The sequence below is a fragment of the Juglans microcarpa x Juglans regia genome, chromosome 1D (genome assembly GCF_004785595.1).
Source record: "Juglans microcarpa x Juglans regia isolate MS1-56 chromosome 1D, Jm3101_v1.0, whole genome shotgun sequence".
Taxonomy (NCBI): Eukaryota; Viridiplantae; Streptophyta; class Magnoliopsida; order Fagales; family Juglandaceae; genus Juglans; species Juglans microcarpa x Juglans regia.
Genome location: NC_054594.1, coordinates 28,984,059 through 29,105,478, shown reverse-complemented (window position 1 = coordinate 29,105,478; position 121,420 = coordinate 28,984,059). Strand labels below are relative to the sequence as shown.

At 37.7% G+C, this 121,420-nt stretch overlaps 2 protein-coding genes and 1 long non-coding RNA gene across 5 annotated transcripts; 2 read left to right on the top strand and 1 right to left on the bottom strand.

Moving 5' to 3' along the window:
* The first annotated feature begins 2,321 nt into the window (after window positions 1–2,321).
* On the top strand, window positions 2,322–22,177 carry LOC121239817 (ATPase family AAA domain-containing protein At1g05910). Its single transcript, XM_041137149.1, has 11 exons — window positions 2,322–2,479; window positions 2,749–3,042; window positions 5,453–5,554; window positions 5,699–7,519; window positions 7,605–7,793; window positions 7,985–8,127; window positions 8,578–8,823; window positions 11,447–11,633; window positions 20,583–20,648; window positions 20,733–20,982; window positions 21,663–22,177. Exons 2-11 carry the CDS (start codon window positions 2,818–2,820, stop codon window positions 22,037–22,039), a joined length of 3,606 nt encoding a protein of 1,201 aa, XP_040993083.1. The 5' UTR covers window positions 2,322–2,479; window positions 2,749–2,817; the 3' UTR covers window positions 22,040–22,177.
* A 46-nt stretch (window positions 22,178–22,223) lies between these two features.
* LOC121239825 lies at window positions 22,224–62,477 on the bottom strand. Of its 3 annotated transcripts, none has more exons than XR_005935373.1 (10): window positions 62,310–62,477; window positions 60,932–61,074; window positions 54,867–55,392; window positions 52,982–53,132; window positions 42,499–42,609; window positions 40,855–41,314; window positions 37,085–37,327; window positions 24,212–24,281; window positions 23,090–23,154; window positions 22,224–22,787 (listed from the first exon to the last, which is right to left on the bottom strand). XR_005935373.1 is itself a non-coding variant. In XM_041137172.1 (10 exons), the coding sequence occupies exons 1-10, from the start codon at window positions 62,317–62,319 to the stop codon at window positions 23,144–23,146; spliced, it is 1,641 nt and encodes a 546-aa protein (XP_040993106.1). In that variant the 5' UTR covers window positions 62,320–62,477; the 3' UTR covers window positions 22,961–23,143. The 3 variants fall into 3 exon arrangements, 2 of the variants coding, with proteins under 2 accessions (XP_040993106.1, XP_040993094.1); XM_041137172.1 differs by lacking the exon at window positions 22,224–22,787 and having other exon boundaries at window positions 22,961–23,154; window positions 40,855–40,971; window positions 41,056–41,314; XM_041137160.1 differs by lacking the exon at window positions 22,224–22,787 and having other exon boundaries at window positions 22,961–23,154.
* Window positions 58,369–58,970, top strand: LOC121239842. The gene is made up of 3 exons (XR_005935376.1): window positions 58,369–58,441; window positions 58,526–58,594; window positions 58,698–58,970. It is a non-coding gene; the product is annotated as an uncharacterized LOC121239842 (long non-coding RNA).
* Window positions 62,478–121,420: the final 58,943 nt, after the last annotated feature.

Sequence of the window (121,420 nt, the reverse complement as noted above, 5' to 3'; positions counted from 1 at the left end):
GTAAAAAGTAAGTAAAAAATAATAAATAGTAAAAATATAAATAAAAAATAGTAATAAAATAAAAAATAATAATAAAAATATCTGAAATACTCTCACTTATCAAATAAACACAAACAAAAAGTGAAATATAACCAAAGATCAACCAGTGGGCAGATTTTCTGCCGGATCAACACACACTAGTAACCGGTGAAAAGATTTTCACAGACCACGTACTATACATCAATTAAAAAAACTACAGAAGATGTCACTTCTTGGAGTGGCAAAGGTGAAGAAAAATATCACTAGTCTTCACTTCTTGACTTTTCGGTTCCAGAGAAAAAAACATTAGAAAAAATTACTTTATCTCTCAAATTGTACCGTTTAAATTGACCACTTGACAATTTTTTTTTTTTAATAATTAAGAAAGTGATTTTAAGAATTTTGAAATATATTTTTTATTTTTTTAAAATATTTAAATATATTAAAAAATATGAAAAAAAATAAAAAAAACTAAAAAATTATAAACAGTTAATTTGAGCAAGTTACTCAGAACGGCAGTATAGACCGACTAAAAAAAATTAGCCAAAACCGAAATAAAGCCATCGTCGATCGGTAGAAGACCAAAAAAATAACATCAGCAAAAATTATAACAAAGACAGCAGAAAAAGCGAAGAAAAGAAACTATAGATTATAGAATCTATCTAAATTTCTCGATTTCATGGAAAACAAAAAAGTACAGAAACTGTCAAGAAAAAACTACTTCTCAACTTTTCGGTTCCCTTCTCTCCAGGTTCGTTCTACTTCTCTCTGTATACCCTGTTTTGTTTCCAAAAAATGTGGGATGGGTAGGATTTGTTCAGTTTTCCCTATCACTGCCACATAAGCGCGTGACTAAGACCGCATTTTTGACAAGTACGGGTGGCAGAACTCTTATCCAAATTAACAATAGCATGCTACTCTTCCATTAATCATTCCTAAGTTTTACATGTCTTTATGGATAAAGTCATTAAAAATCAATCTTAGAGATTTACATGAACATTCATAATGGCTAGTGTACAAGGGTAAGATAGACAACTAACCCACAACGGCTAGGTAGGTAGCTCCAAGTAGTGGGCGGATGGAAAGATTCTTTTGAGTTGTTTTCTAGAAGGCGGAAAAGAAAGAATACTATATATAATTATAATATACGTAAACGTCATATAATTATTTTAAAAAAAAATAAGATCTATTATTAAATGATTAATTTTTTTTTTCATATAAATCCTATATTTATTTACTTTTTTTAAAATAATTACGTAATATTCGTATACTCACGACTGTAATTATCATTTTTTTAATAAAATAAGAAAGGAAATTAAGTATAGAGATTTGTTGCAATTACTCTTGTGTTAATTATTATATTTTAGAGCTGGCATTCATTTTTCAAGATTATTCAGATATAATCGATTGACTTATAGTTTAATTAATACGTTCCGATTATACTAGCAAAGGAGAAAATGAGACTGTCATGAGTTATAAGCTCCATATGTACTCTCTCTCTTTATAGAATTAAAAGAAAGAGAAGTTGGAGATTAAATCTAAAAAAGTTTTTATTTCAATTTTATTATCCAATCATTGCCTAAACGCAAAAATTAATGTAATTTTTACATAAACTTGAAAATAAAAATATTCTTAAAAAATTATACATTCAAACAAAATTTTTAATTCTGTAATTAACTTTTACAAACTGTATTATAAAACTTATTTTTATAAAAAAAATTATTCAAAATTTCCCTTCTTATTTTTCAAAGAATAATACTACGTATAGTTGTGGAGTGCACAAATATCGCATAATCATTGTGAAAAAAATAAGATCTATTATTAAAAAATTAATTAATTTTTTCATATGAATCTTTCACATAATTACTCACTTTTTTAAAAAATATTATATCTTATTTGTACATTCACGACTGTAAATATTATTATTATTTTTTTTTTACAAAATTCAATCTTTAAAAAGTCTCAAAATTTATCGATACACAGGTGCAATCAACACAATTGGAGCAATCAACTGAGCCATTGTGTCGTTACTAAATGACTCATTAGCTCGAGAAAAACGAAAGAACAAAAGATCTCTCTCCCTTCCGAAACCTTCTTACAATAAAACCCAATAATCAACCGCCACGTAAGCAAAAATTACGGACTCCAACGTGATCAAAACGCACAACTTTGGCTGAAGTGGCAAAATACGAATTAGCGCACACGCGCTTCACTGTTTGTACACGTGGCGAACAGAAAGAAGCCACGAGTGGGTCCCAGAGGCCTGAAAACCCCGACTCGTGCTTGTGACTCGCACAGTCCCGACTCGTTCCTGACTCACCCTGTTCGTTACCCTTAGGTTTTATATATATATGTCTGCAGCTCCTTCACTGCCATACTTGGGGTTTTAGCCCTTTCCGCTCAACCTCTCTGGCTGTCGGAGCTCAGCTCGGCTCTCTGCTACCGCCAGATCTCTAATCAGGTAGATATCCAACGTCCGCTTCCCTATCATTGCGATGTTCACGATGCTGTATCTTTAGGTTCCTTTCATTTTTTTTTTTTTTTGCTATAATGTTAAAGATTCCTCAGGTAAGCTCTACCTTCTTCGTTCACTTGCCTTTTCCAATTACAAAGCTCAAACAATTTACATTTTCATATCTGCCCTCTCTTTGAAAAGTTGCATTGCATGCGTAGTTTTCCGTTAATCGGTGGAATTGATGGCTGTTCTAACACAAAAACATCTCTGTGCAGTGTATGGAGCAGAATTGGTGCAATCAAGAGCGGAGCTAGATCTTTTTTGGTTGTTGCGATCATATTGGCATGCATAGTTCGAAGAAAACTGGGCAAGGTGGGGATGGAGAGGCGGAGGCAAGGCCGGTGCGCACCAGCGATAGGCTTCGGAGACGGCCAAAGATTTATGGACGGGCGTACTTGTATTATAACACCAACATCATTCGCACCAGGAAAGGAAAGGGCAAGAACAAGACCAGGACCGCCGCTTCTCAGATTGCCAAGATGTTGTGCGTGCGAGCACCCAACAGTGATGTAAGTGATATTTGTTAACATTTCTTATGCGATGTATGTATAATACTGGTTAATTTGATTTGTCGGACATTTGATTAAGCAACGGACGAGGAGGATGTTGTTGATTATCCATAATTATCGGGTGCAAGTATCATTTTAAGGCCGTGTGTTTCTTATATGTCACTTGTTTTAAAGACAGGACCTGAATTTGGAAACAGTGGTTTGTGCATAATGCGATACTTCTTAACCAGCATTGTGGTCAGAGCTGCTTCCTTGTTTAATTGAATGTTTAAAGGGGAAAATGGACTGACAAATTTGTACAGATTCTTGTTTGGTTTAAAATGCAATTACCTCATTGGATTTTCATGAGGGATTTTTTTAACATTTTCATAATCTATTGAAATTTCATTTTGTCGATGGCAGTGTGATTGGTGTGCTTTAATGTATGGGAAACCACCAGTGTTAATGCACCTCAAAGTCAAACTTCTACTATGTACTTTCTTGGGTCAATTATATATGGGTTCGGCTTGCCTCCAGTTGTTCACTAACAGGATCATCTTTTGTTATCATTTCCATGTTATTTTGTTTTCATGTAGAGGGTAAAGATTTCCATGTTATCATCTCCTGTAAATTTTAACACAAAGTTAACGTATTCATCCAAAATTTTCTATAGTTTAGCATTGTTTGCATCAAGAGCAGCATGGAAACAGGAATGATTGAAGAACGAGTCTGTGCGTGCTTCAATATCTGTCCTCATAACCAACTATACTTGATCCTTGCTAGGTAGTTTCTCCTGTATACGTCTATTGTACTTGGGCGACACCTATTGATATTAATAAAAAAATTTACTTATATGAAAAAAGAGCTATACTCCATAAAGAATCTTATTTCATTAAAAAAACCATAAAAAACTTGCATTGCACCCAAAAGAGAGAGAGTGAGAGAGTGAGAGAGAGAGAGAGAGAGAGAGAGAGAGAGAGAGAGAGGGGGGGGGGGGGGAGAACAAAAAGGAGAAAAAATACAAACAAAATATTGATTCTTGAAGCATCCTATATTTGTTTTGGCATCATTTCTCTGGATGCAATGATTTAGGCTAGATGGTTGAAATACAGTCTTCAAATTTTTAGAAAACTTTTCACAGAAATTTGGGATAATTATACCGACAAGCTCTTTCTGAACTATTTATTAACTATAAACTTGTTTGTAATGACTATCGTGTTGCTTGTTTGCAATCTAGTGTACCAATGGGATCCTAGTGGGTTTTTGATGAACTACAAACTTGCTGGAAATGACTATTGTGCTGCTTGTTTTTCTTCTCTTATTATTCTCAACCTGTAGTTCTCACAATGAAAAACACTTTTTTAAGCCATTCCAAGAGAGATTTACGTGACATCCCTTTGAAACCAAATGGAAGAACTTAAAGGAAGAATGGATCATAGCTACCTTATGGGCATATTTAAGGAGAAGAGTTGGAAGGAAATATCCTATGAAGATGGAGAGGGATCTCGGGGACACCACAGATTGCAGCTGTGGAAGATGGCTCCCATTTGCCTACTTTGGTGTATTTGGAGTGAAAGGAATGACCGAAATTTGAGGATCATGCGCGTTCTTTGGAAGAGTTTCAGATTTTTTTTTTCTGGATGACTCTGTTTATGTGGGCAGTTGTTATAGACTTTAATGGTCTCAACTTTCATGATTTCCTTGTAACCGTTGCTAGTTCCTAACTAGGTGTAATCACATGTATACTTCCTGTGTACTTGGGCTATGCCTATTTCTATATCAATAAAATATCTTTACTGATAAAAAAAAATATCGTATGAAGTGACAAGGTGGATTGAAATTTCAATCTGATTTGGTTGGGGTTTGGCAGTCTCTTTTCTCTACTGTTGTTGCTTTTCTCTTTGATCTTTTGCATGAGAAAGAAGATTACTCCTAAATTGACTGTATACAGGAAACTGTGTTAGCCTCCTATTTCGGTTTATACTAGGGTTTAGTCCTGACCCTTTATTTGAAAAGGTAGTGACATGGTAATGATGACCGGAGATCTCCTGTTAGTGAAATACAGGAAGGAAGCTGAATATATATAATTTAGGTGGGCCAATATTACGAACTAGATAGGTTCTATCTCTTGTATACCATCTTGTGTACTGGGGCTTTGCCTATCCTTATTAATACAACCATTTACTTATAAAAAAAAAATATAATTTAGGAGGCCACCACAGTGATAGCATGACTTTATGCAATATTCGGAATTTCCTTTAGGATGGTAAAACATAATTGCTTTTCCTATTTTTTTTATGCTTGTAAGGCATTGCATACCTATAATAGTGAGACATTAATTTAATAGGTTTTCAGTCATGGGCATTATGACATTTTTGCTAAATACATGCTTTGAAATTCTTATATATGGTTTTCATGGGTATATTTGCAGTCAGTCGCAACCAATCTTCGGCGTTCTACAAGAAAGAGAAGGGTTTCTGTAAATTTGGAAGATTACACAGATAGTTCTGGAACAGAGGATGAGGATTTGATGGTGAGGTTTATCACGCTGTCAAACGTGCTACTTTATATTTCAGTTTATTAGCTTGGCTTCAATAGGGTTCAGGTTTCAACAATATAACAGCTCTGTAATACATGATTTGGTTTTGGGAGCTAAAATTGTACCATTTTGTTTCAGAGACCTGCATATCGACCTTTGAGGAATCAGGTTGGCAACAGTGTGAGTCATGATGAGTTATCATCTCCCAAGCGTAGGAAAATTGTGAAGAATAAAACAACACCTAGACGGGAAGGACTTCGACCACGTCGTTCAAAAGTAGTTGCAAGAGAACAATTGGGTTTAGAGTCTGATGATGAGCAAGGTACTTCAGTGGAGAAGGCTGGTCGAGATGACATGGTAAATGGAAATGATGATGACTATAATGATGCAGATGATGGGCAAAATGATGGTGAGGCAGAAGATGAGGGTGAGGGTGAGGGTGAAGATGACGGAGAGGAAGATGGTGATGATGAAGAGGGTGAAGAACAGGAGGGAAGAAGGCGATATGATCTTCGAAATCGTGCAGATGTTCGAAGGCTGTCTATGGAAGAAGGTAAGCCAAGACCGAGATCTCCTCGAAGGGTATTACACCAAGGAATGGGGCCTAAGGTTGGTAGGGATGTAAGGAAGGGGGGGTCAAGAGTACATAAGCGTCATCGTTTAACGAGAGCTGAAGATTCTGATGATTCTCTTCTTGTGGATGAGTTAGATCAAGGCCCTGCAATTCCCTTGGGGCGAGGTGGAGGCAGATCTGGACCACCTTGGCTTTTTGGAGGACCGGACATGCATGGTACAACAGCATGGGGATTGAATGTTGCTGCATCAGGTTGGGGTCATCAGGGTGATGCTTTCGCTACCTTGTCTTCTGGGATTCAAACTGCTGGGCCAAGTTCTAAGGGAGGGGCAGACATCCAACCTTTACAGGTTGATGAGAGTGTTAGTTTTGAAGATATAGGTGGCCTTTCCGGATATATTGATGCCTTGAAGGAAATGGTTTTCTTTCCATTATTATATCCAGATTTCTTTGCAAGTTATCACATCACCCCACCAAGAGGCGTGCTATTATGTGGTCCTCCCGGCACTGGAAAGACATTAATTGCCAGAGCATTAGCCTGTGCTGCATCAAAGGCTGGCCAGAAAGTCAGTTTTTACATGCGCAAGGGAGCTGATGTTTTAAGCAAGTGGGTTGGTGAGGCTGAAAGACAGTTGAAACTACTTTTTGAGGAAGCACAGAGGAATCAGCCTTCCATCATCTTTTTTGATGAAATTGATGGACTTGCTCCTGTGAGGTCTAGCAAACAAGAGCAAATTCATAATTCTATTGTGTCCACTTTGCTTGCTTTAATGGATGGTCTTGACTCTCGTGGACAAGTTGTTTTAATTGGAGCAACAAACAGGATTGATGCTATTGATGGGGCATTGCGCCGACCTGGTCGATTTGATCGTGAATTTAACTTTCCTTTGCCTGGCTGTGAGGCTCGTGCTGAAATATTGGACATTCACACTCGCAAATGGAAGCATCCTCCGTCAAAGGAACTAAAATTGGAACTTGCAACAAGTTGTGTAGGCTACTGTGGCGCTGATTTAAAAGCTTTATGCACTGAAGCTGCCATTCGTGCTTTTCGTGAAAAATACCCGCAGGTATACACCAGTGATGACAAATTTCTGATAGATGTTGATTCAGTAAGGGTTGAGAAGTATCACTTTGTCGAAGCCATGTCAACAATTACTCCGGCTGCTCACCGGGGCGCTCTCGTGCACTCTAGACCGCTGTCTTCAGTAGTTGCACCATGTCTACAGAGACATCTCCAGAAAGCCATGAATACCGTATCAGATATATTCCCTGCGGTTGCAGTCTCATCAGAGTTGACCAAGCTTTCTATGCTTTCCTATGGTTCTGCTATTCCTCTTGTCTATAGGCCTCGGCTTCTGCTTCATGGCGGTGAAGGTACTGGGCTGGTAAATATCATCGAACTTATTGATATTGATAAATTGACACAATATTAACTGCAAATGAAAGATACTTACTGCTTTAGTTTAACAGGATCATATTGGGCCTGCAATTCTACATGAACTGGAGAAATTTCCTGTTCATTCTCTAGGACTGCCATCTCTTCTTTCAGATCCTAGTGCAAAGACACCTGAGGAGGCACTGGTACATATCTTTGGTGAAGCAAGAAGAACAACACCGTCAATACTCTATTTGCCTCAGTTCAACATTTGGTGGGAAACTGTGAGTGCATACTTTTTTCGTATCTGATGCTATTGAAGTTCTAAACAAGAAATTGGACATGCTCAAAATCCATATTTTATTCTTGAGTATGCTTCATAAATCTATATTTGACTTAAAAAGAAAAAAAAAAAAAATCCTCCGTTGACTCTGTTACTTTTCCTCTATCTAATTGGATAGGTTTAACATTGCAGGCACATGAACAGTTGAGGGCTGTCCTGCAGACTTTACTGGAAGAATTGCCTTCTGACTTGCCTATATTGCTACTTGGGACATCTGCAGTCCCACTTTCTGAAATTGAGGACTTGCCTTCTTCAGTATTTACTCACTGTTCTGTGTATGTTTTCAGTCTTTCTGTAAGCAACTTGCAAATTTCATAACTGATGTTTTTAACATTCTGACGCATTTTCTGTACATTGATGAATAATGTCAAAAGAAGTTTGGGGCTGTTGTGTACAATAACCATTGATTGTAATCGTCTTTCAAAAAATCTTACACAGCAGATTCTAACACTGATATTTCTAATTCTTTTGATGCTTATTTTTCAAATGCAAAAAGTTACTAGAAGTATGCTACAGTTTTTATTAATTTATTGTTTTTTTTGTTTTTTGCTAATATATAATACAATTTATAGAGAAGTCATAATTGGACGTAAAGTTCTGACGTGTCTTCTAACCAAAGCTTTAGTTTGTAGGGAACTTTAATTGACAAGTCAATTTTATCATATCTGAAATGCTTTTCATGGCTAAAATTACTTTCATATACTAATGCTTTATTTTTGGGTCAGCTATGACGTCGGTGAACCGTCTAATGGAGACAAATCATTGTTTTTTGACCGCTTAATTGAAGCTGCTTTGTCGGTCTTGTTGGATGGCATGACCGAAAAATCCCATGATTCTGCCTCTCTTCCTGAACTTCCCAGGGCCCCCAAAGTGGCAAGTGGTCCAAAGGCCTCTGAGTTAAAAGCCAAGTTAGAAGCTGAACAGCATGCCCTTCGCCGATTGCGGATGTGCCTTAGAGATATTTGCAACCGGTCAGATTTTCCTTTCCTACACCTAGTCCATTCGATAAAGATTGGTTATTTCTTAATTGATACTACCACATTTCTTGATTTTTTTCATGACTTGCATTTTCTCAGATTATGACATGAGGGATTTAACATATAGTTGCATTTCTTCATAAAAGATTCTCCTAAATTTCTCCATTTTTTCTTGATGACGTGGAACCTCTCCAAGATAGGGCCCCCTTCTGAGCCAACCCTGGATATATGATCCCATCCATTAAAACCGTGTATCAGATAATCCAACATCACTTCTAAAATGGAATCTAACCCAACATGTCTGAGTCTGTAGATCATCCTAACACTGTTCTTTGACCACCAGACTGTACCCTGACAATTTTATCATGAGGTCAATTGGTACACTAGTATGATATTATATTACACTTAAGTTAGGAATTGCATTAATATGATGATCTGTTACAATTTCATTTGTAGCACTGTGAATGAAAGTATAGTATATATGAAAGCAATGGGGGTGATAATTTTTTGACAAGTAGAAGATTATTAATAAGAATACGTAGGGACACGAATAGTACACAGGCTGTGTAGTAGGTAATCCTTCTGATGGACTATGAATTACAAATGTAAAGAGTAAATTCTTTGGTTAAGGTATTTTTATTAATGGGCAGAAAGACCATTCAAATACACTAGGAGCATATAGCAGATGCACCTAGCTAGAAATAGTAAATAGTTCTAAAAATTCTTGAAAAATGAAAGTGGAAAATAGAAATATGCTTTCATTCAATGATAAAGGTGTCTAAAATAGATATTCTTCTTACACATACAACACCAATTTATTACAATAAATTTTTGCTTCCTTACATTAATCACTGTTAAGAATTTTCCCCAATGCTGCCACCTAAGTGAGGGAAGCTGCTCCCAAGGGAGCTTTACTCTATATATTCTTTTCATTGAAAAAGATAACTCCTTTGTGGAGACAACACCTGATAATGTGATTTGACCTCAAATACCCCCTCTTTGATGGAGCCCACCGCATCCCGTCTTCTTTTTCTTCTCTCAACTAAACAAAATCCGATTGGCACATCCACCCCCAATCATATCCATATTTTGCATCCATCACCAGCCTCTGTAAACTCTCTCTCTCTCTCTCTCTCTCTCTCTCTCTCGCACACAAACACACACGGAAGAATAACACCATAACTACTTTCCCAACGAGGCTTATTACACAAAATAAGATTTCTAACCCCCAAGCCACACATGGAAGCTGGAGAACACACCATAGACAATTTATCATATGAAACTTAACTCATTGTTTTCGCACTTTGCAAGAAATCTTGCTGGATTTTCCAAATGATTAGCAATGCCCTTTGGAAGAGGAAACAATGACATGAAAATGTGGGTAAACTTGACAAAGTGCATTTACTCAAAGTGATCCTTCCACCCTTGGACAAATGCATCTGCTTCCATCTTGCCAAAAGACACTCCGGAGTGGTTTGGATTTAGAGATGAGTTGAGATGGGTTGAGATGATTTGTGAATAGTAGAATAAAAGTTGAATTATTTATTATATTTTGTGTGAAAATTTGAAAAAGTTGTTTTGGAATTTGAAAAAGTTGAATTGTTTATTATATTGTGTAGGAATTTGAGAAAGTTGTAATGATGAGATGAGTTGAGGTGGGTTTTGAATGCAAACGAGGCCATGTCTTTTCAATATTGTCATCCCAAATTGTTTTTTTGTCTTAAAGGAGGCTCCCAAAGGAAGGGCTAAACATGTCATAGGCAATGAGTAAAACCCACACTCAAGGATACTAGCCAGCTCTACAGGCCAATGGAAAGCAGCTCAGATTTAGAGAAATTGATAGTCAAAACCAAACACTACTTCAAAACACAAATATAAACATTGCAGTGAGAGAATGTGGTCAGGATTTGCCTTAAAATTGGTGTATCATCTGCGGATAGAACTGGTGAAGTGGAATAATCAACCCATTTACATACCTTGTTCTCACAAAACACCTGATAATAAGTCCCAGTTGCATAATTTCAGAAATCATTCTGCTAAATGTTTCCATGACAATGGCAAAAAGAAGTGGAGACAATAGAAACCAACACAAACCACGAGAACAAGTAAAAAAACCTTATGATTACCATTTGCTAATATTGAGAAGTGTATGGAAGAGATACAAAAAACTATCCAGCTACACCATCTCCTTGAAATCACTCATCATGTACATAAAATAATCCCGTAGTATCTTATAATGTAAGTGATTAAGTTGTGGATTCATGTTGACTTGCTAAATGGAAACAATAAAATGAGATCTTATTTGATTATTTCTGTTAATTTTTTTCAATCTCATGCCAAAAAAGTACTAGTTTTTTAGGCCTTGGCTCATGCTAATGGAAAGTGTTAATCTGGCTCATGATTTGCAGGAATGGTTCAGCTTATTTCTGGTTGAAAAGAAATATTATCAACTTCAACCAAACCAAATTTAATATCTTGTAGTTGGCTTCACTAGGCTATGGCTTTAACACGCAATCAGGAGCATTTTGCGTATTGACTTCAGCATTAGAAACGTTATAACTACTCTCTCTCTCTCTCGCTCATTCTCAGTATATGTTTGTTATTCTTGTATTCGCAGGATTTTATATGATAAAAGGTTTAGTGCTTTCCATTATCCAGTCATGGATGAGGATGCTCCAAACTATCGCTCAATCATTCAAAACCCTATGGACATGGCTACTTTGCTTCAACGTGTTGATTCTGGGCAGTACATTACATGTTCAGCATTTTTGCAAGATGTGGATCTCATTGTTTCCAATGCGAAGGTGTGCTGTCCTTGCTTTTATGCATGTTACTAAATGTTAATTGCATTGTCTCCTTTTTTGTAAGCAATATGATTAATAATCTCATTTTTTGAGATTATTAATTATGAGGCGATCAAAAAAATAATCTCATTAAATAGAGGCATAACTCCCCTTATTAAGGAGAAAAAAGACGTTCTATCTACTTAGTGGCCTTTCTCGGTCAGTGTTAAACCTTACAAGACTATTTGCTTTAACAAAATGATATTATTTTGCTAAACAACAATTATTTTACCTAATGAAAAAAGCCACCGTGTATCATATTATTAATTTACCTATCAAAAAAAGAAAAATTTTGTGCATCCTGAGTTTGTATTTGATAGACTACCGTCAAGGATTGCTTAAATTGGCACCTTCTTTATGTGAAAAAGCCAGCCTACTAAAGCTATCATTAATTAATGAATATGAACAAATATTGGTTAGAATTGTTAAACCAAATTGCCTCTTCGGAAAAATCAGATATCACTTTAAGAAATTTTTTGCTTTGAAAGCAATGTCTGTTATTTCCATTATTATCAATGCCACCGATAATTTGATTTGATATGGAGGGCTAATCAGGGAGTCTTGTTTTATATTTATATGTTGAAGAAAATAAGATATCTTATGCTCTCAGTTACTGGAAAAAAAAATGGTGCAGTACAAAATTTATTGACTTACAGAAGTTTTTGTTGAAATAGATTGCATTTATGATGCTGTGTAAAGAGAACCTTTTCTTCCGTATGAGAATTTGCTTTGTTTTCACTGCACTACATTCAGTAATCATTTTCTCTATTTTTTGTTTTAAATATTCTAGGGTATTGAACTCATTGGGGTTGGCTCAAGTGGTAAGAGTTTTGGTCTTGGTGGTATGTTTCCTCCACGTCTAAGGTTTGAGCTGTCACACCCCATACCTGGGGGTGAACCCTTTATCCTAAAATCGAAAATAATAAGAACTTAAATACAAAAGTCCTCCAAAATCAAATGCCTAAAATATTCTTCCAAGTAAAATAAACTAAACACTAGTAAAATGTGTCTTAACTCAAACAAATCCACTTATGCCACCTGACACTTATCTCACATTTCTCTTATAATTTTCTCACGTGCCATCTATTCCAACTGTCACAACCATTAAAGTCATCTGAAAAAAAGTGGAGATAAAGGGGTAAGTCCACTGACTCAGTAAGTAGCAAATCTATACTAGTGTGTAAGTATGAGCCAGTTACAGAATGCAGAAACAAGCAGTTCTAAAAAATAGCAGTGATTTTTTTAGAAACATTTCTTTTCCAATAATAATATAACTCGCATAGGAGGAACAATGCCATAGGCCAATAGAGACATTGATGATTGATGGAGCGGTTTCTTCTAACCAAACTGAGATCACATATCACATTGTCAACTATTACAAGAGTTTTCTTTCAGAATAATTCTCTTGGAACTGAGACTAGCACTTTGATCTCGATTCTTAAGAAGTAGGACTGCTTGAAGGGCTTTCTGAAGAAATAGAAATCAGAAAGGCATTAAGAAGCATGGTGGGTGACAAAGCTCCATGTTCGGATGGGTTTTCAATGGCTTTTATCCAAACTTGTTGGGAAGTGATCAAAGAAGATATAGTGGGGGTCTTTCATGAATTTCATGAAAGTGGTAGTTTGAAAAGAGTCTCAATGCAACATTTAATGCTCTCTTTCCATAAAAACCTGGTGCTATAGAGGTCAAAGATTATCGCCTTATTAGCTTAGTGAGCGGAATTTACAAGATCTTTTCGAAAGTCTTGGTGAATAGATTGGGCATGGTGGTTGAGAAGCTAATGTCAAAGTCTCAAAATTTCTTTGTCCGCGGTAGGCAAATTCTTGATTCGGTACTTATTGCTAACGAATGATTGGATGGTAGACTCAAGTCAAGAGTGTCGGGGCTCGTGTAAGCTTGATATGGAGAAAGCCTATGACCGAGTCAATTGGAGATTTTTACTTTACATCCTCGAGAGATGTGGCGTTTAAATGGTGCTCTTGGATTGTGTATTTCTATTGTCTGTTTTTCTATCTTGGTGAATGGCACATCAAAGGGCTTTTTTAAAAGTTCATGAAGCTTGAGACAAGGTGATCCTCAGAAGTACACTCTCCAAGTTGCCAACCTACTTTCTATCACTATGTCCACTTCCCACGAAGGTGGCTCATCGCATGGAGATACTTCAATGAGATTTCTTGTTGGGTGGGAGCGGGAGCGGGAGGGGGGGTGGGGGATGAATGATGAGTTTAAATTCCACATAGTAAAATGGGCCAAGGTATGCTCCTTAATCCGGAAGGAGGTTTGAGTATTCAGAACTTGCAATTTTTTAACAAAGTTTTGCTTGGCAAATGTCTATGGAGATACCACAATGAACGGGGAGCATTATGTAGAGCTGTAATAGAGTCGAAATATGGTGAAGCATGGGGAGGATGGTGTTCAAATGAGGTAAGTGGGCCATATGGGATGGGACTATGGAAACACATAAGAAGAGTATGGGACATATTCATAAAATATCCGTTTTGAGGTGGGTGATAGGTCCAAAATCAAATTTTGGCACAATGTGTGGTGCGGCGATAGAGCACTCAAGGAAGCTTATCCAAACTTCTATGGCATGACAAGAATGAAAGAAGTCTCAATTGCGGACCTCTTAATCCTATCTAATGGTACTCCCACATTCCTCACAAATGCACAAGATTGGGAAGTTGCCCTTTTTTGGAGTTCTATGAGTTACTGTACTCTGCTTGTATGACGCCCGGGGGAGGGGGGCTGAAGACAAGATCTTTTGGTGAGAAAAGGAAGTTCACAATCTGCTCTTGCTATCAAACCATGACCACGCAATAATACAAATCCATTCCCATGGAACAGGATTTGGAAGACAAAAGCTACCCTGAAGGCAATTTTTTTTTTTTTTCGTATGGAGGACTTCCTTTAAACCTTTAGTATAGGTTCAAATCCTATTGGGCGCAATTTATTTCCATATATTTTGTTTGTTATATTTCTACGAGGTATTTTGAATGATTTGAATAAGAGACACTTATAGTTAATTATATACTATAGTTATAACTTATTTTATCTTAATATGAAATAGAAAATGATTATAAAATATAAAAAATCTAATATAAAAATTAAATATATATAAGAAAAATAAAATATATATAAGTGAAATAGAAAAAAAAAAATAATAAAAAAGAAAAGATTAAATTATCTAAATAATTATGTCTAACAAATTAGAAAGTTATATAAAAAAATTTCTTTATACTTGTTCCTGAAGTAGAAAGCGTTCTATTTGTTCTTGAATAGCTTCTTTCAAAAGGGCTTCTACTTCCTTAGTAAATGTCTTGGTAGGAAAGATCCTTATTATAGATAACGTACGGAAGCACATCATAGTGATGGATTGGTGTTGTATGTGGAAAAAGAGCAGAGAGTTCATAGATTATCTATTATTTCATTGTGAGATTGCAACGACCTTGTGGAATGACTTCTTTGCTCTGACGGAGTTAGCTTGGATGATGCCGCAAAGGGTAGTCGACCTCCTAACTTCTTCGCTGGGCATTCGAGCAACCCTCAGATTGCAACAATGTGGAAGATAGTCCCAATTTGTCTATGGTGGTGTATTTGGAGGGAGAGGAATGCAAGAAGTTTTGAAGATCGAGAGCGGTCAATGGATGAGCTTAGAAGTTTATTTTTCAATATTATTTTTTTTATTGTATTTTATTTTAATGGCATGTATTTTCATGATTTCCTTGGATTGTTAAACTAGCATGCATTGGTGATGCTTTTGTATGTCATGTATACTTTGGCCTTTGTCTATTTTGTCTACACGCACACACACACACACAAAATACCTTAGGCACAAGCATAACTAAAATAATATCAGAAATAGAAACAGAGGCCATGTTTATCCCCGTGGTAGGGGTTGTAGAACATAAATCACTATTTTGTCACCAAAGTGGATGCACTCAAAATAGAGGACACTATTATATCCCCTGGTAGGGTCAGAAATCAGAGGCCACTAATATATCCTGTGGTAGAGCCAAAGACCACTATTATAACTCGTGGCAGGGCTTGTAACCAAAGCAAAATAGAATCTTATTCCTTAGGGTTTTCGGATGCAATGTCGTATCATAATAGAGTACTAAGTAGATAAATATCATATAATCAGATAGAAATTTCCAACTTCATATTCACATTTTACGCAGTAGAGAAATAGAGTAGAAAAATTGCTCGTGTCTACGCTAGTCATGATAAAATGTCACGTTTCATAAGAGAGTAGTGCAGAAAATGATCAAGGCTGATTTCAAAACAAATATGCAATTTTTTTACAAAATCAACCTCAATTAGTCTTTGACAAAGTCTAGCATAGGAGTACCGCTTACCTGAATTTTTTAACATCTCTAATTTCCTCACAACAATGCCAAGCGTATATCAATTGTCACCTATAAAATAAGCATGTAACTTGTGTAAATTTTCAATTGTAGATAAATTTTTAATTAAGCATGTACTTTGTAATTAAAACCCGAAATACTAATGACCTATTTTTCATAAAGCCTAAAACCATTATAACCCTAAAATCGGTTTAACTTTGAACTATTGACGATAAAAACCATAAACCTTGTGTTCCTGAATCCAACTTCGGCTTCCTGACTTCTTGATGAGTACCCTCACAATAGTCCAACCTTTCATGGGTCCAAACTCACAAATACATATGCCCCCTGAAACCCATAACAAGTAAGTCCAAGCCCATGGCCTGCTCACATCCGTACCATGTATATAACCTCAATTAAGATGTTCATCTGAGTGACCCATGAACAAACTTAGTGGCAAACCCCGAGAGAGAGAGAGAGAGAGAAAACTAATCTTTGGGGAAGGAGTGGTTCACGGTGGCAAGGCTAAGCTATTGGTTTCCGACGTGAGCTTGGACAGTGGTGCAGAGGTGGAGTAGCTTGTACGTGAAGCTCTCATTGCAGTGCAATCTGCATGTGGTAGTGGCGTTTTCTTGCAATGGCTCCTGTGTGGCTTCTTGACGATATGGTTTCCTCAGCTGGCATCTAAGGTGGAGTCGAGCAGTGGCTTCATGGTGGAGACGGGAGGTGGTTGGTGCAAGTGGGTGTCGTATTGTGAAGTTGCTTTGTTTTTGGTTGGGGAAAATAGAGGAGAATGTGGTTTACATCAGTGCTCATGGGGGAGGTCTTGGGCGGTGCTAGGTTGGTTGCTTCCTACAGTGGGTGCGTGGTGGTCTGGGTGTGAGGGGCGTGCCGCCTTGTGGTGGTTCACGGTTGGATCGACGTGAATAATGTGCGGTGTGTTTTGGGCTTCGGTGGCTGAATATGGAGGAGATTTAATTTGCGATTGGACGTGGCTCTCAGTTGGTGGCTGGCCAGCATGTGCTGTGGCTGAGGGAGGTGCTGTATTTGTCCTTGCTTCCCAATTTGTGGAGGAGTGCAACCAAACAGGTGCACATGAGCTAGCTCATGATGCTCGACTTCACGATGGCATCGCTCCGTGGTGCATGATGGCAAAGGTAGGAGGCGTGGAGGAGCTGCTATATGTCGGGTTGCTTTATGTGATTGTGGCTGCCGTGGGTGCTTGGCTAACGTGATGATCCATTGTCGTAGCTTGGTTGTGGCTCTTCGTGATTCCTATGCCGTGGAGGTGCAGCTTGTTTCTTAGTTTGGACGTGGTTGGGACATTTTTTTGGACTGAGCAGCGTATGGTTCAGTGTGGAAGAGCATGCGGTGGAGGGTTGTGAAGGAAGGAAGGAAGGTTGAGCGGTAGCCCTTGGTTGATGTCCTACGCGCATGAAGGAGGCTTATATATATGCGGTTCTGAGGGGTGTTCCGTGTTCGGGTCTAGGGTTTTCAAGTTGTTGGGTCATGGTCTTTGGCCCCTTTTTATGGGTTTTGGGTCTTGCAAACGGGTTGGGTCATGCTCATGGGTCCTAGGGTTTTCTTGGGTGTATGGGCTTGACAAATGGGTTGACCCATTTAATAGGTCCAACTAAATTCTAAGGCATACCGATAATTTCATGGGCTGTCGCTTAATAACCCTAATGAACCGATCTTAAAATCCAAAATGAGCCCAACTCGTCCAATAAATACCTTTGGGCTTTTAATAAATTCTTGAGCTAGGACACAATAAATATGGGCCCACTTGCTCCATAAATATTTATTAAAAGGACTTTAAATCCAATTATGGGGCCGAGAAAATTCCATAATCCACCATAATAAATTTTGGGCCCTGTTGCCTATTCAAAATTATCCAATAACCTTAATCGGGCTTCCCAAAATATTGGCCCATTAATAACTAATTTAGGCCCAATAATATTGTCTATATGATCTAGAAATATTGGATCGGGGTGTTACATGAACCCTTGAGTGAGAACAATTTCTAGGGGCCATTGATTGAGGGAATTTTTCTTTGAATTACCCGATGTGCACTTGCGAGAAATTCCTTGTCGAGAGGGCCTATGCACTCGTAGGATTAATTGGAACTTTGTTCCAAGATATCCGGTGCCAATAAAATAAATATAAAAGATTCTAGAATATGGGTAAATGGTGATGTTTTTGTTTCAGTTTATCCTGCGCATGAACTGATCAATGGTGTCTCTTATCTCATCAATGACTTGTCTTTGAACTTGATATCACATAAAAAGCAGTACCCACCACTTGTTATGTATCTTGTGGACTAATGTATGAGAATAAAGCCAATAACAGAAACCTCGGCTTAACAACGGAGGGTCTCTGCTATTTTAGTTGGTGAGTATAGAGAGTTGGTGTTATCTGTTGTATAATTCTTGTGTACTTGGGCAATGTCAATTTACTTGCTTCAATAAAATATTATTTTACTTATATATATATATATTTCTATAAAGGATTCTGGCTCAAAGTTGGTAACAAGTATCAAAAGATATGGCTTAGAGAATTTACGGTAACACTTCAGAGTGATACACCTTTTGTACTAGAATGACGTCAAAATTTGGAAAGAGTGAGACCTGGGCAAACCAAGTTCATAATGGTGAGGCATAACCTTATTTAGAACAAAACTGCACACCAAAAATTAAGAGAAAAAGAGAAGAAAGTTTGAAAACTCGTCTAACAAAAAATTGCAAAGAGAATTAGTAATATTAGCAATTTCAAGGAGATTGTGGAAGCCCGATCTGCCAATCAGCTCCCTCTCATTACCAAGTGACTTGTGAGGACCTAGAGTTTAGCCTTTTTGTTTGGGTGCCCCTAGGTTGTTAATGTTATTATTGTTGTGAGAATGCTGGTTCCTTCAAGAAGTAGGCTGTGTTTGGTGTTTCTTTTGCATGAGATCTCACTATTGTTTCTGTTGTAAACAATAAAGACATAAATATCTAAATTTAGATGGCGTTTGGTGGGGAGATTTTCAATATTCTGCCTTTCCTTATAAAATAATAATAATAATAAAAAAAAAGATGGCATTTGGTGGGGTGGAAAATAGAGAGGATGGAATAGGGTAGATAGGAAAGTGGGAGAATATTGGTGTTTTCCATTGTTTAGTGGAGTGAACAAAACTTAAGGAAATAAGAGAGGGGGTATTGTTATCATCCATACAGGCCTACCAACTCTTATTTGCCCTGGTATGGGTGGAAAACGGGAAAGGAAATGAGCAAGGAATGAGGGATGAAGAAAAACTAACATTTTGCTGCTTAGGGTTGTTAAAGTTTTCTCCTGCTTTTGTGTTCATTTTTTTTCCTTCATTTATTGAGTTCATACAAATTTTTCTAGCAAGGCAATGACTAGAAGGATCTTAATATAAAAAGCGCAAAAGGTGCAACCAAGTATACAACAAGTATGCAGGAGAGATCTATCTAGAAAGAAGAATCTTAATATAGTTTATATGATTTTTAAATGAGATTGATATTTTGTATGTTGAAGTGGATTTCTTGACATTTTAGTTAATCCCGAGGGTTGGCTCAGGTGGTAAGAGCCTTGGTCTTGATGATATACTCCCTTTAGGTTTAAGCTTCGAACTCTTTGGTGCAAACAATTTTTAGGGACAAGTTCCATTGGAGAAAACCCGATGATTTACTTGATTCGTGCGATGGGGACGTGTTACACGGGGTCGGGAGTTTAACCGGTTAAAAACTTAAAAAGATATGTTGCGTTTGCAGTCTGGAATTCCTCGTCCCAAAAACTTAACCTAATTGGAGAAGATAGAAACACAAAATCCTTATTTAATTATAAAGTTAACAAACCAAGATGCGACATTGGAAACTTCAAAGAAAACATTATAAAAAAATTAATGAATATTTTTGTTTGTCAAAAATGAATAGGTATAACACATTGACTAACACAAAATATACATGTTATCTATGGAGATCTTTTTTCTTCTATATATACTTATTAAAAATCTTATTTTTTGTGTATATCATTTTATAGGTGGTTAAAATGGAAATTATAAACGCTGTTTTTCTTTCCATTTATTCATTTTTTCTTCTTTCTTATCAAATACCTGGATAACATGAATATTTTCTTCTCACTTTTCCCTCGTTGATGAATTTGTAATCCTTCACTTTTCTATCACCCTTACCAAATACAGACTAAGCTTGCTTGAGACTTGCAATTTATTCATGTTATGTTTTCATGTTTAGTCACCCATGAAAGTACATAAAAGTCCCTTCAATGTCTTTATTTCTAAGACAGAAACGGGGTGCTATTGATTTTGTTTTGTGACTGGTTATTGCATTTTTTTTTTAACTTTTTGAGTCTGAACAAAGAAACAGGATCCATTAAAATTTCTGTTAATGTCTGAAGTTCTTACACAGGAATATCTTGTACAAAAACCAACTCAAAAGTTCATTGTAATCATGCTTTAGTTACCGATAAAAAAAAAAAAAATCATGCTTTAGTTGTTATGTTATGATTTTATCATTTGACAAATTGATGGATTCTGCTGTTCCTGGTTCAGGCTTATAACGGGGATGATTACAACGGTGCTAGGATTGTTAGTAGAGCTTACGAACTTCGAGACGCAGTAAGTTTATTTGTTCATTGCTTTTAGGTTTCTGGGGCCTTCCTTATATGCTATAAAGTTATTCATTTACGTTCTCCCCCTCAGGTGCATGGGATGCTATCACAGATGGACCCTGCACTGGTTGCCTGCTGTGACAAGATTGCTGCTCAGGGTGGTCCTATGCACATGCCAGATGATATGGAGGGATCTTCTTTCCCATCTACCCCAGTTGTGCAGCTTGGAACTGTTACCAGAGCAAGTGCTCGTCTTCGTAATGTCCAGCCAGAGGTTAATCTAGATCAAAGCTACGAGGCACTGAAACGGCCAAAGAAAAATGCTGATGCTGCACATGCAGGTATTGAAACCTTTATCGAATTCTGTACTTTTAATGCCTCAACGAGTGAGCACACACGTCAGTGTTTATTTTAAAAAACAATTTTGCTTCATAGTTGGTTTTCTTCTTGCCATATGGTCCGTTTACTGTTCCAGTATATATCTTGCTGTCAATCTACAAGGGATATGCACTTTATCCTCTCAATGCGTGCATGGTGTTTATGAATGAATCAAATCTGGTGCATTGTATTGAAATTAGCTCTTCATTAGTTTGTTATTTCCATTTCTCATGCCACCCTTTGAATTTGACTCTTTTGAGACATACTATATGGAGATACATTTGATTCAGTGTCCATCCGCATCCTGGATATCGTTCTTTACAGGAGACCATGCATGCTGACCCCTATCAGTTGGCTTGTGAAATGAAAATCTCTTTCTTCAGAGACAGAATGGTGTAGTATCAAGGGGGGGGCGTGGGTGTTGGAAATTAGGGCTAGTGTTTGTAAATGATATGGGAATTGATGAAATTAGTTGGAAAATTGAGAGTTTCGCAAATCTTGTTACATCAGCTAGAAATTTTGGGACATAGATGGATGGAAAAGCATCTGGGAAACACTTCTAGTTAACTTCTCATAATAGAGTACCATTATTGTAAACTAGAAAAATCAACTTTTTAATGCTTAAACTTCTTGATGAAATCAGCTTCAATCCCAGAAGACAAGTCACGGTATCAAGATTCCCAGGAACCTGAGACAAACGATACAAATCCTGAAAGGCCCGAAACATCTTCTGCTGATGGTAATCATCAGCTTGATATTATTGTCGAACCATCTGGTCATGCAGATGGGAGCGGATCCGAAGAAGTTACAATGTCTGATGCTGATATTTCCAGCCAAGTGGAGCCCGTCAAGCTGCTTTTTATGGAGCGAACTGCTAACTACAACGTTCCACAGCTTGAAAGGCTTTACACACGTATAATGAAGGGTGTTTTTGAAACCAAAGAACAAGTCAAAGATCAGCTTAAGCCTTCAATTTTGATGTATTTGTTGAAATTTGCCGAAGATGAGGCAAATTTCTGATCATATGACCCTTTTCTTTTACTGAAACACAAAAATTTCCCAAAAAAAAAAAAAAAAGAAAAAAAAGAAAAAGAAAAAATTCTACCAGTCACTGTAAAGTCGGGATTTTTTTTTTCAATGCAAAATCATTGAGTGAAACCTCTCTCTCTCTCTCTCTCTCTCTCTCACACACACACACACACACACCATTATTTTGATGGTTTGCAGTTTTTCCCACCAATCTGTATGGAGCTGTATTGCTTTGGAATCATTTCTGAAGTGAAGTGGGTTATATTCTCGATCGGTAACGTTTACTTTTGCCATTTGGGAAGTAAATTAATTAGTTAGTTATGAGGCAGGATGGATTACTTTCGCTGTTTTGATGGCACTGTGGAGACTATGCTCTTTCCTTTTATTCATTAAAATATATTAATGTTAATTAACACTTTTATGCTTTGCAGTAAAAAAAAAAAAAAAAAAAAAAAAAATTTGTCAGATATTTTTACTCTAATCACGCGTATATAAAGTTCCTCGAACAAAACATTTGGTCCTCGGTTCTTTCAATGTTTGCTATTTTTTCATCTCTTCCAAGAAATTATAAAAGTTCAATCTTGCATTTCAAGTAACACAAGCAGCATATCATGTAAAAGGATCCGCCAATTGACAAAAAACATAGTGTGATTTCATGAATTACGTGAAAGACTTCATGAAAGAGTTTACTGCAAAACTATCGGGAAACTTCAACTACAGTTTCCAGCTTTGAATCCACCTTCAAAATGGAAAATGCGTGACAATTAAGCTCAATTCCACATGGGTAATTTTCTCAAAATAATGGATCTTTCTAGAAAATATCCACAACTTCAACAATTTCACTCTCGAGCTCTTTTAAGATTTGTAACATAGTCGAGATATCGTCAAGAGTTTCTGTAAACACAAGTCTGATCGGTAAACCTTCATACATTTAGAATAAAGCGATTAAAAACTTACAGACCAAGTGCAATACATGAACAGAGAAACTATTATGTCAGATTCCTGTTATTTATAATGCAGATTGAAATTAGATGGTCTTACCATCTGATGTCAATACATGATAAGTCGGCAGTATCCAATTGTTCCGATGACACACTATCCAGTTCCTGCCAAGTTATTGAAGTGTTATAAGAGAATGCATGACACAAAAACAATACAGAACATGAATGGTAATCTCATCCATGACCATAACTTCAGGCCCCTCCAGACTAATTACCAATATTCTAATCAATGGTTTTCAACAGCTTCAAAGGTTCACAACATCCAAGCACTCTCAATGGGTTATGTAAAATACATTTATAACCCATATATGTATATTTTTGTCTAAAAATGAGGCCCAACGGATCATGTATCCTATCTCTATTTTTCATTTATCTACAGCAAACCCACTACATGTAGCGGTTACTGTTCACCTTCAGAGGTTTCTCTAGCAGAATAATTTTGCAAATTGTTTCCTTTTATCATACAAATTTTGATAGAAGCATTCACCTTCTCTTTTCAAGTACACTTCATTTGCCGTTGTGTATCATTTTTTTGATAAGTAATTTGCTGTTGTATATATCATATGAAGACAAGATATGCCAAAAGTTCTATGATTTGACTTGTGATTTTTTTTTTTATAGGTAATCATAGAAATTTTATAGATAGAAAAATTTGACTTCTGATACCAAACAGATGTTGGACGCTTAAAAGATTGGATCTAGGTCCAAGGCTGTATATCATCAAGGAACAGTTAAGTATGCAAAATTACATTTGTGTTTCAATCATTAAATATTCTGCTTTATGCACGCAAGAATAAGAATGACCGAAATTTGGAAACCAGGTTTCAAATAACCAAAGGAATTCCTCATTTAGGAGAATCCAACATTTGGAAGCCCCCAGATCTTGATTTTCTATAGTGCCTCCCACTTACAACCATTTTTTCTTTTTCTTTTTTATATAAGTAAGAAGAAATTTTATTAGAAACGGATATATAGGCGAAGCTCATGTATACAAGAAGTATACGAAAAATGTCTAAATAACCAGTGTACCAGACCAGAACTGTCCATTTCTAGAGCTTGTTATATTAGGAAACTCTTAAATTCTAAGTGCTTAACTGAGAACTGTTAGATCTTACTGCGACAATAGAAATGGAAGAAAAAATACGCTAATGCGAAATCATACCATTTAAAATCTTCTGGATTTGTTTATCACATTGAGCAATTTCATCTTCTATCTTGCGTAGCTGTAAAGACTGCAAACACAAGTAAAGATCAACAGGATGTCAATATTCCCAGGGTTTTGAAGTAGAAGAAGCTATTCTCAAAACCAAGCCATCTGAAAAAGGTCAACATGACATGTCAGTATGGTTGAAGAAGTTAAATCAAAGGTCTAATTACAGAACTCTCCGATCAGAATGCCAACCAATATAGTATTTGAGAAAATCATAATCCACAACGCATTGAAGGATTTCAGTTAGAAACTTTTTTTTCTTTTTTGATATCCACAACACATTGAAGGATTTCAGTTAGAAACTTTTTTTTCTTTTTTGAGAAGTATACAATTATATTGATATGAATAGCTATAGCCCGAGTACACAAGATTGTATACAAAAGGTCACACCTATTTAGGGAGAGGAAATAGAAACAAGAAATTCATGCAAATCGAGGCCATGAAAATCTACAGCTGTGGCCCAAAGAAAAAGAGTGCTGACAAAAAATAATCCAAGTTCTTCTAATGAACGCTCATTGTCTTCAAACGTTTGGTCATTTCGCTCCCCTTCCATAGACATCACATGATACAAATTGGGACCATTTTCCACACCACTGAGATTTGTGGTAGACCTCGTAGATTTGTCCAACTGGCCACAAGCTCTGTCACTGTGGCAAGCATAACCCAAGCTAACTCCAATCTATTGAACACTTGATTCCATAACTTTCCAGCAACCTCACAATGCAACAGTAAATGGTCCAGAGTTTTACCACTTTTCCTACACATACAGCACCAATCTACTATGATCACCTTATATTTCCGTAGATTATCCATCATTAAGATCTTACCCAATGTTGTTGTCCATACAAAAAATGCCCCTTTGGGAGGCGCCTTGTTTCAACATATCCTTCTACATGGGAATTGCGTATTCTGTGGTTGTGTAAGAGACTGACAAAAATAACGGACCGAGAATGTACCTTTACCGGTGAGTATCCACCACATCTTGTTAGCTCCTTGTGTTCTCGGCATCATGGTGTAAGAAGACCAAAGAACTCCTCAATGCTGCCAACTTCCCAATCTTGGGTTGCTCTAGTGAAATTCATGTTCCATTGGACTAGATCCCTAGAAAACTCCATACAATTAGGCCATTGATGCATCATCCTAAAAACTGATGGGAATGAATCTTTTAGGGCTTGATCTCCACACCACAAGTCAATCCAGAATTTTATTCTAGATCCATCACCCAACACCAGCCGAGTAAAAATCCCCCACCCTCTTCTAATGTGTTTTCAAATTCCGACTCCATAAATCCTGTGAAATTCTTTTTTGATATCCACAACACATTGAAGGATTTCAGTTAGAAACTTTTTTTTCTTTTTTGAGAAGTATACAATTATATTGATATGAATAGCTATAGCCCGAGTACACAAGATTGTATACAAAAGGTCACACCTATTTAGGGAGAGGAAATAGAAACAAGAAATTCATGCAAATCGAGGCCATGAAAATCTACAGCTGTGGCCCAAAGAAAAAGAGTGCTGACAAAAAATAATCCAAGTTCTTCTAATGAACGCTCATTGTCTTCAAACGTTTGGTCATTTCGCTCCCCTTCCATAGACATCACATGATACAAATTGGGACCATTTTCCACACCACTGAGATTTGTGGTAGACCTCGTAGATTTGTCCAACTGGCCACAAGCTCTGTCACTGTGGCAAGCATAACCCAAGCTAACTCCAATCTATTGAACACTTGATTCCATAACTTTCCAGCAACCTCACAATGCAACAGTAAATGGTCCAGAGTTTTACCACTTTTCCTACACATACAGCACCAATCTACTATGATCACCTTATATTTCTGTAGATTATCCATCATTAAGATCTTACCCAATGCTGTTGTCCATACAAAAAATGCCCCTTTGGGAGGTGCCTTGTTTCAACATATCCTTCTACATGGGAATTGCGTATTCTGTGGTTGTGTAAGAGACTGACAAAAATAACGGACCGAGAATGTACCTTTACCGGTGAGTATCCACCACATCTTGTTAGCTCCTTGTGTTCTCGGCATCATGGTGTAAGAAGACCAAAGAACTCCTCAATGCTGCCAACTTCCCAATCTTGGGTTGCTCTAGTGAAATTCATGTTCCATTGGACTAGATCCCTAGAGAACTCCATACAATTAGGCCATTGATGCATCATCCTAAAAACTGATGGGAATGAATCTTTTAGGGCTTGATCTCCACACCACAAGTCAATCCAGAATTTTATTCTAGATCCATCACCCAACACCAGCCGAGTAAAAATCCCCCACCCTCTTCTAATGTGTTTTCAAATTCCCACTCCATAAATCCTGTGAAACTCCCTAGTGCACCACCCCCCCCCCCCCCCCCCCCCCCCCCCCCCCCCCCCCCCCCCCCACATACCTCCCCATTTTTGCAATCAATCACTGACTTCCATAGGACTTCCAGTTCCATATTATATCTCCACAACCACTTCCCAAGCAAGGCTCGATTGAAAATCCTCAAATTTCTAATATCCAACCCACCTGAAGAGATTGGAGAGCATGCTTTATCCCACTTGACTAGATGATACTTGAATTTGTTTCCTATCCCACTCCAAAAAAAATCACGATACAACTTTTCAATGCGGTTGGCCACACTTGCTAGAATTGGGAATACAGATAAAAAATATGTTGGTAGATTAGAAAGAGTACTTTTGATAAGAGTGATCCTACCACCTTTCGAGAGATATAATCTTTTACAACCTGTCAATCTGCATTCAATCTTCTCCACCATTGTATCCCAAATTGATATAGATCTTGAAGCTGCCCCCAAAGGAAGACCAAAGTAATTCATGGGAAGAGAGGAAACCTTACATCCAAGGATATTAGCCAACTACCGGATGTTACAAACATTGCCCACTGGCACCATTTTTGATTTATCAAAGTTCACTTTCAACCCTGATGCCGCTTCAAAACAAAGTAATAATGCCCTCAATGTTCGAATTTGGTTTTGTTCTGCCACACAAAAAATCAATGTATCACCTGCAAACAATAAGTGAGATATATTAATAGTGCCCCTATTAGGATTACCAACCAAGAATCCATCAATAAAGCCAATGTTCACCAAGGCTAAATCATTTTGCCAAGTGCCTCCATGACAAGAACAAATAGGAGTGGAGACAATGAGTCTCCTTTGTCTTAGACCTGGAGAACTATTAAAGAAACCATTAGGGCTGCCATTCACCAAGATTGAAAACTTCACTGTTGAAATACACCATCTAATCCACGAGTACCATTTCTCCCCAAAACCACACCTCCCAAGCACATAGAGTAGGAACTCTCAATTAACATGATCATATGCCTTCTCCAAATCTAACTTGCATAGGATCTCCATCTGGCTAGATTTTAAGCCTACTGTCTAGGCATTCATTAGCAATGAGAACCGAATCCAGAATTTCCATACCTTTAATAAATGCATTTTGGGGTTTTGTAATAATCCTCCCCAAAACCTCTCCTAGGCCATTGGCAAGCACCTTAGAAATGATCTTATATGTCCAATTCACAAGGCTAATGAGTGGGTAATCCTTCACCTTCGAAGCCCCAAACTTCTTGGGAATGAGTGCTATAAATGCGGTGTTAAGACTTTTCTCAAACTTCCCAACTGAAAAGAATTCTTGAAACACTTTCATTAAGTCCTCCTTCATCTCATCCCAACAAGTTTGAAAAAATCCCATGGAAAAACTGTTGAGGCCAGGTGCTTTATCTTTGGCCATTCTCCTTACCACGCTATGGACTTCGGACCTCTAACTCCTCAAAGGGTCGCACCAGCCACAAAACCTGCTGTGTATCAATGGATTCAAAAGATAGTCCATCAAGTTTTGGCCGCCATCCCACCTGTTCAGAAAGTAAGTGTTCAAAAAATCCCACAACATGTTCCCTAATCACAGGAGCCTCCATACAGTCCACTTCGTCTATTTTCAGCATCTGAATAGTATTAGTTCTCCTATGAGAATTAGCCACTCTATGAAAGAACTTTGTGCTTTTGTCTCCTTTCAACCATAATGCTCTTGATTTTTGACGCCAAGAGATCTCCTCCAATAACATAACCCTTTCTAATTCTGCCGTTAACTTAACCTTCCGAGATGCTTCCTCCATAGAAAGAGCCCGCCCCTCCTGTGTCCTCTCTACTCCTGAAGCTCCTCTACATCACCAAAAGATTGAGTATTCCATAGGATTAAGTTATTTTTTAGAGCTCAATTTACCTGCAAAAATGAAGCTAGGGGTGCCATTAAGAAGCCCATCATTGCCTAATCGTTTCCACAAAACCTTCAGTTTCAGCCACAATTTCGAACTAAAACTACCAACGCCCTCCTTGAATACCTCCACAATCTAGTAATAATTGGAAATGATTAGAACATAGGCAAGGCAGCCTCTTTTGACAAAGATCCGGATAACTAGATAATGGGTTTCCCACTCTGATGAGACTAAAAATCTGTCTAATCTAGACCATGTATGGTTATTGGACCACGTATAGGCACTCCCATGAGAGGAATATCCATCAAACCCAAGTTGAAAATACACTCTGAGAATTCTGTCATTGCTGGTCATAGTTTGCTGTCACCTGAATGTTCACTTGGGAACTTTGTAACATTAAAATCACCACCTATGGACCATGGTAAATTCAACCAGCTATGAATTCCAACAAGTTCTTCCCATAAGATTCTTCTAGTACTGTCCATATTCGGTCCGTATATACCAGCAAAAACCCATAAATAATCATTATCAACATTCTTTTTTTTATAAGTAAAAATATTATATATGTCAATAGAAGTAACAAAGTACACTGGATGTATACAGGAAAACACCTAACTCATACTAGCTAGCCCCAAATGACACAAAAAGCCCATGAAAATTAGAAATCTATCCAAAATACATTAAGCCCCAATTGGAATATAACTCACCTCCCCAACCCCCACCCCCTGTAAGACTAATACTCCACCCGAAACTCCCTTTATGAGGACGTCTTCATAATGCCCTCCCTTTCATCTTCCCTCGACTTGAGCCACCTCCCTTAGCATCGTAGTTGATTGCCCAAGAAATGCGCTTTAACTTCCTTTTTTTTTTAGAACTTGATTTGGTTTCAAGCGAGTGACCCACCTCTATCACGGTGAGTAGTGCTTTAAATTGGTCTTCACATCCTCTGTATGAAAGCCCCACAATATGATGAATCTCGTTAACCTTATGTAGAACCCAATCTGATAGTGAACCTACTATGTTGTTTGTCAGAGGTAGAGAAACCAAGGGAACAACATTATCCCCAAACACAGTTCTCAACTGCTCTCCCGACACTAGACGTTCCTCCTCACAAGGCACCAATGATAAACCCATCATTTCCTCCCCCACAATATCCTGCATTCAAATCTCGAACCTCCTCAACAGTTATATTGTTGCTATCACCATTAGAGGTTCCTTCACCTCCGGCATAGGTGTCGTCGTTCCATCGTTGGTGTCGTCGTTCCATCAACGAGAACATTGCTTGTAGGTGCTCCACCCCTAGATGACCCTTTTTGTGCCACTTTGCAGATCCTACTACTCCCTCAGGAGGCATAAAATAGGTAGGGGGAGCACTTCCTTTTGTTACCCCCCATTTTCATCTTCTGAAAGAAGCTCGTCTGCTTTTTCCAAAGTACACAAAACCCTGAAAGGACCCCCATCTTCAACTGAAAGTGAACCTTGGAAAAAGGTACCAACCCCAATTGCAACTTGTTAATGTATACCATTTAGGAAGTTATACAATTTAGGACTCCTCTTTAATATTAGCTGTACAGATATATTACCATATATATAGGTTGATTATTAGGAATCAGTTAGGGGTTTTTCCCGTGTATAGCATATTATATTTTTTCCTTGTATAGCGGCTGTTTACGTTATGAATGAGGAGGCTGAAATCATAGAGCTAGTTTTTCCAAAATATTCTTGATTTTCTGAGTGTTTTGACATGGTATCAAGAGCAAGGTTCATAGTTTTGATTTTTTTTTTTTTTTTTTACCTTTTCTGCTTTAATGGCGCTGTCTGAGGTCGTGTTCTTGGCTATTGGCACTGTTTGCGTTTTCCTCTACGATTTCTTGTGGGTTTCAGCGCCATCTGAGTACCTCTTTGAGATTATCGTCACCATCTACACTGGATTTCGGAACAAGAACCAGCAGTTTCTTGCCTGATCTAGTTTCTAGTTCTTCTTGTGAACTTTCGGCGTCATCTGGGTTTTGGGAAAGGACAATCTTCGGTGCTTTCTGTTCACGTCTTGGCTCTGTTTGAGTTGAAGTCTAGAGTTTTTTGTGCCTTTCGGTGTCATCGGTGTGGGTTTGTTTCCTGGATTCTTGTGGATTTCGGCGTGAGTTCTTTGGATTTCGGCGTGAGTTTCTTTCGCCGACTACAGTATTGCTTCTTGTGTTCGGCACTTCTTGTTTCTCTTTGGTTTACGGCAATTTTTGTTCTAGTACACAAATTTCTGGTTGGATATTTTCCTTCTAGTTCCATCATGTCATCTGATAAGTTAGACTCGTTCCCTATTTATTTTACTGGCAAAAATTATTCTACTTGGGCGTTTCAATTTCAATTATTTGTCAAAGGAAAAGAATTGTGGGGTCATATTAATGGGAGTAATCCCACACCTAAAGATGTCGAGGCTGTCTAAATGGGAAATCAAGGATGCTCGGGTTATGACTTGGATCCTTAGCTCAGTTGAGCCTGACCTTGTTCTCAATTTGAGACCTTATGAAACTGCTGATGACATGTGGAATTATCTAAACAAAGTTTACAATCAAGACAACACGGCTCGACGTTTTCAATTGGAGTATGAGATGGCTAATTTCACACAGGGAAGTCTCTCCATTAAGGAATATTTTTCTGGTTTTCAAAATCTTTGGACTGATTATTTAGACATTATTTATGCTAATGTTCCCGCTGCAGCTCTCTCTGCTGTTCAAGCAGTGCATGAAACAAGCAAGAGAGATAAGTTCTTGATGAAGCTCCGTTCCGACTTTGACATTGCACATTCTAATCTGATGAATAGTCATCCTGTACCATCTCTGGATGCTTGTTTGAGTGAACTTCTTCGTGAGGAGCAGCGTATAGTTACTCAGGCTGCCATGGAACATCGGGGTAATGTTAGTGCACCTGTTACTGTGGCTTATGCAGCTCAAGGGAGGAATAAGGGTAGAGACATGCATGCTGTATAGTGCTTTAGTTGTAAAACTTTTGGTCATATTGCTCGGGATTGTCCCAAGAAGTTCTGTAACTACTACAAGAAACAGAGTCATATCATCTCTGCTTGTCCCATTCGACTTGAAAGGAAGCAGGGTACTGCTTATCATGCCTCCACTGGTGCTTCTAGTTCTGCTGCATTACCTGCTGCCTCGCCGGTTGTTCCTATTCCTGCTCCTCCAGCCTTAGCAAACCCGAACATACTCACTCCTGAAATCGTACAACAGATGATCATTTCTGCTTTTTCTGCTTTGGGGCTCTCAGGTAATCATAAAGTTTCTTCTAAGCCATGATATTTTGACTCCAACGCCTCTAACCATATGACCAATACTGTTGTTCATTTTTCCAATGTCAGAAATTATGATGGAAATCTAAAAATTAACACCGCTGATGGCAGTTCTTTGCCTATCAGTGCTGTTGGTGATCTTTCTTCTTCCTTAAACTAATGTTTTTGTGTCTCCTGATCTCTTCAACAATCTTATCTCTGTTGGTCAATTGGTTGATCATAATTGTAATGTCCATTTCTCTCGTTCTGGTTGTGTTGTGCAGGATCAAGTGTCAGGGAAGAAGATTGCGAAGGGGCCTAAAGTGAGACGACTCTTTCCTCTTCACGTTTCTCCTTCCACCATTATTCCTAGTTTTCCTTTACTTTCCTTTGCATATAATGTTGTTGGTTTTGGAAATAAGATGTGGCATAGACGTCTAGGCCACCCAAACTCTGATGTACTTTGTACTTTGTTTAATTCTGGTTTATTGGAAAATAAAGTATGTTCTTCTCTTAATCTTTCTTTTGATTGTACATCATGCAAACTTGGAAAAAGTAAAATTCTACCTTTTTCTCATCATGCATCTCGTGCCTCACAATGCTTCGATCTTATTCATAGTGATGTTTGGGGGATTGCACCTGTTGTTTCTCATGTGCATTACAAGTACTTTGTTACTTTCATTGATGATTTTAGTCGCTTTACTTGGGTTCTACGGGCTAAGACTGAATTTTTTTAGTATTTAAGCGCTTTCTTGCACTTCTTGAGACTCAATTCTCTACCAGCATCAAGGTCTTGTGCTCTGATTCTGGAGGCGAATACATGTCTAATGAGTTTCAGGACTTTCTTCAAGGTAAGGGGATTATCTCTCAGCGTTCTTGTCCTTCGACACCGCAACAAAATGATGTTGCTGAGAGGAAAAATCGTCACCTTCTTGATGTGTTAAGAACTCTTTTACTTGAATCATCTGTTCCTCCTCATTTTTGGTGTGAAACACTTTCTACTTTGGTTCATTTGATCAATCGCTTACCCTTTCCTACATTACATCATGTTTCTCCTTTTTTGAAGTTGTTTGGCCATTCTTCTTCATATTCTGATCTTCGGGCACTTGGTTGTATTTGTTTTGTGCAACTCCTTGATCATGAACAACATAAACTTATTGCTCAATTTGTTAAGTGTGTTTTTCTTAGTTATGCTATACCTCAAAAGGGTTATGTTTGTTATGATCCCCATGCTTGTCATATACGTGTTTCTAGGAATGTGGTTTTCTTTGAAAATCAATATTTCTTTCCATCTCATGTTGAGATACCATCTGCATCTATATCTCTTCTGCCGAACTTTTTTGATTCCCCAACAATTGTGGAAATGTTCAAATCTGGTTTTGTGTATGGAAGACGTAGTCGACATGAGTCTGGTTCCACTTCCTCTGTGCCCTCTCACGATCTTGACCTGGCGCCTGATCCTGCTCCTGCTTCTGCTTCCACCACTCTTCGCCGGTCTACTCGCCCTTCTCGACCCCCTAATTGGTATGGTTTCTCCTCCCTTATCTCTCTTGTGGCTACTTTATCCTCTATTTCCATTCCCTCTTGCTACAAACAGACCATGGAACATGAGTGTTGGCAAAATGCAATGCAAACAGAACTTCAAGCACTTGAGGAGAATCACACTTGGGATATTGTTCCTTGCCCCCTACAGTCAAGCTTATTGGGAGTAAATGGGTTTTCTCTGTAAAGCTTCGTTCTAATGGCTCTTTGAACTGGTACAAAGCTCGCCTAGTAGCTCTGGGAAATAAACAGGAATATGGGGTTGATTATGAGGAGACATTTGCTCCTGTTGCCAAAATGACAACGGTTCGAACCATCTTAGCTATTGTCGCTTCCCAGTCGTGGCAACTGCATCAGATGGATGTGAAGAACGCCGTTCTTCATGGTGATCTCCAAGAAGAGATCTACATGAAGCTTCCCTCTAGTATGACTACTTATTTTCCTCATGATGTCTATAAGCTAAGGCGTTCTCTGTATGGGCTCAAGCAAGCTCCCCAGGCTTGGTTTGAGAAGTTTCGCAGTACACTTCTTACCTTCAATTTTACACAAAGTTAGTATGATTCTCCTCTCTTCTTACATAAGTCTAAATCGGGTATATTCCTTCTCTTGGTTTATGTGGATGATATTATCATTACTGGCACTGACTGTGATTTGATCACTAAGCTTCAGCAGCTATTGCATACGACTTTCCATATGAAAGATCTTGGCCAGCTCACATACTTCTTAGGCTGGAAGTACATCATCGGGCAAATGGTATTTTCTTGAACTAGCATAAGTATATTAAAGATCTTATTAACTTGGCTGGTTTGGAGGACACTTCTTCTGTTGATACTCTTATGGAGGTAAATGTCAAATACAGGAAAGATGAAGGAGGCCTTCTGGATGATGCTACTCTCTATCGGCGCCTTGTTGGGAGTCTTATCTACTTGACCACTACTCACCCTGGTATCTCTTGTGTTGTTCATCAGGTCAGTCAATTTATGTCTTCTCCTCAGCATCTCTATCTTGCTGCAGTTCGACGCATCTGTTATTTTCGAGGTTCGCCTACTCGTGGGTTATTCTTTCCTACAGGCTCATCTCTTCAACTTGTTGCCTATAGTGATGCTGATTGGGCTGGATGTCTAGATATGCATCGATCTACTACGGGTTGGTGTATATTTTTAGGTGATGCCTTAATTTCTTGGAGATGTAAGAAACATGATCGTGTTTCTAAATCCTCTACTGAGGCAGAGTATCGTGCCATGTCTACTGCTTGTTCTAAAATTGTATGGCTACGCGGTCTTCTTGAGGAGCTTGGGTTTCCTCCAACTACTTCTACCCCTCTTCATGCTGATAATACTAGTGCTATTCAGATTGCCACCAATCTCATTTTTCATGAACGGACCAAGCACATTGAGGTTGATTGTCATTCTATCCGAGATACCTTGGAAAGTCGAGTGATATCTATTCCTTACATTTCTTCAGATCTCCAAGTAGCCGATGTCTTCACCAAAGCAATGACTCGATAGCGGCATCAATTTATGGTTGGCAAATTGTTACTGGTTGACTTACCAGAATCAATTTGAGGGGGGATGTTAATGTATACCATTTAGGAAGTTATACAATTTAGGACTCCTTTTTAATATCAATTAGGGGTTTTTCCCGTGTATAGCATATTATCTTTTTTCATTGTATAGCGGCTGTTTACGTTATGAATGAGAAGGCTGAAATCATAGAGCCATTTTTTCCAAAATATTCTTGATTTTCTGTGTTTTGACACAATTGGTGACTAAGGGTAGTTAGACGGCAAACCAGCGTGAACAGTGATGCTGACGTCTAACAACCCTATTTGTGATGGTGTTGAAGTGCCCTTTGCCGGTGCATTTGAGGCCTTCAAACCTGTAGGATCTATCCCCCACCCCCCCTCTTCCGTTTTCAACCCACCACCCAAACCCATGACCAGGTCCAACCCTTTATCCACATTAATCATAAGATCTCTCACATACTCCACAACTCCCATCAATTGAGCTTTAACAGCCCACAAGACCCCCTCCACTTCTCCCACACTCAAACACTCGACCGAGGCAGCTAGCATTTAAGAAAGCCCCAAATCTCCCCCCCCCCCCCCCCCTTCATTCCCTGTCTCTAAAGAAAGAACACGGGCTACTTCCAAAGGTTGTAAAACAGTTGCCAAAACTATTGCTAGCAAAATCTTGAGAGGAGGCTCAACCCTTGTCTATCGGCCGTGTCTGTCCATGATTGGATTGAGAATTGACACTCAGCTCTACGATAGCCCAAGGATCGACTTCTACATCTTCTAGCGATGTTATCTCCATCGTCTCCACCTGCTGGCTCATCGTCGATAACATCTCGGCCGGAATCAAGGTCTTCTTCTACAACTCCCCCTGTTGCCTCTCGTTGGTGGAAGGGCTAGCTAGCCTCGCCTCCTAGTATAGCTCTCCACCCGGGCTGGGATTCACGGGTTGACGAGAGTTTTCCTTTGCCCTTGAAATGTCCCACAGGCTTTGGCCCATAGGCCTAGTCGTGATCCACTTCCTTCACACCTGTTTGGCCCTTTGCATTCGTGAGGCCCACATAGGCCTTTGCTTCTGCATTTGCCAATTGCCCCACGGGCTTTGGCCTCCCTCCTTGTCTAGGCCCACACCCCTGCCAATTGGCCCTTTCATGACCCTGCCCTAGGCTCACCTCAATTTCTTGCTCAATGCACCATATCAATTAGCATACTTGCTCCTGCAGTGCCTCCAATTGTTCTTGCATTTTTTGCAAAGTACTATGCATGCCATTCTTTGACAGGCTGACAGAGGACTTGCCACCACCTCCTTCGCTCTGCATTCGTTCTGTACCAGCGAGTTAAGGAGCCGGTGTTTGTTTTTTGGCCATTACTACGAGTTGTCCTTCCACCTGTAACTCCATCCCTGTATTGTTACCTAGATTGGCCCGACGCCTTCAACTGCACGAGTGCCTCCCTATATGATCGAGACTCCATACTAATCCTCACCTCCGGCAGCCTCTGTGAGCACCCACCATTGTGAGTCACACCTTTTTCTTGCAAGAAGATCTCTCAACACAGGCTAAACAGCTACCATTTTCCTCCAACCCCCCTCCCCTACACATCTTCCGGAATGAAGATAAAGTTACGTCTTCCACCCCCACCATATTCCACCAGCACCATAAATCTTTCCTCGAGCATTTGAGCACCTCTATACTATGAAGCTTCTATCACCCTCCCTCGTCGTCGCTTACAACTCCTTCATCCCACTCCTCAGGCTTTCCTCCAAGGTTTTGTTAAACCATTGCACCATAACTTTCCCAAGTCTTATCTCCTTCATTACCTTCTAACTCCTCTCTGTAATGAGCATCGAGCCTCCCTCCATCAAAACAAAGGCTTTTGATTCAATGACTATTCTTATCAGGCCTCCCATGATCACATTTAATATCTTACACTTTCTATTCAACCTCATAACTTGTCGTTAAACCCCACAAACCTCATCGGATTTATGAATGAACAGAGAGAGAAAATTTTGGATGTGCTATTGGTAACTATCTCAGTTAGAAACTACATGCCATCAATTTAGAAGTGGTATATGTCATTACTTGCAGTCACCTAATTGGTACCAAACACTGCATGCATATAGGCAACACACTATCACCCATATCACATATACAAAGGATATGCTGTCAATTATAAATTACCGATCTATTGCTCTGTGCGATTATTGAAAGGAATTATCCTAAAACACTAATAGATCAAGTTATGAGGATAAAAATAATACCAGTTCATCCCTTTTTCTAAGAAGAACTCTCAAAGCAGAGGGTGACAAGTCGCTTTGTTTTGATGCTATGGTATTCTGCAATTTGTAAAGATTTATCGAATTGGATTGACAAGTGACCAGATCATGATCACCTATCACATCTTGAGCTGTCAACATATTGTCGTAGGTTCTATTTCCATCAGCATTTTGTTTACCACCGCATTCAGTAATGCCAGGCCTCACCATTGAGTCCTCCATCTCATCCTGTCAACCCAATAATGGTAATCGGATTAACAAGATAATCCATATAAAGGAAAGATAAACTACAAAGTATAAGAAGCTTGTTAAAAGTACAAAGTAAACTAAAAGGAGTTTTTTATAGTTATATAAACTAGCTTGTTATAGTCATATAAACTAAGTACAAAAGACAGAATCTGGAACCTGTCAGCAGGAAGTAATTAGTCAATATTTGCTAGCTATGTAATTAGTCTTAATCAATATTTGCTAACTGATTTGCTAGCTGTAAATAGCTGAATCAACAGCCTTGACTCTAAAAATTACTAGACTTTCGATTACGGTGATGGCTGATTTCCAGCCTTGTAATTAGGTATATTGTTCTATATAATGGAAGGAAACCCCACAAAGAGGGTATTGAATGCATTTTGCCATGGTATCAGAGCCAAACCTTAGAAGAAGTCTCGGCTCTGTCCAGTAGAGCAAATTTTCGTTGGTGTAGGCAGAAATCAGCTTTCAGCGTAGTCAATATTTGCTAGCTGTAAATAGCTGTAATTTAGTCAAATTAGACTATGGTGATGGCTGTTTTCCAGCCTGATGACATATAGCATTCGGTGCTGACCTACCATTGTATAGCTTTCGGCGATAGAGAAACTGACAACCCTATGTAAATCTTTTTGCTATATAATAAGAGAAAAACCCTATGGAAAGGGCATTCAAACTAATTGACACCCATAAACTGAAAATTCGTGTGCTTGGGAGTCCCTGATGATTAATAATTAAATAAACCAAGATTTTACCATGACTGCAATTTTAGAGAGACACGAAAGTGAAAGCCTATGGGGTCACTTCTGCAACTGGATAACCAGCACTGAAAACCTTATTTATTCCCCTTCCAATGACTTCTGGTAAAGATGAATAAATAACCCAGACTAGGAATCAAGGCCTCAGCAATCCCCACATCTTGATGATATGGGTCACTGACCCCATTGTATATACTAAAACTTCGATATCTTGAACCCTTCCGGCAGATCTACATCTGGATGTCGGCAAAATCCTTGAATCTAAGTTTTCCCCTGTATTGGTCTGTTCTACTGCACCTTCTATCATTGCCTCAACCTCCATCTTTCCAAGAGGCTTCTCCATGGGGACCACAAAGCAAACATAGTATAACTCTTCAATAGGAGATTGATAAGCGAATTGCTTTCAAAGCCTCTTGGATTGCCCATTCATGAAATAATGTGCAGGAGTTCTTTGCATTTGTAGAGGAGGCTCATCCATGATTGGTAATAGGAATGTGGGTACTTGACAACTGGATGCCCCTCCATTGTTCTTGGCTTCTTCATTGTATTCATGAATTCTTTGCTCGATTCTTCGGGCTTCTTCCTATTCGCTTGACATCATTTCCTCTACTCCAAGTATTCTGAAGTATGTTCCTCCTTTCATTGTTCTTCAGGTGCATAATTAACTGAGCTCGAGGGTAATGTTACATGTGACCCATTAGCCAACCAATCAAATCAATGCAATGAATACCTATGACGAAAGATAATTTTTGATAAGGATGAAAGATTTATTGTTTATAGTGAGTTGTTGAGATGGGAAATAGAAGGAAGATATCAAGTCAACCAAAATAGGCCAAGTCAACAAGAATCATGCCCAAAAGAAGAATTTGTTGAGGCTCATTACATTTTTTTTAGAATGGACAATGTTGAAACATTGATTAGAAAAAATAATGTTGCAGATGGCAAATAGAAACAAATAACAGACCTGATAGATCTTCATATCCCCCGAGATGTGGGGAAAAAAAAAAAACCTTTAGGCTAACCAGGGTTTATTTGGCAGCAAAGTTGCAGGGAAGAGATCCAGGATCCAGGCAAACCTCAAAGAAAACTTCATAGCTCTAAGATTTTGGCAAAGCATATTCTTCTTTCTCTATTTTGAATTGAAAGCATTACACCAATATTTGTAGAAAACTAAACATAACCCCAATAAGAGTTGGACTCCTCATAAGACATGCCCTGATAAAAAGACTTGCACTCTTAATAAGACTAAAACTCTATGACTGTCGATTACTAAGCCCAAACAAAATAACAAATAAAATCTGAGAATAGTGACAAAGCCAAGGGAGGAGATAGGGTGTTGTATTAATCTCAAAGAATTGATAGACTCGTAAAATATATCATATTCATAACTCTCAAACCCTAATTTTTTAATAAAATGATGTGCATAAGAATACTGCTTGCATATCACAGCCGTATTATTCAACGGTTGTGGTAAGAATGAGATTCATTCTACTGCTCTAAAATAATATTCCAATGCTTTTTGTGTGTTCTCTGTTCCATGCAAAAATAACACCTATGTTCTAAAGTACTTCTCTCATAGACATCAATTTCTACTCACATAACTTCGTAATAATTATGTAGAGTTTCTGCAAAATTTTGTTGGACTGACCAGCTACCCGTTACAGGCATCATTCGATTCAAAGAATCTCAATTCCACAACCATACGTGAGATTTTCATCTCATACGGCTCCTACCATCATGATTGGACTGATGAACCTTGATAGCAGAAAGAGCAGGCTCATTAATGATCAAATTAGTGCTCAAAATCTAATTACAAATCCTCTGCTGGGGAGGCTTATTAGCAGCATTGGCTACCAGAGCCCCAACAAAAGTCAAGGACTTCTAGCTCATAGTTCAATTGGGTAGGGCCCTGGCACCCATTGAACAACATAACTGGAAAAGCTTTAAAATTCTAATGTAAAATGGTGGTTCAATTTGGTATTTTCCAAAGATGACTTAGACTATGGGTGTAGGCTAGTAAATAAGCCAGTCCAACTTCTGCATGTATTCATGCCTTGATGACCAAACATAAATGAAAAAAATTGGTATCATCTCCGTGGAAGGAAGACCTGTAACAGCAGAGATGACTGACCCACCGTAAAGGTCCATTTAAAGGCCAAGGCCATAAAGGGTTATATGAGATCCTAACAACATGATGGCATGGAAAATTATCTATTAATCTAGCTATGTTAGAGTTTGTTTCGATCTTTATGCACCAGCATACACTGAAGATTAACTTTTGATGCATGAGCATTGATTCTAGAGCAATTTAATGCAAAGAAATATGCATCTAGGTCATGACTAAAATTAGATTACAAATGCAAGAGGAAATTTAAAAGCATTGTTCAAAACTAGGAAGACAATTTTTTTGTTACAAGTGAGAATATATATAAAAGACATAATAAAGTCTGACCTAAACGAGCAAAAGATGATCTATGTACAAAATATAAAATTAAAAAAAATTACTTCCACACCTAAAACTAAATAAAACCTACATCAAAATAAAACTACTCCTTGTTGCCAGCATCATTATGTTAGGGACCGGAAAACACGCAATAATTTAAATTACCAAAGGATTTGATTGGAAAGATTAACATTACAGACAGCAATCTGAAAGCAATAACCAACCTCCTGGACTAAAAATGTATTTAGCCCTTGAAACATCTGTTTGAAAGGGGAAAAAATGTCATTACTTTAGGAATAAAGAGATCTAACCTTAACTTCGATGTTACTTGTTGAGCCATTTAAATCACTTTCCCTAAAGTTACTTGTATTTTCTTGATGATTGTCAACTTGGATAGTATCTGCAATCTTCTTGCATTTCTCTCCATTCTGGGAGGAAACCATAAAAGACTCGTTAACATCCATGTTGTGAGGCCTATTGAGAGAACCGGACAAGCCAGTCAATGAACATACATTCTTATTCTTCTCCTCAAGTGATTCAGTATCATTGCTCTTTGTCTCGTTGCAAAAAATCCCTACTAGTCCATCATCTATATGAGGACTGTTTCCACTTTTATGGATTTCTGGAATGCAGAGTTTTTCTGTCCTGTCAGGGCTATTTAAATTTGAATTTCCTTTTCCCACCCTTAAATCGTTCTCAGTCCTGTCAGGGCCATTCAAGTTCGAATTTCCCCCTCCCACTCTTGCATCCTGCAAACCTGAAGCCACTTCCCTGCAGAATTTTGTTTTTCATTTTCTGGTAAGTAAATGAACTAAAGAAAAAATCAAAAGAGCAGAGAGAAATCAATAGAATCTAAAAAGTAACACACTCAACCTCCCCAGATGTTAGGAGGGCTGGCAATAAGCCTACATTATAAAACTCTAGTGAGCGCAGAAGCAAATAAAAAAAGAACTATACAGATATATACAAACACCAACAAAGACAGCAGCTAATCAGCTAAGGTTACGTTTTCATCGGAAAGCTTGAAAGAGTCACATCTAAACCTAAATAATATGCAATGCAACATAGTGCATCTATCAAAATCAATCAGGCTTGATGGTTGACGGAACTGTAATTCCATTAATGCATGCAGACAGACCATAACACATTACAAAAGGAGCCAACTTTGTGTGATAACAATAATATTGTATCAATAGAACAAGAAATCTTTTATTTCTTTTTTTCACTGCCCTCCTGCCCACCTCCAAAGAGAAGGAAAAAAGTTTTGATTGAGAAGTTTTCTTTGTTCAGTTAAGAACAAACTAAGCACGTAGGTTACTAAATTCATTGACTTTGAGTTCTTAATGATCCAAGAAATGATTATATGGCTAAAACTTCAGACTGATGAGAGAATGCATCTCAATGCTAGCTCCTACTCCTGCTTCATCGCCAATGGTCCATTTGACATAATACAAACAAGAGGTGCCGCATAGCTTCATGAAAACAAAATTCTGGTGGTAGACGCTAGGCCTGGTTATGGAACCCATTTCATAAAAAATGGGAACAATTGTCAGCCTAACCAATGCGCAAGGCTTAGAATTACACTTAATAAAAAGGAGAAGGAAAAATACATATTAACAACAATATAACGAAAAAGCAATTACACTGCGTGATAATTGTTCTTGTGGAAGGAATCATGCATTCGAGGTTTAACAAAACCATCCATCAAAGGGGGTTGTGCTTTCTACATCATTAGAAAAATAGTTAACAAACTGTATGCATGTTTATGTTCAAAATGGACGCTTTTAACACATATGATCTCAGCACAGAAACTTCATTTGGGTGTTCCAAGTGAGTGAACTCAAACGAATCGAAAACCTAAACCGAACACTTCAGTGGGAATTTATTTGTGCAGATACAACATAGGTTTTCAAGTATAACACATAAGGTAATTTGTTGAAAAGAGTTAGGAGCACCTCGAAAGCCAGGTTGACACTATGCCAGCATAAGGAAGCATGTGGAAGTACTTAACAACTGGTGTAACCATCCATCTGCTGGAGCTTTTTCTGACCAAAGGACCCTGCAAGCTACTCAAATAGAGAAACAGAAAAAAGGGAAAAAAGAAAAAAAAAAAAAAAAAAGAACAGGAAAAAAACACTCAATCACAAAGCGTATACTTGATTATGATATGCGGTCCCTTATACACCAGATTTAAAGTCGACAACCAAATGAACAGTTGATGGAAGAGGAAGCATTCTATTTGGTCCTTCCTCCAATAGGTGGCACTAAATAATGGCAACTCATTTATTCAGCCAATGGATAAAATAACAGTTTCTATAGCACAACCAAATGAGCCTTTTTAATCATCCTCAATACAGGAAAAGACTGTATTAAACACTATCTTATGTGTCTTATCAATATTTTCTCAGTAAGAGTCAGATCCATAGTGTTCAACATAAAGTAAAAGTAATACATATCAATAAGAGCCATCAAAACAAGTAATTCCACCTTGAGGATATTTTACTTTTAAAGTATACAAACAGCAGAGCACCAGCTGTGGAAGAGCAGGAAGGTATGAGGGGCAACGAGAAGGAGAAGCTTGTAGCCAAGGTCTTCAAAGGGTGTCATCAGTGCTCAAAAGTTGAAAGCATGAACAGGGGGAAAATGGATAATTACGAGATTATCAAGGTTATGGGGGATTTAAGACAAGAATTTTGGCACACCTCTAAGAAAGGAAAGTTCACAGTCCACTCCTACCAATCCATGATTACGCATAATACAAATTCATTCCCATGGAAGAGTATTTGGATGACAAAGGCAACCCTAAAGGCAGTTTTTTTGGTATGGATGGCTTCCTTGGGGAAGATCCTCACACTAGACAAACTAGGGAAGCACCTCATCATAGTCATGGATTGGTGTTGTGTGTTCATAAAGAAGTGGAGAGTCCGTCAATTATCTATTACTTAATTGTGAAATTTCTATGACCATGTGGAATGAATTCTTTGCTCGGATAGAATTAGCTTAAGTGATGCTGAAGAGGGTAATTGACCTCCTAGTTTTTAGGAGAGGTATTCAGGGCAACTCTCATATTGCAACAGTACAGAAGATGGTTCCAATTTTCCATGATGTATTTGGAGGGAGAGGAATGAAAGAAACTATGAAGATTGAGAGTCATCAATGGATAAACTTGGAAATCTCTTCCTCAATACTTTACCCCATCGATTGATTGTATTTTTGTTTTTACAAGTATGAAAGAATTTTATTCATCGAATGAATAGGCGAAGCCCATGCATATAGGAAGTATACAAAAGAAAACACATAATTACATTCTATAAAGAAGAAAACGAAAACAGAAAATCATGAGCTGAATCTCCATTAAGCAGTATAGCTGAAAACCATTGAAATAAAGAGAACACAGAGAATTTCCAGATTTCCTCCATAGTGCGCTCCCTATTATTGAAACATCTCTCATTCCTTTCTAACCAAATACACCACATAAGACACAAATGAACCATCTTCCACACAGCAGCCACTTGAGGAGAACTTTGAAGTCCAATCCAACACGCAAGTAGATCCACTACTTTCATAGGCATCACCCAAGCCATCTCAACTCTACTAAAAACACCATCCCACAATGCCTTTGCCCCCTCGCAATGCAGAAGTAAATGTGTGACATACCAGTTTTGGTTTTAGGGTATATAAGTAATTTTTCCTAGTAAACTTATATTTTTAGAATTTATATTTTTATGATTATAGTTTTACCAGAATTTATATGTACTTTATCTTTATATTTTCTATTATAGTTGCGATTTATGATTTGTTAGAGTTTTGTTTTAATAAGGATTTCTAAAATGTATCAGATTATGTACTACGGTTTTGTTTTGAAATTTAAAGTTTATAATTTTTTTCTTCTAGTCACCGAACCTCATCACTTTGTTAGCCTCTGTTGAGAACTTCAAACCACCCAATCCGTATGTTTCTCTCGGTGATTTTGTTTGTTTTGCTAACGTCCTAGTGGAACACCAACTCTGTTGCCTAGTATCTTCTATACATGCACGTCTCCACTCTCTTGCGCGTGCACGTCTATGCTCTTCTAGGGTTTCTCTAATTCTCTATCACCTACCATTATAAATATCGCTTACCTCGTACAAGAGGAGTATCTCGTGAGCCACTCCAAACCATCTGCTTCTGAAACACCCAGAGTACCAAAACACTGCCGTTTAAGCCTTAGATTCTTCCAACCGCCGCCGACCACCATAGGACATCAGAGCACCACCCGTGGAACCAGAAACTGCCGACCCGCTCAGCCCCAGCACACCCACTCCCTTCCGGTAAGATCTCGACCGCCGCAGCCTTGTTTTTGATTTCGGTAGTTCTCGGCTCAGTCTCTCTCTCTCTCTTTCTCTCACTCGGTGCCGCACCATCGTAGGAACCCCCAGTCGCGCCGCCGACCACTCCCAGCCACCAGAACTGCCGTCGAGTTAGCCCCTCTCCCTCGGTGAGCTCCTCCATCGCAGACCCTTTCTCTCTACTCTGTGTTTTTGGTTGCCATGTACTCGGGTTCTTGAAGAACCCGTGGGTTTCTTTTTGATGGGCCTTGGGCCTTAGGCCCGTATGAGGTTGGGATGGGCTTATTTCCTGTTTGGGCTCATGTAGTACAGTATTATATTTATGGGCCAGAGTTTTGACTTTTTGCAGATTATAATAATGTTTAATTGAATTTGATCTTATTTTATTTCAATAATTATTTTAGTGAAATTTATTGAGTTTAATATTACTAGTTGAGTTATTAAATAAATGTAGTTAATTAAAGGTTCATTTTTTTAATAAAAAATGTTTAAAGAATTAGAAATATGTTTTAAAGTATAATGTTAAGTCTAATATTTGAGTTAAATTTCCTTTGTCAATTTAGTAAGATTTTAATAAAATTTCTATGTTAAGAATTTAGTGGAATTTGTTAAGTTTCTTATAAGATTTAATAATTATGTTGAGAAATGAAACTTAGTTTAAGAATTTAAGTTTTTGTGAATTATTTTAAAATAGCTCGAGTATTTCTACTCAATTATAAATTAATATTTTAAGTAATTTAAATACTATGAATTATTGATTTTAGTGTTAAACAAATATTGGTTTGACTATATTTTAGAATTTCGAATTTAGTTAAGTAAGATATTAGCATTTATTTATTTTCCAAACAATTTAGTGATAGTTATTTATTGAATATAGGTCTCAAGTTACGAAGTATTATTCAAGAAGACACGCATCAAGGTAAGTAAATTTGATCATAAATTAGGATCATCACAGTTAGCTTATATGTATGTATCATCCAAGCCAGTTCATTGATAGCCACTATTTATGAACCGCTCATGTCATATGCAAGCATGTCATCTAGCATAGCATACGACCATGTCATTCTGCATCATGTTTAAATTCAGAATTTATGATTATGTATATAGTATGTCATGCATCTCATGTGTATAAGACACGTAAGCCATCTTAAATTCAAGTGTAAGATAATATCAGATCAGTTAATAAGATGGCCATTCAGATGCATGGTACCAATGCAGTTCAGTTCAGTTCAGGGTGGTGTGCAAGCCATGAACTCAGTCGTGGTCCACCATACTATGCTAGAATACTATCAGCAATTCCCCTTGCTGCAGCGGGATGTGGGGCTGGTGCACAACCTTGCACACAGGGTTAAGTGTGTTGGCCAGTCAGATAAATCAGTTAAATCAGTCAGATCAGTCTGTTAATTCAGTTAAGACAGTCATACATAGCATAAGCATCAGCATGAACAGTCATGAATTTTTTAAGCTCAGCATGAAAGTTGTTATGAAAATCTTATGTTTATTACGTTTACGTTGTGATAAATTTCTTACTGAGTCATCGACTCATTTTAGTTTGTTTTCATGTTTTTAACCACCCAAGTGAAGATGATGATTACGAGCAGGCAGGCCAGGAGTAGAAGGAGCATTTATTTTTTTTTAGTTCAGACTTTCTAAAATAAACATGTTTTTATGACATGAATTTATTTCAGTTTATTTCATTTAATGTTTTGGAAGACAGTTTTATTAGACATTTTTCTGCATAATAAAAGTTCAATTTTTTTTTAAATTATGAAATTATGGGATCTATTACCGGATTATTTTTATGGAAAATACGTGGCACTCCTAGCCTACGGGAAGGGGGTGTTACAAAATGATCCACAAATTCCCTATGTTTGTTACACATGAAACACCACTCCATAACAAGAAGACCGCGCTTTCTCAAGTTATCGATCATCAGAATGTTCCCGAGTGATGTTGTCCATATGAAAAAAGCGATTTTGGAAGGCACATGAGACCTCCAAATACTCTTCCAAGAAAAAGGAGAACAATGCTCAACAGTCAACGCCTTATAGTAAGACCGTACCAAAAACTTTTTACTACTCATATGTTTCCATAACATTCTGTCCCAAAAAATCAGAGACCTCGTCAAGTTCTCAGTCCTGTACAGCTCTAGTTAAACACCGAAAACTTTTCACTACTCGTATGTTTCTATAACATTCTATCTCAAAAAATCAGAGACCTCGTCAAGTTCTCAGTCCTGTACAACTCTAGTTAAACAAACATCCCACTGCAATGTACCATTAGAACGGTTTAACAAATCAGCAACAGTAGCGTTTCGATTGGATGCCAAACGAAAAATAACCGGAAACGTACTAGAAAGAAACCGATCACCACACCAAACATCAAGCCAAAAACGAATTTTTGAACCCTCACCAATAGCAAAATTTATATTTTAGCAAAAATCTCTCAACCCTTTCTAATAAATCTCCAAAGACTCACACCATAAGCCCCCCTCACCTCTTTAGAACACCAACACCCCCCCCCCCCCCCCCCCCCCCCCCCCCCCCCCCCCCCCCCCCCCCCCCCCCCCCCCCCCCCCCCAGAGAAAAAAAAAAAAACTCCCATATTTCCGATCTATAACCTCCATCCACAATGACTCCCCTTTCAATTGAACGTCCACAACCATTTCCCGAACAAAGCCTTGTTGAAACTTCTCAAATTTTGAACCCCCAAGCCTCTTGTTTGAAACAGGAGAACAAACTCTATTCCAACTAATAAGGTGAATTTTAGTCTCCTCTCCCATTCCATCCCACAAAAAAGTATGAAATAATTTTTCACTTCGGTTTGCCACCCCTGCAGGCAATGGTAATAAGTTGGAAGACTAGAACGAGTACTTTTAATAAGAATAATTCTAACCCCTTTAGACAGGTATAATCACTTCTAACTCGCCAACATTTTCTCAATCTTCTCAACTACCCCACCCCATATGGACTTAGCCTTAAAAGACGACTCCAACGGAAGGCCATGATATTTCATAAGTAAAAAAGCAACTTTACAACCCAAAAGAGCCACCAAATAGTTAATATTCCACACCTCCCCCGAACAAAAGCATCATCAGCATTTCCCACCAAACAGGTAGTATTTGCCTACCTCGAACAAAAGCATTTTGGGGTTTAGAAATAATTTTCTCCATCATTGTACTTATACAGTTAGCAAGCACCTTTGGGATTATCTTATAAACCCCACTTACAAGACTAATAGGGTGAAAATCCTTCAACTCAGATGCCCCGACTATCTTAGGAATGAGAGCAATAAATGTGGCATTTTTTTTTTTTTTGATAAGTAAAAGTAATATATATAAATCAATAGGAGTAACCAAGTACATTGAATGTATACAAGAAAATCCCTAACCCATACTAAGGAGCTCCTACTGCCCCAAAAAGCCCATGCAAAACTACCCAAAATACATCAAACCTGAGTTAGAATAAATCACACCTCCCCAACCCAACCCAATGTTTCCCGTAGCCCAACCTACACCCGAAATACCCTCTATGCGAAAGACGCTCTTAGAGCTACCACCCTTAGCGTCATAGTTGATTGCACAAAAAAGACGCTTCAACTCCCTGCTTTTCTTAAAGCTTGATTTGGTATCACATGAGTGGCTCTCCTCAATTTCAGTGAGTAGAGCTTTAAACTGGTCTTCACATCATCCATGTGAGATTCTCACAATATGCTGAATCTCATTAGCCTTTTGCAAAACCCAATCCGGAGATAATCTATCTATATTATTTAATGGAGGAAGAGATACCAAGGGGACAACGTCTTCCCCCGAAGTAGCACCCAACATAGTTCCAAACGACACCAACAATAAACCCTTGTTCAAATCCTATGCCCCCTCAACAACTCCATTGGTACTCTCCATTGGAGATTCTGGGTTGACAGTCAGTCCCTTCGTCTCTTGTGACCTTGTATGTGCAACTTCGACTGACCCTAACGTCGAAACCAAATCCAAGGGTCCCATCATTGTTATCTGTGCCTTCCCACCGTGCTCCAAGCCTTCCACAGACTCTACTCCTGTCGTGGATTTCTCAGATACCAAACATGTCGCCTTCTTCGCTATTATGACTGGGGACAAGTCAGAAAACTCCCCCAAGTGTTCCGTAGAAAGTTGCGTGCATTTCTGCATAGGAGCTGTAGTCACCGACGAAGGAATGCCGGCGTAGGGGTTGCCAGGATAGACAACGAAGGTTACAAAAGTGGAGCCCTTCTCAAACACGAGCCCATGGATCTTCGGCCTCCATTTCGGGTTTGGGAGGCGAAATGGGCTTATGCGGCCCAGCCCAAGTTTGGCCTTCGCTTTGTCTGGTTTCAAACTATTACACCCAGTAGACTTCCTTTTTCCTATTTTTAGGGGCCACATATGTTGGCCCAATCCCAGGCCTAAACCTTTGATTATCTTAAAAATCCAAGACTTTCTCCTCTCTAAACAATTTCAAATCCTCCTTCATGCCCGTTAGCTCCTTTTCCAGACTATGCAGATACCTCTGCAACTCATTTTCTCCTGGACAACTATCCATTTCAGGTAATTCGCGTCTTGCCGCTTCCCTCTTCAGACCAAGTCCCACCGAAAGTTCCCCTGCCATGGCTCCCTTGCAATAAATGTGGCATAAGAGACTTCTCAAACTTATGATAAGAATAAAATTCTTGAAACACCCGCATCACATCTTCTTCAAAACATCTCAACAAGTTTGAAAAAATGCCATAGAAAAACCATCCAGATCAGGGGTTTTATCTTTAACCATCTCACAAACCACCTGATAAACCTCATTATCCTCAAATGGTCTCTCCAACCAGATCGCAGAAAAATGATTCAATGTTTCAAAAACCAAACTATCAAGATTGAGCCTCCATTCAGCTGTTTCAGTTAGAAGAACTTCATAAAACTGCACAATATAATCCTGAATCACGGAAGGGGATGAAAGTACACTGTTATCAGAGTGAAGCAACTCGATGGCGTTACAACGGCTATGTGAGTTAGCCAATCTGTGAAAAAATTTAGTAAATTTGTCACCCTCTTTCAACCATAGGGCCCTCAGCTTTTGCTTCCAAGATATCTCCTCCAATAAAATCCTCTCACGCTCGATCACCACTTCTTTTTTCCTCAACAATGCCACCTCATTCATAACCTCATTCTCCTCCCCAACCTCCAACGCATGCAACTCCTCCAAAAGGGAATTTTTCTGATTATCAAGATTCTCAAATACTTCAGCATTCCACTTCTTTAACGTCTTCAAGGCCTTAAGTTTTCCAGCAAGTATAAAACTAGGTGTTCCGTACATTGATAAGAAGTCCACCAACTCCTAACCTTATCCACAAGCCCATCAACTCCAAGCCACATGTTTTCAAACTTAAAATACCGTTGACCTCCATGTATACCACCACAATCTAGCAAAATAGGGAAGTTATCTGAACAAACACGAGGCATTCTCTTCTAACATAGCTCAAGAAAATGAATCCTCCAAGATGGAGATACAAGGAATCTATCCAGTCTTGACCAGCTCCTATCGTTGGACCAAGTGAATACTCCCCCTACAAGGGGAAGATTCAAAAGATTCAAATCAAAGAAAACTCCAAAAATTCCTCCATGGCCGAAAACATACAAGGTTCTCCTGAACGCTCACTAGGGAACCAAATAATGTTGAAATCCCCACATATACACCAAGGCAATTCCCACAAATAATACAAATCCGCCAATTCCTCCCACAATAAACATTTATCCCTATCCAAGTTTGGCCCATAAACTCCCCCAAAAGCCCACTTCCACCCATCCTCAATATTTTTAAAAGAACATGCTACAGTAAAATTCCCAATACACTCCAATAAATCCACCACTCTATTATCCCACATCATAAGAACACCTCCTGAAGCTCCCAAAGAAGCCAAATACACCCAACCCACAAAAGCACACCCCCACAAGCTACAAATAATACTTCTTTCAATAAAACCCAGCTTTGTTTCTTGAAAACATACGATATCAATCTTCCAGATATGAAGAAGAGACCTAATGCGAAGACGCTTGTTAACGCCATTAATCCCCCTCACATTCCAAGAGAGAATCTTAGGCTTCATGAGAAAAATGAGACTCCCTCCCTTTCAATCTGTCCCTCCCAACACTGCCCTCCTTTGTATCATAATTAATGGAACATTCTAATCTTCTTAACTCCCTTTCCTTCTTAGAAGCTAACTTCAACGCTGATGAGCGACCACCTTTGATAGCAACAAGAAGAGCCTTAAATTACTCTTCAAATCCTACGCAAGATATCCCCACACATGCCTGTAATTCTTCTACCTTTTTTAAAACCCAATCCACGGCAATTTTGGTTGAAGCATGAGGCGGGAGGGTACGTATAGGAGTCGGACTACCCACATCCTCATCAAAGCATTCCCCCTCATATAATTCCAACTGTAAATTGGGCCCAACCAAATCCCCTCCAGAAGAAGTCTCCTGATGTAGATCTCTAGAAAAAGCCAATAACGAGCTATTGTTCATCTCAGTATGCAAAACATCTTCAACTGGATAAATAGGCTTTAACAATAAAGGAACCGAGTCCAGAAAATGCACACCATTAACCAAAGGAGCCAAAGACACAAATGGATTAAACTCCCCTTCACTCACCACCTCCTTTTCAATGTCTCGTACCAGTAATTCGCCCTCTTCCACCTCCGATGACAGAACCGTTTCCAACACACCACTAGAGCCCATAGGGCCCAACCCCAACTTAACCCATTTCAACATGAGATCCACATTAAATTTCATATCCAATAACGCATTATCCATGGCCTTCAGCGACAAATCCTTCCCAACCCCTGACGTGCCTTCGTTGGGACTCATACTGTTACCTTTGAGAATATGAACAAACTTCTGCATCGACTGCCCTCCCAAATGCAAGCTCTTCCCAATAGACATCCCATGAACGTACCCTCCATACACGACGGCGGCTTCTTCAAAACCTCTACAAAGGTCCCCTTCCGTCCCTCATCAACATAAGAATATGATGCAACCTTCTGAGGTACCCTATATTTTACACCCGAAACAGAGGAAGAAGAAACAACCACTCTCAGCGAGTCTTCAAACCTCCTCCACCCCTTGCGCCCTTAGACCCTTCAGGAATAGCGATGAACCACGCCTTCTTTCTTGTCCAAACTCTGACGAAGACAAAAACTGCCCATAACTATTGTGACATCTTTGAACCACCAACACTTGATTCCCCTTACTTTTGAGTTTTTTATAAAACTCAAAGGAACCAACGAACGCTCCACAAGCTCCCACCGCAGATGCCAACCATTCCATAGCAACAACATCAATGGAAATGAACTTAGTGACCCTACGACTACTCTCAGTTATCCTCCACCAATGAGCATTTTTCTTTTTTAAGCTCAAAGAGCTTCTGACAAATAATTCAAACACAAACCCATCAAACAGACCAGTACCAAGAACAACCCAAAAAACAGTGAGAATAATAGAAGAAAGAAAAAAAAAAAAAAAAGAAGATTGAAATGAAAAGAAAAACCAAGCTAGAAGAAAGATTAATGGATTATTCCCGGCGAGAAGGACTAGGAATGGGGAGATGAAGAGTCATGAGAGAGAGAGAGAGAGAGAGAGAGAGGATATTTACCGACTTTAACTATGACGAACTAGAACACATAAGCGATGCTCTTGTATATGTCCCATATACTTGGGCCTTTGTCTATTTTTATGTTCAATAAAATTTTGTTTACGGACCAGGAAAAAAATAAATTCTAACATGAGTAAAGTTGAAGCTTATCACCAAGTTACATTTATGTTTAGGAACAATTAATTTAGTATTCGAGCAAGTTCAAGCTGATTCACAAGCTACTTAATTTTGACATAATAGATTATTTATAACACATCTTATAGCATTATTTACAAAATTTGGCAAACAAAGGGCAACTGATTACCAAGGAAAAAAATGATAGACCTAACAAACATCCAAGCACCGTTCTCCACAAACAAGGAATCAGCGATCACACATTTACACCTTTAGCCCCCGCCCCTCCCTCCCTAGCCAAAAGGGGAAATGAAATATACAAAAGTAGCTTGTGCCCAAACCTTTCTAAAGCATCTTTAATGGGAACTTGAAATCCCTCCTCATTGACTGATTGGGTGCAGTACATTATATAAAAGCGAAGAGCTGTCTTTTCTTTGCTGAGAGAACATACAACATGGCTTTCCGAAACCACTAGTTCAGTCTGATTAATACCTATTCCATGTGCAAGAATCATATTCAATTATCAGCAAGCCTCTCAAAAAAATTGAAAGCAATGGAAAATTCTAAGGTAATTAAATTATTCTAATCTCTAACAAGTGCTGATAATAATTTTTTTTTATAAGTAGTCAATGATTTATAATAAAAAAGGAAAAAGGCGTAGCCCAATTGCATAGGAAGTATACAAGAGAAACACTTAACTACAAATAGAAAGAGAGAGAGAGAGAGAGAGAGAGAGAGAAGAAATCAAGAAAATTCAACCTCTCCTAATATTTTTCCAATATATGCATATATATACATAAGTATACATACTCATGCACAGCAGCCCCAGACACGAACGGCATCTCGGAGGGCAAGCAAAGTACCATACTCAGAGGGCAAGCAAATTTTCAAGAGCTTCCAGTTAACATGACCTATCCCCCAACCCAAAGACACGACTTAATGCCACTGCCCGAAACATCCTCACACCTATAGGACACATTGTATAGGGAGACTACTATCCAATGACTCCAAAGGAGTCAGCTCATTTCCATTGACAAGAAGCAAATCATAAGAAGAGGCTACAGACACTTGCTAATTATGAGGTAGGTAAACGCCTAAAATTCATGGATTGGGCTGCCGTACCATTCAGTCCTTATATATTTCATGTTTCTAGCTAAATATGTAATTTAAATTGATCAGAAATAGCTAAAAGCAAACTAACCGACATCAATTTATACATTATACATTGATAGATGAACATGGTGTTTAAATAAGCTACCTCATACTTTAAAAACTAATAATGGTTTGCCTTCCACTCGTGTCAACAAATGTCTAGAAAATGATTAATATGTAACTCAGACCAACAAGAATATCTTGTATGGGGAAGGAAAATTTGAGCCATTGGACTAGGTTCGACCTCAATGGGAAAATGGGAAAGTAAAACAAAGCACCTAACAACATATTATTACTTCCCTTAATAGAAAGGCTGCTACAAAGGAAATCTATGGGATTTAGATCCTCTTCCAATAATGATTTGCAGAAAAAATATCTCCACAAAAAATTTATCTACAGAAGAATCAAAGCCCACAGTAGAACAGCACCATAGAAGTGAAACTCTAGCAAAGCGCCAACAAGATTCTAGTAATGTAATCCAATATGAATTGAAGATCATTCTAACTGCCACAGTAATATCCATTGGAGAATGGTGATATATTTTACAAGCACCAAAAATGAGAAATCAAACTGATGATTTATGGCTAATGAGGCTCCCCATGTCACATATAATGGCAAAAAGCAAGGTCAAGTCTCATTTATGTACATGTAAGAAAAACAGAGAGCACATCCTAATGATCGGCAAGATTCAAACTTAAATAGGTGGCATATTACCATTGCTCAAGCAGATTTATTCTCATTAAACAGATGTAATATCCTCTCAGGATATAAACTATTAAGCTGCATCAGGAAATAGAATTAAGGTGAAAATAAGTTACCATGAGATACCCATGCTAGTAAAACAGCATGTTTAATTTCTACTCAAAATCCCACTAACATTGTACTTAAAAATTAGATGATATACTGGGTGGAAAAGCGAATGAAATGCAAAATATGCTATAAAATGGTTACAAAACACAAAAGCCTTTCACTGCAATCAAATTTTAACAAGTAGTTCATCTATCTACCTAAAATTTTGAATTTTTTTATAGGTAAGTTCATCTACCTATCTAATATGAAATGAATAAAGCATACCCGTTGCCTCCTTAACAGCTAAATATGCAAGCTGGAGCAAAGCAGATTCATTGACATTTGGGTCTTCTTTAGAAGGTTTTCTAATGAGTCTTCTCTTCCTGTTCATCTGTTTTGCCTCTACTTGACCTTCTGAATTGAGGTTAGAGATGTCAACATCTTTTTCAATCACAGACCAAACTCCCTGGGTGATGGAACTGAATAGCAAGAAGCAGTTCTCCTTCTTGTAGTCAAATAAGAGTACTGAAACTTTGGACATTGGCCATCCCTCTATATTTGGAACATCGTTTGATGCGTCTAATTTTGTGGATATATCACATGCTTCCATGATTGTTCTCTCTGTAACTGAAAGCTGTTTCTCCAAGTCATCCAATTCGGTATCGTCAGATCTTTGCATGAGTTTCATATGCGCCAATAACGCCGGTTTCAGAATCACAACCAATTTGCAAAAGGCCTCAAACCCCAAGACTTCCAACTGCGGATGTCGTTTCCTTAGGTAGTAGTTGTACAGTAACACAATGGCATGCAGCTGATAGAAATCAATTTCAAAAGCACAACAAACAGTTCAGAGTGAAGAATGACACATATACATGCATATATCAATTTGCATGCATTGATGGTGTAAATGACAGTGAAGGCGTGCATAAAAGAACTTATAGCCTTTGTCCTTCACATGTACCTGCGGAATATTTAGCTCAAATAGGTCAAATAGCTCAAATAGGACTGTTCTTCTTATACCAAGTTCACAATATAACAAAAAAGTTGAGTGAGAGGAGAGAAAAGAAGGCTGTCAAAAAAGAGGGCCCATAAGAATTAGGGTTCTCAAGTTCTCCTACAAGCAGCATTTAAAAATTTTCCCTTAATATTAAGATATCATAAATATGTCAAGATACGTCAACAGATAGTGTCCCCACATTTTGTATCGAGCATTCATGAAGAAGACTCACCTTGAATAATCTTCTCTAATGCCATCTGTGAAATTTGGTGGCTCCCACAATGAAGTAACGTCAACTCAAGTATTACCTCCAGGTATTGTTGAGTAAAGGCTCTAGTAGAAGTGAGTTAAAATGATTGTCCATGTGTATGGGGGGCCTCCAATAATTTATGCATAACACTTGGATTACTGAGGAAAAGGTTTTATCAAGGGGGACACAAGCTGGAGTTTAATTTGATGTGTTCGTTGGTATATTCATGCGTTGTGCTGTGAATGGCTAAGTGGTAGAATTTCACATTGAATAGCAGAAATAAGTTGTTGATACAGCATTGTTACACTCAAACCACTAGCTAAGCATTTGGGATAAGGTAGTGAGCCAACATTAACCAAGCTGTTGTCTCCTGACTCACACAAAACCCCATCAAGATCTTATCTTTTCATGTTGCCCAGCCAATCCAGAACAATACAAACATAAAGACAACCCTTAGAGGCTATTGGTGTTTGCATAATGGAATTAAGAACTTTGAGATGTTTAGGTACAAGAAGCATTGTTTTTTTATATTAATAAAGAAGAACTTTATTAATGAGAAATGTAGGCATAGCCACAAGAAGCATTGTTAAATAGGAAAAAAAAAAAAAATCGAGCTACATTCATTCAAGTGACACTATTCATCAAACCCAAACCCAATATAATAGAGCTGAGTGTTTTTTTTATATAAGTAACATATTATATTAATAAGACTAGGCATAGCCCAAGTACATGGGGGGTATACAAGAGTTTAAAGCTATATAAGAGGAAGAAATAGAACCAAGAAAATCATGAAAATCTCAATCTACAACATTCGCCCATAGGAACAAAGTTTTAACAAAGAACAGTCTAATCTCTTCCAATGTCGCTCCTTATCTTCAAAAGTCCGATCATTTCGTTCCTTCCATAGGCACCAAAGAATACATATAGGAACCATCTTCCATCTTCCACACAGTTGTGATTTGTGGAATTCCGCCCAAATTCTTCCAACTAGCCAGCAGCTCAACCACCATAGCAAGCATAATGCAAGCTAAATCCAATCTTCCAAAGACATCATCCCATAGTGATCTAGCGACCTAGCAATGCAATAGATGATGATCCACAGTCTCACCAGTCTTTCTGCACATACAACACCAGTCCACAACAATCACTCGACATATTTGTAAGTTATCCATAGTCAAAATCCTGCCCAGAGAAGCTGTCCAAGCGAAAATGATCGCCTTAAGAGGCGCCTTATTTCTCCAAATAATTTTCCATGAAAAGCTATTATGCTGCAAATTTATGAGGGTCTTATAAAAGGAGCAGACAGAAAAAGCGCCTTTTCTAACAGGTATCCACCACAACTTATCAGTTCCCTGAGTGCTCAATCTCATGGCATACAAGGTTCTGAAAAATCAGCAAAGCTACCAACTTCCCAATTATGGGCCGCCCTCATAAAGTTCACATTCCGTTGGATTGAGCCACCGAACATCTCCATGAAGCTCGCCACTGATGCTTCCTGTTCACAAGCAATCCTGAAAATTGTAGGGAATGTGTCCTTAAGGGCACAATCTCCATACCATAAATCATGCCGGAATTTTATTCTAAATTCGTCATCCATCACGATTCTAGTGTGTTGAGCAAACACCCCCCAACCTCTTTGTATGTGCTTCCAAACTCCCACTCCATACACCCCTTATACCTCCCTAGTACTTAGAATATCTGTGAATGGTAATGAAATGGTTTGTGAATAGTAGTAAAATGGTTTAGTTAAGATGTTTTATTGGATTTTGGAAAATGTGAGAGAAAAAGTTAAATACAAATATTATAAAGTTAAAAAATTGTTTAAATATTATTTTTAATATTATTTTTGTTTTGAAATTTGAAAAAAGTTGTATTGTTTTTTTTATGTTTTGTTTGAAAGTTTGGAAAAGTTGTATTGGGTTGTGTTTGGATAATAATAAGGTAATGATTATATGAAAATGTTGAAGATTTGAAATTAAAAAGTATTTTGCATATGAGTAATGTTTGGAAAAGAAATATCTGAGAATACCTCAATGTCCAAACAAATCGATGTCTACTGGTTTTGTTCCATGTTCCCGTGTTGGTAGGATTTCTTAAGTAAAATTTGCAACCTTTTTCACCCTTTAAGTTTTTTTCCTATTACTAGGAATTTTCTGCATGTCTTATCCTTTTTTTTTTTTATACTTAATTTTCCCTCTTGCGATATTTAAATTCTTTTTTTATATTTTTCCTTCCTGCGATATGTGAAATATCTAGTCTTCCATTCTGCGTTATTGTTGTGCTTAAACAATATGGTGGGGCTTCTGACCCTTCAACATAGCCATGTAAAACTTTTCCAACTAAATTATTTTTGGTTCTGTTCTTATGCAGGATCCTTCATTTTTTTGTACTCTTTTGCTGCATATTGATATATTTTCAAATTTATAAGGACATATGCTGCATCCCTCCTCTGGTTTCTAAATGTACTTCTGGGGAACATAAGCATAAACTATCACGCTTAAGTATAGCGTAGAAATATTGTTACTTATGCAGGATCCTGAAAGGATATTCTCATCAAACACAGATGACACTTTTGTTCATCACCAATGCGTTCAGCTTAATAAATATCTGCAAGTAACATGTAGCCCCTTCTTTGTTGCTTTGTTTTACTGCTCTCTTGTACATGATTCTGTTGCCTGATTCTGCAGTCTTCCCCAGGTTCTCTTGTCAATTGCTAATGTTGCTGAACAGCATGAAGTATGGGATTTTTTGAGTGTTTCCTCAAAGGTGTGCATCTTCTTAAGATTTGTTACATGCAATCTTGCGTGCGCACATATTTGAATAACCTGCTGACATCTAAACCTTATAAAAACACTTTTCTTTTGTGAAGAATTATGCTTTCGGAAAAGCTTCCTCAGTGATGAGAACCCTGGCAGGTATGTGGTTTTTGCTTCACCCTAACTGTTCCTGTGTCTAGGTTGTAATCATTTTTTATGTGGTGGTATGCAAATGTATGCTGATGGTATTATCTGTTATGTCTCTGAATTGCTTGTTTTATTGTGTAAGTGGACATTGTCTTATCTATGCTCTTTGTGGGTTTCGCAGATTTCTGTCTCTCTTTGTATGAGTTATATGCGTTTAGATTGGCCTTGTGAAGGATTGGGGTATTACTGATTTTTCTCATCTGGGTATATGTTCTTAAATTTCCAGCACCTATTAAATGAGATTTTAATCGTTATCTTTTTGCTTTGGATTTGGATTATCAGTGGAGGGTCAGAGAGACTCAGGACAACTTAGAGAGAGACGAGTTCAACTTTGGGAACAGAGGTGTAGAAGGAGTGATGAACAATCTTGAAGCTGAGAAACTGGGAGATGGAAAACCCCAAACCATGCCTCTAGCAAGTGTCATGAATAGGCTTATACTCATCATGGTTTGGAGAAAAGCTGATCAGAAACCCCAACACATACTCCAGTTTAATAGGCCTCCTTCTAAATTTGATGTTTTGCATTGCGATGTATACAATGTAATATGTAGTATGCAGTCTATTGCCTGTGTGTGTTGATGCCTATTACTATTTATTTTGTTTTATAAAAATTTGAATGAGCAATAAAAATTTAAAAAAATGCCTATAAAAATATTCATTATATAAAAAATAATGAAAAATGATAACCACACCACTTTTCACAACCCTTTACACAATTATGTTTTAAAATGAGGTCTAGTTTTGTAAAATATCTTATAAAAGTAACATCACTTTACATAAATACCATCATTTTCAACATGTGTTGTGAAATATGTTGTGAAATGTGTTGTGTGAATATCATTACTCATAAAAATAAGCATAGAGACCTATAAAAAAAGAGTTTTAAAAATTTTTAAAAAGATTTAAAAAAAAAAAAACATAAAAAAATTCCAAGTGATAAACCCGAATATCCGCCCCGGGTAAACCCGGCCAAAACCCAGGCCACTCTCTTTTCAAAACCCGGACACGGATCCAGGTATTGTCGGGTACCCGGATCCTTGTCCAGATCTACAGCCCTAGCACACGGGGTTAATGTGTGTTGGGAAATTAAGATGAGAAAATGGAAATCAAGTTTTATAAGTCATACATGCCATGAACATAAGTATTGATGTTTCAGATTTTATATCAATATTATGCTTATTTTTAGAAAAACCTTATGTTTATTACGTTTACGGTGTTTGTGGATGGTGGTCTCACAGACTAATCCCTATGTGCCTCTTAATGAGTCTTCGACTCATTTTATTTATTTTATGTTTTTAAGCACCCAGGTGAAGAACAAGACTAGGATGAGCAGGCGGGTCAGGCTTAGACGGGGCAGCCTAGTATTACTTAGATCTATGTGTCCTTAGTTTATTTTTATCTGAGTTAGCATATATTTTATTTTATTTTACGCATTAATAAGTCTTCGACTCATTTTATTTTTATTTTATGTTTTTAACCACCCAGGTGAAGAAGACGACCAGGATCAACAGGTGGGCCAAGCTTAGATAGAGCAGCCTAGTATTACTTAGATCTATGCATCCTTAGTTTGATTAATATCTGAGTTGGGATTTATTTTATTTTATTTTATTTTTCGAATTCAAAACTCTGAGTAAGTCTTTATTTGAGGGCTTTATTCCTTTAAGAACTCTTTTTACAAAATAAAGAGATGTTTTATTTACTTATGCGAGTCTCGCCTGACTTCAATTATGAAAATACGTGACATCCCTAACCTACGGAAAGGGGTGTTACAAATAATCCCTTATAAGTTCTAATTGGTGTACTTATGATGCAGAGACCTGATTCCCAGGAGAGCCATTATGTGATATAGATTATAATGATCAGTCCTGATTCGTTTATTGTAACAAATATTTAATTTCAGCAAAGCATATATCAAAGATTGATTCTTAGTATCTAAGATTTGAGTCTATGAAGTTCAATCTTTTTAATTCACGTTCTGAAGGGCTAGCAACAGTACACAGAAAACTCTCTTCGGTAAGAAACCAATGAAAAAAGTATGGAGCCTCAGTCAACATAACCACGTTTCGAACAAAATAATGGCATTGTTTAAAACAACCAATCGAACCATGGAAAAGAGAGACGCATAACATAGATGAAGCACCTGTTTTGCGACTGATTGCTGTAGAGACTGCGATGGAGTGCCCTGCAGAAAAGATTTAGCCGGAAGCATTTGCTCAACCAAGTACTCCAAGAAGGACTGAACAGCATCCTCGGCTGGACATATATCCGATTCAACCATCTCTCCTACAGGATCAATGAGTTCATCAATATGAGTTCCCTTTTATTTTTTAGATTTTATACATCAGGCATTGTCAAACAATCTCAACGCCAAAAAAAATAGAAGAAATCTAAAACTAACCTCACATTCTAATATAAAAAGCAACCAAAATTAAAATTCTAAAAAAAAAAAACAACCCTAGGAGTGGGAGGAAGCAAAATAAGTAATTACAATTCGGAAAGTTAGGGTTTAAGAGCATAGGCAACGGCAGTCTAAAATTTAGCTAGAATCTTAATTTTTAGTTATAGTATCAATTTTTGACTAAATAAGTTTACATTAGACTAGTTATCTTAAAATTAAAATAATAATATAATATTATTATTATTTTTATTATTATTTTTTTGTAAATACAATTCATATATTTCTTATATTTTCATGCTTTGTAAAAATAATGTGTCTACTCTATCAATATTCGTAATCAGTAGAATAAATAATGTGCATGTCATGCATGTTTTACCATTCAAAGAGAGAGGGAAGTGATGAAATAATAAAATATTAATTTCTATTATGAATAGTAGCTAGCCATATTTAGAGAGGACTTAAGATTTACTGTAGCTCAGAGCATTAGCAATGGATTAGCCAAATACCAATGCAAGTCTAAACTTTAGCTAGATGTGAGAAAAAGCCTCCACATTGGACTAGCCAATGGTCCAAAGCTTAAGACTTGAGCTACAGTAAATCTTAAATCCTCTCCAAACATGACTAGCTACTATTCACAATAAAAAGTAATATTTTATTATTTCATCACTTCTCTCTCTCTTTGAATAGTAAAATATGCATGGCATGCACATTATTTATTTTACTGATTGCGAATATTGATAGAGTAGACATATTATTTTTATAAAGTATGAAGATCTAGGAAATATATGAATTGTATTTACAAAATATATATATATAATATTATATTATTATTTTAACTTTGAGATAACTAGTCTAATATAGACTCATTTAGTAAAAAATTGATACTATAGTAAAAAATTAAGATTCTAGTTAAATTTTGGACTTCCATTGCCAATGCTCTCAAGTTAAGTTTTGGACTATTGGCTAGTTTAATGTGAATACTTTTTTTCATATCTAGTTAAAGTTTAGATTTACATTAATATTTGATTAGTCTATTATTAATGCTCTAAATGTTAAAAAAAAGATGAGAGAAAAAAAAAAAAGAGCGAATGAAAGTGAAAGTACAGCTAAAAAAGTTTACCTGCCACCATCGAATCCGTGTGTAGAAGGTAGTGTCGTACTGAAAAGTGATGGATGGAGGAACAAAATGTATGAGATTTTTTTCATCAACTTTATTCAGAGGCTTCTCTTCTAGGTGTTTGTTTGGTTTGGAAGTTGGAAGGGCGCCAAGCGACCGATCAATGCCAACCCCGCTCCTTTCACATAATCGACAGTATATTTTGTCTTTTCTAGTTAATTTACAAATTAATTATTATTAAAAGAGAGGGTTAATTATTTCTTTTTAAGATAAGATAATAAGATGGGATAAGAAATTTTTAAAATTTTAATTTTAATTTTAATTATATTTTTTAATTTTAAATATTTAATTTTTTCATGTAATTATTATAATTTTTACAAACTTTAAAATAAAATGTAAAAATCATTACAACTTTTTAAATTTTGAAACAAAAATTATATTAAAAAATTATAATTTTTTAACATTATAATATTTTTGTACAATTCTTTTTCTCTTCTTTCCTGAAATCTAATAACACATTTAACTCAATTCATTTCTTTACTATTTATAAATTATTTCATCAATAATCACATAATTTTGAGATACTTCAAATGTCCAAAAAACCTTGAATACCTGTTTTCTCCTGCCTTCACAAGGGGAAGTATAGAGTTTGCAAAATGGCAAGAGCTAGGCATGTTGCGCGACCCCGTGTTTGGCCTGTCCATTCATTCGTCCGTATTCGTAGGCCATCGAGCGGATTACTCACCCGCTATTATCGGATAGATGGGCAAATCAGAAACTTTAGAATATAAAAGTGGGGGCAAGCATGCGTACCCACCTGCCCACCCATAATATGTACGTAAAAAAATCATAATTTCAACCTCATTTCTATTTTTTCTCTCAAGTCTCCGAGCGCTCAGCCTTCCCTTCTTCTTCATCTATTCCAACCAATATTTTCATGTTCCATACCAGCCTGTATTTGCTGTGCCGAAACAATAACTGGCATTGTTTAATCGCATTTTCCATTCCTAATAAAAATCTAGTCATTCCAGTCTGTACGGTCCACTCCAACTGGATTATGATATTTCGACTGGAATAGGTGTTTCGAACCGGAATCCTACATGCAGGCCAATGACGATCCACTGAAGTGGAACTCCACCAACTTGTTAAGGTCGATGAAACCATCGCCGTCCTTATGGACCTCAGACTGGAGAATGTTTGAACTCATCCCACTGTAACATCCCGCTAGAAATATAATAGTAAAATTTCTATAGGCTTTTAGAACCCTGTAAGTTTTCATGAATTAACCAATCGCGTAGGTTTTTGTCTGTCAGTGTTACCACTCACTATGGTGCCAGAAATGCAATTTTATTTATTTGATATAGTTAGAAGTGTCAGAATGTGATATGGTCTACGCCATTAGACTTAGTTGATTATTTAGAATTCTATAACTTAATAATCTCATTTTCAGTTTTCATACGAAACGTTTGTTCGAAAACGCGTTTTGTTTATTTCGAGACACTTTGGGATTGGATTTCGATAAATGAATTGCACAGTTAGTTTAGTGTATATGTTCAGTTTTTTTTTTCAATGCAAAGTTTTTTTTTTTCACTTTCCTGAAATGAATAGTAACCTCAATAGTAGCACCAAGTGCACTGTTTTCAAAATCACAGTATGGAATGTCTAAATTATGTTAGAGAAGTTTTATTTGGACACTTGGCAAAATTTTAGTCACACTTGGTAAATAGTATTAAACACTTGGCATCAAAAGGAACCATGAGATAGATTGTGAAGGAAATTTATGTGTGAGATCATGCCACCTAAGCAAAATCTTATTCCATCCAACCACCCAATTTGTGCCAAACTAAAGAAGGTTTCGACCTTAGTGAAACCCTAAATGGTTGGAATCCAATTGAAATCTCAAAAACTTGGTTCAAATTGAAACCCTAAACAGTTTCCCCAAACCCTAAAGTTGGCCTCCAAATCCTATTTGATTCGATTTCTAGCATTGTGTTTAATTATTTGATTAAATCACTTTTACATGCTATTTATTCCTCAAACTCATGTTATGACATCATTATCCAACCCTTCAAAACCTTGAAAATTTGATTGGGTCAAGAAAAATTAGTTTTGAAAGCATCTCAAACCCTAACCAAACCCTATTTGAACCTCAAATGAAGCCTACTTATTTAAGGCCTACGAACATTGGCAACTTTAACAAACCTTCTTGAGGAAGTTTCCACCCACCCATGGCAGGCCATCCACTACTCCTAATAGCCCCAAAGTTGTGCATGATGTGAAGGCCAAAGGCCACCTCACCACCACCCTTCTCTTGGAAGTTTTCTTGGCTGAAAACCACTCTCTATTCGCACCTTTTTGAGATCTAATCACCATCCATCAAGGTGTCACTCAAGGCCATACTTTCCTTTTCAGAAGTGTATTAGGTGTGCAAGTCACCCTTTCACTGACTTCACCCCTTTTTATTTCCGTTCTTAGAGAGAACACTTAGAAGCTCTCTCGGGCAGTTTTCTGAGCCTTTTGTTGTACCATTTTTGGAACCCTTGTAAGTATTTTCTCACAATGAGTCATTCATAAAAGTTATTCTTCTTTGAGTCTAGTTTCCATGTATACCTTTTTTGTTTGAGTTTGTGGTCATTTGATTAATCAAAAATTATTTTAACCATAGAGAGATCAACCTAGGCTATAATATGGATAGTGTGTTGTATTTTGACATTTTTGACCAAACTAATGGACAAATATTGGTCCGAAAGTTCTTTGGAGTGTTGTCAGCATGTTTATATGAATTGTTGTTGGATATTAGTTGCATGATTAAAGCTTTTTATGAAAGATTTTCTTAGATCTAGAAACTTAGAAACTGAAAGAGGAAAAACAATTTATGTTTTAAGAAAGTTTGGATCTTTTGTGGTCTATTCTTACTCCAATGATTTTGATATTTTTATTTGATGATTATAAGCATTGGATCTACATGTTAGGATGTTCATTTGAAGATTTTATGTGACGTCCCCAATTCCCGCGTGGGATGGAACGGAGACTTAGAGCATCGAGACATGCAACACAATGTTACATACCCCTATTCATAACAGTTAATATGTAATGTATCATAGTATGCAACTAACAATATGCAATAATTGCAACATAAATGAAAGGTTAAGGTGAAAAATATGTCAGAATAACTAAAAACATCCAAACTTCATTAGATAATCATGTTCAAAATACTACAATAAAATAGACTTATATACAAAGTCATATCATTCTTTTCATGCAATCTAAAGCATAAAGGACATAAGTTATTGTAACACCTTGTTCCTTCCTTCTGTCGTAAGCAAGTTCTGAGGACGGAAATTATGTAACAGTCTGCCCCTTCTCTCTAACGACTGCGAGCCTCGTTATGCGTGTTGAACCTCGATGGCGAGTTTCTAAAGATATTATGTGAATTCTAAAGTACGCTCAGTGTTTTAAATGCATTGGAAATATTTATATGGAGTATTTTCAGTATTATTAAACTAAGCTTGTTTTTAAATAGGACAATTATAATATTTTTGAAAAGCTCCAAAAATATTATAATTGTCAGAAATCATTTTAATATTATTATTAAAATAATTTTAGTTCTTTAAATACTATGAGATTTGAATTATGTTGAAAACTCTAATTTATTTAAATGGTTTTATTCTTTTAAAGATATTAAATAAAACTTCATCACTTATTAATGATGAAGGATATTATTTTATAAACTTAAGTTTAGTTTAAATAATATTTTACCTTAATTCCTCTTAGTGCTTTTAATTAAGTTAATGTTTACGTATTTTCAAATAAGTGTTTTAATCCTCCACCGTTAGATCGTTTTGACGATTCTAAGATAAAGTGATCATGATTAAAACCCAGCTCTCTCTCTTTCCACTCACTTTTTCCTTCCCTCTCTCTCTCTCTCTCTCTCTCTCTCCTCCCTCTCCTTTACGTCACATGCTGCACACTGCCCCTCTGTCAAGACCCCATCAAAAACCGCCATAAGACATGGTCCTAGGCATGCATGGGCTAGCCAAGGCCACCAAGGACCAATGCCGTGGGCCCCCAAGGGTTCCATACCACTATAATTTGTTTATTGATTTATTTATTTATTTTTATTTATCAAGGGACTTATTAGGGTTTCCACTTTGTATTCTCTATAAATATGACCCTTAGGCATTTAGTTTACATCTTTTAAACCTTTGGCAAATTCCCTAAGTGGGTAGACTTGTTCTTGAGATCACTTTCAGTGCTAGGCACTTGGGCTACTTTGGTGCAATTCATGAATCCCTAGTAGACAATCATCACCTTGCAATTCGTGAATATGTGTGATTCAACTTATCTTGTTCTTGCAACTTGGTGCAATTCGTGAATCTAAGTTGTGTTATCTTTGTTATTTTCAAGTTTATCAATCTATGAGATGTATTTCAAATATTGTGCAATCTGTGAATCAATAGTTGAAGTGATATCTTATTCATCCATTATCTTCATTGTTCTTATTTTCTATCTTGTTCATCTACATTTTCTTGCATATCTAAATATTCATATAAACCAAGAAGAATCTTCATATTCCTTTGTTGAGTCCATTCATCTTTGTGCATTCTTGACTTGGTGGTGAAGTTGTTCATCATTGTGTTCTTGAATGTTCATATGTGTTCATCTATATTATTTATTCATTTGATCCACCCAAATACTAAGTCTCGCCCACTATAGTCCTAGTCCACTTTCCATAAATTACCTAGCCGCCCCCTCCATAAAACCCTAGCCATATTTCTCACTTACCATGCTCGGCCACAATCTTACCTCACATACACCACTCGACCAACCCTAGTGTTGCCCTACTTTCCATAATAGTTCACTTCCCATAATTGCCCTTCATCCCTCAAACATATAGCCCTAGTCGTGAGTCATACTTACCATACTTGGCTTGCCCCTAAATCTTCCCAACCATAAAACCCTAACCGTCCACCTCAAGTCACTATAAGGTAATCCATTCCTTTTAGGAGTCTTGCCTCCTTTCACTCCCACAAACCCTAGCCATCCCTTAAGAGTCCCATTTGGCAGCTTCCTTAATTCAAAGAAAGTTGACTCAATCCAATCACTCATCCAATTCCTTAAATCTCTCAACTCCTTTCATATACCTAGTCAAGAAAAGACTCCATACCATATTCAAATCTAAATCCTATCTTTCTTATCTTATCCTAGCCAATCCATAAAGTCAATGAGCAACTCTTGACTCATTCAAACTCTATCTCATATACTATATCTAATCCCTCAAATATCTCATTCCCTACAATCACTCAAGTCAACCAAAGATCTCAATCCTATCTTGCCATATTCAAATCCTATCTTCCATCTCCTAATCACTAAAGTCAAGGAGCAACCCTAGACTCATTCAAACACTTTCCAACCCTAGCATCTCATCCAAGACTCCAACCCTAGTCCATCTCTTCCCAATCTCAAAATCACCCTTAGCCACCACACAAAACCCTAGCTACACTTCACCATATCAACTCTAATCATCATCCAAGTGGCCCTAACATTAAGGGTAACCTTCAAGCCATTCCACATTGCATCAAACACCTTATTCATCCCTTAGATCAACTTAGGAACTCACCATCACCATCATACGTGCCATTATTGTCCAAAGACCAAGCAAGTTGGCAAGGTCACTCTGTCATCATTCACACCAAGGCGAGCTTGTGGTCCTTAATGTTAGGGACAAGATTGGGGTCCCTAACACCCTCTCCTCGCCGTTTCTCCCTCAGCCCAACGCTGCCGTGCTCCGCCCGGTCTCACCTCCACCACTAACGGCGTCCTCTCACACCGGCGAGCCTCTACCTCGCAGCCACCTTCCCCGTCGCACGCACGCAATAACCCATGCGCAGCTACTTTCCACCGCTGTACATGGCCACCCATGGCCGCCAAGCACCACCACTAGCCCCCTGAGTCTCCCCCTTCCTCCTTCCCTTGGCCTGAAGCCCATAGCCCATTCCTCAGCAGCACGAAACTCCTCCAACGCACGAGTTCTCCATACCTACAACCGTGCTCCACCTTCCACGGCCACCACACCACCACCAGAGGCTTCCTCTCCCACCAGTGACCTCCCACTAGCCACCACCATGCCTAGCCAAGCCGCCTAGCTCCTCCACTCTCTCTCACTCTCTCACGGACCCTCCTCTCCACCTCACGGCTTAGATCTACCGCTGTCTCGCCTCCACCTCGCCACCATAGCTCCACTGTACCCTTCTCAAGCTCCTTCATGGCCAACCACGATCAGACTCGCACCTCTAGTGGCCAAAACAGCCACTGCACGTGGCTAACCGCCATTGTACACATCTAGATACACTGTGTTCCACTCCCTCACCGCCACCATGAGCCCTTCCAAGATCATACTTAGCTATCCAAACGCCCAAACAACCACTATACATGGGTTAACCGCCACGTACGACCCTTCCAATGTCATCGACTATGATGATTAGCGAGTAACGCACGAGTTATCCCATCGATGGTATAACCCTCTATCCCTTGTTATTTATGTATTAGTTGATTGGTTAGGTTATGGACTGTGATGTTAGTATTGTGGAGTTTGTTGTATTGTGATGTGCTATGTAATGAAGTGTTAGGCGTTCTGTGTAGTGAAGTGTTAGGCATTTCTGTGTAGTGAAGTGTTGGGCGTAGTTGGGAAGTGTGCTGTGTAGTGTTGTGGACTATGCTGTAATGGTGGCGTGGCGTCATGTGGATTGAAAAGAGATGTGTACTCTTGTGGCGTAGTATGGGATAAGGAGAGTATATGTAAAATATACCCTCCTGGTGTAATGTGGAATGGGAAGAGTACACGCGGAGTGTACTCTGTATGGTGTAGCATGTGTGAAGCATGTGATAGAGCGATGCACCATATGGCGGGTATGCCATAGTGGCCATAGTGGTGATGTGGCGTAGCGTGTGTGAAAGGAGTACACGTGGAGTGTACTCCATGTGATGGAGCGATGCACCATATGATGGGTATGCCGTAGTGGTGATGTGGCGTAGCATGTGTGAAGTGCAGCAACACATCTTGTAGCGTGTCACAGAGATAATGATTGTTGTGTGGTTGATGGGCGTAGAGCGTAGTGAGTAGTGTCGGGAACTGTGGAACAGTGTTCCAAAGTAGCTATCATGTGGCCTATAGTTTGAGGTGACAAGTGTCACTGTGATTGACTTATGGCTGAGAGTATGTATGAAGTGGCAGAACAAGTGAAAGTGTGTGCAGCGGAAGCATGACTGGGGAATGTCACAAAGTGATATGGTTACTGGCAATCGTGCTTGTGATGGGTGAGGAGTTAGTATAGGAATGACATAGCAGGAACGTGACGAGATGTCATGATGTGACAGGAGTATGTGAGGGACCGTACTCGTGATGAGTTAGGATATGATGTAGAAATGACGTAACGGGATGTCAGGTGACATGACACGGTCACAGTGTAGCTTGGAAGTAGTCTCGAGCTATATGACGTGACGTAAGACATAGTTGTGAATGGAGTCTTGTCGTGTTAAGTGTTGCGATGAACTGTCAAAAGGGACGAATAGCATGAAGAGTCAAGCTAGCCAAGTTAAGAGAATGTTGGTATCGGAGTATGGCGCTTGTCCCTATGAGCATGTGATCAACGTGTTATATATTGGTCTTAGGTGATGAAGGGGTAAGGTACATGGGTAATCTGATGAGACACATGTGCCAGACGGATTTATCATATGTAATGGGTAATCTGTCCTAAGCACAGGCACACGGTGCTTAAGGCTCAGAGTCGGCTTAGAGCCTTGTGGCATGTATGGATGGGAATGAGGATTAATGTGTGCTAAGGTGCATGGAGGTAGTGACGGGTGTATTGTATAGGATTGGGATGCGTGACTCCGTCGGTAGGAATCATGCGTCGGAATGTGGTCAATAGGAAGAGTAAGATGAAGGTCTTAGTGTCTTAATCCTAAAGTAAATCATGGGTTCACTTTAGTGGATGGACATTTGAGGTAAGACCTTAAGTTTGGAAGATGTAGTGACCGTAAGTGGATCCCGAAGGTTTTAGTATAGTAAAGGGCACGTAAGAGCACGAGATAGAAGGAGAGTGTTCCAAGTGATGTGTAACTCTATTTCTAGTTTAAGTTGCTTATACATTAGATAGAGAATGGCGTTAAGGTTATGTGTATGCATGTAGGTTGTCATCTGACACTCATATGAATGGACTGCATAATATGAAAGAAGCATAGAGTTCAGGTAAGTATTACGTTCATACTCTTCTAGAGTTTTCCAAATTACAAGAAATGAAAATGAAACCCTTTTCCTTTACAACTCCTTACGAAACGACACAAAAGATGTTTTATGAAAACATGCTATGTATAAGTGTTCAAATGTATACGTATGTACGACCCTCCTTGGCAGCCCCTTTTTATGCACCAAAAAGTATTAATTGTGGGCATGTGAATGGGTGACTATACGCAGTATCTATTATATGTATTTTTCATGAAAAGAAATGTTGAAGCTTGTGTCTCGAGCTTTGACTGATGCGAAGAAAGTGTTTTAAAAGGTCCCTATGAATCAATATTTTAAGGATGCCATGAACAGATGCTTTAAATGATGCTATGAAAGACGATGTTCAAGCCCATGCTTTTAAATGACGTTTTCCATAAATGAACTGTTAAATGAAATATAGAGCTGAAATGAACTGAAAGAAAGGACTGAAATGACTGAACTAAATGAAAGGATAAAACGTTTAATGCATAAAAATATGTAATGGCCACATGGATGAATGAAAAGGGTAACGAATGAATGGGCAGATTGCAATACTGGGTAAGTAGTACTGGTAGTGCACCCAGTGATAACCCCTAATTGAAAAGGGATTCCCAACTCGTGGCCACGGGTAGAGTCCGGATCCAAAGGAAGACTGCTAACCCCAACACAAGGGGCGTAACAGTGTGTACCGGCCAATAAAAGTGATAAGAAAGAATGTATAAATGTATGAATGCATCGCATTCTTTAAGAAATGAAGGCATTGACGGGAGAAACGTTTTACAAAGAGAAAGCCCATTTTAAAGAAAAATATCATCCAGTGATGTTTTCAAATGAACGCACGCATGCATGTACGTATAGTATGTATGGTATGATGAATGCATGAATGAAAACCTATATCATTATATTTTAACTGTATGAAGTAATTCTTACGAGTCATCGACTCATTTTAGTTTTTATGTATGCCTCTCTCCCACAGGAATTGAATGAGCAGTATGCGTCAGGACGGACACGGCCCAAGGGGAAGAGCACGGAAGTCTAGGCATGAGTGTTTAAATGTATGAGAGGCATTTTTATTGTTAAAATTGATGTTTTCCGTTGTAAACATTTTTTATTCTTGAAGCACATTTTATTTTATAATGTAGAGTCTTGCATCCTGGGTGTGGAAGTAAAAAGTTTTAAATTGAATGGTAATTACCATCGTCCTTTTCTAAAATTATTTTATAAAAAGTCCCACCACAAGGACGGGCGTTACAGTTATGACCATCAAAATTAAGTCCAGCTTCCTCTCCAGATCCGGCTATTCCTCAATCATGCGAATCTAGTACTCCATCAATCTCGTCCTGGTCGATCCCTGACACAACTTCTATCATTTCGAGTGGAATAATAGTGGTCCCATAAAAGGCTGAGATTTACTCGAAAATCTTAGTAAGTTAAACAACTAACTGACACAAAGATAAATCAATCATGAGCAATGATAAATATGTAATGCATGAGATGCAAAAAATCAGGCATGAGCATTTATCAACTAACTGACACAAAGATGATTGAAATATGAATGAACATTTATCAATAATTCATAAATAATTTATCAAGGTGTAAGTTAGAGGCCAACATACAAACTTTCGGGAAAATTTGAAATTAGCGTCATAGCTGCGTAAATCATGTATATACTAAGTTAGGGTTAATACTCTTATGAATAGGTTCAAAATCAAAGGCTTCAAAAATTGGGTATTTACAAAAATACACCTAGACTTTCAAAAATTGTCATTTAGGCCCTAAATTTTCACTAATTACAAACGAACTTCAAATTTAACCAAATTTCATGAACTCCATATTTTTGGCATTCTAAAACCATCTATGCCCTTGGAGTTTCAAAATTCAAAGTGGAACTTGTCCAATTAGTCCCAACCCGTGGCATGCATCCTAGTTGATGCCTATGTGTACTTTCAACTATTGACCCCTTTAAATGCATGCATATGAGATTTTATTTAATCACTAATGATCACTAACATCTTTAGAGACATTATGAAGTCTAATTTCTAAGTAATTAAGTTCGTCCCAACACTTAATCAAAACTAAGAAATCCGTAACCACCAATACACTTAAAATTGATTTATGCTTGATAATCAAAACAAGATAGATTTAAAACCTATCATGACATGCTTCTAACCACAAATATAACCTTCCATAATCATGTTAGGACAATGATAGATCATATCAAATCATGCTTAGGATATGGCATAGCTAAATTCCAATTAAAAACTTTCAATCATTCAAACCTTACTTTAATTGACTTGGTTTTGCATTAAGCATCATAACCTTCTCAAAACTCAACCTAATTTCATACCAACACTTGGAAACAAAGCTTGACATGCTAGCTAAGATAAAAAGGAAGAAAAATTACAAATTTCGTGGCCATCCAAACAATCTAGACTGCCTTACACAAGAACTCACCAAAACTCACTTAGTTTGCACTCTTTTGATCTCTAAAAGGGGAAAATGCTCTAAAGTCTCAAGGGCATGCTTGGAGCTGTGGTGTAGGTGAAATGATAAGGAAAGGGAAGTATTTCTAGCTGGCCAAGCGGTGAGGGGCGTTGGCTTGGATGCTTGGTGATTGAGTGAAGTGGGAGGTACTCAAATCTAGAAAATTTCCAGATTTGCTTGTATGAGCTTAGGTCACTTGTGCAAAATGAAATAGCTCCCTAAACTACTATCATTTCCTCTCCACGGTAGCTGCAAGGGTCCTGTAGATAATTCCAAGTCGTGGGGCCTCATTTGGGTGGCAAAAGATCCATCAAACCACCCTTGAAAACCGATGAATGGAGGTGGTTTTGTGGTGGTAGAAAATCAGTTCGGTTTTGAATGTTTTTGGACAGAAAAAATGAGTCAAAATCCTTCATTATGGTCATGGAACTTCTTGGTGATTGGGTGGAGAAGGAGGTGGTGTTGGGTGGTGGTGCAAACCATGGTAGGAGGTTGGTTCAAATTCAATCCAAACGGTTCCTACACAAACTAGACCAAGGTGCACCCGATTTGGTTTTTTGAGTTGGATGATGCAACCAATTTATTCCAAGGCTCAAACTGAGTTTGGGAGGTCTTCATGAGATGTTTAAGAACCATATTACCCTTAAGGACAAATCACAAAAATGTTGGGCCCAAGGGCAAAACAGTGCATGCATTACAAAGGGCAATGCACAAAACAGATTGAGGCATGGTTTGGGTGTGTTATGTCATTTTTTTTAATGACATATGGGATGGTTTAGCTAGGGTATTAAGATGTTCTAATTATGGTTTAAGGTATTAATTCAAGAAAAATTGAATTAAAAGTTTTAAGAAAAGATTAAGCATGATTAAACTTTCAAGCATAGCTTAAAGTGCACTAACCTCAAGTATTATGGTTAATGGCTTTAGCCAATTTTCAAAACTTAATTTGGGTACTTTAAGTGTGATTTTGGCTTAAGGAAACCAATGGTATGGTATATTGGGCTTTTGGTTTTGGATAGTGAAATGAGTCCAAACATGGCTTTGGGGCCAAATGGGCTTGAAAAGGGCCAAGGGTCCTCCAATCTACACCAAATGTCTTATGCTTTCCTATACTTGGGCCAAAACTAGCCTTGATTATCTAAGGGCTTGGTTCAAGGTTTTCTTGGGCTAGGCCCATGAATGCACTAGGGTCCTAAAAAGCTTCACCAAAATTACTAATGAACTTGTCTCTCTAATCCTTAACTCATTAACACTAAGTACCAACATTAATGATAATCTCACTATCGACCTTAATGTAAGTAATTAACCCATAATTAAGAGCCTAATCTAGAGTACTTAAAGGTTAATCAATGGTTAATTAGGCGGGGTGTTACATCCTCCCCCCTTAAAACAAGATTGCGTCCTCGAAATCAGGGTCAATCAGAACATGCAATGGGTAAGAGTTTAAGTGATGACTCACCAATCACGCGATAACTCGGGGCTCAATGGGGGTCTCCTATCGGTATCCTCGGACACCTCATCTTGGGTGTGGTAGTAGTATTCATCCTCCTTTGAGTCATAAAAGGGGATAACCCTATCTTGGTGTTGTCTCCACTGCCTAAACTCCTCATCCTCAAGCCAAGGGTCTCCCTCCTCTCAAAAGCAAGTGCAACTCAGAGAAGAGTCATATGTATCTGATGTGTCGAGGGAAGTAGGGTCAGGAATGAGTGACTCCTGCTCGTACTATTGCTGCTATGCCTCCCTACTTAACTCTGGCTAGTCTAAAGCTACTGAGAAATCCAATCTCATACGTCGTCTGAGCCATCTAGCCCTAGTCTCTCCCATCCAATGAATGGGGTCATAAGGTTGACGCTCCTCATGTAGCCGTGCTCTCCTAAGATGGATGCGTCCTCTCTCATCATGGTCGAGGATATGAATCTTGTGATGCTCCAGTCTCTCCTGATGAACCCAGTATGCATTGGTCATGTGGTCTAAGCATCTTCATCTCTGCTTCGCTCTTAGCCTTTGGAGTCGGCTTTGAGTCATATACGTTTGACGGGTGGTCCTGTCGTCACCGACCATGTTGCAACTAAAAATGACGTGAAAGGATGTGGAGCATATAGGTGAAATACCAAGGGATTCCATGCATGAATGCGAATGCCATGAGGCGATGCCAAACAAGTCACATGCCAAACAAAAAAGGGTATTTGCTTCTCATGTCAACTTCTTTTTCCCATGTGGCCTCTTCAACATCATGATTTCCCCACAAAACCTTAACCAAGGGGATTTTACGATTTCCGTAGCTCCTTATCCTTCCAATCGGTGATCTGAATTGGAACTTCCTCATAGGTTAGATTGGGTTGAAGTGAAATATCCCTTGTGTCAACAATGGTTGGAATTTGCTTTTCGAAACTCTTTTTGAGAGAAGATACATGGAAAATATTGTGAGTTCCTTGGAATTCAGTGGGAAGATCCAGTCTATAAGCGATTGCTCCTACTTTCTCCAAAATCTCATATGGTCCTACGTATCTTGGACTTAACTTCCATTTCTTTCCAAACCGGAACTCCTTTCATGGGCGATACTTTAAGATAGACCCAGTCGCCAACTTCAAACTCGAGGGTCCTTCTTCGTCATTCAGCATAACTCTTTTGCCTATCCTGGGCAGCTTTCATCATTTCCCTTATTTGGCAAATCTGATCCTTCATCTCTTGAAGAATCTCCATACCATAGATCCTTCATTCTCCTACTTCGTCTCAGTATAAGGGAGATCTACACTTCCTTCTGTATAACGCTTCGTAGGGTGCCATTTGGATGGTGGCTTGGAAGCTATTATTGTAGGCAAACTCTATTAATGGCAAGAGCTTCTCCCATTCGTAATTTTCTTGCAAAACACAAGCTCTTAGCATGTCCTCTACGGTTTGAATTGTTCGTTCAGTTTACTTGAATTGTTCGTTCAGTCTACCCATCAGTCTGAGGGTGATAGGTACTACTAAACTTCAACTTGGTGCCTAGAGCGTCTTGAAGGCTTTGCCAAAAATGAGAAGTGAAACGTGTATCCCTATCAAATACAATCATCATTGGGACTTCATGTAACCGCACTATTTCTGCTACAAATAGCCGAGTTAACTTCTCCATGGGGTCGGTATTCTTAATTGCCAAAAAGTGGGCACTTTTTGTCAAACGATCGACCACAACCCAAATAAAGTTGTTTCCCTTCGAGGTCCTTGGTAATCTAATTACAAAATCCATGAATATGTCCTCCCATTTCCATTCTGGGATTGGGAGTGGCTGCAAATCTCCAGTGGGCCTCTGATGCTCTACCTTGACCGTTCTACAAATCGAGCATCTATTAACATAATCCGCTACGTCCTTTTTTAACCCTTCCCACCTAAATTGTCGCTTCAAATCTTGATACATTTTGGTGCTCCCTAGGTGGGCTGTGTATGGAGTCTGATGTGCTTCCCTCAGTATCCTATCCCTGATCTCTTGATTAGCTAGGATAACTTTCTGGTCTTTGTAGTATAGCAATCCTTAATTTTTTAGGGTGAAACCTTCGGGTTCTTCCTTCTTCTCTATCTTCCATCAAATTTCTATCCATTTGGGATCCTCCATCTGACATTTTTTCACTTCTTCTCATTCCGGTGGTACAATTTCTTGTGCTGCAGTTAGGGATACTTCAGCAGGAAGATCATTGATCAACAACCTTCTCATACTATGCAGAAGGGACTCTGCTTCCAAGGCAAGACCTGTGGAATTATTCTTTCACGTCTTTCAACTTAGTGCATTTGCCACTATATTAGCCTTGCTAGGGTGATACTTAATCTCACGTTGGTAGTCGCTAATAGTTTCTAAGCACCTTCTCTGCCTCATATTCAAACTCTGCTGACTAAACAAGTACTTGGGACTCTGGTGATCGGTGTAGATTTTGCACTTTGTGCCATATAAATAATGTCTCCATATCTTTAAAGTGAAAACTACGGCAGGTACCATATCTTTAAGGCGAAAACTACGACAGCTAACTCCAGGTCATGGGTGGGGTAATTCTGCTCATGGTTCTTCAGTTGTCGTGAAGCGTAGGCGACAACTCATTCTTCTTGCATGAGCACACATCCAAGTCCTGGTTTGGATGCATCACTAAATACTACATAGGATTATGAGGTTCAGGTAGGGCTAGTACTAGTGCAATTGTGAGCCTTTCTTTGGGTTCCACAAAACTCTGCTCACATTTCTCTGTGCAGACATACCTAGCATTCTTCTTAGTTAGGGTAGTGAGGGGTCCTGACAACTTAGAGAATCCCTCCACGAATTGCCGATAGTAACCAGCTAATCCCAAAAAACTCTGAATTTCGTGCACATTCATCGGTCGCTTCTAGCTTACTATAGCTTCGATTTTGCTGGGATCGACTGATACTTCTTGACTTGAAATCACATGCCCTAGAAATTTTACCTCCTTAAGCCAAAACTCGCACTTACTGAATTTGGCATACAGATGGCATTCCTTTAGCTTTTCCAGTGCTAAACGGAGATGCTGCTTGTGATCTTCTTTGCTACTCGAATAAATCAATATATCATCGATGAATACAACAACAAAGCTATCCAAATAGAGTCTGAATACTCTGTTCATCATATCCATGAAGGCGGCAAGGGCATTGGTTAGACCAAAGGACATTATTAAGAATTCATAATGACCGTATCTAGTTCGAAATGTCGTCTTGGGGATATCCTTCTCCCTAAGCTTGAGTTGATAATAACTAAACCTTAAGGCCTCATTTGGATTTGAAGATGAGTTGAGATGAGTTGTGAATAGTAGTGAGATTTGTGAGTTAAAGTTGATGAATAGTAGTGAATAGTAGTGAGATGAGTTGAGATGGGTTGTAAGTCCAAACCGGGCCTCAGAGAACACCGATGCTCCTTGCAATTGATCTAGTAGGTCATCGATACGTGGTAACAGGTAGTTGTTCTTCACCGTTACTTTGTTCAATTCCCTATAGTGCACGTCCTCAATGATCCATTCTTCTTCTTAATAAATAGAACTGACGCTCCCCAAGGTGATGAACTAGGTCAAATGAAGCCCTTCTCCAATAACTTTTCTATTTGCTCTTTTAGCTCATTCAGTTCTAGAGGGCCCATACGATAAGGCGTTTTATGGACAGGGGTCGCCATGGGTTCTAGTTTTATGGTGATTTCTCTATCTGGGGGTAGTTCGGGTAGATCATCAGTGAAAACCTCAAGGTATTCCTCAACTATAGGTATCCCTTGTATATCCTTATCACCACCATAACTCTCCGTTATGAGGGCTAAGTAGGCCTTGGCGCCATTAGCGATGCACTTCCTTGCTTGCAAAGTTGAAATCGGAGAGGGGGTAGCCTTCACCATTCCTTCTATATGACAAATATGTCTACCCTCAAGCGAATCGAAGATTATCTTCTTATTTCGACAATCTATCCTAGCACAGTGTTTGGACAGCCAGTCCATCCTTAATATAACGCCGAACCCTAGTTGATTGAAGATGATCAGGTCAGCTTCCATCAATCTTCCCTTCAGGGTCAAAGGACAATTCTTCAACACACGGGTGCAGGTGATCGTGCTTCTGTCGGGGATAGACACTACTATCGCTTGAGGTAGGGTCTGAGTCGGCAGGTTACATTTATGAGCAAACGTCATGGATACAAACGATTTTGTAATGCTGGAGTCAAATAAAGCGTAAGCCGTATATTCGTATAACGCGATTTTTTCTAAGGTGTAATCAGCTACTTAGTACTAAGTATCTATTTAAAAAGCTAATTTCTAAATAGGGGTATTGAAGGAAAATACCAGTGATAACGTCTGTTTCTTTGTCCTCGGGGATTTCCTCGCTGATATCACCAGGGTTGATGGCGTAAACGCGGCCTGAGCAGGTGGCCACTGATTGGACCGTTTGTTAGGAATGTTCTTTTCTCGAACATTCTGTGGGCATTCTTGGATCATATGCCCTAATTGTCAGCATCGGTAGCACACTCCTAGGCCAATACAAGATTCACCTCTGTGGTTCTTTCCACATTTCTTGTAAGTGACAGGTGGAGCTACTATAACACCTTTTCCCTTGTTAGCTCCTTGAATAATCCTCCTCTTAGCATTATTCTCGTCAACAGTGATAGTAGAAGCCCTCTTTCTCTCAAGGCTGATCTGAGCTGTCATACTTCGTTGTTCCGCCTCCGTTATTGCAGCCACATTAACCAACTCTTGGAAGTTGTGGATGTGGAACCCAACCACATAATTGCGAATTCTAGTATTCAGCCCTTCTTGAAACTTCTAGCTTGTATTTTCTCAGTAGCAATCAAGTGTGGGGCAAACCTTCCCAGCTCTATAAAATTCGCAATGTAAGCTCAACAGTGAGATTGCCTTGTACCAACGTGGCAAACTCCTGGCCTTCTGAGTCTTCATTGACTATGGGAAGAAACGATTGTCAAATTCCTCCTTAAACCTCCCTAGTCAAAATAGTGATATTTCCTAATTCTCTTATCAAAAGTTGCCTCTTGGTGTCCCACCAAATTACAGCTTCACCCTGCAGTAGGTGCCCCGCATACTATACCTTCTGTTCCTCAGTATAGCCGCTGATCTCGAAGGTCATGTTGAGATCTAATAGCCACTTGTTAGCTTTCATGAGTCCCTTAGTTCCCATGAAATTGGGGTATCTATATTTCAGGAACTTCTCATAAGAACACCCTTAGTAGGTGCCATCAGCAGGCGTTGTTGGTTTTTGCCTCAGGATTACTTCCTATTGCTGCTTCATGGTCTCCGTCATTTGACGAATTGCATCCGCCAAATCACGTCCTCCATTAAAACAATGATTCTGATCTCTGCGGGTGTTAGATCCATCAGCGTTCCTCTCTTGTCTGCCACGTGTCATCTTGTCCTAAACCTTTTGACTCCTGCGATATATGCGTATCAAATCGAGCTCTAACTGCAAGATTCAAGCCTATGCAAGACTAATGATTCAAACCTATATTCTAGCATAAGGTTCCTAAGGACATGTGAGTTTACCCAGAGACGAACTGCTCTGATACTACTGCTGTGACACCCCCAATCCTTGCGTGGGATGGAACGGAGACTTAAAGCATCGGGATATGTAACACAAGGTTAAATACCCCTGTTCAAGACAGTTAATATGCAATGCATCCTAGTATGCAACTAGTAGTATGCAATAATCGTAGCGAAAATGAAAGGTTCAAGTGAAAAATATGCCAGAATAACTAAAACATCTCAACTTCATTAGATAATCATCATATTCAAAGTACGAAAGTAGCATAGACTTATATACAAAGTCATATCATTCTCTTCATGCGATCTAAAGCATAAAAGACTTGGGCTATGAACATCAAAATTAAGTCCAGCTTCCTCCCCAAATCCGACTCCTCCTTAATCATGCGAATCCAATGCTCCATCAATCTCATCCTGGTCAATCCCTGACGTAACTGAAATAATAGTGGTTCCATAAAAGGGTGAGATTTACTCAAAATTTTAGTAAGTTAAACAACTAACTGACACAAAGATAAATCAATCATGAACAATGATAAATATGTAATGCATGAGATGTAGGAAATCAGTATATATGTCTCCCATCCAAATTCCTCAACAACTTTTAAAAATATGGAGACACAAGTTTTTACTTATTAAGTAATTTCGTCATCATAAACTTTCATCATCATAGACTTACATAATTATCTTAATTAATAACATAACGTGTGGTAATGTCACAGTTCTCCATATACACTGTGAGTACCTGCCAGTGGCCGTAGTATAACTTACGTTGAAACTATATTGTCTATAGACTCGTTCTCAATGCATTGGTAAATAACATAACATCATAAAAATCATAACGTGTACACCCACCAACGTTAGGTGTTATAACATGTAGACTTTGCTCCGGCGTTCTTTAAAAAGAACCAATTCGAAGCCTGTTGACTGTTTTTCGTCAACCCAGGAACACTCCAGAGTGGACAGAGGAGTTTCACTAGGATGATTCTCCATCCAAGCCTTTGGGATCGTGATAAAATGATTTTCATGCAATGTTTTGGAAAATATGTTTCATGGCATGTGCATATATAGCAAGTTTTATGAAAAATGACATTTATATGCAATATAATGAAAATGGTGAAAATATCTCATGCCCTGTAAGTAGGCCTGCTACCCGCATGGTGCGGGGCGGGGGATGCCCTTCCCCGCACCCCGCCCTGCACCATGCGGGGTTGGGGATTTCCCCCCGCCCCCCGCCCCGGTGCCGGGGGCTGGGGAAAAACCCCCATCCGCCCGGGCCCCCGCCATTATGTTAAAAAAAAAAATTTTTGGTCTAAAAATATTTTTTTAGACCAAAATTATAATATATTTTAAATAATAAATTAAAATTTATAAATATAAAAAAATTTAAACTCATTAGAGTTAGATTTTGGATTGATTTGGCCTCCTAGGCCAATCTTTATATAGGAGGTCAAGGCAATACAATAGTCATCCTTAAGCAATGTGGGACTTAGTAGTAAGTCTCACATTGTTTAAGGATGACTATTGTATTGTCTTGGCCTCCTATATAAAGATTGGCCTAGGAGGCCAAAACAATCCAATGACTTGAATATAATTTTAAGTCTTTTATAAATTGTGTATATCTATATACAATATATTTATTTAATATATATAAATAAAAAATTTTTTTAATGTGGGGCGGGGGCGGGGGCGGGGCGGGGCCCCGCTGGGGTCATCCCGCCCCCGCTATACCCTCTCTATGCGGGGCGGGGCCCCGCTGCCCACCCCTACCTGTAAGTATGCAACCAATGTATCATATAACATGATATTTTATGCTCAAAATAATAATTGAAATATAAATGAACATTTATCAATAATTCATAAATAATTTATTAAGATGTAAGCTAGAGGCCAACTTACAAACTTTCGAAAAAATTTGAAATTAGCATCGTAGCTGCTCAAATCATGTGTATACTATGTTAGGGTTAATACTCTTATGGATAGGTTTAAAATTAAATACTTCAAAAATTGACTATTTACAAAAATATACCTCGACTTTCAAAAATTACTATTTAGGCCCTAAATTTTCACTAATTGTAAACAAACTCCAAATTTAACCTAATGGACTTCATATGTTTTGCATTCTAAAACTATCTATGCCCTTAGATTTTTAAAATTTAAAGTAGAAATTGTTCAATTAGTCCCAACTCGTGGCATGCATTCTAGTCAATGCCTATGTGTATTTTCTACTATTGATCCCTATGAATGCATGCATTTGAGATTTTTTCTTTAATCACTAATGATCACTAACATCTTTATGGACATTATGAAGTCTAATAATTGAGTAATTAAATTCATCCCAACACTTAATCAAAGCTAAGAAATCCTTAATCTCCAATATGCTTAAAATTGATTTATGCTTGATAATCAAAATAAGATAGATTTAAAACCTATCATAGCATGCTTTTAACCACAAATTTAACCTTCCATAATCATGTTAGGACAATGATAGATCATATCAAATCATGCTTAGGACATGCCATAGCTAAATTTTCAATTAAAAACATTTAATCATCCAAGCCTTCCTTTAATTGACCTGGTTTTGCATTAAGCCTCATAACCTTCTCAAAACTCAACCAAATTTCGTACCAACACTTGAAAATAAAGGTTGAAATGCGAAGTAAGATCGAAAGTAATAAAACTTACAAATTTCGTGGTCTTCCAAGCACTCTAGACTGCCTTAGACAAGAACACTCAAGAACTCACTAAAACTCACTGGGTTTGCACTCTTTTGATCTCTAAGAGGGGGAAATGCTCTCAAGGCTCAAGAGGATGCTTGGAGATGTGGTGTGGGTGAAATAAGAAGGAAAGGGAATTATTTATAGGTGGTCAATGGGTGAGGGGCATTGGCTTGGGTGCTTGGTGTTGGGTGAAGTGGGAGGTGCTTAAATCTAGAAAACTTTTAGATTTGCTTGCATGAGTGTAGGTCACTTGTGCAAAATGAAATAGTACCCTAAATCATAGTCATTTCCTCTACACAGTAGCTGCAAGGGTCTTGTAGATGAGTCCAGGTCGAGGGGCCTCATTTGGGTGGCAGAAGACCCTCAAACCACCCTTGAAAACCGGTGGATAGAGGTGGTTTTGTGGTGGCAGAAAATCAGTTTGATTTTGGATGTTTTTGGACAGAAAAAATGAGTCAAAATCTTTCATGATGGTTATGGAAGTTCTTGGTGATTGTGTGGAGAAGGAGGTGGTGTGGGGGTGGTGGTGCAAACCATGGCAGCAGGCTGGTTCAAATTCAATCCAAAAGATTCCTACACAAACTAGACCAAGGTGCACCCGGTTTGGTTCTATGAGTTGGATGATGCAGCCAATTTTTTCCAAGATTCAAACTGAGTTTGGGATGGTCTCATGAGCTATTTTAGAAACATATTACCCTTAAGGACAAACCACAAAAATGTTGGGCACAAGGGCAAAACAATGCAAGCATTACAAAGGGCAATGCACAAAACTGATTGAAGCATGGTTTGGGCTTGTTATGTCATTTTTCTTAATGACATGTGGGATGGTTTAGCTAAGGTATTAACATGGTCTAATAATGTTTTAAGGGAGTATTAATTCAAGAAAATTGAATTAAAAGTTTTAAGAAAAGATTAAGCATGATTAAGTTTCAAAGCATGGCTTAAAGTGCACTAACCTCAAGTATGATGGTTAATGGCTTTAGCCAATTTTCAAAACTTAATTTGGGTACTTTGAGTGTGATTTGGGTTTAAGGAAGCTAATGGTCTGGTGTATTGGGTTTTGGTCTTTGAATGGTAAAATGAGTCCAAACATGGCTTTGGGGCCATATGGGCTTGAAAATGGTCAATGGTCCAATCTACACTAAAGGCCTTATGCCTTCCTATACTTGGGCCAAAACTAGCCTTATTTTTTAAGGGCTTGGTTCAAGATTTTCTTAGGCTAGGCCCATGAATGCACTAGGGTCTTAAAAAGCCTCACCAAAATTACAAATGGGCTTGCCTCTCTAATCCTTAGCTCATTAACACTAAGTACCAACATTAATGCTAATCCCACTATCAACCTTAATGTAAGTAATTGACCCATAATTAAGAGCTTAATCAAGAGTACTTAAGGGTTAATTGGGTGGGGTGTTACATTTTAGGTGTTGATTTGGGAAGATATCATTTTTATGCAAGAAAATACTCGGTTTGGTCAAAAGTTTGATGTTTTCGGCTAGATCTATGTTTTGATTTATTTTTAGTCATGTGATTTTAAGTTTAATGATTGGATCTACTTTAAAACATATTTTTAAACCATATGATGTTTTTGGTTTGAAGATTTTATCATTGTATGTCTCGGATCAAGTGTTGATCAAATCAAAGTTGAGAAAAAATTTTGTTTTTGACAAATGTTGGAGCCGAGTACTTCAAGTGAGATTTTGTGATTTTTGAAAATTTTATATGTTTATTCAAAGCATGTAAATTTTTAGGAATGTGTTGCGAGCCTGTTAGAAGAAAGTTTTGGAGATGTTTTAAAAAAGGTCAAAATCTTGAAATTTAAGGGTTTGTATTTTAGTTAAAAAGTTTGGATATTTTTACAAAAAAGTTTTGTGATTATGTTAAGTGAATTTTTGTTGGTTGTGTTAAGCATACTTCTAAGTGTAGGATGTGATGATCTATGCTGCAATATTTTGGTTTACGTATGAGTGTTAAAGTTGGATAAAATTGCAAGAAACATAAAAGAGAAATGGCCTTTGGAAGTTTCGGCCTTATGATGTTTTTCATAGTTGAGTTTAGAACAAAATTTACATAAGGAACGTAAATTTTGGTGATTTTTGGAGTTGAGATGTGAAATCCTTAAGTTATGGGTAATATGGTCTTTTTTCTACATGTAAATGAGAAAATGATAATTTTACTCTAAGTTAGCATTTTTCATGTTACTAACTTATTAGTGATAAAGTTACTAACATTTAGAATCCCGACTTACAGTTTCTAGTGTTGCGTATTTTTCCTCGTAAAACGTAACGATCACTATAAGTTAGCTTCTAACTTACCGTCAGATTACTGTGCATGTATGTTGGTAAGATAAGTACTATTTATGTACTTATGTTATCCTATATGCTGTAACATCCCATTAGAAATTCATTGATGAAATTTCTATAGGCTTTAGGAACCTCATGAAAACACCGTAAGTTTTCATGATTCAACCAATCACGTAGGTTTTAATTCGTCAGTATAGCCTGAGTTATCACTCACTATGGTGCTAGAAGTACGATTTATTTATTTGATGTAGTTAGAAGTGTCAGTTTGAGTTATGGTCTATGCCATTAGACTCTATTGATTATTTAAGATTTTATGGCGCAATGTTTTCATTTTTAGTTTTCGGATGAAACGCTTGTTTGAAAATGCGTTTTGTTTATTTTGACACTTTAGGATTGAATTTCAATAAACGAATTGCACGGTTAGGTTTGTATGAATATTTAGGATTTTACAGTATAAAATTTATGTTTCACTTTTCCAGAGTGAATATTAACCTCTATAATAGCATCTAGTGCAATATTTTCAAAATCAAAATGTGGAATGTCCAAATTAGATTATAAGAGTTTTATTTGGATACTTGGCAGGATCTTAGCCACACTTGGTGAATATTATTTGGACACTTGGCACATAGAGGAATAATGAAATGAATTGTGAAGGAATCAAGTTGTGAGATCATGCTACCTAAGCAAAACCCTATTTTCCATCTGATCAACTAAATTGTGCTCAACCAAATAGGGTTTCAACCGTAGTGAAACCCTAAACATTTGGAATCCTTTTGAAACCCCAAAAAGCTTTGGTGAAACTGAAACCCTAAACAGTTTCCCCAAACCCTAAAGTTGGCCTCCAAACCCTTTTTTATCCAATTTCTAGCATTGCGTTTAATCACTTGATTAAATCACTTCCACATGCTATTAATTCATCAAATTCATATTCTGACATCATTATCCAACCTTTTAAACCTTGAAATTTTGATTGGATTAAGAAAAATTAGATTTGGGATTGATAGAATCCCAAACCCTAACCAAACTCTCACTAAACCCAAAATTGAAACCCACTTGGTTAAGGCCCACGAATTTGGCCACCTTAGTAAAACTTCTTGATGAAGTTTCCTCCCCCACATATCCTCTACCCTTGGCCTACCCAAATAGTGCATTGATGTGAGAGGGAAGTCCACCTCATCACCCCTTTTCTACAAGGCAACTACAACTACCCACTCCTCCTCACTATTCTTCACTTTTTGTGACATAGGCACCTTCAATCAAAGGGTCATTCAAGCCCATACCTCCCCCTCCAGAAGTCTAAAGTCAAGTAACACACACACTTCACTTCATCACTTCGTCACCACATTCTTTTAGAGAAACCCAAAAGAGCTCTCTTAGGCAGATTTATGAGTCATTTTACATGGCACTTTTCGACCCTTTGAACTTATTTTTTAGTAATTGACTCTTTTATAAAAGTTGTTCATATTTGAGTTTAGTTTCCATGGATATTATATTGATTTTATTTTGTGGTCATTTGTTTGGTCAAAAGTTGCTTTAATCATGTAAAGGTCATTCTAGGTGTTAAACTGAGGAGTGCATTATATTTTAGAGTTTTTAACCAAGCTAATGAACATATCTTGGTCCAAAAATTTTATGGAGTGTTTTTAACATATTTTTATGAATGTATATTAAGGATTTGTTGCATGACTAAAGCCTTTTATGAAACATTTTCTTAGATATAGAAACTTAGAAACTGGAAGTGGAAAAACAATTTCTATTTTGAGAAAGTTTAAATAGTTCGTGGTTTAATCTTACTCCAATGGTTTTGATATTTTTATTGGATGCTCCTAAGCCTCTTATATGCATGTTAGGATGTTAGTTTGGAACTTTTTGGTATTAGTTTCAAAGCTATGAATTTTTCGTGCAAGAGGATACTCGGTTAGGCCAAAGGCTTGATGTTTTTGGTTAGATCCATGTTTTGGTTGATTTTTAGCCATGTGATTTTGAGTTTAAAAATTGTACCTATTTAAGGACACCTTTTTAAACCATGAGATGTTTTTGTTTGAAGATCTAATCTTTTTAAGTTATGGATCAAGTGGTTGATCAAATCTAGTTAAGAAAAAAGTTCTGTTTTGTGACTAAGTGTGGAGCCGAATATTCCAGGTGTTATTTTGTGATTTTTGGTGACTTTTGTTAGGTGGTTCAAAGCATGATTGTTCTTAGGATAATGTTATGAATATGTTAGAAGTAAGATTTATTTATTTTTTTGCGAATTCTTGGAGATGTTTTTAATAAGGTCAAAACTTGTGATTCAAATGTTTGTTTTTAGCTAAAAAGTTTGGATCTTTTTACTAAAAATTTTTGTGGTGATGATTAGCATTTTTTTGATGGTTTAAGTATGTTTTTAAACTTAGGATAGGAAGATCTTTGTTGTAAAATTTTGGTTTTAATCATGAGTTTTGAAGTTGGAAGAATGAAACAAAAATCATGAGAAATGGCCTATGGAGGTTTCAGCCAAAGTGAGTTTTCCATAATTGTGTTTTGTTTTAAATTTTTCTAATTTGATATTTGAAGAACACAATTTACATGAGGAATGTAAATTTCGGTGATTTTTGGACTTAGGATGCAAAATCCTTAAGTTATGGGTAAAATGATCATTTTCCACATGTAGATGGTAAAATGGTAATTTTACTCTAAGTTAGCTTTTTCCATGTTTCTAATAATTTTAGAATCATTATTCACAGTTCCTCGTAATCGCGCTTGAATTCTCATAGAACGCGATAATTGAGGTAAGTTAACTCTTAACTTACTATCAGTTTACTATGTATATGTGATAAGTAAGAGTAATACAATTTATGTGTGTATGTTATCATATATGCCATGCCATACAATGTCATTACATATTTATCTGTTACACATGATTTATGTTGTCACGAAATACTTATCTTTTACACAATCCATTCTATCACATATTGCTATCTGTTGCAAGTATGTTATGTTACGTTATGCTATCTATTACATGTATATCATGTCACGTAATATTTTCTATTACATGTTATGCCATATAATGAAATGTTATTTGTTACATGTTATGTCATGCAATGAAATATTGTCTGTCTCAAGTACGTCATGTCTTTCAAAGTATGTTCATGCTATGTTACGCTACGTTAGGACTCTGTGCTTTTGTTTCATGTCACATTCCGTCTCGAGTACAGTTTGTGTACCTCGTGAACAATCTTTCAAGTCATGTTAAGTTCACCTTCATGTATGCCCTTGTGCAGTTAAGTTATTGTTCAGTTCATTGTTGTTACTCAATCATGGTAATCCCATGAGATAAAACTACTCTATCATGGTAACTCCATGAGACAAGACTACTCTATCATGGTAATCTCATGAGAAAAGACTACCTTATCATGGTAAACCAATGAGATAAAACTACTCTATCATAGTGATCCCATGAGACAAGAATACCTTTCAAGTTCACGTCCATATTATGTTCCAAGTTTATGTATTTCACTTTCATGTCATGTTTCAGTTCACGTTCATGTCCAAGTCAGTTCACATTCAATTTCACTCTCAGCCATGTTTCACGTCTCAGGTCATGTTTCAAATTCATGTCATGTCAAGTTTCCAGTTTAGTTCACGTTTCACTTCAAGTTATGTCAGTTTATGCCATGTTATGTCAAGTTATGTTATGCTTGTTATTGACTTTGATTATGCATTCATGTCTTTACTGCCATGCATCAATACCTTGTGTGGAAGTTTCCTGTTAAATTGTTGAGATTTGTAATTAAATCTCATCGTGGTAGTCTCAACTACCATTCCCTTCGAATGGTAGGAGATGTGTCAGGATTAGAGCAGGGAGATGACACTGGCGGACTGGAAGAGATTGATTAGATGCCACAGACACAACGCAGAGCTTACGTCCTCCATAGTTAGGTTTTTGGACAGCATTTTGGCATCGTTAGTTGAGTTATACGAGTTACTCAACTAACTAGCCCAATAGTATATTTTGGTGATGTAATTATGGAGCCAATCTCCCAGGTTTTGATATTACAGTCTTTTGAGACCCGTACTATAATTATGGATGTTTATTTTGTCAAGTATACATGGATTATGTTTTAATTATTAGAGATATTATCAATTTGGTGCATAGTATTTATTGCTCAAGAAAAAAATTATCTACTGCGAATATTGCATAATGTTAGATGCATGTTAGGAACATTGCATCTTATATGTCATGAACGAAGGCAGGTAACCTTGTATTGCATGTCTTGACGCTTCATATGTCTGTCCGATCTCAAGTTGAATCTGGGGGTGTCACATATGTTATGCTATATCATGTATGTTTGTTATGCATGTTATATTCTATCACGACCTATATATCTGTCACGTAATATATATTCTATCACACAATATTTATCTGTTATACAATACATTTGTCACGTAATGTTATTTGTCACATGTTATGTCATGTCGTATAATACTATACGTTTCATGTTATGTCATATCACGTAATGTTATTTGTTATACATTATGTTATGTCATGAAATGTGTTTCAGTTACATATTATGCTATGTTACGAAATATTTGTCTGTTATATGTTATGCTATGTCACGAGATATTGTTTGTTACATATTATGCCATGTCACGATATGTTTATCTGTTACATATTATGCCATGTCACTAAATGTTTATCTGTTACATGTTATGTCATGTCACAAAACGTTTGTATGTTTCATGGTATGCCATGTCATTCATCTCACTTACATGTCACATTATCTTACGTCAAGTCATATGTCCTTTCGTTTCATGTCATGTCATGTCTCGAGTACAGAGTGTCTCGAAAACAATATTTTCATCTCAGTCAAGTTAATTTCAAATTTCAATTTCATGTTCAGTTTCATGCATTATTAATTCAAGTTCAATTCAAATTCTTATTATCTAATTTATATTATGGTCAAGGAATATATGATCTATCAGGTACTGCTGTCAAGGCATATGCACTGCTCGGTATTACGGTGAAAGAATATAATCTACCTCAAATACAAAAAGGATACTCATGGTGAAGGTGTAGGAGCTACCTGACTAGTCCCATTTTCTTAATCAAAATGCATAATTTCAGTTACACGAGTTAGCATTTCCAGTTCAGTTCAGTTCATGTTCAATCTCAATTTAGTTCAAGTTCAAATCATGTTCAGTTTCATGTCCACCTTTATGTCATGTTTAGTTCACGACAGTTCAATTCTTCTCATGTCAGTTCAAGTCATGTCAGTATACGTCTTGTTAAATGTCAAGTCACATCAAGCTTATTTATGATCATGTATGCACTCGTGCTTTTACTATCATGCATTCATCTTTAGCTTGTATGTTAAATTATCTGTTAACTTGCTAAGATTTATAATAAAATCTCACTTGGTAGTCCCAACTACCATTCCCTCTCGATCTAGTAGACGATGTGTCAAGATCTAGAGAACTCACGCATGGGAGATTGGACGAGATCGAATAGAATGTGGAGCAGATAAAGAATTGATGGAGCCTAACCCTTATTTTCTGGACGTCAATTTGGATATCATAGTTAAGCTACGTGAATGGCTCAGCGAATTAGTACAATAGTTTTTATTTCCAGAGTGTAGTTATGGAGCACTATCTCCAATACTCTTTATGTTGCAAACCTATTGGATAAGTACTATAACATTTTGGATACTAGCTATTACGTGAATTTTATGAAGCATGTTTATATTTTGGGATATATTACTTCTGGTACATGGTATTGCTGAAAGAAAAAATTATTTAGTGCGAATATTGCATATTGCATCCTTAATTGTCATGAACGGGGGCAGGTAACCTTGTGTTGCATATCCCGACGCTTCAAGTTCCGTCAAATCTCAAGCGAAATTGGAGGGTGTCACACCCACGATATCTTCTTGTTGTCCTTTTTGTTGAACTTCTTGTTGAAGATCATCTTGACCTCGTCTATGTAGTGCGCCCAAAGTTGAAGACCTGGACTCCAATATGAAAACTAGAGGTACAAATACAAAGAGAGAAATTTTGGGCCTACATGTTTGGAGGCTTTGAGTGTCAAGATCACCCAAAATATTTTACTTCTACATGATATGCCAGGGCACTGATCAAGTGTCATGTAATAATGAGGATCTATGAATAGCTGGCACACAAAAATAAATAAAATAAAATTATCCATTGCTGGCAACTTGGGATGGGTACTGTGTGTGCATTGTATGTGAAGAAGCATGCTCTAGTTTTGTGATGATGGCAGTTAGCTAGCTTGTGGCTTGAAACAAAAGAAGCATTAGATTAAGAAAAATGAGTATTACAATTTCAAAGTAGTCGAACATTAAACTTTTTATAATAAGAGTATAATAATTTTAAAGTGACATACAATTGTGTTGGGATCAAATCCCTTTTTTCTATATACATATATATAATTATTTATATATATAATATATAATTTATGTATATAATGACTATCCCAAAACGGTACACCGAAATGTACCAGGATCAAAATATTCTATTCTTGTACCCCAACCGGAATTGTCGTTGAAACATATTTCAAAACTTTGCTTCCAACCCCCATATTCTTCTTCATCTCCTTCTCTCATTCTCATTCGTCTCCTTCTCCTCCTCATTCTCACCTTCTTCTAACTTCCTTCTTACAAACCCATGGTTATGGGTCACTCAAGTTGGTTGTGGCTGAGAAAGCCACGACCAATATCGTTGATCTCTACAACCCATGGCCACAACTTGGTCGTGGGTGGCGCTATGGGTCTTGAGAGCTCCACGGCTAAGCCGCATCCATAGGTTGTAGAAACGACAACCATGACTTAGTCACGGGTTTGCATAGAGGCCCACGACCAAGCCGTGATCATGAGTTCTTGCGACCCATGACCACGATTTGGCCATTTGTCTCTTTGCTAGACCCACGGCCAAGACATGGTCATGGGTAAGATGTTATTCATGGAAGATTTAAAAAATAAAAATAAATTTGGCTGAATCTATGCATTTCAAGTTTGATCTACAATTTGGGATTTGGATGTGAAAATTTGGGGGTATAGATTTGAAGATTTGGGGTTGGATTTGAATGGGTTATGTGGGTTTGTATATTTGGTTGGGAATAGTATGAGTAATGGGTTGAAAAATCCACTCATCCGTTAAATGGTGGTAGTTAGACAACGGCTCAGGGTGGGGTTGGAAAGGGGTGGAAAATGAACACCACGCCCATGGGCATGCTAGTAGCACCCTTAACACCACTAGCAAGAGGGGTTCCAAGTTCCCAAGTGCTTTCTAAATATTGAAATTGTTGGTATCAATTCCTCTTTGGAACGGTAAGGCTTATCTCAGCCATTTAACAGCAGCCAATGCAAACATGACACCTCAGCTATACACAAATTAAAATCATGAGGATTGCCACATGGAATTTTTTCCTATAATTAAAAACCTAGAAAGATCTATTTTGTTTTTCCTCTGCTCTTGGCTTCCACCACCCATTGCCGCCACCAGCAATCCGACGCCAATGACGCAGCCATCGAGTCCAAGCTTGCCACCTAGTCCGACAATGGTACATTATTGCCACCCAATCTGATCTATTATGTTTTTCCTCTTATAGTTGTCGTCCTCCAATGACACCAATGATGCCAATGTTGTTGGTACATTATTTCCACCGAGTCTGATGCCAATGTACCTATTCCATCATAGGTTGTATCTTTCGGCTATTCATTCTATGGGTTTGTGCCAATCACATGTAAAAGTAAACTCTATATCGATAATCAATGATATGATGATGTTTCTTTTTATTGTTAATGATTTGATGATATTGAGAATTAGATATATTTATTTCATCATAGAATTGGCACAATTCAAGAACAACATTTGACAACATGGCTCCCAGAATCACGAACCAACTATACCCAAGCAATGCAGTGTTTGGTCGATATGGAAACTCTTGGACGACTTAATTAGAATGTATTTTAGGGAGTTTGTTGTAAATTTGTGAATATCTTATAAGCGTTTTTTAGGAGAATTATCTTTTCTTTTTAGGAGTTATTTATTTCCTTATCAATTAGTTATCAATTAGTTATTTCTTTCCTTATCTATTTCAGCATTGTAATCTATAAATAAACCCTTGTAAATCTATTTTCAGTATGAATGAGAAAAGTAAACTTCAGTTTCTCTAGATGGTATCAGAGCCGAACCTAGGTATCTCATTCTAGGGTTTTTTTCTCAAACTCTAAACCTATCGGTAGCCATAACCTTTATACTTTAGGCCTTATTACCGTTTCTCTACTTTGTTCACTTCCATAATCCCTTTCTTTCATCATGTCCGATGCATCCAAACCCTCTTCCTTGATCAAGACAAACACTGATCACAAACCTATCCATACTTAGCCTCATTCTGTCTAGATTACAAATATTCGTCTCAATGAAGCCAATTACTTGCAGTGGTCATAGTCAGTGCGAATGTATATTCGAGGGAGGGGCAAAATTGGATACCTTATTGGTGAAATCAAGACGACTACTAAAATAGATGCGTCATATTCTAACAAGGGATGCTGAAAATTCCATGATTATGTCATGGCTCATGAACTCCATGGATGAAGAGATTAGTGCCAACTACATGTGCTACTCAACTGCTAAGGAACTCTGGGATAATGTTATTCAGATGTATTCTGACATTGGAAATTATTCATAGATCTATGAGTTGCAGCAAAAAATTGGCAAGACCCAACAAGGGGAAGATAGTGTTACGAAATACTTTAATGTCCTTAAGGGGCTGTGTCAGAACTTGGATCTACTCAATGACTATGCATGGAAGAGCCCTGCTGCAACCACAACAAAAAGATGGTGGAAAATGCAAGAATATTTAAATTCTTGGCTGGACTAACTCAATGACGAGTTTGATGAAGTCAAAGGGAGAATTCTGAGTAGACAGCCTTTGCCTCTAATTGGAGAGGTATTTTCTAAAGTACAACGTGAAGATTGTTGTCGAAATGTCATGCTGAAATGGAAGGGAACTAATGGAGTAGTGGAGAACTCGGCTTTGAATGCTACTAACTCCAATAATTCCAATACGGTTGCTGCAGTTAATGCCTCTGCACAGTGGTCGTACTTTACTCAAAGGAAGTATAAGGAAAAACCTCGAGTATGGTGTGATTATTGTAATAAGCCATGCCACACACAAGAAACTTGCTGGAAACTCCATGGAAAACCAGCAAACTGGAAGAGCAACAAACCTGGAGGCAGTCACACCAACCCAGAAGAAAATAAAGCAAATACCAATTTTCTCAATTCAGATCAAGTGGATCATCTCCTTTAACTACTCAAATCTAATCCAATATCTAGTACTTCTACTGGTTCCTTGGCCCAAATAGGTAATATTCCTAGTGCTTATTCGACTTGTTCAACTCCTATATTGTGGACCATTGATTCAAGTGCATCTAGCCATATAACTAGTCTCCCTTAATTATTTCATTCTTATTGTCCTTGTTTGAGTAATAAACAAGTAAGCATTGCTGATGGAAGTTTTTCACGAATAGTAGGCACATGTTCCATTAGAATTTCTGAAAGAATAGATTTAAAATATGTTCTTCATGTTCCTAAGTTTACTTGCAATCTTTTGTCTGTCAGTAAATTATCCCACGATTCTAACTATCGAGTCATATTTTTTTATTCTCATTGTGAATTTCAGAACCAGAGCTCGGGAATGATGATTGGCAGTGCTAGGATGATCGATGACCTTTATTATTTTGATGATACTCTATTCAACACTAAACAAGCTCATGGCTTGAGCTGTAGCTCTAGTTCTATTCATGTACATGATCAATAATGCTTTGGCATCTTAGACTAGGAAATCCTAGTTTTCCTTATTTAAAGTATTTGTTTCCTGGTTTGTTTAAGGATTTGGATTGTAATTCCTTTCATTGTGAAACTTGTGTTTTATTAAAAAGTCATCAAGTTTCCTATAATTTGAAAACATATCATGCATCAAAACCTTTTTATTTACTTCATAGTGATATTTGGGGTCCTTCGAAGGTTACTACCTTATCTGGAAAGAAATGGTTTGTAACCTTTATAGATGACCATACTCGCCTTTGCTAGATATACCTAATGAGTGAAAAATCTAATGTTGCAGAATTACTCAGGGATTTTTATCATATGATTGAAAATCAATTTCAAACCAAAATAAGTATTCTTCATACTAATAATGGTACATAATTCTTTAACCAATACTTGGGAATTTTTTAAAGAAAATGGTATTCAACATCAATCTACTTGTCGGATACGCCGCAACAAAATGGTATCGCGAAAAGAAAAGACCGTCATTTACTTGACATTGAACCAGCTATAATGTTTTCGATGCATATTCCAAAATATTTGTGGGGAGATGTCATTTTAACTGCATGTTATTTCATTAATAGAATGCCTACCTTTGTTTTAAAATTTGCTACACCTTTATCTTGCCTGAAATTATTTTTTTCCTCATAATAGAGCAATCTCGGATCTAACCCTAAAAGTTTTTGGATGCACGGTTTTTGTTCATATACCATCTCACCTTCGATCTAAGTTTGACCCTCAGGTTGAAAATGTGTTTTTCTTGATTATGCTCCAAATAAAAAAGGGTACAAATATTTGAATCCAAAAATGATCAGTTTAAGGTCAAATATGAAGCTACTCGGTTTCACATGGCTAAAGGTAATTTAGGAGGGATATGAGATTATGTTGTTAGTCTTATAACTATTTCAAATAATGATAAAAAAAAATGTGAAAGGAAAGCTAGAGTCAAACCTAGATGTGTAACGCCTCAGTCCCAAAGGTCCGAAGAGTTGGCTCTTATTACTTAATATCAACTCCAATATCACAACTATAAAATCCAGAAAACTCTATAAAATATTAATTCATTGGCTCAATCTAAATATATATGTTCCTTCATAGGGACAAGAAATAAATCATCAATAAAACAAATTAAAAACTCTTCAAAGACTCGAAAATATCCTTAACTCATCATATCGAAATAATCGAAAATAATTAATTTACTAATTATGACTCTCAAATAAGTACTTGTACCCTCGAACATTTATTTCTCTACGAACATCAAACCTCTCTAACACAGCCTACTCTTGCTCTCCAGCAGAACCATCAAGATTATCTGAAAAATGTTTCGAGATAAGGGGTGCGTTATCAACAACTCAGTAAGTAGAGAACATATACTAGTATGCAAATATGAGCATTTATAGAATTCAGAATGCAAAACAAAAAACTTTTTATTTTCAGAATGTAGAATCAGAACATTTTGTCAAAAATATCAGAGTGAAATTTCAAAAATATTCTTATTCAAAATTCCTTTGGTATAGCATAACTGAACATCTCCATCTTATCATAGAAGAACAGAAACCATGTTTAACACCAGTGGTAGGGTTAAGCAAACCCTGGTGGCTAACCAAGCAAAAACAAAATGTGAATCTTCTTCTTATTATTCTCGGAGCCCCGAGTGTACACACAGGAAAGACTACGCAGAAAACCACTTCGTTTCCACTGTGGGTGCACCAGAAATAGAAAATTTGATACCAACCCAAATAGAGGTCACAATTTTACACCTGTGGTAAGGTCAGAACAGAACAGAAACAGAATGTCAGGTCAGAGGTTTTCAAAAATCACATCATATCATATCAAAGTACAGAACATCTTCAGAACAGAGCAGAATCAGATCACAAAAATATAATTTAATGCACAAAATCTCATGTTCGCTCTTTCTTGCACAGATCAGAAATAAAATATAAAAATAGCTCATGTCTATACTAGTCATGCCAAAAATACTTTATTCTTATATATAATTTAATGAGTAATGCAGAACAAATAACTGAGATTTATTCAAATTTCCTTTCATAACAAAGCATACATGTTTTTCATAAAATCAAACCCAGATCATTTTATTTTATGCAAAGTCTAGCATAGGAATCTCACTTACCTAAACTTCTTAGCTTATAAAAAATTCTCCATAACAATACTGAACAAAAATCAATCGTCATCTATAAAATTTTCCTGTAACTCTCATAAATTTTAATTCGATTCTTAAACCTGAAATACTAAAATAATCCATTTTTCCTAAATATCTAAAATTCTCTTAATCCTAAAAATACCATCACTTCCAAATTTCATCAATAATCACTTAATACATATTCCGTTAAATTCATCAGTATCCTAAAATACTAACTTAACAATATAAGCCGACAAGCATCTAAGTCCAAAGAAAAACCTGCAGCCCGCATGAAACCAGTTTGTTAACAAAGGTGTTTTAGGAAATAAACAAAATACGACCACGTTTGACAGACTGAAATAAGAAATTATCACCCATTTTAAAACAAAACACATATTGATTTCAGAACCAAAGAGACGTGCGGCGTGGCTTACCCAACGAGCACATAAGACCCGTGATAGAGAGCACGGTGTGTAACAGCCCACAAGAAATTCATTGGTAGAATTTCTTTTGACCTTAGGAACCTCGTGAAAACCCATACGTTTTTACGAATCGACCAATCGCTCAGGTTTTAGTCTGTCATCATAATCAGTGTTATCACTCACTATCGTGCTAGATTTACGAGTTTAATTATTTGAGGTAGTTAGAAGTGTCAGAATGCATTATGGTCTACGCCATTAGACTCAGTGGATTATTTAGGATTTTATGGCGCAATAGCCTATTTTCATAATTTTGGACGAAACGTCTGTTGGAAATTGTGAAATTATTTTTAGGGGTACTTCGGGGTTGAATTTCGGTAAACGATTTTCACTATAGGTTAATATGAATATTTAGAATTTTTCAGTACTAAGTTTATTATTCAATTTTTTTGGAGTGAATAGTAACCTCGATAAGCGTACCTAGTGCAGTGTTTTTAAAATCACAGTGTGAAATGTCCAAATTAGGTTAGGGAAGTTTTATTTGGACACTCGGCAAGATCTTAGCCACACATAGTGAATAATATTAGACACTTAGCACAAAGAGAAACCTTTATATAGATTTGTGAAGCAAACAAATCAAGGTGTGAGATTATGCCACCTAAGCAAAATCTTGTTTCATCTGTTCAACCAAATTGTGCCAGACCAAAGAGGGTTTCAACCCTAGCAAAACCCTAAATGGTTGGAATCCAATTGAAACCAAAAAGAACTTGATTGAAACCAAAACCCTAAACGGTTTCCCCAAAACCTAAGTTGGCCTTCAAACCCTTTTTAATCCGATTCTAGCTTTGTGTCTAATCACTTGATTAAATTACTTCCACATGCTATTAATTTATCAAATCATTGTCATGACATCATTATCCAACCTTTTAAACATTGGAAATTTAATTGGGCCAAGAAAAATTAGTTTTGGGCTTGATAGCATCTCAAACCCAAACCAAACCCCCTTTAAACCCCAAATTGAAGCCCACTTGGTTAGGGCCCACCAAGGCCCACGAAATTGGCCACTTTGGCAAAGCTTCTTGGAGAAGTTTCCTCCCCCACATGGTAGACCATCCACTGCCATTGGCTGCACCTAATAGTGCCTTGATGTGAAGGAGAAATCCACTCCATCAACCTCCATCTCTCACAGCTGCTGCAGGCAGTCCATGCCTCTCACTATTCTCCACTTTATGTCACATAGCCAACTCCAATCAAGGGTCTTTCAAGTCCATAACTTCCCCTTCCAGGAGTCTAAAGTCGTGCAAGACACATTTCTCTCCATTTCATCACTTATTTCCCCCGTTCTTAAAGAGAAACCCAAAAGCGCTCTCTCGGGCAGATTTCTTTGTATTTTTGCGTGGCCATTTTAGACCATTTGTAAGTATTTTTGCACGATTATTCCTTCATCTAAGTTGTTCGTCTTTGAGTCTAGTTTCCGTAGATATCTTATTCGTCTCAATCCATGCCTAGAAAGGTCATTCTGGGCGTGAAATTGGAGAGTATGATATGTTTTGGAATTTTTGACCAAGCTAATGGACATATCTTGGTCCGAAAATTTTATGGAGTATTTTTAACATGTTTTTATGAATGTTAATTGAGGTTTTATTGCATGACTAAATCTTTGGATGATAGATTCCTTAGATTTAGAAACTTGAAAACTGGAGGTGGGAAAACAGTTTTTGTTTTGTGAAAGTTTAAATACTTCATGGTATAATCTTATTCCAAAGGCTTTGATATTTTTATATGATGATCCTAAGCCTCTTATATACATGTTAAGATGTTATTTCGAAGATATTTAGTATCATTTTTAAAGATATGATTTTTCTATGCAAGAGGATTTCGGTTTGGCCTAAGATTTGATGTTTTTTGGGTTAGATCCATGTTTTGTTGAATTTTAGCCATGTGATTTTAAGTTTGATGGTTATATCTTCTTTAGGACACATTGTTAGACCATGTGATGTTTTAGTTTGAAGATCACATGTCTTTAAGCCATGGATGAAGAGATTGATCAAATGTAGTTGAGAGAAAAGTTTCTGTTTTGGATTATGTTTAAAACCAAAAACTCCAAGTGTTGTTTTGTGATTTTTGGTGACTTTTGTTTGATGATTTAAACCATGGTTGATCTTAGAATGATGTTATGAATATGTTAGAGGTAAGATTTGATTTTTTAGAATTCTTGGAGATGTTTTTATTAAGGTCAAAACTTGTGATTTAAAGGGTTTACTTTTTGTTAAAAAGTTTGAGTCTTTTTACAAAAAGTTTGGTGTTGATGAATATATTTTTCCTAATGGATAATTTAAGTGTGCTTTTAAACTTAGGATAGGAAGATCTTTGTTACAAAATTTTGGTTTAATCATGAGTTTTGAATTTTGAAAGAATTGAACCAAAATCAAGAGAAATGGCCTATGTAGGTTTCGGCAATAGTGAGTTTTCCATAGTTGTGAATGGTTTTAAATTTTTCTGAGTTGATATTTGAGTTTAGGACAAAATTTACATGAGGATTGTAAATTTTGGTAATTTTTGGAGTTAGGATATGAAATCCTTAAGTTAGGGGTAAAATAGTCATTTTTCCACATGTAGAGGGTAAAATGGTAATTTTACTCTAAGTTGCCTCTTTTCACATTTCTAATTGTTAGTAATTAATTTTTAACTTTTAGAATACCCTCCTACAGTTCCTCGTGTTTCACACTTATTCTTGTAGAACCCGACTATCGAGGTAAGTTAGCTTTTAACTTACTATCAGTTTAATGTGTATGAGTGATAAGTAAGGGAACTAAAGTGTATGTATGCATGTTATCATATGTTCCATGCCAAGTCATTACATATTTATCTGTTACACATAATTTATTCTATCACGAATTATTCATCTGTTATACAAGATATTCTGTCACGTATTTCTATACATTGCTATGCATTGCAAGTATGTCATGTTAAGTTAAGTATGCCATATGTTACATGTACTTCATGTTATGTAATATTCACTGTCATATGTTATGCCATGTTACGGAATATTGTCTGTTATATGTTATGCCATGTTATGAAATAATATCTGTTACATGTATGCCATGTTATAAAATATTTTCTGTTACAAGTAAGTCTCAAAGTAAGTCATGTATGTCATCTTATGTTCACGTCACGTTATGCTACGTCAGGACTTCTGTCTTTTCATATTCATGTCATTCCGTCTCGAATACAGTTTGTGTACCTCGAGAACAGTCTTGTTAAGTTATTCATGTCAATCACGACCCTAAGCGCTAGGATGGGGTAATATCCTAGTGAAACTCCTTTGTTCACGCTGGAGTGTCTAAATAGGTATGAAATTCCTTAGGTTGACGAAGTACAGTCAACAGGTTGCGAATGAGACCTAATTAGCTGGTCACCGGAGCGTACCAGGCACTAACGCCGATGGAGCCAAACTTTATTTTACGTGTGTCCACAGCAAGTGTGGCACAAACAATTCATGGGGCCACAACAACTGTAGAGCATGAAGTATGGGGCCACAACAACTGTGGAGCATACACTACGTGAGATACAGCAATTGTGACACGTAGGATATGTGGGGCCACAACAACTGTGGAGTACGTATTAACGCACTCACAGCTGGTATAGACACCTGTGTTGTCATGCAGTAATCGGCAGGGACACACAGCTCAAGGGGACCTGTGTAGCACCCGTATGGTCACTTTAATGATTAAGTCTACTGAATAAGATTTCAAGTTCATGTATTTCACGTTCAAGTCATGTTTCACGTTATGTTATGTTCAAGATTACGTTCATGTCAAGTTTCAAATTTATGTCACGTCAAGCTAAGTTTCAGTTCAAGTTATGTCAGCTCATGCCATGTTATGTCAAGTCATGCTATGCTTAGTATTTCATACCATGCTATGTCAAGATATGTTATGTTTACTATTGACTTTGATTATGCATTTATGCCTTTATTGTCATGCATGCATCATTAATTTGTGTGAAGGTTTTTTGTTAATTTGCTGAAATTTGTAATCAAATCTCACTGTGGTAGTCCCAACTACCATTCCCCCCGAATGGTAGATCTTGTTACAGGATCTCAAGGAGAACTGGGGATCAACCAGCTGGAAACGATCGACTAAGCGACGGTGCAACTTAGATGTAGTTGCCCTAGATTACTACTTGTATTTTGTGGAGTTAAATCTCCAGCACTCTTTTGTTCACAATCATTTTGGACTAGTATTGTGATCTCGGTTGTTAGTATGTCTTTATGTATGAAGTATGTTTTAAGTATTTGGGATATCATAAGTTTGGTGCATGGTATTGCCAAAAGAAAAAAAAAATTTATCCGCTGCGAATATTGCATAATGCTAGACGCATGTTTGGAACATTGCATCTTATATGTCGTGAACGGGAGCATGTAACCTTGTGTTGCATGTCCCGACGCTTCAAATGTCCGTCCGATCCCAAGCGGAATCTGTGGGCGTCACACGGTGTGGCAAAATCGGGTGGTCTGAAAAGACACTGTCGAGTTAAGCAGCTAAACATGAGTGAGAGAGAGAGAGAGAGAGAGAGAGAGAGTGAGTGAGTGAGTGATGAGAGAGAGAGAAACACGATGTGAGAGAGCAAAACGTGAGGGAGAGAGATGAAACTCATTGTGAGAAGCGTAAAGGTTGTCGTGGGGGGAAACGAGACTATGGGCTTATCGAGAAGGTCAACAAATGACGAACCTGGGGTGGCAATGACCGGTATTTTCTGAGCAGGTAATGACGATGCGGAGATAGTTGGCATTGTGGGCTAGGTTGTGGCCCGACATGGAGGAAGCAGGTGCTCTGTTTCGGTTACTAAAAATTGCAGCTGTTGGGTTTGTGGTGGTGCTAACGGTGGCTGGGACGCGCAGAGTTGGCTTTCTAACATAGAAACACCACGGACGTGCCACCAGTCGTCTCGAGCTGGCCTCGCTAGTGGCAGCTGAGTGGAGGTCTCAGTTGGTTGAGACACAACTTAGTTTTTTGAATGGGAAAATAGGGGAGAATAGGCTGAGTTCGTGAAAGGGGTGGTGGCGTACGGTGGGGCTTAGGTGATTTTCGGCATGTTTGGCTCTCGGTTGTGGTCGTGGTCGTGGTTCACAATGGAAGGTAAATGCTCTGAGGAGTTTGGATGGCTGAGGTCATGAAAAGAAGGCAATGGCAGCTTGGGGTTTCTTCATGCATGAGGGATGGTTGTGACGTGCATATATATAGAGGATTGAATGTAAAAACCTTAAAGAGGAAAAGAAGGAAAGACGTGCATCAGCAAGCCATGGAACACGTACATGATTGACGCGTGCATGCAGTGGGAACGAAAGTGAAACCGTGCATATCGTGAAGTCTAGAATTGTTTTCGCGGGCTAGGGCTCTTTAAGCTGAAAACATTTGGCCCACGTCTTGGATCTTGTATGGGATTAATACATGGGCCTTCTTTCTAAGTTTTGGGCCTCGACTCAATGTAAAAAAAAAAAAAAAACTCTTGTCCAAAAACTTTTTCAGGTGAAAATCCACTTGGTCCATTAAAATATTTTCAACCTAATTATCAAAACTATTGAAAAATCATATTCCGCAAAAAAAAAAAAAAAAAAAAAAAAAAAAAATCGTAGGCCTGTACTCTCTTCCAAAACTTTTACTTACAAACCCAAATGGGCTTTTCATACCTATAAACTAAAGAATAAAATGGGCCAGGTGCTAGGCAGGGGTGTTACATTCTTCCCCTTAAAAAATTTCATCCTCGAAATTTGCTAGTACAATAAGCAAAGCCTAAATATTAATCTGCCACAACCATTCCATGCCTACCCCAATCATCAATCATATTGTCAGACCTAATTAATATTCCAAAATTGTCGATCCTAATATTCCAAATTCTAACCCTCCAATATTGTCGATCATATTCTCCCATATTTCCCCTAGTTATACACGTTCGCACACACTGCAATTTCAAGTCTAAAATATAAACCTCAATAATGCAATTAAAGACCAAATAATAATCCAAATTCTCCACATAATATAATAACCTCAATAATATAATTAAAAACCTAATAATAATTCCGAACTCTCCACATAATCCATGAACCTCATACAAATAACAAAATAAACTCTCAAACTATCATAATACCAAAACCACGCTTCCACTGTGCACTCTATCAACTTGTAGTCCTAAACACATTGTAACTCACTCACACAAATCTAAAATTAACTAAACCCCACATTTAACCAGTCCATACATTCTTAACTCACCAAAGTCAAATTCACAAATTATAACAACATGATTGTAACCTCTAAAACATCAATATCACAAGTCTAAGTCTCAAATTCCTAATCAAAACTCACTCCCAGAAGACAACCTAAAATCTAAACCTTAAATCCTGTCAGGATCATTTCCTATAGTCCACAGAATATGCCTACCAAAACTAAAATCTCAAATGTCATAAAAACTGTTTCCCTAAAATATGCAAAATCTAAAATCTCATATTTCGTGAGAAACATTCCATAGGTCTGCAAGTTCTAAAACCTTACAAATCATAAAAATAAAAAATAAATAAAAAAAATCATATCTTAGAGCCCGCAAAATTCTACGGCCTTAAATCTCTTCAAAATCACTTTTAAAGTATGTACCATCTCTAAACCTCAAATCTCCAAAAATTTAGTCCATAAAATTTGAAGAATTTCAAACCTTAATTATCCATATAATCATCTCTTAGTCCTAGAATTTCTACACCTCAAATCCGAAGTTACTTCCTAAACCCATAGATATCTAAAATCCCATATGTTATAGTCTGCAAAACCTCAAAGCTAGCTTTTGGTCAAACTTATATCAATTTCAAAATCTAAACCTTAAATCATATCCTTCTATTAAAAAAAAAACACCTTAAATCATATCCAAGTCGTGTCCTACAACCTATAGAATAAGCCAATCGAATATAAAACCTCAAATTCCATCAAACTCCTTATTATAGTATGCAAAATCTCTAACCTGTCTCTGATACCAACTGTAATGCCCCGGGCCTGGAGGTCCGGAGAGTTAGCTCTTATTACTTAATATCAACTCCAATATCACAACTATAAAATCCAGAAAGCTTCATAAAATATTAATTCATTTGCTCAATCCAAATATACATGTTCATTCATAAGGACAATAAAGAAATCCTCAATAAAACAAATTAAAAACTCTCTAAAGACTCGAATATATCCTTAACTCATCATATCAAAATAACCGAACATAATCAATTTACTAACTATGACTCTCAAATAAGTACTTGTACCCTCAGGCACTTATTCCTCTACAAACATCAAACCTATCTAACACTGCCTACTCTTACTCTCCAGCATAATCATCAAGATTATCTGAAAAATGTTTGGAGATAAGGAGTGAGTTATCAACAGCTCAGTAAGCAGAAAACATATACTAGTATGCAAACATGAGCATTTATAGAGTTCAGAATGCAGAACAAAATACTTTTTATTTTCATAATACAGAGTCAGAACATGTTATAAAAAATATCCGAGCGAAAGTTTAAAAATATTCTTATTCAAAATTTCTTTGGTATAACATAACTAAACATCTTCATCTTATCTTATCATATAAGAATATAGACCATGTTTAACCCACATGGTAGGGTTGTGCAAACCCCAGTGGCCAACTGAGCAGAAACAGAATGTGAATCTTTGCCTTATTATTCTCGGAGCCTTGAGTGTGCACACAAGAAAGACCATACAGAAAACCATTTTGCTTCCAAAGTGGGTGCACCAGAAACATAAAAGTTGGTACCAACCGAATAGAGGCCATAGTTTTACACCCATGGTAAAGTTAGAACGGAATAGAAACAGAAACAGAATGTCATGCCAGAGGTTTTCAAAAATTACATCATATCATATCAGAGTACATAACATCTTCAGAACAAAGCAAAATCAGATCACAAAAATATAATTTTATGCACAAAATCTCATGTTCGCTTTCTTTTACACAGTTCAGAAACAAAATGCAAAAATAGTTTATGTCTACACCACTCATGTAATTTCTTTTCATAACAAAGCATGCATATTTTTCATAAAATAATCCTAGATCATTTTATTTTATGCAAAGTCTAGCATAGAAACGTCGCTTATCTAAACTTCTTAACTTATCAAAATTCCTCCACAGCAGTACTTGACGAAAATCAATTATCACCTATAAAATTGTCATGTAACTCTCATAAATTTTAATTCGATTCTTAAACCTGAAATACTAAAATAACCTATTTTTCCTAAATTTTTAAAATTCTCTTAATCCTAAAAATACCATCACTTCCCAATTTCATTAATAATCAATTAATAAATATTCCGTTAAATTCATCAGTATCCTAAAATTCTAACTTAACAATATAAGCCCACAAGCGTCTAAGTCCAAAGAAAAACCAGCAACCCATGTGAAACCAATTGTTAACAATGGTGTTTTGGGAAATAAACAAAATACTACCAAGTTTGACAGACTGAAATCAAAACTTAACGCTCATTTTAAAATAAAACACATATTGATTTCGGAACCAAAGAGACGTGCGGCGTGGCTTACCCAACGTGCACATAGGACCCGTGATAGAGAGCACGGCATGGCGGAATTGTGTGGTCAGCGAAGACACCGTCGAGTTGAGCAGCTAAACACGAGAGAGAGAGAGGGGGGAGAGAGAGAGTGATGAGAGAGAGACACAATGTGAGAGAGAAAAATGTGAGGGAGAGAGACGAAACTTACTGTGAGACGCGACTGATAGAGGGTGCCGTGAGGGGAAACGAGGTTGTGGGCTTATCGAGAAGGTCAACGAATGACAAACCCGGGGTGGCAACGGCCGGCATTTTTTGGGAAGGTAATGATGAGGCGAAGAGAGTTGGCGTTGTGCTTTCTAAAGTAGAAAACCACGAATGTGCCACCAGTCATCTCGGGCTGGCCTCACTAGCAGCAGTAGAGTGGAGGTCTCCGTTGGTTGAGGCATGGTTTAGTTTCAGGAGTGGGAAAACAGGGGAGAACTAGTGGAGTTCGTGAAGAGGGTGGTGGCATATAGTGGGGCTTGGGTGGTTTCCGGCAGGTTTGGCTCTTGGTTGTGGTGGTGGTCATGGTTCACAATGGAGGTAGATGCTCTGAGGAGTTTGGATGGCTGAGGTCATGAAAAGAGGGCAGCGACAGCTTGGGGTTTCTTCATGCATGAGGGATGGTTGTGACGCACATATATATAGGGGATTGAATATAAAAACCCTAGAGAGGGAAAGAAGGAAAGACGGGCATTGGCAAGTCGTGGAACACATACGTGATTGAAGCGTGCATGCAGTGGGAACAAAAGTGAAATCGTGCATGTCGTGGAGTCTAGAATTGTTTTCACAGGTTAGGGCTCTTTAAGCTGAAAAAATTTTGCCCACGTCTTGGATCTTTCATGGGATTAATACATGGGCTTTTTTCCTAAGTTTTGGGCCTCGACTCAACATTTAAAAAAAAAATACTCTTATCCCAAAAATTTTCCGGGTGAAATCCACTTGGTTCATTAAAAGATTTTAAACCTAATTATCAAAACTATTGAAAAATCATATTCTGCCAAAAAAAATCATAGGCTCGTACTCTCTTCCAAAAATTTTACTCACAATCCCAAATGGGCCAGGTGTTGGGCCTGGATGTTACATCCTTTCCCCTTTAAAAAATTTTGTCCTCAAAATTTGTTGTTACCACAAGCAAAGCTTAAATATTAATCCGCTACAACCATTTCTTGCCTACCCCAATCGTCAATCATATTGTTGAACCTAATTAATATTCCAAAATTGTTGAACATAATATTCCAAATTCTAACCCTCCAATATTGCCGATCATATTCTCCCATATTTCCCCTAGCCATACACATTCGCTCAAACTGCAATTTCATGTCTAAAATATAAACCTCAATAATGCAATTAAAGACCAAATAATGCAATTTTGTAAATACTGAATTTTGGAACACTTTGTTTATGAACATTTTCCTAATTATGTAATTCCTAACTTAAAATACCTCTATTTACAGCTGCACCAATGTCTTAACATTCGGAAAGTTTGTAAGTTAACCCCTAACTTACTCTTAGATAATTTGTTTATGATTTATGTATAAATATCACATTCATGATATAAATGTCATTTTGAGCATGAACCATCATGTTATATGATTCATTGAGTATTTATTTACTTGCTTACATGACATGTGTAATTTTCACCATTTTACCATATTATATGAAATTGTTATTTTCACATGAAGCATACTTTAAAAGCAAATGTCATGAAAAACATTTTCGAGCATAGCATGAAAAAGCGATTTTGTCACGACCTCAAATGCTAGGATGAGAAATTATCCTAGTGGGACTCGTCTGTTCACTCTAAAGTGAATAAGAATGAAATGGTAGCCTCTGGGTTGACAAAAAATCATCAACAGGTTTCGAATGGATTATTTTTAAAGAATGTCAGAGCAAAGTCATTTATGGCACCTAATGCTGGTGGGTGCATATGTTATGATGGAATGTTATGTTACCAATGCATTGGGTTACGATGTCTGTAGAAAAAAACATAGTGTCAAAATGAGTTGTGTTATGATCATCGGTAGGTGCTCACAGTGTATATAGGGAACAGTATTGCTATCATACATTATGTTAATGATGTTAAGAATAAGAAAAGACCTTTTCGAAATGATGAAGTATGAAATGTTCTCTTTCAAAATGTTATTTTTTTAAATAAGTGAAAAAAAAAATATTCTCTAAAAGAGAATGTGCATTAAAGTTTTCTAAAAATTGTTGAGGAATTTGGATGGGAGACAAATACAGATTTTTCTTCATGGCATGCATCTCATGTTTATCATTAATCATGCATATATTATCTCTATTCAAATTGGTTGTTTAAGTTACTGAGATTTCAAGTAAATCTCACCCTTGTGGACCCACTCCCATTTCCCCAGAATGGTAGAAGTTGTGTAAGGACCAGCATTCGACAAATAAGATGAATCGTTGGCTTCAGATGATTGAGGAGGAGTCTGAACTAGAGATTGAACTTGATTTTAACTTTTATAACAATGGCTCTATATACTATAGAGTGGATGCGAGAGTTAGTCTAATTATGTAGATTCTATTTTATGGAAATTCTATCTCCCACGTTATGTTGAACTCAAGTGGACCTCTTAAGTGAGGAAGTACCTATTTATGGCTTATAAATCATTGGGATGTTTAATTCATTCTGGCATCAATTATTTTTATCACCTTTATTTCGGCTACGATTATTGCATACTGCCAGTTGTATATTAGGATGCATTGCATATTAACTGTCATAAACCCCCAAAGCTTGTGTTGCATGTCCCAGCACTCCAAGTATCTATTCCATCCCAAGCATTGGTTGGGGATGTCACATTGAGGATGAGTTACATGTCGTAAAGACTAAGAAAATTGGAGATTGGATCGCTTTGTCTCAAGCTGCATGAGCTGTTAAAAAAGCCAGCAGGGGTTCCATTGACCAAAACAAAGAAAGGAGTCATCAAGAGCACCATCCAAGAACATAGAAAGCCCTCCATTCTTGTTCCTCTTCTTGGATGATGTTGGTACTTAAGTTATTATTTTTCGGCAAGGTTGCTAATGAGTGTATGAAAGTGCACTCTAAATATCCTATTATTAGAGAAAAATGCTAAAATGTGAATAGAAATCATAGAAATTAATTTTTATTTTCACTAACCATGCTGCTCTTAAATAACTTCTCACAAAGAAGGATGCTAAGGCGCAACTAATTAGGTGGATTTTGCTTTTACAGGAATTTGATATAAGAATCAAGGATAAAAAAAAGTGTGGAGAATGTAATGGCCGACCACCTCTCTAGACTCACTTTTATGGACAACACCAATGACATGCCAATCCGAGATGATTTCTCATATGAGCATTTATTCTCCATTAATTATTTACCATGGTTTACTCATATTGTGAATTATTTGGCTACAAATGAGATACCGACAGATTGGAACGCACAAGACGAGAAAATTCTTCCATGAGGTACACAATTTCTATTGGGATAACCTTTTCTTTTCAAATATTTTCCTAACCAAATTATAAGGCGTTGCATCCCTGATGAGAAGATTGCTAGCGTCTTAGAATTATGTCACTCTCAAGCTTGTGGAGGCCCATTTTCTATGAAGGAAACCACTGCAAAAATTATGCAGTGTGGATTTTATTGGCCTACCTTATTCCGTGGCACTAATGCTTATTATTGTTCTTGTGAAAGGTGTCAAAAGATAGGAGTTTTGTCCCATCGTAACATAATACCCTTAAACCCAATCTTATTGATAGAAATTTTTTATTGCTGGAGTATTGATTTCATGGGACCGTTCCCTCCTTCTTTTGGATACCAATACATTATTGTAGAAGTAGATTATGCATCAAAATGGATAGAAGTAGCAACTTGTAGGACTAGTGACAACATGTCGGCGATAAAATTTCTTAAAGAAAATGTGTTATCTTGGTTTGTTGCACCTTGCACTATCATTAACGACCAAGGTACCTATTTTTGTAACAGTTCTTTTGAGACTCTTATGAAAAAATATGGGATTGTTCAAAAAATTTCTACTACTTATCGTCCCCAAACTAGTGGACAAGTAGAGCTGCCCAACAAGCAAATTAAACAAATCTTAGAAAAGACGATAAGCCACAGCTGCAAAGATTGGTTGTTAAGGCTAAATGATGCACTTTGGGCCTACCAGACAGCATTTAAAATTCCCTTAGGTATGTCTCCCTATAGGCTATTTTTGGAAAACCATGCCATTTACCGATTGAACTAGAGCATAGAGCATATTGGGCCCTTGAGACCTTCAATTCAAACCTAACGGAAGTCGATAATCTTAGAAAATTATAGCTAACCGAGCTTGAGGAGCTGAGAAATAATGCTTATGAGAACTCTAAAATTTATAAGGCTAAAATGAAAACATTTCATGATAATTAAAAAAAAAAATCTTAGGAAGACATTTGAGCCTAATGATTGAGTATACTTATATGATTCTAGACTTCACAAGCATCCAGAAAAACTTTGGTCTAGGTGGACTGGCCCCTTTGTAGTGAAGCATTTTTTTCTAAAATGGGACAGTAGAAATAGATGATTCTAGGGACGGTCGAGTCTTTAAAGCAAATGGTCAACGCTTCCAAATCCTTATTGATCGACAAGTGCCTGAAGTAGAAGGCATTCCACTTACAGACCCAGTCTATCAACCTTAATGTCACGACATCATCCCAAGAAGGACGAAATCCTGACTTACATGCCTTTTCTTTCTTTTTCTAATAACATGCGATCGGCATGGACATGACACTCGTGCATTCTAAAATTTTCATTTAATAAAAGGAAACACCTAATGGATATTCTATTTGAACATTCATCCATAAGGGACTCTCAGAGTCCATCCCAAAATATACATAACATAACCTATCATTCGTAACATAATTGTCCTTGTTAGGGAAGGTCTTAAGCATCTGACTCTCCCTCTGCAGTAATGCCTTGCTCCCCAGCCTTTTTATCATTACCTGGATGTTTAAAACATTTAACACAAAATGAGTCGAATACTCAGTAAGTAGTATACCATGCAATGAACATACTAGGCATCTATTCTTTTCTTTTGAAACATGCATACATAAACATTTTCGCTATTCTTGACAATGCTTTCATGCATAACAGTTTAAGGAATAAGCCATACTTTCATGCATAAACATTCTTGGGAAGTAAACCATACTTTCATGCATAAACATGCTTTTCATGCTTTTCATCTTTTCACTTTCATAGGCCATTACACACTGTTACGCCCCGTGTGCTAGGGTTATGGATTCGCCCGTGGCCACGGGTTGGAATCCCATTCCGTTAGGGTGCAGCACTGGGTGCACTACCAGTACTACTGCCCGGCATTGCAATCTGCCCATTCATTCATTGGGTACCCCTTTTCATTCATTCATGTGGCCGTTACGTATTTTCATACAATAAAACGTTCATTCATTCAGTCATTTCTTTCTTTCTTTCTTTCTTTCTTTCATGTCAGTCCTTTCAGTCCATTTCATCATTTAACAGTTCATTCATGGAAAACGTAATTTAAAAACATGAACTTAACATCATCTTTTCATTTAACAGTGCATTCATGAAGGAACATCATTTTCAAAACATGAGCTTAAACATCATTATCCATGGCATCTATAAAGCATTAGTTCATAGGGACAATTTAATATCAGTTTGTAGGGACATCTTAAAATGCTTTTCTTCGCATTATTTAAAACATGAGTTCATATGGGCATTTTAAAACACTTTCTTTGCGTCATTAAAAGCATCAGTTCATAGGGGCATTTTCAAACTCATTTAAAGCATCATTTGAAGCATAAGGCATGAAACATTTAAAACATTCTCATCATCTTTCTTACTTTGATGCACATGCATTTTCATGAAAAGATACATTTTCATGCTATACTACATATAGGGATAATCAATAAGTTTATTGACAGCATGTATGGAAATCTCATGACTTAGAACCTACGTGCATGTATTACCTTATACACATACACACAATTATAATCGATAGGGTGCTTAACATGGGCTATCAAGAAAGGGCTTATACATACTATATTCATTTACTCTTTTCTTTAGAAGAACATTTATAATAAGAGAGAGAGAGACACTCTTTCATAAAGAGAGCTTTGTGTAAGAGGCATGGTCATAGTTACTTACCTGGGAGCTTTACTAGTGAGTTCCTTTGAACTTGAAAATAAACTCCTATTCAATGAAATGGAATAAATACATCAATATTCATTTCACTTTAAGCTTACTAACCGACACCCATACGCGCTCACTAAACTTCCCAAGTTGGAATTAAAACGTTTCCCTTAACCCATTTTAGCTACATACATGACACTAATTCAACCCTTAGTATTCTCATTCCAATATTTAAGAACCCATGAAAGCATAAAGCTTACTTGCTGTCCCTCTTTAAAGACTACCCTTTTCTATACAAGGGATAGGTAGGAATCATGAGTTAAAATGTATAGGATGGTAGGGATTTATTTGAGCATAGTAGGGAACAAAGAAGTACCACCCAAATCTGGAAATTTTAACAAAAGGGTACTTTGACAGCTTTGCAACATCATGTGGAAGTAAATCTAACAAAAGGCCAATACCCACAAGAGGGTTGGTTTTTGTCACTTATTCTTCAAGGGTTCTTCCCACTAAGGTTTATCTTTTGGTTAGCCAAGGAGTGAGGTTGAGCAAAAGGGGTAAAAGGGCTGGTTTAGGCTTCCATGATGGAACATAATTTCAGAATTTTACAAGGCATGGGCAGCTAGCAAGTTCTAGTATTTTCATGGCTCAAACATCCTTCACTTGACTAAAATCCTATCTATACAATTAAACAATATAAGAGTGGTAAAAACTCAAGAAAGCCTTATATATGTATACATATTCTGAAAATAGTCCCAATAAAGAGATACAACTCTTGGTAATTTACGAATCCCTAAAGTAAGCTTACTAAATTAATTTAAAAAGTCTTGGTGACTTACTTAGGCCATAAATCTTAGGGAAACATGTTTAAACTATAAACTTTAACTCCATTAATTTAACACATAAATACATGGCTTAAACTTGATAAAACACAAGGGTGGACTACAAGTTTGCTTTGTGCAACACACGGTAGGACACTAAAACAGAACAAAACATATCTCACAAAACATCTTCATTCCTCTATTTGGCTACCACCCAACTAGAGCAGTTAATAGAGGGAACAAATGAGAATTAAACCTAGAAATTACTATACAAAAATCAGTTCACACAATATTCCGAAAAACCCCAATTCATTAGAAGATTCGTGGAAGGTGTGTTACCTGGTTAGGTCTCTTTTGAAGCCACGAAGTACACGGCAACAAGAAGAGAAAGGAAAATCCAAAATCTCAAAGCTGGACACAAACAGGAAATTTCTTAAAAAAATAAACCCTAGATTAAACCCATAAATCTAAGATTTCGACATCAGAAATTAGAGTCATAGAAATCCACTTACAAGGTTGATTTCCGTGAAGAATTTCGGTGGGAAGCTTAGGTTTATGAAATGAGAGAGATTGGCTTGAAGAAATAAGAGGGATCGCGTGGCTTGGGTGAAACCAAAGGGTTTCTTTGTGGCGCCCCCAATCCCCCTTATATAAATACACAGGGATCGAGACGTCAGGATGGTGACAACACGGTCACACATCCCAATGAAGTGCCAGTGTGTGCACATGCAACAGTATACAAATAAAATAACGCAGCGGATAGTCAACTAAGTACTAGAATTTATTTACAATCAAACATCAGTAAAAATTTGAATAGCAGTTATACAGTCATCCATAAAAATATATTACAATAGTTTTCAAATAAAAAAACGAGTGATCCCAGATCACTCCTCGGGCGGAGCCGTCTCCTCAGGCTCGCCCTCCTCCTCCTCCTCATCTGCATCAAAATCTGCGTTACCACAAAATGGTATCGCAGGTAAGTATGACCTCAAATAACAACGTAATATAAAATGCATTAAATGCAACTAACATGCATGCACATGAAAAATATGCATTTTACTCAACACATTATTTTCCCCGACAATAATTATTTCAACACACGCCAAAATCTCATTTTGGCCCAAAATATCCGTAAAACATTTTCCCAGAAAATGATTTACCCAGAAATCCAACTCGCACTATTTTCCCAGAAAATAGTGCATTAATTCCATATGCACCATGCATTAATTCCATATGCACCATGGCCTCCCCTATGGACCATCTGCACGTCCTGGCTTCGTAGCGGTGCTCAGTTCCGCGCCCGGCGCGTACATGGCCAAGCACCCACACTACACAACGAGCAATGCCCAGTTCCGCGCGCAGCGCGTATGTGGCCAGACATCCTCTAGTCCCTGCCAGCAGAAGGACCACGGAGTCGGCACGAGACCATCTCGTCCGATCTCATTGTCGCCCGGCGACAACCCAGGAGACGTTACTCAGTATATTCCGCTCCCGAGTAACTAGAAGAGCTCCACCAAGTTAATACCCCATCTCGGCTTGGGGTCGTGATACACACGCACCCAAAAATAATATCACATAAAATCATAGCTTTTCAAATCACACATGAGCATGAATGCAATGCACGAAAACCCAGTTTTCTTTACAAACATGATCATGCATGAAATAATGGTATGAATATGCACCAACACTGATCTATCATCCATCAAAATCAATCCCAACAAATCCAATCAAAACAACCCATCAACAACCAAACCAATTCAACCAAACCAACCAAACATCTCCATTCACAAATCCATCCGACCCCCGAACTCCTCGGACTCAGTCCGGCATGCCAAAAAATACAGTGAAATGGGTTAGTGCAAAAATACATTTAAATTACGAAAGTTCCTTGGAGAAATACTTATAATGCTATATAATAATTTTTCGAGGATCACGGGTGCGCTCGAAGTGGAAAAATAGTTGTCGAACAATGTAAAATACACTGTGGCCGTGGGTCACAGATACCCACGTTTCAACGGTGACAAACGAAGACCCAAATTTGATAGAGTAGGGCCTAGGGAGGTCGGTGAAGCTAGTGGTAGTGAAGGTTGGCCGTGGGTGGCGGCGCAAGGGGTGTTTTTAGAAAAAATATACCCAAAAAGAAAATGGAGTTGGATGTGCTTCACCGGTGACGGATCGGAGGTGGGGTTGGGTCCAATGGGTTGCCAAGAGGTCGAGGATGAAGTGGTGTGAAGATGGTGGCCAATGGTGGTGCGACGGCGGCGCAGCGGCGGAAAGAATGCCGCGGCTTCAGTGGGCTCGTGGTGGCTAACGGCAGCGCGAATGGAGTTGAGATCGGAGGGGTAGCGTCGCCGGTGGTTGGGGAAGCTAGGGAGCCGGGCGGTGTCGACCACCGCCGGCGCACGGCGGCGGGCTGGGCGGACGAAGAATGACGCACATGAGAGAGGGGGGCTGGGTCGCGCGGGAGGGGAAGGAAGAAGAAGAAAGAAAAAGGAAAGAAGAAGAAAAGAAAAAGGAAAGGAAAAGAAAAGAGGAAAAGAAAAATGCAGAGAAAGAAATGAGGTCTAATCCTCATAATTTGGGTCACAAAAATGATCCAACGGAAAAGATTTTAAAACAGCAAGTTAAATAAAATAATTTAAACATAATGGTAAAGTCAAATTGAAATAATTAAATCTCACAGTAATTAATTTAATATGAAAAGCAATTTAAATGTACAGCAATAAATAAATAATAAGAAAGCACATAAAAATTAATTTTCACCAAATTAAAATCATAAAAATAAACTCACTAAAAATCCAACCAATTTTAAAATACGAGAATAAATTTTTAAATAAATAAAAATAATCCTTTAGTAAAAATACACTAAAATACGGGGTGTTACATCCTCCCCCCCTTAAATAAAATTTTGTCCTCGAAATTGGCAAGGTCAAAATTAAGACTAAGACAGGAATAAGATTCAACTAAGAGCAGACTAAGAACATACCACCAAAATAGTCCGGCAAGGCCACTCTATAAGCAACAAACCCAACTTTCTCTACGATCTGAAAATGGCCAACATATCTTGGATTAAGCTTTCCTTTCTTACCAAAGCGCTTAACGCTTTTCATAGGAGAGACTTTAAGATAAACCCAATAACCTACATCAAAGGATAAGTCTCTTCTTCTTGTATCTGTGTAACTCTTCTGGCGACTTTGCGCTTCCGCCATTTTAGTCCTTATAAACTGAACTTGATCCTTCATTTCTTGAATCATCTCAGGCCCAAACAATTTGCTCTCGCCAACTTCATCCCAACACAAGGGCGATCTATACTTCCTTCCATACAAAGCTTCATACGGGGCCATCTGAATGGAGGAATGAAAACTGTTATTATAAGAGAACTCAATAAGCGGCAGATGATTCTCCCAACTTCCTTGAAATTCCATGACACAAGACCGCAACATATCCTCCAGAGTCTGAATAGTACGCTCTGATTGACCGTCTGTTTGAGGGTGATATGCAGTACTAAACTTCAACTTAGTGCCTAAAGCTGCCTGCAAGCTCTTCCAAAAATGGGACGTAAACCGCTGGTCCCGATCCAACACGATACTCTTGGGTACTCCATGCAAACGCATTATCTCCTTGCCATATAATCGAGTCAACTTACCCAAAGAGTCAGTATTATTAATGGGCAAGAAATGAGCACTCTTGATCAACCGATCAACAATCGCCCAAATTGAGTTCTTCCCGCTAGGAGTCCTCGGCAAACACACAACAAAATCCATAGAAATATCATCTCACTTCTACTCTGGAATAGGGAGAGGTTGAAGTCTACCAGTAGGTCTTTTGATGCTCAGCCTTAACTTGACAGCACGTAGCACATTTCTCAATAAACATGGCGATATCCAATATACTCGTATTAGTCTCCCAGTGGCACATCACAACCAGTATTCCCAGGGTGACTATACTATCCAAAATCTCATTTCCTCGAGAACCTTAATACCACATCCGAAAAATTCCGATGATCAAAAGCCCTTACAATAATATGTGCCAACTGCAATCAACTCCTATGCTCCAACTTCTAAACCTTCATTGAATTCTACTATTGGAAACCTAATAGCCACTTCCAATGTTAACCATCAGTAACAGATTTTGCACAACCAAATGATTAATCTCCAATCACAAGTATCTTCTCAAAATTCAAGTCACCATTAATTCTTCAAATCAGCACAATTTGAACTCCTGACTACAACAAAAATACCACGCTTCTGCTGTGCACTCTGATATTCGCCACATGCATAAAACTTATGTCCTCATGAAACTAACACCATCGAGTACAAGGTGGCTCCATTCCTACTAACCAAAACTCTTATCACAATTTGGTAGAAAAATACTCTCTCTCCCAAAACCACGAGTTATAACTCAAATTCCTCAATTAACCCCAGCTGTCTTGATCAAAATCAAATTCCATAAAATACATCCATGATCATAGACAGAAACCCAATATCAAACAACCTCAGCATCCCAAATTGAAAATAAGCAACCTCAACCCAAAATACACTCATCTCCTCTAAGATAAGAAACATACTTTAAAAGACTCAATTCCAATCCGACCAACCAATAAGAGCGCCTATAAACTCCTACCTAACAACCTAAACCCAAAAGCTAATCACCTACATTCTGAACAACATCTAATCTAACGGTAACTAAACTCATTACGAACCATTATTGACTTCACCAAAACATTAACAAAACCTCCTTGGTAACTCGCCCAGCTACTTTTACTCCTATAAGCTAGTATTAGCACGACTAGCTCATTCAATAACACATCACTATTAAACCTCAAGACAAGCCCTACTGCTCAAATCATCAATCCACCAAAAGCCAATGCAAATCACCCAAGGATTCTAATACTTGATTAACTCACATACTTGATCATATTATTCATCGCTAATGTCTAAACTTCAACTTCCAAGATCTTATCTGTGACGCCCCGACTCCCACGTACAAAAACAAGGGAATCGAGACGTCAGGATGGTGACAACACGGTCACACATCCCAACGAAGTGCCAGTGTGTGTGTACATGCAACAGTGTAAAATAACGCAGCGGATAGTATAAATAAGTCAACTAAGTACCAGAAATTTAAATACAAATATTCAACACAATTTATCTTTAAAAATATACAGTCATCCCAAATATAATACAAAAGGTAAATACATAAATTGATAAAAACATAACTCACTAAACAGGAGCAATCCCAGATCACTCCTCTAAGGGAGCCAAGCTAAGGCTCGTCATCATCATCTGCATCAAAATCTGCGATACCATAAAATGGTACCACAGGTAAGTATAAACCAAACAACTCTCGGGATAAAAATACATTAATGCAACCAACAATATAGCAAAATACATTTAGCCATAAAATACCATTTTTTTCCAGAAAAATGATTATTTCCAACACACGCCAAAAATCCCATTTTGGCCCAAAATATCCGTAAAATATTTTTCCATAAAATGATTCACACAAACAATCCATTTATCGGACACTGTAGGCGGGAATCGCAGGCGGGACTCTACCACCGTCCCTGCTTACCACCATCCCTACGTCGTGCACCGTAGGCGGGAATCACAGGCGGGACACAACCACCATCCCTGCTTACCACCATCCCCATCGCGTGCACCGTAGGCGGGAATCACAGGCGGGACTCTACCACCATCCCTGCTTACCACCATCCCTACAGTTCCTTTACACACAATGAATACTTAACAGAGCACTGTAGGCGGGAATCACAGGCGGGACACAACCACCATCCCTGCTTACCACCATCCCTACTGTCTCTTTTCCTTTTACTCATATGAAAATCCAATTTCCAATAAACACATGAACATGTATGCAATCATGCGAAAACCCAGTTTTCTTTACAAACATGATCATGCATGCAATATGCGATGTACGTGAACAAGTCATAACCAACAACCAACAACCACAATTCATAATGCAAACAAACACACAACTCCGTCCACAATCCATCCGACCCCCGAAACTCCTCGGACTCAGTCCGGCAATACAAACCAATTCACAGATAATATGTGTTAGTGCAAAAATATATTTAAATCACGAAAGTTCTTTAAGGAAAATACTTACAGTGCAATATAATAATTTCCGGAGGATCTCGAAGTTGCAAGTGGTGATTTCTGAGCAACATCATAGTGTAAAATACACTGTGGCCGTGGGTCACAGATACCCACTTTTCAACGAGGACAAACGAAGACCCAAAAATGGTAGGGTAGGGCCAAGAGAGGTCGGTGAAGCCAATGGTGGTGGTGGTTTGCCGTGGGTGGCGGCGAAATGGGCGGTAGAAGACCAAAATGCCCAAATCGGAAATGTAGTTGGTGGAGCTTCACCGGTGACGGATCGGAGGTGGGGTTGGGTCCAATGGGTTGCCAAGAGGTCGGGGATGAACTGGTAGGAAGATGGTGGCCAATGGCGGTGCGACGGCGGCGCAACGGCGGAAAGAATGCTGCGGCTTCGAAGGGCTACTGGTGTTTAACGGCGGCACGGATGGAGGTGAGGTTGGTGGGGTGAGGTCGCCGGCGGCTGGGGAAGCTAGCTGGCTGGGCGGTGAGGACCACCGCCGGCTCACGGCGGCGCTGGCGTGAAGGTGGCCCGCGGCTTCGTGGGGGGCGTGTGGGCTACCGGCGGCGAGGTAGGGGCTGAGATTTGGGAGGTGAGGTCGCCGGAGGGAGGGGGAGCTGGTCGGCTGGGCGGTGTCGCGCACGGCGGCGCGACGGCGGCGGGCTGGGGAGAGGAAGAACGGACGGAGAGAGAGGGAGGGAGAGGGAGTTGCGCGGGAAGGAGAGAAAATAAAGAAGAAAAAGAAAAGAAAGAAAAGAAAAAGGAAGGAAAGAAAAATGGAGGGAAAAGAAATGAGGTCCAATCCTCATAACTTGGGTCACAAAAATGATCCAACGGAGATGATTTTAAAACCACAAGTCAAATAAAATAATTTAAACGTAATGGTAAAGTCAACTTGAAATAATTAAATCCCACGGTAATTAATTTAAATATTAAAAGTAATTTAAATACATAACAATAAATAAATATTTGGAAAGCACATAAAAATAATTTTCACCAAATTAAAATCATAGAAATAAACTTACTAAAAATCCAACCAATTTTAAAATAAGAGGATAAATTTTTGAACAATCAAAAATAATCCTTCAGTAAAAATACACTGAAATACGGGGTGTTACATTATCATATACCAAATATGACGACCCATCAATCTCTCTTCAAGTTAAATAACAATGTCCTTAATTCAACCAACTAGATGCACAATCTCCAAAGAAAGTATAACCTCAAAATTTAAATTCCTAGGTAACCTCAAGTCACAATTAATTCCTATAAATAATCACAATAATTATTGTCAACCGTCATTCCATTGAGTAATCCGTTTTGACTACACACTCCGATTGACTCACCAAAAACTCCAAACCAAAATCTCTTGAATTTAATACTATTGTGTCGACTCATCTTCAACACTTACCAAAGTTACTTTCTCCAAACCAAAATAAGACTAGAACCTATACCCTCCGAAATGCGTACACACACCATTTCTACGCATCAATCTCATGCACCTCAGCCAAGACCAATAATCCTCCAAACGTGCAAGTGATCATCCTTACCATTTCCATTACTAGACCTATATCCTCGAAATCAGCAAAAATCATTTCCTAAATCTGCACCATCTATTTTCCTTAAAATTTAATATGGATTAAATCATTAACCTGTCACTGTAACACCAAGCTAAAAATAATTATTTAACCAAATTAGATCAACATCTTCAATCCTCAGAAAATAAACAAACTAGATCATTACCTTCCATCTCTAAGAAAATTCTCACATGAAAAAAATATTCTCATATCAGTAACTCAACTCTCATCAATCCTATTTTGATTCAGCCCTTCAACTCTGCAATTCTAAAACCTTAACCCATATATAAATCATTTCCTGAAATCCTCAAGATCGATGATCTTAAATCTAAAACATTCGCCTTATAAAACTTGTAAATTCTAAAACTCCAAATGTTATCAAATTGCTTATCGAGGTCGGCAAAATCAAAAACTTTTAATCTAAGTAATCCCTTAATTGCTTGTTTAACCTACCAGCTTAAATCCCATTAACTTATTTCCTAAAAACTATGGGCCACAAACCTTAGATGAACTTCTCATAAATCTAACATTGACATTCGTTGAACTTACAACCTCCTTCCCATAGACTCACTACATAAATTCTACAGAACCTAAAACCTCAATTATTCTAAGCAATTAAAAACTATTCCCCTCCCTAGCAGCAACTTGAGTACCTAATCCAAAGAGTTTACCCAGACCCTAATGTTCGAGCCTTGATATTAAAACAACCAATCACCAAGAG

What these genes read in the sequence shown, in the direction of transcription:
- LOC121239817 (XM_041137149.1), top strand. Translation starts at nt 2,818, where the DNA reads ATGCATAGTTCGAAGAAAACTGGGCAAGGTGGGGATGGAGAGGCGGAG. An exon ending in GCGGTGAAGGTACTGGGCTG is followed by an intron (nt 7,520 to 7,604) that starts GTAAATATCATC and finishes TTAGTTTAACAG; the next exon opens with GATCATATTGGGCCTGCAAT. An exon ending in CTTACGAACTTCGAGACGCA is followed by an intron (nt 20,649 to 20,732) that starts GTAAGTTTATTT and finishes TCTCCCCCTCAG; the next exon opens with GTGCATGGGATGCTATCACA.
- LOC121239825 (XM_041137160.1), bottom strand. An exon ending in ATTAAAGATGCTTTAGAAAG is followed by an intron (nt 42,610 to 52,981) that starts GTTTGGGCACAA and finishes CTATTTGAGTAG; the next exon opens with CTTGCAGGGTCCTTTGGTCA. An exon ending in GTGTCAACCTGGCTTTCGAG is followed by an intron (nt 41,315 to 42,498) that starts GTGCTCCTAACT and finishes AAAATTCTGCAG; the next exon opens with GGAAGTGGCTTCAGGTTTGC.